Source organism: Melanerpes formicivorus, unplaced genomic scaffold, assembly GCF_026170545.1.
Source record: "Melanerpes formicivorus ecotype bairdi unplaced genomic scaffold, bMelFor1.0.p_v2 SCAF_34, whole genome shotgun sequence".
Taxonomy (NCBI): domain Eukaryota; kingdom Metazoa; phylum Chordata; class Aves; order Piciformes; family Picidae; genus Melanerpes; species Melanerpes formicivorus.
Genome location: NW_027142386.1, coordinates 2,206,335 through 2,340,764, shown reverse-complemented (window position 1 = coordinate 2,340,764; position 134,430 = coordinate 2,206,335). Strand labels below are relative to the sequence as shown.

Sequence of the window (134,430 nt, the reverse complement as noted above, 5' to 3'; positions counted from 1 at the left end):
GCTGTGGTGATGCCACCCTGGCCCCATGTGGCTTTGGGGCACAACCAGTGGCAAGAAGAGCCCAGGAAGAGTCAGTCATGAAGTTCAATAAGGCCAAGTGCAAGGTCCTGCAACCCTCAATATCAATCCAGTCTGGGGGATGATGAGATTGAGAGCAGCCCTGCAGAGAAGGACTTGGGGGTGCTGGGGTGGGGGAGAAGCTGGACAGGAGCCAGCAGTGGGCACTGGCAGCACAGAAGGCCAAGGGCAGCCTGGGCTGCATCCGAAGCAGTGTGGCTAGAGCTGGAGAGAGGGGATCCTGCCCCTCTGCTCTGCTCTGCTCTGCTCTGCTCTGCTCTGGGGAGACTTCACCTGCAGTGCTGTGTGCAGATCTGGGGACCACAACACAGGAAGGGCATTTTGCTGATGGAGAGGGTCCAGAGAAGACCACAAAGATGATCAGAGGGATGGAGAACCTCCCCTATGAGGACAGGCTGAGAGCTGGGACTGTTCAGCCTGAGAAGAGAAGGCTCCAGGGAGACCTCAGAGCTGCATTTCAATATCGGCAGGGGAGCTGCAGGCAGGCTGGGGAGGGACTGTTCAGAAGGGGCTGTGGGGATAGGCCAGGGGGCAATGGTTTGAAAGTGGAGCAGGGCAGAGTTAGGTTGGTGCAGAGTTAGATTCTGCACAGTGAGGCTGGGGAGACCCTGGAACAGGTTGCCCAGGGAGGTGGTTGAGGCTCCATCCCTGGAGACATTTGAGGTCAAACTTGCTGTGTCCCTGTGCAGCCTGCTCTAGCTGGAGCTGCCCCTTGCTGCCTGCAGGGGGGTGGCCAAGATGCCCTTTGAGGATCCCTTCCCACCCCATGCAATCTGTGATTCTGTGTTGGGAAACAGTGAACGGCACCAATCCTCTGCAGAGCCTCTGAGGGTTTGGTGGCCAAGTCCTCTGCAAATGTGGCCTGGGGTGAGGCTGGCAGGGAGCCTGCAGAATCCTGCAGCTCTGCACGAATGCAGAGAAGTGAAGTGGGTCTGCAAGTCCCCAAATTGCAGGAGCAGAGCAGAGGAAGGAGGGAGAGATAATGGAAGGGCTCCGCTTTCAGGAAGGCAACTTTAAATAATTAAGAGGAATAGTGAGGTGGAAATGAATGTGCAGAAGGTTTGGGGCTCACTGGAAGGAAGCAGAGATGAAAGGAGCAGGCTTGCTACAATATTCATAAAGCTCTGAAGGCAGTGGCACGAGTGCCTGGCACAGGGCTCCTGCAGGAGCTGATCTCCTCCAGAGACCCTGGCCCGCAGCTGGGGGGGCTGTGGGAGGACGTGGCCAGCCCCAGAGTTCTTGGCATGTTCCAAGGGCTCCAGGGAGGTGGGGGCTGGGCTCTTCTCTCTAGGATGAGGTGATAGAAATGGCCTGGAATTGTGCCAGGGGAGAGTTAGCAGATTAGGAACAGTTTCTGTGCTGCCAGAGTGGCACAGGCTGCCCAGAGAGGTGGTGGAGTTCCCCTCCCTGGAGGTGTTCCAGAACCTTGGGGCCATGGCACTTGGGGCCATGGCACTTGGGGCTATGGTTTGGGGGCCACGGTGGGGTTAGGTTGCTGGTTGGATTCGATGATCTTTGAGAGCTTTTCCAACCCAAACAGTTCTGTGATTTTTGTGGCTCATTGCTAACAGGGCCAGGTGCAGGAGGATGTCCCAGTGCAGCCCAGCACCAGGTGGTCAGAGGGCTCCTGCCCACCCCAGCCCCTTACCCTTAGCCAAGGGTTTCATTTAGGAATTTCCCTCTGCCAGGGACAAGTTGCTGGGGAAGTCAGTGAGGGAATGGGCCAGACCCTGAACATTTCTGGTGGACCAGCAGCTGGGACATGGGTGCTTTGGGCACTGGTACTGGGACAGGGTATTTGTGCTGGGGATGGTGTTGGCCATCAGTGTTTTGATGCTGGCTGTCAGCATTGGGTAGTGGTGCTGGTACTGAGGAGTGGTACTGGGAATGGTAGTGGGTATTGATCCTAAGTCTTGGTCCTGGACCTGGGGATGAGCATTTGGTGTTTGGCCAGTTACAGGTGGGGGGGTGGGGGAGGTGTGTGGGACTGGCTGCTGACAGTGCTGCTCACCCTTGGTTTGACAGCTCTGTGCACCCAACCTGCCACCCCCACCCCCCATGGCAGCACTGTATAGGGAGCACTGTCCCCCACACACCCCCAAATCCCAGGATCCTGCACAGGCAGAGGCAGTTCCTGGGCAGCTGGGGCTGCTTCCTGGAGCATTTTGAGCTTGTCCACCTTGGACTTTCCATCAGCATGTTAACAAGGACCAGGTGCATTTGCCACCTCTGCTGCATCCCTGATGTCCTGGTGTGAGCTGCTCAGCCCTTCCCAAGAGGAAGAGTTCCCATCCCTGCCCCAGTGTGACCACCCCCACCCCACTTCCTGGCATACCCAAGGAAAGAGTCTCTCCCATGGCTGAAAGAACTGGCCCCAACCTGAGCTTGCTGATGGGAATGCTCCCTAGCAGCAGGGGAGTGCTGCACAAACTCCAGTCCTCGGCCCAGGACTCTTGGAAGTGTCACCTAAGGAACCAGGAGCAATTCACCAGCAAACAGCAGCAATAAGGAGGGGGAACAATGCTGACCCTGCCCTGGGAACTAGGGCTAGAGGTGGAGATGCACCCTGGAGGGCATCAGGAAGCTCTAGGATGCCGCTGGGAGCCCAGCCCATTGTCACCACCCTGGCTGTGTGCAGTCTGGCTGTGGATTTTCTCTGCCTCTCACCAAGCTGAGAATTTTGCTGGCAGCAATGACAAAGCTCCCAGAATCTGCTGCTTTCCTTGCTCAGGAGCAGGAGCTGGAGCTTGTGCAAACCACAAAGCCCTGGTCCCTCTTATGTTTCTTCTTTCCATGTATTCCCTGTGCTTGGGGGCAGGGGGTTGGTTGGCACAGCATGAAGCAGAGCCATGAACATGCCCTCCCCTGGTTTTGGCTGCTGACTCCTTGGTGAGGCCAGGCTCTGGCTCCTGAGGGACTTCCATTCTAGCACTGACAGAGGATGCTGCAGTTGTCCTCTGCAGGTCATCTCCTCTGGCTTGTGGCTCCAGATCAGCTCCAATCACACTGCAGCCAGTCCTGATCCTGCACTGCACTCACACCTGGGAGTTGTTACAGACTCACAGAGGGCTTGTGTTGGAAGAGACCTGTGGAGCTCCTCCAGTCCAACCCTGCAGCCAGCAGGGACATCTGCAGCCAGAGCAGGGTGCTCAGAGCCCCAACCAACCTGACCTGCAATGGTGCCAGGGATGGGGCAGCTCCCAGCTCTCTGGGCAGCCTGGGACAGGCTCTCACCACCCTCAGTATAAAAATTTCTTCCCTCTATCTAATCTGCATCTCCTTCTTTTAGTTCCAAACCATCCCCCCTTGTCCTGTCCCAACAGGCCTTGAGAAAAAGTCCATCCCCAGCTTTCTGCTCAGCTCCTGTAAGCTCTGCAAGGCCACCAGAAGGTCTCCCTGCAGTCTTCTCCTCTCCAGGCTGCTCAAGCCCAACTCTCTCAGCCTGGCCTCCCAGCAGAGGGCCAGAAATAGCCTGAGAGTCCCTGGTAATTAAGCAAGGAATCTGTGTAAGTCTGTCTGTAAGGGATTCTTGTAGTGGAGAGGCTACATTTGCTCCTCAGCCCTGGGAGAGAGCCTGGTGCTGGGGGAGCAGCCTCACACTTCCAGTTCTGAAGGGTCTCCTACAGCAGGGCAGGGCAGAGGCTGAGTTCTGTGGTTTGGGGAGCTCCAGGGGCACAGTTGGACCCAAGTTGTGTAAGGAGGTAACAGAGCTTTTACCAAAGCACATTTTGGTCTTGGGTGGTAAAAGCCTTTCCTGCTGCTCTGGCCACAGCCCCAGCAAGTGCTTTGTGCTTGGAGAGGGACTGGGGCTGGGCACCGAGACCCTCTGCCCAGCCTGCTTGTGGTCTTTCTCACTGGGGGTGGGCAGAGCTGTGTCTCCAACACCCCCAGGGCAAGCAGGTCCTGGGCAATGTGATGATGATGCCACCATGCTCAGGGCCCTGCTGAAGAGAGGTTTTGTCAGACACTGTCTGCACCAGAGTGGGGCTGCCTGGGGGTCTCTGCAGCTAGGGGAGCCAAGGATGGGGCTGCAAAAGCTGCTTAAGGGATTTGGACTCTTAATCCCCATTAGAAATTAATGTCCAAATCCCTGGAGTGGTGGCAAATCCCACCCCAGAAGTTCATTTTTCCTTAAAGCAAAAAAGAAACACAAGCTGCAGAGCAAGGGGCTGGCAGCACAGGACTGGGACTGGCCAGGGTCACCCATAGCTCCAGGCCACCCACCATGGGCCACCCATGGATGCTATCTGGGGGCAACTGCCCTCATTTTTGGGCAGTCCTCCTTTATTTTTGGGCCACTCACTCCAAGAAGGACACTGAAGTGCTGAAGCATGTCCAAAGAGGGGCAATGAACCTGGCGAAGGCTCCAGAGCACAGGTCCTGTGAGCAGCAACTGGAGGAGCTGGAGTGGTTTAGCCTGGAGGCTGAGGGGAGACCTCCTGGCTCCCTACAACTCCCTGAAAGGAGGTTAGAGCCAGCTGGGGGTTGGTCTCTTCTCCCAAGGAACAAACAAGAGGACAAGAAGAAATAGCCTCAAGTTGTCCCAGAGGAGGTTTAGGTTGGACATTAGGAGAGGTTTCATCCCTGAAGGGGTTGTCAAGGCCTGGCCCAGGCTGCCCAGGTGGAGTCCCCATCCCTGGAGGGGTTTCTCAGCCATGGAGCTGCGGTGCTGAGGGCCGTGTTTCAGTGGTGCCTTGGCAGTGCTGGGGTAACAGTTGGGCTGGATGATCTTAGAGGTCTTCTCCAGCCCAAACAACTCTATGATTTACCCCTAGACTCTGGGATATTTCTTCACAAGCTGGCTGAGCATTTCAAAGCTTGAGGACACAGCCTGGGAGCCTGCTGTGGTGACCACCTCCATGACCCAGCTGTTAGTGAGTCCCCAGGATCATCCTCCCATACCTTGAGAAAATATTTTCCTCTTCAGCAGGGCAGCAGCTGGTGTGGAAAAGAGCCAGGCCCTGGGGAAGCCAGGCAGGTTGCTTGGCTTTGGAGGCAATTCCCACCTGACTCAGCTAAGGGCTGAGCTAATTTTACACACAGCTTCCCTTCACACCTCTAACTAGAGGCAGTCCCTGGGTGAGCAGTGCACATGGCAGCTAAATTGATTATTTGTTGAGAGAGTGAGAAGAGGCAGCACAGAAGCTGTTCTGGGTACCCAAGGCACTGGGAAAGAGCCACAGGAGAGCCCTGCAAAGTGTTTGCTCCATGCTAATGTGACCGAACACAGAGCCAGTGAAAAGGCCAAGGTGTGAATCAGCTTTAAAAACTCTCTGCCTGGCCTTCCCCTGGCAGTTCTGCCCCTTCACAGATGCAGCAGCAGGGTTTTGTCCACTTGCATGGCTGCAGCCACAAGAACAGAATGCAGGGGCACTGGGATCTGCAGCACTGGGCAAACCCTGGGCAGATGAGGATGGATTTGGGTTGTGCTTTGCCTTTCAATCCTCTCCCCTCCAAAGGGAACCCCTGACATGGGGCAGGGGGACTCAAGGTTAACACCTCCCTGATGCAGCTCCCAGGCTGGAGGTGTTGCAGAGTCCTTGCCTGGAGGAAGGTGCAGCTGCCTGGTCTTTGCATGGTGCAGGACTCTCCAGCACTTGGTTCATAACAGGGTCAGAAAGCTCAGAGCTTGGTCCCTTACCCTGCTGTGCTTCCTCCTCTCCCTTCCTGTGAGAAGGATTTCTGTGCAGTCCCAAGCTGCATCTTGGGCAGGGGGCAGCGGCTGCTGGCAGAGGGGAGGGTTTGTCACAGCCCCACGAGCTGGATGGCTATGGGATGTCCCGGCCTGTCACAGCAGGACCGGCCCCAGCATCAGTTCAGGACGGCTCCAGCGTCATCCCCAGGCAAGGATGGCTCCGGCAGCCCATCCCAGGGCTGCACCTCCTCCGGGGACTGGGCTCTTGGCCATCATTCCAGCCCTGTTCTGTGGCCGTGGGTCCTGCAGAGCCTTCCCAGCCTTGGCAGCTCTGGAATTTCGCTGCAATTCCTCACACATGTGGGACGGTAAGGAGCAGCAGGGCCGGGAGCACCGCGGGGAGCCGGCACTGCCAGCTCGAATGCAGTCTGAATTCAGCGCAGTTAAAGAGTTGAGGCAGGAGCAAAGAGGCAGACAGGCTCCCCGGAGCGGGTGAGGGAAGAGCTCAACCCGAGCTGACAGCTGCCCCTGGGACACACAGATCCCTGCCTGCTGAAGGGGTGCTCTGCTGGCAGCTGCACAGGACACAGACCCAGAGCATCACCGAGACCCCAGGGCAGCTGGCAGTGGGGAGGGGAAGGTCTCAGCTCAGTCCAGGACCTGGTGTATGCCCAAACCACTGAACTAGGAAGGTGTTTCTTCAGGACAGGTCTTTGGAAGGTGTCCCTTGGCTGCTGGGTGCTGTGTGGGTGCCCCACACCTCTGCTGCATCGTGTCTGGGGTGGGTGCCTGGGCTGAGCCCCAGATTTTACATGAGGTGTGGTGTGGATTTGCTGTGACAGGACAGCAGCTGGAGCTCAGGACCAGAGGAGCTTTCCAGGCTCAGACAACCTCCACAGAGGTTGACTTTCTGTGTGCCAGGCTCCCAGCATTCACCTTGACAGAGCCAGCTTGTGCCTGTTGGCACAGCTGCCTCCAAAGCTTAGGACAAGCCCTACAGGATTGTCCTCAGTTTGAGGAGAAGTCAGCATCTGCTTCAGGATCTGAAGTCAGGATCTGGGGCAGAGCTTTCTGGCTGGTATGGCAAAGGATGCTTGTGGCCACACGCTACCTGTGTGGGCTCCAAGCTCAGAGCCTGAATTATTCCTTCCTCTGCCTGTAAGTGGTGCTGCCAGGGGACAGGGCCATGAAATATGAATGTGAGACCTGCTTTGAGTGGGCAGAGCCTGCAGCAAGCGCCGGGCTGCACAGGCAGCAGCATGCAGGCAGCAGCACACAGCCCTGCACCTCCCAGCTGAGCTGAATAATTGATAGCTTCCATAGCACCAGCAGCGATCTGGGGCCTGAAATGCCCTGGGGGGCTGCCAGTGCTCCCCCCCAGCACACTGCCACCAGCACTGACAGGCACTGTCCCCACAGCCACCGGCACAGCTGCAGCTGGGGGAGCTGGGGCTGGATGGGTGACACTGGTTGGCAGGGGTTGGTGAGGGATTAGTGATGGGTTGGTGGATGGTGCTGGGTGGTGAGGGGTGGTGAGGGGTTAGTGATGGGTTGGTGGATGGTGAGGGGTGGTGATGGGTGGTGAGGGGTTAGTGATGGGTTGGTGGATGGTGAGGGGTGGTGAGGGGTTAGTGATGGGTTGCTGGATGTTGTTGGGTGGTGAAGGGTGGTGAGGGGTTAGTGATGGTTGGCAATGGCTAGTGACATGTTGGTGGCAATGAGTTAGTGTGAGGTTGGTGGTGGATGGTGATGGATGGTGATGATGGTGTGAGTGGTGATGGATGGTGATAGGTTGGTAGATAGGATGGCTATGGGTGGCAGCTAGTCATGGGGGCTGGTGTTGGGTGGTGATGGAAGCACAAAACTTTCCAGTTTTGGGACAGAGGGAGCAAGAAGAGAGGTGATGGCCTGCTGGATAAAAAGTCCTCTTCATGATTATCCCTCAGCTGGAACCTCAGTTTCTCCTTCACCAATGTCTTCAGTGAGGAAAATGACACAGAAGTGTTCATTCTGCATGAGCTGATGCTAAGTCCATGTCCAGGAGATGCCAGGTGCTGGGCCAAGGTTCAGAGGGTTGGGGATGTGCTTGTGCCCATGCAAGGGACAGCAGTAGTTGATGTCCCTGGAGGTCATCAGCCTGTATGAGGCACTTAGTGCCATGGCCTGGCTGATTAGCTAGGGTTAGGTGATCAGCTGGACTTGATGATCTTGAAGGTCTCTTCCAGCCTGGTTGATTCTGTGTGGTTCTGTGTGAAGTTAGGGCCAGATCAGTGACTCATGGTAACACAAGTGTGACAGCCTGTAGGCTCTGGATGGAGGACCTGGATGGAGAGGGGCTGCAAGGGACCCAGGAGAGGAGACACAGCTCCAAGGAGGTCACCCAACGTCAGGGCAGGGGCACAGGCAGGGTGCTGGCACACTGGCAACACCCCTGTTCCCATGCTGGGGCCCTGCAGCCCGGTTCAGCACCTTTGCCTTTGGCTCGGGAGGAGGCTGATACCATCACACTGTGTCACTGCCCTGGGCACATGTCCCCACACAGAGGCTCTAGGGCAGGGAGAGGGTCTCCAGTGGGTGCAGAGTGGCACTGGGGTCGGGCAAGGTGTCCCAGCTCCCGCCTGCCCCTGTCTGGCCTCAACTTCCCCCTCCCAACTTCTGCTCTATTTCCACGTGTTAAAAACTAACCCTTTGGGGCTGTTTGGTTTCTTCCCTTCCTAATTTAGCCCTTCCCAAGGCCCCGCGGGCAGATAAGGATGGGTTCGTTCCTTCCCCGTGTTTATGGCGCTGCTGGAACACGCTGCTCCCGCAAACGTGACATCAGGGGAGAACGAGGAGGGAGTTCAGCTCCCCCAGCGCAGCTCAACTCTCACCTCCATCTGCCCCCCGCCGCCACTCGCCGCCTCCCCGGCGCCCCAGCCCCTCTGCCGCCAGTCCTGCTCGGCTCTGCTGGCTCCGGCCGGGCGCTGGCCCCGGCTCGGCTCGGCTCGACGGTAGCGCCAGCCCTTCTTGGCTCGGCTCGGCTCGGCCCGGCTCTACTGGCCCCAGCTCTGCTGGCCCCAGCCCTGTTCGGCTCCGCTCGGCGCGGCTCTGCTCGGTTCAGCTGGTCCTAGAGCTGATGGGCTCGGCGGTGGCCTCGGCTGGGCTCGGCGGTGGCCCCGGCTGGGCTCGGCTGGCCCCGGCTCGGCTCTCCTGGCCCCTGCGTCGCCACTCGCAGGGCAGCTGTGGTGTCCTCAGCTCCTGCTCTGGCTTGTGCTGGTGCTTTGGCTCTTCCCACCAGCTGGGAGAGTCCCAGTGCCCAGTGCCCATGGCCCCCATGGCCTCACTTTGGGCTCAGAGCCGCCTTACAGAGTCAAAGAATGTTAGGGGCTGGAGGGGACCTCTGAGGATCATCCAGTCCAGCCCCCTGCCAGAGCAGGGGCACCAGGAGCAGGTCACACAGGAACACATCCAGACAGGCCTTGAAGGTCTCCAGAGATGGAGACTCCACACCAACATGGTCCTGGGGGTCAGTTAATACCCTCTGAGCGTGCCCCCCCCCAGCCATGCTCTTCAACGGGAGACAGAGACAGGGACAAGCAGAGTGGGCATACAGCTGGACAAGGACACAGAGACTGCACAAGACCCCTGCTGGGACCAGCATGAGGCTCCTGTCACACCACTGGGGATGGAGACTGCTTGGGATGCAGGTTCCTTTGCATAGTCACAGACTTGTTTGGGGTGGGAAAGCCTTGTGAGATCATGGAGCCCAACATCAACCCAACCCCACCATGGCCCCAAGTGCCATGGCCCCAGGGTTCTGCAACACCTCCAGGCATGGGGACTCCACCACCTCCCTGGGCAGCCTGTGCCAATCCCTGACCACTCTGGCAGCAAAGAATTGTTCCTCATCTCCAACCTAACCCTCCCCTGGCACAATTTCAGGCCATTTCCTCCCATCCTAGGGGCTGTGTCAGAAGTGGGAGAGCTCAGCCCTCTCTTGTTTATCTTGGTGGCTGGTCCCAGCCCCACCTTAAAGCAGAGCTGGGGACATGCTGGGGTTGTTCTGCCACCACTAGTGGCCTGGCTGCTGCTGGACATGGGCATGGGCAGTCTGTGACTGCTGGTGTTGCAACACAAGAGCAGGCTCCTAGCTGTGTTTGCTTGCCTGGGACAGTCTGTCACTGTCACCCAGGCCCATATTGCATCATACTGGTGGAGAGGTGCCCAGCCTTCATCCTCCCCCCTGGCCAGAGGCAGCCTTTGGCTTGGTGGAATTCAAGGGCAGGGGACAGGCAAGGAAGGGAAGAGGACAGCTGCAGGAGGGCTTAAGGAGCAGAAGTGAAGATGAAGAGTTCATTGCCTGCTGGATAGAAGCTGGGGGCTGAGAGCACCGTGGGGTGCTGGAGGAAGAGGCTCAAGGCTGGAGGCTGAAGGTGTGAGTGGCTGTTCATTAACATGGCCTGACTCACCCACACAGTGCTGCTGGCAGAGGGATGCTGGTCAGACCCCTCCTAACCACAAAATCCCGGAGGAAATGCCACTGGGGATGTCAGCATCTCCCAGCAGAGAGGAGTGGTGAGCCCCAGTCCCTCCCAGGCTGCCCCAGGATGCTGCCAGTGCCTCTTCTCCAGGGCTGGCAGAAAAAGGAATTCCAACATGCCCTTTGCAGGCCAGCCAGAGGTCTCCAGTGGGATGTGGTGGATGGGGACTGTTCTCTCCCTCCCACATCCCAGGTGTAGGGGCTGGGGTGTGAAGCTGGGGGGGCTGGTTTCCAGCACCTGGCACATGTTCTGCTGGCACTGCCAAGATTTGGCTAAAATGCCTGAGTCAGCTTTCCAAAGAGGTCTGAGGCCCACAGCATCTCTTGCTGTGCACCAGGGAGTCACAGGAGTGCTGCTGCCCTCCCTCAGCTACGGCAGTGATGCTGGCACAGCACCCACCCAGCCCTGCATGAGGCCATGGAAGGCTCTGTGTGCATGCTGCTGGGCAGTGCATGAAGTTAACTGGACCTTGTCCATCCACCACCAGCTGGGAGAGGTGGCTCTGTCCCCAGTGATGCTCTGGCTCCATGGGAAGGGACATCACCATCCCCTGAGGTCAGCCTGGAGGCTGGGGAACAAGCCAGGCTCTAGAGAGGACCTGGACCTTGGGAAGGGGTAGTGTGAGGACAGCAAAGGAAATCAGAGATAGGGGCAGGAAATAACAAATGTGAGTCAGCCAAGAAGTACCCAGGGCAAGGACAGCTTGGGAGAGCTAATCTGGAGGAGATAATGCTGCCAGGGATGGAGGAGCCTCTGGGATGAGCTCACGGAAAGAGAGAGTCAAGGCACAGGGCTCTCTGAAACCCCACTGACCAACATGGTCCTTTGCATCACCCCTGGGTGTTGGGGGGTAGTGTGGAGCTCTGCACCCAAACTTAGGGGCTCTGCACCCAGTCTTAGGGGCTCTGTACCCAAACTTAGGGGCTCTGCACCCAGTCTTGGGGGCTCTGCCCAGGCTGTAGGCTTTGGGGTGGGTTTCACAGCCTCCAAAGGCTTCCCTGAAATCCTGCCCTGGGTGTTTATCCCCTGGCAGCCAGGAGTAGCTGCGGTGCAGCCTGTCTGCTTTTAGTCTGGTGGAGATTAAGCTCTCCAGGGCCTAATGGCAATTCTTTTGGCAAGCATTCAGCAGCCCTTAATCCATCTTATCTCCACTCTGAAAGGATGGATTGGGCTCCTCTCCAAGCGCTCCATGGGGAGCAGAGGCGGCGGTGAGCGCCCCGGGCATGCCCTACATACGGAGCTGCTGCTTGGGGGGCTGGGGGAGAAGCAGCTCTGCACCACGGCCTGCAGCGCTTCCCTCTGCACTGCAGGACCCTCCCCCTGGACATCCAGATGTTGAGACCACCAGAAGTCTTGGCCTGAATAATGAAGGTCCCAACTTCCCTTAGGATTTGCATGGGGATGAGCCAGGGATGGGTTCTTGGCTCATGGGGTAGGGCTGGGGACGATGTGGCCTTGCTCATCCCCTTGCAAAGGCTGTGCTGCCTGCTCTGCCTGCCCTACTCTGCTGCCTGCCCTGCCCTGCCTGTCCTGCCTGCATTGCCTGTCCTGCCTACACTGCCTGCATTGCCTGTCCTGCCTGAACTGCTGCCTACCCTGTCCTGCCTGTCCTGCCTGCACTGCTTGCATTGCCTGTCCTGCCCGCATTGCCTGTCCTGCCTACACTGCCTGCATTGCCTGTCCTGCCTGAACTGCTGCCTACCCTGTCCTGCCTGTCCTGCCTGCACTGCTTGCATTGCCTGTCCTGCCTGCACTGCTTGCATTGCCTGTCCTGCCTGCACTGCCTGTCCTGCCTGCACTGCCTGCATTGCCTGTCCTGCCTGTCCTGCCTGCATTGCCTGTCCTGCCTGCACTGCCTGCATTGCCTGTCCTGCCTGCATTGCCTGTCCTGCCTGTCCTGCCTGCACTGCCTGTCCTGCCTGCACTGCCTGCATTGCCTGTCCTGCCTGCACTGCTTGCATTGCCTGTCCTGCCTGCATTGCCTGTCCTGCCTGCACTGCCTGCATTGCCTGTCCTGCCTGCATTGCCTGTCCTGCCTGTCCTGCCTGCATTGCCTGTCCTGCCTGTCCTGCCTGCATTGCCTGTCCTGCCTGCACTGCTTGCATTGCCTGTCCTGCCTGTCCTGCCTGCATTGCCTGTCCTGCCTGCATTGCCTGTCCTGCCTGTCCTGCCTGCATTGCCTGTCCTGCCTGCATTGCCTGTCCTGCCTGCACTGCTTGCATTGCCTGCACTGCCTGCATTGCCTGTCCTGCCTGAACTGCCTGCACTGCTTGCATTGCCTGTCCTGCCTGTCCTGCCTGCATTGCCTATCCTGCCTGTCCTGCCTGCATTGCCTGTCCTGCCTGAACTGCTGCCTACCCTGTCCTGCCTGTCCTGCCTGCACTGCCTGCATTGCCTGTCCTGCCTGAACTGCCTGCATTGCCTGTCCTGCCTGCACTGCTTGCATTGCCTGTCCTGCCTGCACTGCCTGCATTGCCTATCCTGCCTGTCCTGCCTGCACTGCCTGCCCTGCCTGTCCTGCCTGCACTGCCTGCATTGCCTGTCCTGCCTGAACTGCTGCCTACCCTGTCCTGCCTGTCCTGCCTGCACTGCTTGCATTGCCTGTCCTGCCTGCACTGCTTGCATTGCCTGTCCTGCCTGTCCTGCCTGCATTGCCTGTCCTGCCTGCATTGCCTGTCCTGCCTGTCCTGCCCACATTGCCTGTCCTGCCTGCACTGCCTGCCTTGCCTGCCCTGCCCTGCCTGCCTGGCACCCAGCAGTGTCCCTGCTCCCATGGTCCAATTGGGTCAGGACTCCTGAGTGATGCAGAGGACATCCCGGTCATGGGGGGTGGTCCCAGCTCACCGCTTGCTGCCTGGCTGTCAGGCACAGGGACTCTGAAGTTGCCTTTTGCAAACCTGTCCTGACATTGCTAATAATAATTGTGTTAATTAGGGAGCTCTGCCAGCCCTGCCTGATTTGTTTGGTCAGTTCTGGGGGGTGCTGTCAGGGTAATGCAAATGAGGGCTGGCATTCACCTCCCCAGCAGGCGTCTGGAGTGCTTGAGCTGTGTCTGAGGAGCTTGCTGCGCACCAGGGTGACCCACTCAGAGCTGGCACCCTGGGCAAGGGCACTGCTCAGCTCAGCCCCACCTAGACATTTGCCTGAGGACCCTTGGCTCAGACCCCACCAAGCAGGACGGCTGCTGGCATCTGTCTCCACCACAGGCACCCAGATGTTGCCTGCCCCCAGCCTGGCAGCTGTTGCTGGCATTGAGATGGCTGCCCATCCCCATGGCATCTTGCCTTCCCTAAGTCCCTTCCCTGTGACATCAGAGGACAGTGAAGCCATCTGTGGCCTTTGCAGAGTCTGCAGTTTCTCACTTTCCTGCATCAAACCCTGCTGGCAGTGAGGCCCTGGGGGCTCAATTTCTTTTCAGCCACGGTACCCTCAGGTAACAGATGGCCTGGAGGCTCACTGTCTTGCATGCCCACCCAGCGGGCAGCAAGGCATAGCACTGGGAGAGGATCTCTCTCAGGATGCCAGAGGTGAATGAATTGCCCTGAGATCCCAGGCAGGATGGTGGCAGAGCCCTTCTGGCATCATTGGTCCCATCCTGGGTGTGTAAATGCCTCTGTTGGGAGGTTTCCTTCCTTGCCACAGCACAGGCAGTGATGGTCTTGCTGTGGGGCTTCCTCCACCTGGCACCCATGGGTGCTGCCAAGGGGCACTGGGTTGCCCCCCTGGGGGAGGAGGTGAGGGGTGGGTGGTGCCACAGCTCAGAATTGCTGCCCACTGCTGTCCTGGCTCTGTTGTTTGCCCTGTGTTGAGCTGGGTCAGAAAGGCTGGGGAAGCTCTCTGGGTGCTGCCAGGGGGGCATCCTGGTGAGCAAACCCACCCCATGGCCCTGGTCCCCAGCCTGTCTCTGTGTTGTGTCACAGTGGCTCTGTGGGGATCTCAGGTGTCCCTCCTGGAACAGTGGCTCCTGGGGGGCTTTGCTGGGAGGCTGAATCATAGAATCACAGAGTGGTCTGGGTTAGAAGGCACCTCCAAAGCTCAGCCAGTCCAACCCCTCTGCAGTCAGCAGGGACATCCTCCACTAGGTCAGGTTGCCCAGAGCCCTGTCCAGCCTCACCTTGAGCATCTCCAGGGATGGGTCCTGGGCAACCTGTTCCAGTGTTTCACCACCCTCATGGTGCAGAACCTGTTCCTAACATCCCATCGAGATCTGCAGCTCTTTAATTTCAAACCCTTGCCCCTGGTGCTGTCCCTGCAGGCCTTTGCAAACAGTCCTGCAGCCCCCTTGCAGCCCTCTTCAGGTACTGGAAGGTTTCTCCAAGGTCTCCCTGGAGCCTTCTCTTCTCCAGGCTGAACACCTCCAGCTCCCTCAGCCTGTCCTCGTAGCAGAGCTGCTCCAACCCCCTGAGCATTTTGGTGTCCCTCCTCTGGACCCTCTCCATCAGGTCCATGTTATTCCTGTGTTGAAGGCTCCAGATCTGGATGCAGTGCTGCAGGTGAGGTTTCAGCAGAGCAGTGAAGTCCTGTTCCTCTCCTTGACACCCCAAAGCTCCTTTTATCCTCTGGAAGAAGAGAAGCAGCAACTGAAGAAGAATTAATCGGGAAGCAGACCCCCAAGCTGTCATTTTTCAGCTCAGGTGGTGCAGGGCCTGCCCATCTCTCTGCTCCAGCACTGTCCCTTGGCTCCAGGCCACCCTGGTGTCCCTTACTGGTGGCACAGCCCTGCACTGGCTCCAGCCCCTCTGGGGGTTGCATCAGCAGCTGAACTCTGGAGCACACTGTATGCTAAAATTGGTAGAAAGATCTGAGCCTGAGCCAAGCTTAATTTTTAATTGCTTCTAATTTCATTCCCTGGGCCGGGCTCGCCCTGGCGGGCAGCAAGGTCGCGCTGCAGGTGCGGGTCTGGGGACCCTCGGGCAGTGCTGCTGCCTGCCCAGCCCTGACCCCCTGGCCTCTGGCTGTGCCCTGCCTCCAGCAGCAGCTCTGCTGTGGCCCTGTGCCCCTCCTATGGCTGGGGGTACCTGCCTGCTGCCCAGGCCGGCTCTGGCTGCCCTGGCAGCCCTGTTTGTTCTCCTGTGGCAGAGGAGGTTGCAGCTTGCTGAGCCCCATGGGCAGGGGCCTGGCTCTTCAGCTTTTGCTTCTGTGCATTCAGAGAGGATCTGCTGCTAAATCCCAAGTAGCTTATGGCATTCCTGAGTCCATTCCTGCTGCTGCAGCCTCCCCTTTCCCATCCCACCCTGCAGCCTCTCTATTCCCATTTCATTCCATCCCATTGTGGCATTCCTGAGTCCATTCCTGCTGCTGCAGCCTCCCCTTTCCCACCCCACCCTGCAGCCTCCCTATTCCCATTTCATTCCATCCCACTTTTCAGCCTCCCCCATCCCCTCTTGTCTCATCATATCCCCTCCCTTCAGTCTCCCCCTTCCCATCCCACTCTGCAGCCCTCCCCACCCTATCTCTGCATCTTACTGCAGTATAATTCACCCCACCCCACCCCATCCCACCCCACCCCATCCCATCCCATCCCATCCCACCCCATCCCATCCCATCCCATCCCATCCCATCCCATCCCTGCAGCATGCCCTTTCACATCCATTCCCTTCCCTTCCCTGCAGCCTCCCTTCCCATTCCAGGGACAAGGCAACTGAACAGGAGCATTTCTGGCATTGCAGACACCCAGGGAGGCTGAGAGTCTCCACTTGCACTCCCTGGAAGCATCTCCCCTCCTGAATCTCCCTGAGCAGGGATTAGAAGGCTGCATTCCTGGGGTGGTTCATGGCTGTCAGTGGAGAGAGTGAAAATTGTCTGCTCCTGGCTCAGAGCCTCTGGAACCTTCCACAGAATCCCCAAACACGTTGTGCTTGTGCTGACAAAGCAAACAGCTCTTCAAATGACAAAGGTCAGGGCTTCTCTTTTTGACAGCTATTTTTGCACCATGTACTGAAGTCCAAGGCTAAAGGAATGCAGATCCCAGCACAACTCCAGCTCTTGCACCAGCTCAGGGTATTAGAAGGATTTGGGGGCAGAGGAAGAAACCATCCCAAGGCAGAAGATGGGAAGGCAGAGTCCCTCCCACCCTCTTTTCTCACTGATGTCCTCCCAAAATCATCCCAAGGAGCTCCAAGCAGGTGGCTGTCAACCTCGGCATGGTTGTGGGGACAAGCATGGCCCAGATCCCTGAAGGGTGGCACAGCTGGGATTCCCCAGGCCCTGAGGCCATGGTGATGGTCATCCCCATAAAGTGCCAGCACCTCCCAGCCCTGCAGGGCTGCCCCTGTGTCACCAGGGTCTGTGAACACTCAGCTGCTGCACCCAGATGGGGCTGGGCACCTCACAGAGGTGGAAGAGAGCACTGAGAGGGCTGAGCCTGGTGGCGGTGGTGCCACAGCTGCTGACACAAGCCCTGAACAGCCCCAACACGAGGGCAAAACCTCTCTCTTGGCACAACAGTGCTTGAAGAATCCTTGGGTGCCAGGAAGGCTTCTGGCCCTGTGCAAGGCTATGTTCTGATGACACTGAGCTTTCTGCAGAGTCCTGGGTGAGGCTGGGGCTGGAGTGTCCCCGGGAGCCACACAGCAGCAGGAGGAACCAGCCCTGAGGAGCTTCCTCTTGTTGGTGCAGAGAAAATCCTGCTGAGAGCAGAGCTTGTCAGCAATGTGTGCCAGGGAGGTTTGCCCTGCCCTGCCCTTCCGTGCCACCTGCCAGTCATTCCTGCAGGGTTAAATAGAGAGCCTCCCAAATGTGTCACCTGGAGGCCAGCTCCAGCTCTGTCCTTGCCCAGGGGTGTGGGTGCTGGGTAGGGATGGGACACTCCCATCACTTCCTCTGCACCCTGCTCTTGGCCTGCCCAAAGGGAGCTGTGTCCTGGCTGGGGGTGTCAGTGTGGCAGGTTTGACAATGGGCAGGCAGCAGAAGCAAGCTCCAAAGCCACCACTGGCTGCTGGCACTTCCCAGCACAAACCCCAGAGCTGGGCTGCAGTGCAGGAGCTCCATGGTCACTGCCAGCCACAGTGTTCATGGCATCCTCAGCCACTCAGTTTGATGAGAAATGTTCCATTCTGGATTCCTTTTGAAGCAGCTGGGAGGATTTTCTTGGCCCAGGCTCAGGATTTCCCTTTCCTCTGTGCTTTGCAACAGGGCAGCAATTTCCAGGCTCCCTTGGGTCACGCAGGTGGGTTCTTGGCACAGGGATATTTTTCACTCTAGACAGCTGATCAGCTCCATGTGGTTGGAGGATCTCCAGATGCCAAACCCAGGCAGTTCCAAGGGCACATAGTCAGTGCCAGGCAGGTGAGGTGGTCCAACTCGAGGATCTGGGCTCAAAGCTCGGATGCAGACTTGGACATACGTCAGCTTTGTTACCATCTGCTGAGCAAAGTCCTGTAAATAGGAACATCCACCCATGGCAGGCAGAGCCCCTTGCCAGCTGGTTCTAAGACAGGGAAACTAAGCAGAGGTTGCTCTGTCCCAGCCCTGCCCAAGCAGAACCTCCTCATGCCACTTCAGCATGGCCAGAGGTGATTCTGCCACTCTGCTCTGAGGAGACCTCACCTGCAGTGCTCTGTGCAGCTCTGGGGGCCACAACACAGGAAGGACATGGACCTGATGGCTCCAGAGGAGGTCACAAAGGTAATCAGAGGGATGGAGAACCTCACCTATGGGGACAGGCTGAGAGAGTTGGGGCTGTTCAGCCCGGGAAGAGAAGGCTCCAGGGAGACCTCAGAGCTGCATTTCAATATCTGCAGGGGAGCTGCAGGCAGGCTGGGGAGGGACTGCTCAGAAGGGGCTGTGGGGATAGGAGCAATGGTTTGAAAGTGGAGCAGGGCAGAGTTAGGTTGGACATCAGGAGGAAGCTCTGCACTGTGAGGGTGGGGAGACACTGGAACAGGTTGCCCAGGGAGGTGGTTGAGGCTCTGTCCCTGGAGACATTCAAGATCAGACTTGCTGTGGCCCTGTGCAGCCTGCTCCGGTTGGAGCTGTCCCTGCTGACTGCAGGGGGGTTGCACAAGACCTCTGAGGGTCCCTTCCAACCTGATGCATTCTGTGATTCTCTGTCCTTCTTTGGGCTCTGCAAAAGGACCTAAGGCAGAGCTGCCTGTGGGCTGCCCCAGGCATGGGAGCTGTGGGTGCTGGGTGGTGGTTTCTGAGTGCAGGATGCCCCGGGGGAGGTACCTGCAGGTGCTGTGTGCTGGGGACAGCTCTGCTTGGGAAGCAAACCCTGCAGCACCGCCAGGGCTGCTGTGTGCTGGGGACAGCTCAGATCCACCCCACAGGCAGCAGGATGCTCCTTGCACAGCAAGGAGTCTGAGAAGCAGCAGAGGCTACTGGCACAGCAGGGGAAAGCAGCAGGGCTGGAAATGGGGCCAGCTCCCACCTCCCACCCCCTGGTTCCCTGGGGATCCGGAGCCCTCTCCCAGTCCCTTGAGCTCCAAACCAGCACTGCCACTTCTCCAGAGAGGCAGCTGGCAAAGGGCTGCTGCAGCTTTTGATGCTTTGCAGCATTTTCATTCTGCTTCTTTTCAAGGTCTCACTGCAGCAAGCAGAAGGCTGTGGGGTTTTGAATCTCCCAGTGCCTCAGCATCCTGTGGGGTGGAAAAATCCAGAATCAGTGTAAGAATTCAGACAAATCCTGGCTAAAGGTTAAGATCTGTTTAGATATCCAGTTAGAAAATGTTTACAACAGCTTGGGGGTTGTCACTCCTTTTTGCCCCTCACAAAGCCTGTGCTGTCCCTTCCCCTCACCTGCTCAATGTGACCTGCAGTACATCACTTCCCAGCCACTTCCCAGCTGCATTCCAGGGACGGTGTTCCTGGGCATCCTGATTAGTAGCTGAGCTCAGTTTTGATGCAGGTGAGCTGAGGAATGTCCCCACTACCTTCCCTGCTCCCCTGAGGTGTAGCTGTGCCTCTCCCTGTGCTTTGGCCACAAGAGATGGATGAGGAGTCCAAGCAGCACACTGTGAGCTGAGCAGAAAGGCTCTGGGGAGAGGCTTGATCCTGAGCTGAAGTTTCCAGGCCTGTTCCCAACAGCCTGGGTGCTTTCTTCCTGCATTGGCTGGGTGAGGAGTGTCTGCCCTGGCACTCCCCTGTCTAAAGTCCTGCAGGGGTTAGAAGCCAGCATGTCCCTTCCCAGGTGACAAAAGCAGCCCTGGCTCCATGGGGATGCATGGACTGGAGGTGGCTGCTGCTGGCTGTGGGTGCAGCACAGACCAAAGTGGCAGCAGCATTATCCTGGCCCTGGAGCCAGCCCTGTGTTGCCAGCCTGGCTCCAAGCACCTCACAATGTCCCTTACTCTGGGAGTGCCCTGTATGTCCTGCCCCCATTCTGCCCAGCACCAGGGGACAACGGTACAGTGGGAAACAACCTGCTGACCAAAGCAGGAGAGGAAGGGAGTGCAAGGAAGAGCTCAGGAGGCCAAGCAGCACTCACCCAGAACTCACCTAGAAAGGTGTTGGACAGGAACTCAACTCCCCAAGGGCCAGGGCAGCCCCCCATCCTGCATGGCCACCCCATCCTGCATGGCCACTCCATCCTGCACGTCATGGGGTGGCTAAAACCCTTCCTGGGCAGAAGAAGTGATCCTGAGCTTTATCACATGGTACAAGGCAAAAAAGCCATTTGTGCTGCATCAGGAGATCCAGCCCATGAGGGGTTGTGGCTGCAGGATGGAGAGGTCATGGTCAGCAGCAGATGCTGACTGATAAGCGCTGAGTGGTGCCAGAAACGCCTCCATCCCCATGCCAGAGGAGGGGACGGGCAGCAGGGGTGATGACTGCAGATGTTCTGCTCACACTCACCTCAGAGACTCTCTGCTTCCAGCAGCTCTGAGCATCTCCTTCCAGAAAGTGGTGGAACTGCCACCCCTGTGCCCACCAAGGGCTCTTCCAAAGCCACTCTGTCACTAGCCAAAGGTTACTAATCGAAGGCTGTGGTCCACTAGCAGGTCTAGGGAGGTTCTCCTCTCCCTCTACTCTGCCCTGGGGAGGCCACCTCTGGAGCACTGGATCCAGTTCTGGACTCCCAAGTTCAAGAGAAAGAGTGAACTGCTGGAGGGCATCCAGTGGAGGCTACAAAGCTGCTGAGGGGCCTGGAGCATCTCTGTGAGGAAAGGCTGAGAGCCCTGGGGCTGTTGAGCCTGAAGAAGAGCAGCCCCAGAGGGGATCTGATCAATGCTTACAAATACCTTAAGGGTGGGGTCAAGAAGGGGCCAGGCTGGGCCAGGCTCTTCAGTGGTGCCCAATGATAGGACAAGGGGCACTGGACACAAACAGGAACCCAGGAGGTTCCATCTGAACAGGAGGCAATAATTCTTGGTGTGAGGGTGCTGGAGGCCTGGAGCAGGCTGCCCAGAGAGGTTGTGGAGTCTCCTTCGCTGGAGACTTTTGAGCCCCACCTGGATGTGTTCCTGTGTGACCTGCCCTGGGTGACCCTGCTCTGGCAGTGGGATTGGACTCAATGATCTCCATAGGTCCCTTCCAGCTCCTATCTTTCAGTGATGCTGTGGTTTTGTATGACAGGGAAAGTGGAGCCCAGCCCTGGTTTTGGTGGCCTGGCCCTTCCCTCGGTGTCTCTGGAGCAAACCCAGTGTGCCAAAGGCAGCCTCGATGCCATGGGGACCTGGAGCTCCCTTGTGCTGAGGAGCTGCAGGCTCAGCCCTGGTGAGCCCCCAGCACAAGGCTCACGTTGTTTGAATCGAGGGATGGCTGTAAAAATAAGGATCGGGTTTCCCAGCCCGCCAAGCCTCCCCCGTTAACCCCAGCCCGACGGCTTCCTGCCTTCTGGCATCTGTGACCTTTCGCACAGTAACCCCGGCCCTCCGCGGCGGCAGCAGCCATAAAGGACGCTGGAGCCTTGCATAACCCTCCTGCAGCCCTGCCAGTGAAACAAGGAGGCTGCCTGGGCCGGGCTCATGGACCTTTTATGTTGGCTTTTGAAGCGTGAAAATAGGCTTCCCTGATCCAGGAGGACAGCGCCTGGGATCCTCCTGGGGGTCAGAGGAACCCCAGGGTAGCTGTGACCCTCACCCCATCCCCCAGAGCACATAGGGGACATTGCAGCCCTGGTACCCTCATCTTCTCCCCTCTCTTCAGCTGGCAGTGGTTTACCCAGGGCTCCTCTGTGCCAGCAGGGAAAACCAGAGGAAAAGGAGTGGGAATGGAGCCTGGGTGACACGGCAGAGCTTCCAGTGCAGCTGGTCCTCACTGGGGCTGGATGGCTGCAACAGCTTCCCCATGTTTCTGACTCACTCTGCTTGCAAATTCATCTCTGCACCATGAGCAGGAACTTTTGCAAACTCACTGACAGGGATGATGCTGTGCCCCTGCCTGAGTGAGACGTGCTGCTGTGCTCAGCCAGGGGCTGCTAGGAAATCCCTTTAGATGTCTCCCGGACTCACTGAATCAGAGCTGTGGAAAACTCAGCCTCAGCGCTGCAGCGGTGACGACACCGCTCACATCTGCCCCACTCCCCTCTCCTGGAGCCTCCTTACGTTTGCCATTCCCAACAATAAAAGTACACTGGGAGCAGCCTTCCTGCAACCCACATCCCCAGACCCTGCTGGTGACGTGAGCCCAGGGCTCAGCAGCTGCAGGAATCCAGCCCGGTTCAGACTGCGGCTGAACTTTCGCACAGTGACCTGCAGGGTCAGCGTGCGAAGGAGCAGGGTGGAGAAAGGCAGAGAACAAAGACATCCAGCACAGCAGCCTGGCACAGATGGATGGGGATGGGGATGAAGGTGGGGATGGGGATGAAGGTGGAGGTGGGGATGGAGGTGGAGGTGGGGATGGGGATGGAGATGGGGATGGGGATGGAGGTGGGGATGGAGATGAAGGTGGGGATGGAGATGAAGGTGGGGATGGGGATGAAGGTGGGGATGGGGATGAAGGTGGGGATGGAGATGAGGATGGGGATAGAGATGGGGATGAAGGTGGAGATGGAGATGAAGGTGGGGATGGAGATGAGGATGGGGATAGAGATGGGGATGAAGGTGGACATGGGTATAAAGGTGGGGATGGGGATGGAGGTGGGGATGGGGATGAGGATGGGGATGGGGATGAGGATGGGGAGGGGATGAGGATGGGGATGAGGATGGGGATGGAGGTGGGGATGGAGGTGGAGGTGGAGATGTGGATGAAGGTGGGGATGAGGATAGGGATGGGGATGGAAGTGGGGATGGAGGTAGGGATAAAGGTAGGGATGAAGGTGGGGATGGGGATGGGGGTGGAGGTGGGGATGGGGATAAGGATGGGGATAGGGATGGAGGTGGGGATGAGGATTGAGGATAGGGATGGGGAGGGAGGTGGGAATAGGGATGGGGATGAGGATGAGGATGGGGATAGGGATGGGGATGGGGATGAGGATAGAGACGGGGATGATAAGTGGGATGGGGATGGCAATGAGAATGAGGATAGGGATAGGGATGAGGATAGAGGTGGGGATGAGGATGTGGATAGGCGTGAGGATGAGGATGGGGATAGAGGTGGGGATGAGGATGGAGAGAGGGATGGGGATGGAGGTGGGGATGTGCCACCAGGCATGTGGGAGCTCTTTGGAGGAGCTGCTTATAGTGTGTGCTGGGGATTCTGCCGTTCCCAGCCAGGTGGGTTGGGGGGGGTTGCATGGGGACGGGGCTGGCCATGGGAATGGGTTTGGTGACTGTGATAAGGATAGGGATGGGATGGGAGTGACCCCTGTTCCCACAGAGAGACCTCCACAGATAACTTCCCCTGGAGTCTGCTTTTCCCTCACCAGGGGATGACCCCAGCTTGGGGGACCCCAATGAAGCATTGCAGAGACCCAAGGGGAGCCCCGAGGGCCCCCATTCCCTGCTGCTCCCTGCACTGATCCAGAGGCCCAAAGGCCACAGGGTCTGCTAGGCTGAGGCAGGGCCTTTGTGGGAACCCTTCTAGGGGTGTATTCTGCTGTGCAGGGTTAAAGGCCTTTCATCCACCCAGGAGCAAACCTCAGCCCTTCCCCAGCCCCAAGACAAGCTGGGCAGCTGGCATCTCACGGGGATGTTGGCCACTGCCCTTGCCCATGCCGGGCAGAGCTGGGCTCCCTCCTGGCACAGAGAAGTGCCCTGAGAGAGCAACCCTTGCTGGCCAGGCTATTTTCAGCCCTATTTCAACTCAAGTGCCTCCAGCTCTCAGCGAGTGTGATCCCATTGACCTATGGTGTGGGGTAGCCCAGGGCCTCAGGGGACTTTTCATTTGTGTGTATTAAAAATTCATACTGGGGCAAACTGGAGATGTCCCAGTAGGAAAATACAGCCAGAGTGGAACTCATAAATCATGTGGCTTCTCAGCAGGCCTCAGCTGCTTGCATCACCTCTCTCCTGCCACAGCACAAACACTGCAGCTGCAGAAAATGACCAGTGGCTACATGTCTGCAACCCCAGTTCAGCGTTGGGTAAGCAGGGAGGGAGCTGCAGACAGGATTCACTCTGCCTGACATCGTTAAAGCAGAGCAGCCAGCAGCACATCAAACCCGACTTCCTTTTTGCCTCCCTGGCTGGGGGGGGGGGGGGATCAGAGCATCACAGTATAACTAAGGTTGGAAGAGACCTCGAGGATCACCGAGTCCAACCTATCAACACAGACCCCATGACTAGACCATGGCACCAAGTGCCACGTCCAATCTCCTCCTGAACGCCTCCAGGGACGGTGACTCCACCACCTCCCTGGGCAGCACATTCCAATGACGAACGACTCGCTCTGTGAAGAACTTTCTCCTCACCTCCAGTCCCGCGGTGCAGGGCTCTCGGGATGCTGGGGGCTCCCACTCGAGCTCTGCGGGCACGGCTCCTGCCAGCTCACTCTCCTGGGATGCCAAGAGGAAAGAATTCTGGGGGGTGACCCCACATGGGAAGATTTGGCAGAGTGGGGGCTGCCCCTCCAGCACTCAGGGCAGGGTGGGTACTCCCCTTGGAGGAGGCAGATGCACAACATCTGGCCCGACCTGGGGGTGCAGGGGACACAGGCCACCCAGGTGCACCCCATAGGGCCACGCAGGGCCCCTGGGCCCCCCAGTGCTCTGAACCTGTCAGCGACTGCTCCCCATCACCACCCCCTCAGCCTGTCCCCAGCTCCACTGCAGTAACCACAGCAGAGTCAGCACAGAGGGGCCCCAGACCGCAGAGGTTTGGAAAAAAGCAGTGACCACAACTCACATTTTCTGCTGTTTCTTTTTCCCCTCCAGTATTTCCTATCTGCTTGGGTTTTTTTTCCTTCTTCCTTTTTCCTCATTTGAAAAATTCCTTCTGGCCACAAGCTACAGGAGAAAGCCCCCACTGGGGGTGGCAAGAGGTGGGGGGTGGGGTGGGTGCTTTTCCAAATTTCCCAAATTCCTCCTTCCCAGCTCCTACCTCTGTGAGCCCTCCCTGTGCTGGGTCCTTGCCCTGAGGCCTCTAACTCCCCTGTCCTCCAACTGCAGCCTGGGAAATGCCTGGAAATGGCCCAGAATAAGAAAGTGGAGGGTGGAGATTCCTGCAGGTCTCCCAAACCCTGGTAACAGAAGCACCTACACCAGCGAGCTGCTGCACTCCTGGCAGGGGAAGTTGAGATCTGCAAAGGAAAAAGATGGGAAATCTGGAATGTTAGTTGCCTAATTGGGCACAGGGAAAATGATTTTGGCTGATGGAAGTGTGGGAGCACACGTCATGGCTCCAGCAGGGCTGAGTGCCACGGGAGAGGCTGGGCTGAAAATTTGCTCTGCACAGCCGCGGTGAAACGGAGCAGGGATCTGACGCAGGCTCTTGGCACAAAATCCTTGAGGAAGAGCTGTGTGGGGTGGGAGAGCTGGTCGACATGGCACTGCCCCCATGCCAGCACCCTGCCTGGAAGGGTAAAGGTTGCTGCCAGGCGTTTTCAGACAGCTGGGACTGGCGGGGGTGAGATGGAGGCAGAACTGCGGCTGGGAGAGGTCTGCAGCGCAGAGATGAGGCGTGATGGGAGCAGGGGTGGGAATGGGGACTGGTGCCATGGAGACTCACTGTCAGCCAGACACACGGGCAGGGCCCAGCCAGTGGTGGGAACTGGAAAGATGGGAATGGAGCTCCCTGCTTTGCAGAGGTGCTGGGGCAACAGAAGGATACCCCCGGCAGGGAGGGAGCAGAAGGCTCCATCTGCTCTTGTCTGAACAGCCTCACAAGTGCTGTGTGAATTCCTTCATGGGAGAAACACAGAGCTTGAGAATCCCTCCAAGCCAGTGGAGGGCAAGAGGGAAGAGCTGGCACCAGGAGGCCAGGACAATTGCAAATGAAATGAGGCACATTTTTCACAGGGGGGTCACTGAAACCTTAGAGGGGGGAGGAGTCCACCCCTGTCACTCTCGGAGCCTGGGAACCTTTAGAGGAGTGAATGTCCTGCTGACCCTGGGTGCAGAGGGGAGGTGACCCCAAGCATGCACCCTGCCAGGGCTGGCAGCACCCTGCAGGGCATCAGCCAGGAGCCCTGCATCTTCAGCATGCACCCATGGCAGGGCTGAGACACCCAGCAGAGCCCTGCACCCGCAGTGGGCACTCATTCCAGGGCCCCCAGCACCAATTAGGGAGTCTGGGAACCCTGCGCCTGTGGCACTCACCCACCCCAAGGCCAGCAGCTGCCAGTGGGGCATGGCCTGGGGACAGAGGCTCCACAGCAATGGGGAACCAAGTGGCTCCGGAGAGACGAGTGCAGGGTTAGAAGCAGGGCAGGCAGCAGGGGTGGATAGGGACAGAAAGGAATGGAGAGGGGGACAGGGGTGGGGATGGAGATGGGAATGAGAATGCAGACAAGGATGGGAGTGGAGATGGGAACAGGGATGAGGACAGGGATGGGAATGGGGACAGGGATAGAAGTAGAAATGAAGATGGAAATAGGGATAGGGATAGGGATAGGAATGGACATGGGGATGAGGATGAAGACAAGGAATGGACATGGGGATGAGGATGAAGACAACGACTGGGATGGGGATAGGAATGAGGATGAGAACTGGGGACAGGGATAGGAATGGAAATGGGCATGAGGATGGGATGGGGTGTGAGGACGGGCGCGGGCAGGTCTCAGCGGCGAGGGACCGAGGCTCGGGATCGGGGGGCGGGGGCTGGGGGGGATGCCGAGGCTCGGGGCCGGGGCTGCCGCGGGCGGCGCGTGCGGGGCGGCCCGTGCACCGGGCTGGCTGGGGAGGGTGAACAAAGCGGCGGGGCCGGGCGGGCGGGGAGGGGCCGGTCCCGGGGCCCTCCCCGCCGCGGTGCGGGGCGGCGATAAAAGCCGGGGCGAGGCAGCAGGGCGGGCACTGGTGGCGGCGAGGTCGGCGTGCAGCTCACCGGGGCAGCCATGCAGCTCACCGGGGCAGCGCTGCTGCTGTGCACCGCGGCGGCCGTGGCCGCGGCTCCGGGGCCCGCGGCGGGCCGGGCCGGCGCCGAGCGGCGAGCGATGGCAGGCAAGGAGCGGCGAGCGCAGTTCGCCTCCTGGGACGAGGTGAATGTGATCGCCCACGGGCTGCTGCAGCTCGGGCACGGCCTGAAGGAGCATGTGGACCGCACCAAGGGGCAGATGCGGGAGCTGGGCAGCCGCCTGAACGCACACAACAGCTCCATGGGGCGGCTGCTGCGGCAGGCGCGGGAGGCGCAGGAGAGGGGCGAGCGGCTGCGGGACAGCGTACGGGAGCTGGAGGGCCGTGGCCGGCAGCTCCTCAACCTCTCGGAGGCTCTGCGGCAGCGCCTGGAGGAGGTGGCGGCCGACAAAGCCGAGATCCAGGGCCGGCTGGAGCAGCTGGAGGGCCGCGTTCGGCAAGCGCTGCAGGCACGGCCGGGCGGCAACCAGAGCGCCAGGGACCTGGGAGCGCTGCAGGTGAGCATTGCCCGCGACCCCGGGGACCAGACCCGCCCGGGGGCACCGGGAGAAGCGGCCGCAAGGGAGCGAGGGAGACCTGACGCAGGGAGGCACCGGGCGTAGCCCCGAGGGAGCGGGGAGGATCCGACCCAGCCGGGCAGCGGGAGCGACCGGGGGAGCCACTGGAAGAGCCCTCAGGGGGAGGGGGCACCGGACCCGCCCGAGACACCTGGGATCGGCCTGGGGAGGGGTTCTTGCATGGCGGGGAGCAGCCGAGGCAGGGGACGGAGCCTGCCAGGAGCGGCTGGAAGGGGATTGCTGCAGGGAGCAGCCCTCCGGGACACAGCAGGGTCCGCTCGGAGCAGTGGGGGCTTTCGACCATCCTGGAAGCAGTGGATGGGGTTTGGTCCCAGGAGAGAGGGGGAGATGGACCCGGTGGTGCTGGGGACACTGGGACCGGCTGTGAAGAGCAGGGCTGCTGGGGCACCGACACCGCTGGCACAGCCAGGTCTGCCCAGAGCTGCAGGGCTTACCTGGCTCTTCCCCACCCAGTCCCTGATGGATGCACAGAACCTGCGGATTGAGGAGCTCTTGCAGAAGATCAAGCAGCAGCAGTACAAGCTGGACAAGCAGAATCTGCAGATCAAAAGCCTGCAGAGCAAGGTGAGCTCTCTTCCCTCTGAGTGGTGAGGGGACCACTGCTGCTCCTGTGTGCTGTGGGACGCTGGCACCACCGTGCTCTGGGGACAGCAGAACCAGAACTGGTTGTGCTGCTGCTATCTGGCTTTGGGAGCCCTACAAAAACTATGACCCTAGCTGTCAGTGCAAGGGTAGCAAGCTGCAAACAGTAGAAGGAATTGGTGTGTGGGAACAGACTGTGGGCTCATCCTTTGCAGAATAAACTCATTAGCCAGGGTGTGAAAACCCACAGCCACATTCTGCCTCCTATTCCTTGAGGTTTCTGGGCAAGTTCAGCCTCAGCTCTGGTCGAGGGGGAGCAGCTGGCAGCTTGGCCCTGAGTAACAGCATTGAAAATGAGCTGAGATAACTCTTCTGACTTGTGCTTTTGTTTTTTCCAGGTCAATCTACTAATCCCTTTACACCTGAAGGACAACAAAACACAGGCTCCCAAGTGGAAGGTAAACCTGAAGAGCCTGAGCCTCACCAACCAGAGCCAGAATGCCAGCGGGGAGCCCGTGCTGACGCAGAGTGAGTATCTGCCCATCCCACCCTGCTGCAGCAACCCCCGGCAGTTGCAACTGTTTAGAAACAAAAGGTTCAGTTGTCCTGAGTCAGGATGTGAGATTTGCTTGCAAACCCAGATCTTGGGAGATTGGCCAGGCAGAGGGGATCTGGAGCACAGGCAGATCCTAGCCTTTTGGATCAGCAGCAGGAATTTAAGGATTTAAGAGGAATTTTCCTGCTTGACATTAAGAATGTGGTGGGGAGTGGACAAACAGTGCTAGCAGGTATTTGTCAAAGAGGATTGGCAGGTGGGGGGCAGGGGGGTGAAATACAGACTGGAAAGGAGCATCTGTGCTTCTCAGACTTAACTCTTGTTCACCTGGTTTCGCTTTACCAGAGAGGGTTTGCTTCTCAGCATGTCTGCTGGTGCCAGGGGGAGAATTAGGAAGCCCTGGGAGGAGAGCTAGAGCCTTGTGGGTCCATCTCCCTTGGCTCCTGTTTAGGGCTCACATGGAAGACAAGTGCCTCAGCTCACACTGGGCGCAGCAGAAGGTGCTCAGCTGCAGTGGAGCACCAGGGACTTGCAGCCCTGGGAAGCATGCAGTGGAGCAGGCAGGTGGATGCTGCATCCTGAGCTCCTGGCTCTGCCTGGAGCATCCTCTCTGCTGGCAAGGGGCTGGAGCGGCTCCTGCCAAGTGAAAGGCAGCAGAGCGGAGTCCCCGGCTGTGCCGTGTCCTGCAGCCTCCCTTCCAGACAGGAACTGCTGCCCCCAAAGGGTTTTCTGGCCAGGAGCAGCTGCTCTCGTGTTGTCAGCTAAATCATGGTGCTGGCTCCATCTGTGCAGCTGTCTGGGGATGTCCAATGTGAGCCAAACAGAAACCAGGCAGGGTGAGGATGCATGGGGAAATCCTGCCTGGGAGATAACTGTGGGGAAGCACACAGTGAGCCTGGAGCTGTCACTGGTGTGCTTGCAAGCTGGGTGGGCAGAACAAAGAGCGGCAGAATCGATGCAGGCAAGCTGAGAAATGCACACAGGGCTCTGAACTCCTCCTGGTGCTCAGCTTGGCAGGGCTGGCCAGCATGCAGCAGGGCTATGTGAGGGTCTCCCATGGTCAGAGCAGCACTAGCAAGCCAGGTAACAGTCTCAAAGCATCTCTCTTCCCCATGTTTATTTTCCCCACTCTATGCCTTGCCCTCAGGAGCGTGCCAAGGAGTCATTTAGGATAGGAGTAATCTTTAAGTCACCTAACCCAACCAGTTCAACTGCCCTGCTCCTCTCTCGAGTTCTCCTGAAAGCAGGCTACAGGAAGATGGATTTGGGTCTCTTCTGCTTGCTGGTGGCAGATGCAGGCTGTGCTGCTGGGTGCAGCAACACTTATGAAGCATGCTGCTGAGGGCTTAGCACCCTCTGGTGCCACACTGTCCCCAGTGGGGAGACCCAGAGCATCCTCAGTACCCTGGGCAGCACGACTCCTACCCAGCCAAGCTGTGAGCTCCCCTTTGTCCTGCCTGATCCCTGATGTTGATATTGCTGACAGAAAACAAATTGGCTTCCCCTCATTACCAAGTTGAGTTTTCTGGCAGATCTCAAAGCCCTGCCTGGCAGCCCAGCCCTGTGCCCTCTGCCTGGGGAGCCTTGTGGCTGCCTCCAGAGCAGGCAGTGCTGAGCTGCCTTGTGCCAGCGGCTCCCAGCCATTGTCGAGCAGAGCCACGGCGCAGCAGGGCCCTGGGGAGCAGAGATGAACTGCACCAGCAGCTCTTTCAGAAAGACCCTTTTATTTGCATCCAGTGAACACAAGTTTTTTCAGGCCAGAGCTGGCATGGGGCCAAGCATGTGAAAGTTGAAGGCTTGAAGCAGCCTGGAGAGTGAGAGGTTTAATCGCTTGCAGAAAGAGGATCAGATCTTTAGGCAGAGCCTGTGCTTGCTGGCAGCCAGCCCAGTAGGGGAAAGGTAGAGCCCTGCTCACTGTCTGCCCGTGGTTCTGGGACTCCAAAATAGTTGGGTTGGGGTGGGTGAGGGGGGAGGTGATGCAAACAGCTCCAGGCATGCCCTGCCATCTGCAAGAAAGGTTGTTTATCCCAGGAGGTGATGTCCTGTCATGCCTGGAGATCCTGTTGGGTAAATCTGGGGCCGTGCCTGGGGCAGCTCCAGCCAGCCTTGTTGATTCTTCCCTCTTGTTTGGCTAAATAAAGGAGGAGGGAAAGAAAAACATCCAGAGCAGCCAGGAGGTCTTGTTCTGCTGGTGCCCTACAGATGTGCAATGTGAGCTGGAGCTAATGAGCCTGCTCCTCAAACAAAAAGATTGAGCTGAGGCTATTCAAGCAGCTGCATCTCATTCAGCTGCAGAAATGTCCCCACTGCACCGGGAAGGCAGAAGAGATCCAAGTGCAGTCAGTGGCCAGGGCCCAGATAATGAACAGCCAGGGATGGGGTTGACTTTGCACACTGGGGCCACTGAGCACCCACCCAGGGAACAATCCCAACAGCGCTGGGAGAGGAGGTGAGGAGCAGAGAGCAGCCTCCAGCCCCTCCCTGCTGCCACACTTGAGCTGAGGTGGCTGCAGCTGTCTGTGTGAAGGGGACAGGTTGTGGATTTTCCTTCTGAGCCTGATTTGGCTTCCCTGGCTGCATCCACCTAGGAGGTGGGGGTGTAAGGAATACCCTCAGCCTCCCTGCGCTGCAGCTGGCTTTCTCTGTGAAGCACTCTCCCTCCAGCCAGATGTGCAGAGCTTGGGGGATGTCTTGGGGCCACATGTTTGTCCTCTAGGCCTGGTGCTACCAGTCCTGTGACCCCACCAGTCCAGGGGTGTGATGGATGTCAATGTGCTGTGCTGGCTGCAGGGCTGTCTGGTGGGAGAGGGACTGCCTATGCCAAGGAGGGGGAAGTTCAGTGGGAGTTCAGCTGCTGGCAGGTGTCACATTGCTGTCCCCAGGTCCCCTCCACGCTGACCCTGCCTCCTGTTGTAGCTCTCTGCCACAGTGCAGCACTGGGACTCCCCAGGCGCCCAGCGAGGATGGGGGCAGGGGTGATGCCCTGTGGGGTCTGCTCTTGCCCTCAGCAGCTCACAGGATCCATTTTCCCTCCCTTCTGCCCCACGTGAGGCTCTGTGGCCATGGGGATAGGTCTTCTCCCCACTGCCACCCAGTGCCAGCCCTGGCCCTGGGGCTAGCACCTGGCACAGCCCAGACTTGGCGTTGAGTTTCTGCACCGTCTGCGGTGGGGTCACGCTGGCAGCAGCTGTGAGCCACCAAGCCCCAGCCCAGCCCCGTGCAGGGAGAACAGACCCCCCTTTGTCTGGGGGTGAGGGGGGCACCTGTCCTGGCTGACAAAGAGCCCCTTGATGGCAGGGACAGCCTGGGGCTGCAGCCTCCCCAGCACATCCTCCTGTGGCCTTTTGACTGGGGTTTTGTAACAGGTCCCCCCGAGCGCCGCGGGCGGAGGCTGCGAGTGGACTTTTGTCGGCGCTGTTGAAACGGTGCCTTGCTGGCAGCTCCGGGCAAAGTCCCACGGGGAGGAAGGAGAGGTGGGAGCCCAGCTGGTGAGGGGATGGAGGGAACAAGCTGAGGGGTGGCCTTGCCCCCAGCAGGCCACTTGTGCAGTGAGTTGGGGCACTCTGCCTCCCTGCCCTGCTTGGTGTGTCTTGGGCAAAACCAGTGACCCCAGCCTGGCCCTGTGCCTGCTGGTGGCAGGTTGCCCAGCAGGACATCTGTCTGGGGCCACCACGGTCACTGGGAGCAAGAGGTCAGGTGCTGGATGCTCAAGGGCCTTCCTGATGTCAGGACCTGGGGGGTTGTTTTGCTTCTGAGGCCCTTTGAGGCAGCTTCAGCCTCGGGGTAGGATGGGGGTGCTCGGCCCTGGCATTACCCCACCCCAGCTGCAGTCACACAAGGAGCTGGGAAGCTCCTCAGGGCCTTTCCTCAACAGGGAGCCTCACTCTCCAGCCTAGGTCACCCCAGGCTGGCCCAATGCCTGGCTTCTGCCTTGGCTGGAAGCCCAAGGAGCTGTTTGGATAAATGGAAAGATGCAGGGTCACAGCATTTGGAGATGCTGAGGTCAGAGGCTCTCATCCCCAGCACGTGTCCGGAGCCCCAGGCACCGCTGTGCACAGCTGGCTGGGCTGCTGGCCAGGGCTGCAAGTGCTGAGCCCGTGGTAGGAGCAACCTGCTGAGGGACTCAGGGCTATGTCCTCAATCAGTTTCCTTCCCCCACAGAGCTCCCAGAGGACTGCCACCAGCTCTTCCTGACGGGGCAGCAGAGCAGTGGTGTTTTCCAGGTGCAGCCTGCAGGATCTCAGCCCTTCAAAGTCTACTGTGACATGACTGCAGGTAAAAGAGTGGGGATGTCCCACAGCCCTTTGCCTGGTGGTGCAGTAAACAGTGCCCCTGAATGACAGCTTTTCCTGCCCACAGAGGGGGGCTGGACAGTGATCCAGAGGCGCACAGATGGCTCTGTGGACTTCGACCAGCTGTGGGATGCCTACAAGAATGGCTTTGGAGACCTTCAGGGTAGGTGCATTACAAAGGCTATCTTGTTAACTTGCTGGCCCCTGGGCATCTCTGTGTGCCTCAGCACAGTGTTGGGCTGAGGAAGGGGAAGGAGGGGGTTCTTGGTCCTCTTGACTTGCCCTGCAGGTGCCAGACAGCGGCTCAAATGCTCAGTGTCCTTTTTGTCCGCGGAGCCTGCCCATGTCTGCTTGGCACAGTGCCTTGGCTGCAGGGATCCAAACTCAATGTCTCTTGTCTCAGGTGACTTCTGGCTGGGCCTGGAGAAGATGCATAACCTGGTCCAAGAGGGGAGATACAATCTCCTGATTGAGCTGGAAGACTGGGAGGGAAATTCCCAGGTGGTTCAGTTTGTCTTCAGCCTTGGTGGTGAGAGCACAGCCTACACACTCAACCTGCTGGGACCTCTGTCTGGAGAGCTGGAAAACTCCATTGGGGACTTCAGGCAGCTGCCCTTCTCCACTCGGGATCGTGACCATGACCTCAAAGCTGACACAAACTGTGCCAAGCACCTCTCAGGTCAGTGTGAGCTCCTCCTTCCCAGCTGTGGGCACTCAGCCCTCTGTCTGGTGGTGGCTGTCAGTGGGGCAGTGGCTTTGTGGGACTTTGAAGTTAAGCCTGGCTTAGAATCACAGAATGGTCTAGGTTGGAAAAGACTTCTAAGATCAAGTCCAGCCCTTACCCCAGCACTGCCAGGGCACCACTAAACCATGGCCCTCCGCACCACATCTCCATGGCTTTGAACTTCCCCCCACCCCTGGGATGGGGACTCCACCACTGCCCTGGACAGCCTGGGCCAGAACTTGACAACCCATTTGGGGAAGAAATTGTCCATCAGCTTCAAGCTCAACCTCCCCTGGGGCAGCTAGAGGCTGTTTTCTCTCATCTGATAGCTTGCTTCTTGATGGAAAGGACCAACTCCCACCTGGCTGCAACCTCCTTTTGGGGAGAAGAGCAAGGAGGTTTGCCCTGAGCCTTCTTTACTCTGGGCTTAATGCCCCAGATCCCTCAGCTGCTCATCTCCAGACCCTTCCCCAGCTTTGCTGCCCTTCCCTGGACCTGCTCCAGCCTCTCAATGTCCTTCTTGGATTGGAGTGAGGAGCCCAAAACTGAACCCAGAATTCAAGGTGTGACTTTACCAGTGCTGAGTCCAGGGGCACAGTCCTTGCCCTGGCCTTGCTGGCCACACTTTCTGATCCAAGCCAGGATGCTGTTGGCTTTCTTGGCCACCTGGGCACATCCAGGTTCAGCCAGCCAACTGTTGACTGGAAGTTAGGGACTTGTCCCCTGCTGCCCAGGAAAAGCTGCATCCTGGGGGGGGGGGGGGGGCAGTGCAGGGAACTGGGAGGGAAGCTGAAGCCATGAGGGGTTCATGATTCAGGTCTTGGCCCAAGCACAGAATGATAGAATAGTTTGGGTTGGAAGGGACCAACCCCCTGCCATGGGCAGGGACACCTCCCACCAGCCCAGGTTGCTCAAGGCCTCATCCAGCCTGACCTTGAACACCTCCAGGGAGGGGACATCCACAGGTTTCCCAGCACGTGGGGCTTGAGTGTGTGTGAGGTGCTCTGGTAACATCCTGAAGCCCTGGAAAAGTAGGGCTCTGCCTTGAGCCTGGGCTTGCTTCCTGTCTGGAAGTGCTGTGGGTTAACCCTGCCTCTCTTGCCTGGGTAGGTGGCTGGTGGTTCAGCACCTGTGGCCATGCCAACCTCAACGGGAAGTACTTCCGCTCCATCCCCCGGCAGCGGCACGAGCGCAAGCAGGGCATCTTCTGGAAGACATGGAAGGGCAGGTACTACCCTCTCAAGTCCACCACCATGAAAATCCAACCTGCAGTACTGGAAGCAGAGCCCTAAAGCTGCCACCTGAGACTTGACTTTCTCTGTGGAGCACAGACCTGAGCTCCATCACCTGGTGTTTACAAAGAAACAAACCCACCCTCCTCGGGCAGCCCCCCGAGGAGCTCCTCTTGGCTAGCAGCCCTTTGGTGGCACAACAGCTCCATGCTGTAAGTCAAACACATCCATTTGCCTGAAACCCCTGGATGGAAGCTCCCAGTCCAGAAGAGGAGCCACCAGCATGAAGATTCACCTCCAGAGCATGCACAAGGGTCTCCCACCCTGTCATGTGCTGCTGTAGCAAGCTCAAGTTGTTTGGTGCTTTCTGTCCTGTCTGAACACTTCTGTGCTAGTTTTGATGAGCTGAAGCTGGGGGAAGGGGGGGAGCACATTGAAGTATTTTGGTACTCTGGACCCAAGTGTTGGGTACAGAGCCTTGCTGTGTCCTGTCTTTCACTGTTCCCAAATGGTGTCCTGTGTACCTCCTGTGAAAGTCCCCAGAGCCTCCTTCCCTTGCTGATGCCACAGTCTAGTGAGCCTCAGGCAGCTTTATTTGTGCAGCCTCTGCTCTGGTGACTTCCTTCAGCTCACTGAGGCTGTGGGCTTTGTGAGAAAGCTGAAGAACACTGTGGAGAAAGGGACTTCAGGCTCACTTGGCTTCCTTGGCCCCCATTACTTTGGAGTTCTCTTTTTCTGGCTGTGCTAGAATTTGTGCTAGAATTTGCTGGGAGCTGGGGAAACAGCTTCCACCTCCAGGAGACAATGGGTGGGATCCTGCAGCTGGTTGCATGAGGGCCAGATCCTGGAAGGTTGGGTCTGAAGCTCTGGAGCCTCCCAGTGCTGCTGGGGGTGGTTAGGAGCAGTAGCACAGTGCAGGTACAGAGCAGTGACTGTCCCTGGGCAGGACCAGCCCTGCTGTCAGCTGTAAATCCTCCTGAAGCCTCCAGAGCTGCCTTCTCCCAACAGACTGCTGCTGCTTTGCAGAGTGAGTGGCACCACCCCACCTGCACATCCCAGAACTGGCTCTGAAGGGCCAGGGGACAACACAGGGCTCTGTGCAAGAGCTGCAGGTTACCCTGTGAGATGCCCTCGGGGTGGGTGTCTGGGGAGAGAGGTGGGCAAAATGGGCCCCCAAAACCTCTCCCAGGCCAAGCTGCAGGCTTGGGGCTTCCTGAGCATCCCCCTGGAAGTCGTTGGCTGCTGTGCTCTAGCTCCTGGCTGCAAAGCCCTGTACAGAGTCCTGTGGACGATGTTGGACCTTGTGGATGGGTTTCATTTGTTCCTGTATTTAAATGCAGTGTTCCTAAGGATGTGGTGTAATTTATGAGCCCTGCTGCTGGGAAGCAGCAGCTGTAGTTTCTGTATTTTAAACGTTTGGGTGTTTGTTTTTTTTTTACTCAAATACCTTTTTTTCTGAAGATGTCTTTTAATAAAAACAAGCCTGTACCTCTCCTGTCTGGATCATTGCCCCGGGGGGGTTGACCAGAAGATGATGGGGAAGAGGTGTGTGAGGACTCTGGAGTCAGAAGCTTCATTTGGTGAGAGACTGACCTGAGCTCTCTGCTTCCTTCTGCTCTTAGCTGTAGCCTTGCAGAGCTCTGAGCTAAATCCATAGCCCTCACCGGCTGCTTTCAGTCAGTCTCTTTGAAGTTTATGGCCTTCTAAATGTCTTTTTCTTCTGGAAATCAGGCCCTGGGGCAGTAGGTTTCCAAGTGCTGGTAAATTGGTGTTTCTGATTCCCTTTGCCCCAGGGAGATGTTCCTTGTAGCTGGCTGGTGAAACCCTCTGCCAGCTCCTTGAACAAGAGCCAAGGCTGAGGTCTGAATTATCTGGGGTGGCTTCAAGTCAGAGCTGAGCAGGACATGCCCCAAGGTGTAGTAGCCTTTTGCCTGCTTGTGCCCTACCTGCACAGTCATCTCCCAAAGCATTTATTGTAGCTTTGAGGGTGTGGCTATGTATGAAGGAATGAAATGAGCTGGGGATGGAACATCACACTAGAACAGGCTGCCTGGGGAAGTGGAGTCACCATCCCTGGAGGTGTTTAAAAGATGGTGGGTGAGGTGCTGGGGGTCGTGGTCTGACAGCTGTGTGCAGGGAGATGCTGGGTTATGATTGGACTTGATCTTAAGGACTTCTCTAACCATGATTTGAAGATGATGGGAGAGAGCTCCAGCTGTGCTCATGATGCCAGACATGTGGCCTGATGCTGCAGAGGGAGAAGACAGCAGCTGGTCAAAGAAGGGGGACAAAAATTGCTGGTTGCAGAAAGAGGAGCCAAGAGCTTGCTTTGACTCCCTGGTGTACCTGAACACGGCCCCAGCTCCTGTGTCTGTCCTCATTCCCTGGGGAAAATCCTGGGGTTAACGATAGCCCCAAGCACGATTGCACAAACAGCTCCATTAGCCCCTGCTGGGGGCTGCCTGCTCCCTCCTGCACTCACAAATACATTTTTAATGGTCTAGTTGCTTAATTCAGAGCTGGTTTAGTCCCTGGGTGCAGCAGCAGACCCTGGTGTGCCCTGCTTCGGTCTGGATGCTGAAGTGACTACAAGTTGGGGTTTATGCATCAGGTGATAGGCTCAAAGGATCACAAAATCTTAGAATGGAAGGGACCTTCATAAATCATCCAGTCCAAGCCCCTGCCAGAGCAGGGTCACCCAGGGCAGCTCACACAGGAACACATCCAGGTGGGGCTTAAATGTCTCCAGAGAAGGAGACTCCATGACCAATCTGGGCAGCCTGCTCCAGGGCTCCAGCACCCTCACACTAAAGAAGTTTCTCCTCATGCTGAGGTGGAACCTCCTGGCTTCCAGTTTGTGTCCTTTTCCCCTTGCCCTGTCCCAGGACACTACTGCAAAGAGCCTGGCCCAGCCTGGCCCCTTCTTGACACCCACCCTGCAGATATTTAGAGATATTGATCAGATCCATCTCAGCCTTCTCTTCTCCAGACTAACCAGCCCCAGGCCTTTCAGCCTTTCATCAGCAGATTCCAGTCCCTTCAGCATCCTTGTAGCCTCTGTTGAACACCCTCCAGCAGATCCCTGTCCATCTTAGACTGGGGAGCCCAGAACTGGGCACAATATGGACACAATTGAGATGTGGTCTCACCAGGATAGAGTAGAGAGGGAGGAGAATCTCCCTAGACCTGCTGGCCACACTTCTGAATGCAGCCCAGCAGCAGACAGCAGCTGGTGGAGGAGCTCTGCTGTGTCTGTGGTGCAGGAGCTCTGCTGTGTCTGTGGTGGAGGGGCCATGCTGTGTAGTTGTTGCTAGGGGTTTTTGGCAGACCTGAGATTTGCTCCCCAGGGGTGTATTTGATCACCAGGAGGTGCTCAGAGGACACCACCCAGGGGAAGACTAAATGCCCCAAATTCTGCCTAACCCAGGAACTGCAGCTGCTGCTTTCTTCCGTGTCTCTGTCTTGCCCTGTGCAGGTCTCCACATCCCATGGGTGGCAGCGCTGCCCCACGACCCTAGCCCATCTGTTTGTGGCATGCTGACACCCTTCCAAGGTCCCTCTGCAGAAGCAGCCGGTCCTGAGTCTTTGTTTCAACCTGAAATCCCCCAGGAATGCCGCAGCTCCTTCGCTCTGAGCAGGTCCCATCCGCAGCCCGGTGCAGGACGTGGCAGCTCCCTCCAGCGCCTGCCGGACACGCAGCACCGTGCGCGGCCACCGCACCATCACCCCGCGGGCACCAAGTGCTCCCTAAAGCAGGCTGTGCCGGGCCGTGCCAGCCTGTGCCCCCACAGCAGCTCCTGACCTGGTGGTCACCCAGGGCTCCAGGTCCTCCCAGCAAAGCAGGAGCTGCAGGTTTGCAGGCTCGGAGGAGCTGTGATGAAGGTGGTGCTGGAGTCGGAGCTCGGCACACCGAGTGGCTAAAGGCTGCCGGGGGTGCGCATGGTGGGACAGGGGCGTTTGTGACCAGAGCAGCTGCAGGACGGCCTGGGGCTGTGGGGCAGGGGAGTGACATAGGGTGGGAGCATGGCTCAGTGTGGAATTCGGATTCAGCAGTAGATGCAGGTCGAGCTGCAGCTGCTTTGGAGCTGTGCTTTCACAGAGCACCGCTGGATTAAGATGTTGCACATCAGCTCTCGACGTCCTGCCCCAGATGAGTTTGTGGCCCCACAAGGTGAGGAGAGCCTCAGCCTGCTGCGCAGAGGCCCCTCCCAGCCCATTCTGCATCTGAACTGCAGAAACAAGCTCCGGGAGATCCGGCTGTGAGGGCTCCAGCCCTGCTTTGCGGAGCAGTGGAATCCAAAGTGCTCTGTGCAGAGTCTGGCAGAGAGAAGCTGGTTCTGCACACAGAGCTGCAGCAGCTTGGGGACACAGGATGAGCCCCCGGCACCAGTGCCACCAAGATACTGGAGGGGGGAAGCCAGAGGTACTGCTCCGAGGCCCCCATCGCCTGCAGGGCACAGCGGTAGAACAAAGGCAGCAAACTGGCAAACCCTGCTTGAATCGCAATCCTGGTGCACAGCCAAGACAGGAGATTAAAACGAAAAGGTCTCCACCCAGTGACGCTCCCCAGACACCCCCAGCCAGCCACCTCTCACCCCTCCCATCTCTGCAGGAGCTCAGCAGCACAAACCATGATTCCCAAGGACGTGCCTGAGAGAGCTCCGGATGCATTTGCACGCTTACCAGGGACCCCTCCCAAGCAGATTACTCTGGGGCGGCTCTCTCCAGGGTGCTCACAGGCACACAAAGAGGGTGGGAAGGGGAACTCCTGGCTCAAGCATCCTTGGCAGGCAACTACACCCCGGGGGCACTGCAGGGGCTGAGGCAGCCAGCACCGGAGGCAGCATCTCAGGTGACCATTTGAGCAAGCTTTTATCATGTAAAAGAAGCAGCAGCTGGCACAGGCCTGGCTGCTTTCAAGGGCCTGTGCCCCAGCGTAGTTTAAGACAACATTTGGGACTTGTGGGACCCAAATGCTGCTGCCTGAGGCTTGATGACCTGCAAGTACTTGATGACCTGAGATATTCAGCGTGAGGCTTGACAGGGCAACCTGATCTAGGGGAGGAGGTCCCTGCTGACTGCAGAGGGGGCTGGACTGGATGACCTTTGGAGGACCCTTCCAACACAACCCATTCTGTGATTCTATGTCTCTATGAACTGGTTCAAGGACACACATGGGATTTCCAGAAGGAGTCTGCAAACTCATTGCCCCCTCTGTAACTACTGACGTGGCTGCTTTTGGTGACACATGTGACATCAATTCTCAGATGCAAAAGATACCACAACCCTGGGGGACTCCTAAAGGTGAAGAATGGGGACTCTGGACTCATGGTTCACCCCCACTTCACCCTGGGGCAGCATCCCTTTTCTAACACCAGGTCATCAACTAGGGGAAGGCAGGGGCAGCCCCAAGGTTCAAGCCACCATCTGCCCCTGCCTCAACCCTACTGAGCATCTCCTAAGGCCAGCAAGAGTAAGTCCAAAGCCATCTTCTTCCTCCCTACTGTCTCAGCCTTGCTCCAGTGTGATGCTGCAGACCTACTAATCTTTTAGTCAGCTAAAGATTCCTTCAGGGAAAGTAGGGCAGCAGCAGCTGAGCTGTGATGAGCACAGCCCAGGAAGGCAGGGATCTGTTTGAGGAGCAGGGAAAGCTCCCTGGCACATCACAGGCAGTGAGACGAGGGAGCCATCAGCCACCCTGGCAGGGGCTGTGGCAACAACACAGCAAAGGTGTTCAACCAGTGGCTGCAAGGCTGCCATACACACTCTGACTGCTGGCATGGAGGTCCCCAAAGCAGCAGGGACACCCCTGTGTCCTCAAAGCAGAGGGGACACCTCTGAACACAAAAGCAGCAGAGATACCTCTGTGCCCCAAAACAGTGGGGACCTGGTCCCCAAAGCAGTGGGGACACCCCTGTGCCCCAAAGCAGTGTGGACAGACCTGTGCCCCAAAGCAGTGGGGATACCTCTGGGCCCCAAAGCAGTGGGGACAGCCCTTGGCTCCAGCGCAGTGGGAACACCTCAGGGCCCCAAAACGATGAGAATACAGCTGGGCCCCAAAGCAGCAGGGCTGTGCTCGCTGGACGTGCTGCAGCTCTGCCGCTGGGAAGGCGAGAGGCGTCCTGCTCGGGGCCAAGGCAGCCGCTGCGCTCCTCGTGTGCAGAGTGGCCCTGTGCTGTCTCACGGACTCGGTCAGGAAATCGCCTCAGGCCGTGCTAGGACATGAGAAAAGGGAAACGTTTTCCTAGACCAAATCGTGTCACCGCGCGGGCCCGTTTTTGCCAGAGCACCTTTTTCAGCTGGTGCTCAGCACAGGGAGACCCTGCGGATCAGAATCTGACCCAGCCCGCAGCGAGGCGGGGTGCGGGGTGCGGGGCGCTGACTCGCGGCCGAGCACGGCCTGGGGAGAGTTTGGGGTGGGCTGAGGGTGGTTTTAGGGACACCATCCCCAGTATGTCTCCACCCCATGGTCCTGGCGCTGCGCTGACATCGGGCCGGACCCTGCCACAGGCTCCAGCTCCGACCCCACCCCGTCCCTCGCGTCCCGCCCCGGCCCCGACCCCGCCCATCCCCAAACCCCACCCCTCCGTCCCCGCCCCGTCTCGCGGGGTCCCTGCTCAGGCGCTCAAGCACCGCCCCTTTCCAGCTGCCCTTCTTCGATTGGGCAGAGTCGCCCGCCAGTCAGAGGCGCGCCCGTCGTCCATTGGGTGTTGCTGACGGGTCTGGCGCGCCGCCCGCCTCCTGCGGGCTCCGGCGGCCGCTGATAGGCGTCGGCGGGACCGCCCCCCCCTCCGGCTGGGCCGCGGTCGGTGCCTGGCAGCCAGAGGGTCGGCGCCGCCATCGCCATGGGCACCCGCGACGACGAGTACGATTATCTCTTCAAAGGTACCGCCGCCGGCTGCTCCGCTGCGCGCCGTGTCGCGCCGGCCGTGCTCCTCGGCGGGTCCGCGGTGGCGCTGGGCCCGGCCAGGCCGCGCTGCCCCGAGTCCAGCGCGGCCGCCGAGGCCTTTGTGCGTGGGGCGGCCCTGCGGGCAGCGCCTGCCGCCCCCGGCCGCGATAGGGCCCGGCCGGGCCTGGCGCTGGGGTCGCTGCCGTGCTGCGGCGGGGGAGAGCGGGGGAGTCTCGCCGGCTTTCCCCGCCCCGCCGCGGCGGGGGCTGCGCGCTGGCGGCCGGGCGGGGGTGAGCCCTGAGGGTGGATCCCCGGCGGGGCCGGGGTGAGGGAGAGGTGCGGGGCTTGCACCGGGGGCTGGACGGGAGGTGGGCTTCTATCTGGGGCTGTGCCCGGCGACGGTGCCGGTGGTGTGGGAGGGCCGGCGCCGAGCCGGAGCTGGGGAAACTTGGGCTTCACCGGGGAGCTTCGCAGGCGGCGAGCGGAGCGCTGGGCGCTGACGCCTGGCATTACCTTTGTGTTTCTGTCTCCAGATTTATGACGTTTTGGGTTGTACGAGGGAAGGGGTGACTGCTGGGTGGGCTCGGTGCTGCTCCTCCTGTGTTGGGATTTGTTGCTGTTGATGCGTGAAGGCTGCTGGAGGTCGGTGTCCAGCCTGTGCCAAGATGCCTGGGCAGGCTTTCTCCCCACAGCATCCCACAGTCTGCTTTTGAGGCCTAAGAGATAGTGCAGATGGGTGTAAAGCATTCGCCTTTCTGATTCCCAACCTGTTTTATGCTCGGTCTCCTGCAGTAGCATGCCCGAAACCCTTAGACTCAGCCAAAGGGTTCACCCCTTAGAAAAGGTGAAGTTAAGGTTCCCCTCTGTGGGTGCTCAGAAGGCCCTGGAGGGGTGTGGGTGCCTGCTTGCTGCCATGGAAACACCCCAGGAGTTTGATGTTGGGGTGTGCTGTATGTTCCTGAGCCCCTGCAAGGGCAGCAGTGGTCCACATGTGCTTGTTGAAGAGGTCTCTGCTGACAACCCTTTATGGCTGTGTGTGCCTGCTTGGTGTATTTGTTTTAGTCAAGACAGTGGTGGGGAAAAGCCCTTTATGTCTTCTCTGCCTATAAAGCAGAAGCCTAAGCCTCCACAAATGTGCTGAACTGTCTGGGTCTAAACTAGTTTCCTTCTGAAGTCATTCTGCTGTCTATTTCCCAAGTGATTTAATAGCCAGGAACTTGAAAGCCTAAAAATCGTGTTTCCTTTTTTCCCCTTCTGTGCATAGTCAGGCAGGCACAACTGCATTCATCTTCAGGAGTCCTCAGAGCACTTTGAAAGGTGTTGTTAGTTGTCTCTGGAGTGAAGCTTTAAGCACAGCTCTCTGGTCAGGAGCTGTGCTGTTCTGTAGGTGCTGCAGAGGAGCTTAGCAGACTTGGTAGCACTTAATGAAACATGGGGGAGAGAGTTGTCCCTTTCTGGGTGGCCTTTGGGGAGGGGCAGTTGTGTGGATGTTTTATTACTTTAAAATTCAACACCAAAAGAATCCCCTCCACCACCCTTCCCTATCTCTCATCTTTTCCTTCCTTCCCTCCAGGCTTTTTTTGGGACAAGAAATTAATTAGTGAAGGTAAATGGGATTAAGTGGGATGAGGTCTCCCCTGTAGGACCAACTCTTTCCTTTCCTTTCTGCCTTCTTCAGTTAAACCCCAAAGAGAATCGGGATAGTGTGCTTGGGGGAAGTGATGTCCAGAGGTTTGATTGTCTTCTGATTTAGCCCTTTTTAGGCTTTGGAGCTTTCCCCTGTCAGGGACATGCAGTGGTTGGAGGCAGAGCTAATGGTGGAGGAGGGCTGCAGTGTGGGTAAGAGAATTGGTAGCAAGGTCAAGGTTTAACCACTTCCCTGACCACCTCTTTTCAAAGGAAATACGGTTGGCCTCTAGTTTTAGCTTTTAAAGTCGTGCTTGCTGAAGAGATTTGCCTGCTTGCATTGCAGCACTGCTGGGGATGGCTCCAGTGAGAGGTGGTGTTGCTTGCAGGTCACCATCATTACTTTTTTTGTATAGTGGAAGGTCTGGAACTGCTTGTACAGGAACTCCTCTCCTTTAGTCTGGGCTCCATTAATCAGCTTCAGGACGGGTTTCAAAGGCAAAGAGTCCCCGTTTAGCATTTGTCTCTTTCATGTGAGTTTCTGCCTGTCGTTGGGGTTGAGAGTGAACGGCCGGGAAGTTTGTAGCAGCAGCTCCTGCGTGCAGCTGGGTCCTGTTCTTGGGCTCTCCCCCCTCGGTGTTCCCATCAGCTTGTGCTTCAGGCCTGGCCGTTTGAATGAGGCTGCAGGAGGGCCGAGCAATATTATCAGGTCTAGCACACGGCAGGCAAAGATTAATTTAAGGTTTGGTGGCACTCTTGGAGTGTGAGTGTGGTCCTAGTCAAAGCTGCTCTGCTGGGCTTGTGCCTCTTGATCGCCGATTTCCCTTCCTCTGTGTGCGTGCCCAGGGTCAGAGCTGCTTCTTTTATTGATCACAACAGAATGCTGTTTGTTAGCACAACGCCTGAGCCAGCCTTTGGGGAACAAGCTGAATGCTGTGTGCAGAGCTGTGCAGAACAACACAAGGCTGTGAGGACCTTGTGGATGTGCTTCAGTGATGTCACCAAGTGAAGCCAGCGGTTCCGGGCTCTGGGCCCAGCTCCTTTTGTAGCTGGGAAGATTAAAAGGCAGGAACTTAGACTCAGAGAACTGTCAGGGTTGGAAGGAACCTCAAGGATCAGCCAGTTCCAACCCCCTGCCATGGGCAGGGACACCTCACACCAGAGCAGGTTGCTCACAGCCACATCCAGCCTGGCCTTCAAACCCTCCAGGCATGAGGCTTCCACCACCTCCCTGGGCAGCCTGTGCCAGGCTCTCACCACCCTCCTGGTGAAGAACTTCTTCCTGACATCCAATCTGAATCTACCCATTGCCAGTTTTGCTCCATTCCCCCCCCAGTCCTATCACTCCCTGCCCCCTTAAAAAGTCCCTCCCCAGCTTTCTTGTAGGCCCCTTCAGGTACTGGAAGGCCACAATAAGGTCTTGTCAGGAGGAGTTTGGAATGGGTTGGACCTGGAGCTGGATTTGTGAGCTTTTAGTAGCTGTTAAACCATTGGAAGCCTTGCACCTGTGAAAATGGGACCTGCACTTTCCCTCTCAGAAAGCTTAGCCTTTTGTTAGTGTTTGTCTTAAAAATCACATTTGGGGCTGGGCAGATGTCTGCTGGCTCACCAAAAGGAAGGAAAAAACACCCATTTGAGGGGGGTGGGGGGGGGGGAAGAGAGTTTTCTTTTACCTTTGTGGGAATTCAGGCTGCTCTGATTAGAGCTTAAGCCTAACAAAGGCTGTGCTTACTAAACCCGAGTGCATGGCAGATTAGTCAGCAATATCTGGCACCCTTATGTGTTTAATATTCATAATGAACTCTGCTAGAGGGAAACTTCATCTTCTTGATTGTTCTAAAGAATATATCCTTCTTTCCAGATTATTAAGCTTGTCTCTGTGAAATTCTGCCAGGGACTGGAGCTTTTTTTTCCCCCCTGTCTCACTGGAGAGGGACTGGAGCTTTTTTTCCACCTGCATGGCTCTGGATTTCTGCCTTTTGCTTGCTTTGTACCACTGACCCCAAGGTGGGAAGCAGGTGCCCAGGTGGTAGGATTGGGCTCTGCCCAGGCTGTAGGCTTGTGCTGGGATTCAGGGTGCTGATGGTGTCTGAGGGCTGGAGCAGCTCACCTGTGGGGACCGGCTGGGAGAGTTGGGGCTGTTCAGCCTAGAGAACATAAGGCTCCAGTGAGTCCTCAGAGCAGCCTTCCAGGAGCTGAAGGGCTCCAGGAGAGCTGAGGAGGGACTTTTGACAAGAGCTGGGAGTGCCAGGACGAGGGACAATGGCTTTGAGCTGGGAGAGGGGAGAGTGAGAGTGGAGATGAGGAAGAATTTCTTGACAGTGAGGATGGGGAGAGACTGGAACAGGTTTCCCAGGGAGGCTGTGGATGCCCCCTCCCTGGAGGTGTTCCAGGCCAGGCTGGATGAGGCCTTGAGCAAGCTGTGCTGGTGGGAGGTGTCCCTGCCCATGGCAGGGGCTTGGAGCTGGATGAGCTTTGAGGTCCCTTCCAGCCCAACCTAGGATTCCCTGATTTTGCTGCTGACAGATGAGTCCCAAGGAGAGCAGTAATCCACAGCCTGGTGGGGGAGAGGGAGTCAGGGAAGACCAAAGGGTGCCACATTAACACCCTGAATTGTGGGGTGGTTCAAGTGTGGCTTGCCTGTGTCCTTCCAGCCATCTGGTGATGCTTGGTGCTGGTTGCTGGTTGAGGTCACTGCCTAGTTAAACCCAGTGGCCCTAAAGGCTCTTCAGGGAGTGACTTTGATTCTGCTGAGATGTGTTCAGGGAGCATTCAGGCTCTGAGATGTGCTTTGGAACTTTATTTCCTGCTCCATGAAGGCTTCTGCAGGTGGAGAGCTGTTGCTGGCTGGTGGCTTGTCCCCAGACTTGGGATGTTTTCCGAGATGGAACCACTTAGTCCAGAGTCTTCAAGGTATCTTCTTGCTCAGTTCCCATAGAAAATACAAGTCTGTGGTTCCTGTTGGCATGGAGACTTCCAGTTTTTGCATCTTTCTCCTGTGCTCCTTTAATGGGGAAGATGGAATATGAAGAAGGAGCCCTTGTGTAAAGCAGAGGACATCATTCACTGATCTGGCTCTCTTCCTTTGTTACTTCTGCATCCTCTAAGTTCTCAGAAATGCTCCTGCCACCTCTGCTAGAAGGTGGAGCAGCCTGCTAAAGGGGAGCCAGGTTGCAGCAGGGGTAAGAAACCAGCTAAAGCCTCCCTGAATTCTCTTCCAGTGGCCTGAGAGCCTTTTGCATGGGTTGTGCACAGAGCTGCCAGCTCCCGAGTGCCAGAGGAGAGGAGGTGGCTGGAACCTGGAGAGATGGCTGTGCCCTCTCCAGCTGCAGATTCTTGGGAAGCTACCTCCTTCCAGACACATTGGGCAGCTTCAGGGTTTTCCCAAGCTGGTCTGGTTTGTGTGGAGGATGTTTTGACCTATTCTTGGCTATGGTCAGGGCTTTGCTGTGGGGCACAGGGGGGCTCGAGGCCAGCAGAGCACTGGGCAACCTTCAGCTTGTTCCTGGAACACCTAGTGGAATTAGTGCTGAAAACCTGTTTGCCTGGCAAAGAGAGCTACGAGTGCTACAGCTGGAACTTGCAATCACAGAATCATTAGGATTGGAAGGGACCTTAAGGATCATCTAGTTCCACCCCCCCTGCCATAGGCAGGGACCCCTCACACTAGATCAGGTTGCTCAGAGCCACATCCATCCTGGCCTTCAAAACCTCCAGGGCTGAGGCTTCCACCACCTCCCTGGGCAACCTGTGCCAGGCTCTCACCACCCTCCTGGGGAAGAATTTCTTCCAATCTGAATCTACCCATTTCTATTTTTTTCCATTCCCCTCAGTCCTGTCACTCCCTGACACCCTCAAAAGTCCCTCCCAAGCTTTCTTCAGATCCTGGAAGGCCACAAGAAGGTCTCCTTGGAGCCTTCTCCTCTCCATACTGCACAGCCCCAACTGTCTGTCCTCACAGCAGAGCAGCTCCAGCCCTCTGCTCATCCTCGTGGCCTTTCTCTGGACACCTTCCAGCACCTCCAGATTCTTCCTGGAACAGAGGCTCCAGAACTGGACCCAGCTGTGGTCTCAGCAGAGTGGAGCAGAGGGGGAGAATCCCCTCCCTGGCCCTGCTGGCTCTGCTTCTCTTGCTGCAGCCCAGGATGTGATTTGCTTTCTGGGCTGCAGGTGCTCACTGCTGGCCCATGTTGAGCTTCTCATCCACCAGCAGGCCAAATCTTTTTCGCCTCTCTGTTCTCGTCCCTCCCACGTGGCCGGGCCAGGGCTGTTTGGCAGCGCAGGCAGAGGCTGCGAGGAGCTGATTGAAGCTGTCCCGGGTGGGGAGATGTGGCTCGGTGCCACCATCCGCTGGCTGCCCCTTGCTGCCGCTGTTGTCTCGGGGCTGTTCAGCTGTGCTAGCACAATTGTCTATCTGTCCGTGCTGTCAGCAGGCTGAGGTGCTGGGCAGCCTTCAGCCATCTCCCCGTGCAGCCCGGGGGCTGAGGAGCAGAGGCTACAGCCCCAGTTTGGGGCCGGGAGGTGAGGGAGCAGTGGCCGGGGCAGAACAAAGCTGAGATAACACCGAGGGCCGGCCCTTGGCTCTGGGGGGAGGATGGTGAGCTCCTCCCGGCAGCGTGAGGAGTGCAGACATCGGGAATGCCTTCTGCCCACGGCTGCTGGTGTGCAGGAAAAACAGCAGGGCTGAACCGAACCGGGGAATAGGCGCAAGGCTGAGGAAGCCTCGGCGAGGCTGCCGCCGCCTCCAGCCGCGATGCTGTTAGCGACAATGCCGGAGCCCTGCAGGGCGCAGTGTGTGCGGAGAGCAGCGCAGCGCCTCGGTTCCTTCAGTCCTGCTTCTCGTTCGTTACGGCTTACCCCGGTCAGCTCTACCAGGATTTAAGGAAGGATGCTGGCTGCACAGTGAGGGTCCAGCACAGAGCCATTGGGAGAGGCTGATGAGAAGATCTGCTGGAGAGCTGCTCCAGCAGGGCTGATGTGCAGAGGTGTGCCTGGGAGCAGCTGAGAGCTTCGGCCCCAAGGCAGGGGAAACTCCTCCAGGATGCTGCTTCCAGCAGAGCTGAGGCTGTGTGCCGCCCAACCCTCTGCACTGACGTTCTGCTGTTAGCATGGCAACACCTCCTGTGCAGGCAGAGATTTTTCAGCTCATCTGTTACTTGTACAATCTACTCAGAACTCCTCTGGTTGGCTGAAGTTCTGCCTTGCTTTCTGCCTTTGTGCTATCAGATGTCTCCTACATGCCTTTGTTGTTTTTTTTGTGGGGGGTGAACATATTTATAAGTTAAATTGTGGGAACAAACCATCCTGTCTGACCCCAGCAGGAGCTGCCAACAATTCTTTACTTGCTGGTTTGCTTGTTTTGAAGCAGCACAGCACAGGTTTGTGTTGCACACAGGCTTTTGGCAGCAGGCAGGGAGCCTGTGTCTCTTAAAATCAGAGTTGCAGCTTTGCTCTGTAGAAGGTCAGGATCTCAGGTAGTGATAGGACTAGGGGGAATGGAATGAAGCTGGAGGTGAGGAGGAAGTTCTTCCCCATGAGAGTGGTGAAACCCTGGAATGTGTTGTCCAGGGAGGTGGTTGAGGCCCCATCCCTGGGGGTGTTTAAGCCCAGGCTGGATGAGGCTCTGTCCAGCCTGATCTAGTGTGGGGTGTCCCTGCCCATGGCAGGGGGGTTGGAACTAGATGATCCTTGTGGTCCCTTCCAACCCTGAATGAAACTATGAAACTATAAGGTCAGGTGAGCAAGGGACATCTACTAACCTCTAGTTCCTGCTGGTGGTTGGAGCCTCCAAGGCCACCTTTAGTTGCTGCAGCAGTTCCCCACTGCCACTTCTGATGAACTGAGCAGCTGGCAGCACCAAGGAGGCTTGGGGCTGTTTTGGGGCTGAAGAAGCAAGCTGTGAGTAGTGAACTCAGAGGTGCTGTCAGTGTGACCTCCTGTGTTTGTCTGGCTGTGCAGCTCCTGGGTCCTGCCTGCAGGGCAGCCCTGCTGCCTGCTGGAGGTGCTGGTGTGGAGAGCTGATTGTTGCCATCGCCTCTTCTTCTCTTTCAGTGGTGTTGATTGGAGACTCTGGAGTTGGGAAGAGTAATCTCCTGTCACGTTTCACACGCAATGAGTTCAACCTGGAGAGCAAGAGCACCATTGGGGTGGAGTTTGCCACCAGGAGCATCCAGGTGGATGGGAAGACGATAAAGGCCCAGATCTGGGACACTGCAGGCCAGGAGCGGTACAGAGCCATCACCTCCGCGTGAGTACCGGGCCCCTGCTCGCAGCTCACAGCGGGGCCAGGGCAAGCTGTGGCTGGAGGAGGAGTGGAGCACCCCTGGGGCATGTGTGTGGTGGTTGAAATTTCCCCCCCCTAAACATTAACTTTGCCAGACCCAGCTCAGTTGGAAGCAAAGGAAAGCTGTGTTTACAGGCAAAGCTACGATCTACAACGGAGTGCAATGAATATCCAGGATGTACAATGGTTACAGGGACTCACAGTTAGCAAACAGCACAAGAGCCCCCCTGGACAGAGACCAGGAGAAGGTTCATAGTATTAGTCAGGGTTGGAAGGGACCACAAGGATCATCCAGTTCCAACCCCCCTGCCATGGGCAGGGACACCCCACACTAGATCAGCCTGGCCAGAGCCTCATCCAGCATGGGCTTAAACACCTCCAGGGCTGGGGCCTCAACCACCTCCCTGGACAATCCATTCCAGGGCTTCACCACTCTCATGGGGAAGAACTTCCTCCTCACCTCCAGCCTGAATCTCCCTGCCTCCAGTTTCATTCCATTCCCCCTAGTCCTACCAGTATCTGAGATCCTGAGCAGTCCCTCCCCAGCCTTTCTGTAGGCCCCCTTCAGATACTGGAAGGCCACAATTAGGTCACTTTGGTTACCAGCTTCTCCTTCCCTGCCCACCCAGCCCCACCTGGCCAAAGAAAGGAGAGAGAGAGAGAGAGCAGAGAAAGTTGTTGTTAGACTTAACCAACACAATGCAGAAGCAAGTTAGGATCTCTCCAGAGTGAAGGAGTGAGAAGAGATGAGAAGGAATTGTTTTGGTACAAGAAGTCTTATGGTAGATCTCTCTCCAGTGAAATTGTTCAGCATGACCTTTGTTTTCCTTGTCATACCCAGTGTTGATTTATTTACATTTTACTGCTCTTCTGCTCAGGATCTGTGAACAAATTTTAAAGGCATGGCCTAAAACTACCACACACCTGGCAAAACCATTGTGGCAAGCTTCAGTGTAGATCCAAATCTGTAGATACTGAAGACTTCTGTATTCCTTGATTCACACAGCATCACAGTGCGTGAGAGGGTGGAAGGGACCTCCAGAGATCATGGAGTCCAGCTCCCCTGCCAAAGCAGGATCAGATCATGAAAGTAATTTTGAGATGTTGATGATACTGATACAGAAGAAAAACCTTAATGGCTTAAATCAAAAGCATGGAAAATGCTGTTTGAGGTTTGTGATTCAGGGGTTCTGCCTGCCCTTGATATGCTCTCTGCATCACCTGGGATGAGCATCACTTCTGGTGGAGGCTGGGTGCTGTCTGGCATCAAGCTCTGCTCTGGATGTGGTAGCTTAGCTCAGTGTCAGTGGCTGCAAGTCCTCATTGTCCCCTCAGTCTTGAAAGGCAGGGGTTTTTAGGACAGCCCCCAGCCACAAACTCCCTTGAGATTTCAGTGACTTTGAGTTAGTCACAGCCCCAAGAATTAGGTCCAGGAGCACGTGCTGAACAACCTGTGAGTAGGAGAGACAACTGTGACAGTGCTGACTCTGCAGCACCAGGCACATTCCTGCTCAGAACAGAGGTGCTGAGAAGCTCTCCTGTAGGGCACCTTGTGAATCCAGATGCCTCTGGGAGTGTCTGTTCCTGTGCAGGTAGTAGGCAGAAGTATCTTTTGGAGGGGATAAAAGAAAGCTGTTGGCAGGGTTAGGGCATCTCCTGACCAGGAGTTTGCAGTGCTCTGGTGTTACAGAGGGGTCTCAGTTTGTCAGGGCTCAGGCTTGTTTGAGTCCTGCACAGACTGAGCCATCTGTGTTGGGCTCAAGGGGAATGGTTTTGGTTGAGGTGAATTCAAGTGAAGCAGGGTGGGAGGAGAAAGGAGGTGGTGGAAGGTGGGAGTAGAAGAAAAGAGCACAGAGCCCAGAGGGAATAATCTGCAGGGGAGGAATGCAAAGCCCAAGTGCTGCAGGTGATGTCAGTGGTGATTTCAAACTGCATCTTTCCCACAAGTGCTAGCCTGCTTTCCTTGGAGTTTTGGTGACCCTTGGGTTTTGCAGCACTGGAGCAGCTGTAGCAGAAAACCTACTGGCTGAGTCTGTTCCACCAGCAGAGCTGGCTGGTGAGAACCAGGCCCCTCTGCACCCTGTGACCCTGCCTCTCCTCTCTGTGCTGGCACAGGCTCTTGCCTGGCACATGGCTGAGCTTGCTGAGCCAGCAGAGCACCAAGCAGCAGTCAGGACTGAAGGGGTTATGCTGATCTGGTACCCTGGATCAATTCAGCAAGGTGTCAGTTGAGCAGGGGAGAAATGGCAGGGATGGTGTGGAGGGGATGTGGATGTTACAGAACTCCTGCCTGAGATTGGCTTCTGCTTCCACCTGGACATAAGAAAAGACTTTCACTGTGAGGGGGACAAAAACACTGGAATGGGCTGCACAGAGAGGTGGTGGAGTCTCCTCTGGACACTCAAACCCCATCTGGATGTGTTCCTGTGTGACCTGTCCTGGGTGAGCCTGCTTTGGCAGGGGGCTGGACTGGATGATCTCCAGAGGTCCCTTCCAACCCCAACCATTCTGTGGTTCTAATGACATCAGCACAGCTTTTCCCAAAGCAAGAGGATGTTTTAACTTGGTAGCAGTAAGCAGTGTAGAGGTGCCAGGTGTGCTGAGGTAGCTTGGGCAGAGATGGTCCAGTGCAGAGCCACAGAGCTGCTGCAGGCAGTGGAACATCTCCTATAGGGCCAGGCTGAGGGAGCTGGGGCTTGGAGCATGGAGCAGAGGAGCCTGAGGGCTGCCCTCATTGCTGGTGATAAAGATGTGCAGGGCTGGAGCCAGGCTCTGCTCAGGGATGGCCAAGGACAGCACAAGGGGCAGTGGGGGCAAGCTGGAGCAGAGGAGCTGCCAGGGGAACAGAAGGGAAAACTTTGTCACTGTGAGGGTAACAGAGCCTGGAGCAGGCTGCACAGAGAGGTTGAATCTCCTGCTCTGGAGGCTTTCCAACCCCACCTGGCTGTGTTCCTGTGTGAGCTGCCCTGGGTGACCCTGCTGTGGCAGGGGGTGGGACTGGAGGGCCCCTGGAGGTCCCTTCCAAGCCCACCCCTGCTGTGTGGTGTTTCAGGTACTACCGCGGTGCTGTGGGGGCTCTTCTGGTCTATGACATCGCCAAGCACCTCACCTATGAGAACGTGGAGCGCTGGCTGAAGGAGCTGAGGGACCACGCCGACAACAACATCGTGATCATGCTGGTGGGCAACAAGAGCGACCTGCGGCACCTGCGCGCCGTGCCCACCGACGAGGCCCGCGCCTTCGCAGGTGGGTGGGCAGCAGGGGCATGGCCTGGGCCCTTGCAGGTGGGTGGGCAGCAGGGGCATGGCCTGGGCCCTTGCAGGTGGGTGGGCAGCAGGGGCATGGCCTGGGCCTTTGCAGGTGGGTGGGCAGCAGGGTGGGCAGCAGGGGCCGGCCTGGGCCTTTGCAGGTGGGTGGGCAGCAGGGGCCAGCCTGGGCCTTTGCAGGTGGGTGGGCAGCAGGGGCCAGCCTGGGCCTTTGCAGGTGGGTGGGCAGCAGGGGCCAGCCTGGGCCTTTGCAGGTGGGTGGGCAGCAGGGGCATGGCCTGGGCCTTTGCAGGTGGGTGGGCAGCAGGGGTCTGGCCTGGGCCTTTGCAGGTGGGTGGGCAGCAGGGGCCTGGCCTGGGCCTTTGCAGGTGGGTGGGCAGCAGGGTGGGCAGCAGGGGCCAGCCTGGGCCTTTGCAGGTGGGTGGGCAGCACTTCCTGGGTGCTGCTCCCTGAGCTTGCTGCTGCTAGTGGCAGCTGCAGCCACACTGCTGGTCTCTGGCCCAGAGCTTTCACCTCAGTTCTGGGTTTGACTCTAAACAAGGCATTTCAGAGTTTATCATGTTTTGAATGCAGTTGTGGGGGTGGGGCTGGCTCGGGGGTGGGACTGGCTCTGGTGGGTTTGTTGGGTTGGGTGTTTATGGTCCTCGTAGTAGGAGATGTTTTTGAAGCAGTGTCCTTGAGCTGCCTGATAGCTAAGATGAAACACTTCCTCTAGCAAGGCTAGAAGCAGAAAGCAGCATGCAGAGGAGAAAATGTCACAACATAAATGATCCCAGCACAAAATGTCCTTCCTGCCTGCCTTCCTTCCTAGCCTGGTCCCACTGAGTGCACATCAGTGTGGGCAGCTGCAGATGAGCAGTGACCCTTCCTTAGCTGGTGCAGCTTCTCCTGCACTTCCTCCTGTCACAGAACCACAGAATCTTCTTCTTGGTTGGAAAAGACCTCAGAGATCATGGAGTCCATGATTGGTGGCTGACCTACCACCACCATGGTCAGCAATTATGTCCCCAAGTGCCATGCTTATGCCATCTGGTTTCATTTAAATGCAGTGATCATCAGGCTTGGAGGTTGTCAGTGGCTGGGAGCTGCCAAGTGGCTTCTGTTAGCTGCTGCCACTTTATCAATTCTGTCCTGTGCCTTGCAAAGTGCTGCTTAGATCCTCCTTTGCCTTATAGGCCCTAGGGACCTGCAGCTTGCTTCTGTGTGGCTGTCAAGCTTGGAGCTGGAATTTAAATGTGCAGACTTGAAAGTCTTCCTAGGGCTTGCTTGAACTTCTTCCTTGGCTCTGCTCTGCTGAGATCACACCTCCAACACTGCTTTCAGTCCTGGTGTCCCCAGAAGGACACAGAGCTGCTGGAGTCCAGAGGAGGCCACAAAGATGCTCCAAAGGCTGGAGCAGCTCTGCTGTGAGGACAGGCTGAGGGAGCTGGGGGTGTTCAGCCTGGAGAAGAGAAGTCTTTGCCTTCCCTGTGGATGCCTCCTGCCTGGGGGTGTTCAAGGCCAGGCTGGATGAGGCCTTGAGCAGCTGAGTCTAGTTGAGAGGTGTCCCTGCCCATGGTGGGGAGGTTGGAGCAGATGATCTCTGAGGTCCCTTCCACCCTGAGCCATTCTAGGACTCCATAGTTCTATAATTCTGGAATTTGCCAGTAAGCAAATACCCTGTGGTCAGTAAAACCTCTTTGAGTTGCCAGCTGAATGAGAAGTGACATCTGGAACAGAGAAGTGAAGCCCTGAAGCAGGCTGCCCAGGGAGTGGTTGGAGTCTCCTTCCCTGGAGACATTCAAAACCCACCTGGATGCATTCCTGTGTGACCTCCTCTAGCAGGGGAGTTGGACTCCTGTCTTTTGAGGCCTCTTCCAACCTCTACCATCCTGTGATTCTGTGAAGAGAAGCACTGGAAGGCAGCTGGTGCCCTGGACACTGGCACTTGACTCAGCACCTTTTTGCCCCTGCCTGGCTCCTGGGGCTGTTCTAAGCAGTGGTGGTTCAGGTGCTGCTGTTTCATCTCTGTGACTGAGACCTGCCTGTTCCTGGGCAGGTAGCACAGTGTCCTTCTGGATCACAGGATGTCAGAGGTTGGAAGGGACCCAAAGAGAGAGTCCACCCCCCCTGCCAGAGCAGGGCCATACAACCTAGCTCAGGTCACAGAGGAACACATCCAGACAGGCCTTGAAAGTCTCCAGAGAAGGAGACTCCAGAACCTCCCTGGGGAGCCTGTTCCAGTGCTCTGTGACCCTCACAGTAAAGTAGTTCAGTATCACAGTATCACCAAGGTTGGAAGAGACCTCAAAGATCATCCAGTCCAACCTGGCACCACAGACCTCATGACTAAACCATGGCACCAAGTGCCACATCCAATCCCCTCTTGAACACCTCCAGGGATGGGGACTCCACCACCTCCCTGGGCAGCACATTCCAATGGCTAACAACTCTCTCTGGGAAGAACTTCCTCCTCACCTCGAGCCTAAACTTCCCCTGGCACAGCTTGAGACTGTGTCCTCTTGTTCTGGTGTTGGGTACCTGGGAGAAGAGACCAACCCCCTCCTGGCTACAACCTCCCTTCAGGGAGTTGTAGAGAGCAAGAAGGTCTCCCCTGAGCCTCCTCTTCTCCAGGCTAAGCAACCCCAGCTCCCTCAGCCTCTCCTCACAGGGCTGTGCTCCAGACCCCTCCCAGCCTTGTTGCCCTTCTCTGGACACCTTCAAGTCTCTCAATGTCCTTCTTGAACTGAGGGGCCCAGAACTGGCCACAGGGCTCATGGTGTGGCCTAACCAATGCAGAGTCCAGGGGCACAATGACTTCCCTGCTCCTGATGGCCCCACTAAATAAAGGTGTAAAGAAAGTCAGTGTGAAATAAAGTGTGGTGGAAGGTTTTAAGGGACTCCTTTGTTCTCTGTTGCAGAAAAAAATAACTTATCTTTTATTGAAACTTCTGCTCTGGATTCCACAAACGTAGAAGAAGCCTTCAAGAACATCCTTACAGGTATGGCTTGGGCTGAGCTCAGAGGACCCCTGGGGTGGTGGAGCTTCTTCATGGGCATGTTTTGCAGTTCCCTGCAGTGTTTTGGGAATGAATGTTGGGAATATGTATTATTAACATGGGGTAGTTTGCAAGCCTTCTCATCCTGCCTGTGTGTCCTGCCTCCTACCCCACACCTCCCTTCCCATCCAACAACCTGGAGGTTTCCAGTCTCTGGTACTCCACAAATTCAAGCTGCTGCAGTAGCCCTGCTGTAAAGGCACTGCTGGTTCTGAGCCTGCACAAAATCCAGGCAGTGAAGTGCTGGGAAGTGAAATGTCCCAGTGTGTCCTCCTGCAGCAAAGCAGACTGGTGCATGAGTGCTGTCCAGCCTGCTGAGCTCCTCTTCTTCAGCTGATGGCAAGGGCTGGAGGTGGCTGGGCACCAGCAGCACAGCTGTGTGCTGGCTGCCTCCTGGGAATGTCCCTGAAGAGTTCTAGGACTTGTCCAAGAACTCAGTAGTGGACTCAGGTCAAAGTGAGGCCAGGGCTTCTGACTTCTGCTGCCCAAGAGCATTCCTCAGCACACAGACCTGCTGGAGATGTGGCTGCTGAGAGCAGTGTCCAGCTGCAGCTTCAGGCCTGCTGTGTGGCTCATGCAGCAGGTCCACTGCTTGCAGTCTCAGAGGTATTCCAGCCAGTAGGACTCTACTACTTGGTTTTTCACCTCTTCCAGACTAGGGCTTAGAATTCCCATCCCTTAAGATGGAGCTGTTGCTTGCCTGTAATTTCCTGCCCCTGGATTGTGGAGCTCCCTACTGCCCATGAGGCCTGGGGCTCACCACTAAAGCTTTGTTACTGCAGGTGCCCCAGCAGCTTCTCCCTGCACTGAGCCATGGCCAAAGCACTTCTGTTGGTAGCTCACAGGGATTTCCAGCTGGTGGTGTGCAGATCTGAACTGAGTGCTCACTGGGCTCTCTGGGAGAGTGCACAGCATCATAGGATGTTAGGGGTTGGAAGGGACCATCTTTGTGGAGTAGAGGAGCCTGAGGGCTGCCCTCATTGCTGGTGATAAAGATGTGCAGGGCTGCCCTGGCAGGGGTTGGACTGGATGATCTCTGAAGGTCCCTTCCAACTCCTAAGGTTCTGTGATTCTGTTTTAGTGCTCTGAGGTAGTGCAGCAGTTGCCATCCACCCTGTCCTCCCTTGCAGTGTTGTCCTGAGACTGACCCTGGGTGGAGAAGATGGCTCTAGGGATAAGTCCTACACTCTCTGCTGTAACAGATTAAGATTCTCAGGGAGGCAGAGCTTGAGCTGAGGTCAGGCCTGAGCAAACTGAACTCCAAGCATTGCCTTAGCAGCATCCTGGGCTCCCCAGGGTGTTGAGATAGAGCAGGGATGTGGCTTGTAAGACTTGAGTAGTCCTGAAAAGGCTGGTCCTGAAGTGATTACCTGGGGGCCAGTCCTCCTCCTGAGGGAGAAGAAACCTGGGCAAATGTGCTGTGTAAAGCAGGGAGTCTGGGGACTTGGTGGAGGGAAGAGATTAGGAGCAGCAGGGCAGGAGCTTGCTTAGTGGTCACCAGTTTGAGGGATCCCTAAAGACCCCAAACTCCCCAAAAATACCAAATCAAAAATGAAACTCAGCCCTCAGATGGTGCCCCCAAGAAAAAAAGGGCTTGGCAGGGCCTAGGAGCAGCTAACTGCTGAAATACTCTACTGAGCAGGGCAGAAAGGGGCAGGGCCACTCTGTGTAGCTCTCCTCATCCCTTTCAGCACAGAGCTGGAGGTAGCCAATGGCAACCAGGCCAGCCTGGGGCTGAAGGTTTCCATTTTACACAGTGGAAATCTGTGCAGCCCAAACAAACAGAACCCAGATACCCCCCAAAATTTCCCTCCCTCCCCAGCTTTTAATCCTTGCTGTAGGCTTTGGTAGTGTTTGGAAGGCTGTGGCTGTAGGAATGTGACCATAATATTTACCACAGACTTCCAGGGAGGTGCTTCCCCTTTTCCTGTCTCACAATGGAGGGAAGTTGGTTTTTATAGTCAGTCAAATAAGTGATTTCCAAACCTTTCAGCTTCAGTTCTTTCTCTGCAGCTGCAGTGGGTTGTCCCTGAAAGCTTTTGAACCTGGCAGCCTCTCGTCAGTGGTTGTGGCTGTGTGGATCTCTGTGCTTTCAGGCTGAAATTAATTGGTGTCAGATAAATTAAATCTCTGCAGAAAAGCCTTTTTTTGATCAATATGGAGCTCTCTGGAGTCATGTGGCTTTCACTGCCATTTGTTGTAAAGAGGAGCAGGCTGAGGGAGCTGAGGTTGTTCAGCATGGAGAAGAGGGCTCCAGAGAGAACTTAGGAGCTGCCTTCCTGAAGGGGCTACAAGAAGGCTGCAGAGGGACTGTTCCCAAAGGCCTGCAGGGACAGCACCAGAGGCAATGGCTTCAAACTAGAGCAGAGCAGATTGAGATTGGATGTGAGGAACAAGTTCTGCAGCAGGAGGCTGCTGGAACACTGCAACAGGTTGCCCAGGGAGGTGGTTGAGGCTCCATCCCTAGAGATATTCAAGGTGAGGCTGGACAGGGCTCTTGGGCAACCTGATCTGGTGGAGGATGTCCCTGCTGGCTATGAGGGGGTTGGACTGGCTGAGCTTTGGAGGTCCCTTCCAACCCAAACCTGTTTATGACAGGATAGAATAGAATAGACCAGACCAGGTTGGAAGAGACCTTCAAGATCATTGTGTCCAACCTATCATCCAACACCACCCAACCAACTAAACCATGCAGCCAAGCACCCTACCAAGTCTCCTCCTGAACACCTCCAGTGATGGTGACTCCACCACCTCCCTGGGCAGCCCATTCCAATGGGCAATCTCTCTCTCTCTGTGTAAAACTTCCTCCTGACCTCCAGCCTAAACCTCCCCTGGCTCAGCCTAAGACTGTGTCCTCTTGTTCTGGTACTGGCTGCCTGGGAGAAGAGACCAACCTCTGCCTGTCTACAACCCCCCTTCAGGTAGTTGTAGACAGCAATAAGGTCACCCCTGAGTCTCCTCTTCTCCAGGCTAAGCAACCCCAGCTCCCTCAGCCTCTCCTCACAGGGCTATGCTCCAAGCCCCTCACCAACTTCGTTGCCCTTCTCTGGACTCGTTCCAGCAGCTCAACCTCCTTCCTAAACTGAGGAGCCCAGAACTGGACACAGGACTCAAGGTGTGGCCTAACCAGTGCAGTGTACAGGGGCAGAATGACCTCCCTGCTCCTGCTGGCCACACTGTTCCTGATACAGGCCAGGATGCCATTGGCCCTTTTGGCTGCCTGGGCACACTGCAGGCTCATGTTCATCCTACCATCAACCATCACCCCCAGGTCCCTCTCTGCCTGGCTGCTCTCAGCCACTCTGACCCCAGCCTGCATCACTGCCTGGGGTTGTTGTGGCCAGCCTGATCTAGTGTGGGGTGTCCCTGCCCATGGCAGGGGGGTTGGAACTAGATGATCCTTGTGGTCCCTTCCAACCCTGAATGATTCTATGATACTATGATGTGCCTCTCGGCAGTAAGTAGCTGGAGGCCTCCTCCGGCCTGGACCGTTCCGAGTTACCTGCCACAGCTGGCCAGGCTTGGACTCCCCTCTCACAGCCCTCTTCTGATGCTCGGGTTGAAGCCTCCCCTCTGCTGGCTTGCTCGGTGTGCCGCTGGGGGCAGCGTCCCTGAGCAGCGCCCTCTCCCCGCAGAGATCTACCGCATCGTCTCGCAGAAGCAGATCGCCGACCGCTCGGCGCACGACGAGTCCCCGGGCAACAACGTGGTGGACATCAGCGTGCCCCCGACCACCGACGGACAGAAATCCAACAAACTGCAGTGCTGTCAGAACCTGTGACCTCCCCTGGATGGCTCCTGTGCCCTTCACCTCGTCTGTGCTTCATTTAGAAACTTGTGTGCACTTCTTATCTCCTGTGATTCAGTGACTCCCTCCCTCCCTTCCCCCCCTTCCCCTCCATTCTCATCTTAGAGCTTTAACTGTAGGGCTAACATCCATCCCCCTGCCTCTGAAACCCCTTTCCACGTGGTGACTTCTGGGCTTGAAAGTGTAGGCACTGATCTGCTAGACCTTGGGTTGTGGTGGAACATCTGCTGCTGGATATTATCCCATGGAAGGCTCTCCTCAGATGGTTTTGCTCGGTGGGCTTTGCCCTCTTGAGTTGTTTGGTGGGGGGGTTAGTTGTTGGGGTTTCTCTTGGGGCTTATTTGGTGGTGGTTGGTTTTTTTTCCCTTGGGGGTTGGGTTTGGTTGAGGTTTATTTTCCCTTGGGGGGTTGGATTGGTTGAGGTTGTTTTTCCCCTTGGGGGTTGGTTTGGTTGAGGTTTTTCCCTTGGGGGTTGGATTGGTTGAGGCTTTTTTCCCTTGGGGTTGGATTGGTTGAGGCTTTTTTCCCTTGGGGTTGGGTTTTGGTGGAGTTTTTTTCCCTTGGGGTTGGGTTTTGGTTGAGGTTTTTTTCCCTTGGGGTTGGGTTTTGGTTGAGGTTTTTTTCCCTTGGGGTTGGGTTTTGGTTGAGGTTTTTTTCCCTTGGGGTTGGGTTTTGGTTGAGGTTTTTTTCCCTTGGGGTTGGGTTTTGGTTGAGGTTTTTTTCCCTTGGGGTTGGGTTTTGGTGGAGTTTTTTTCCCTTGGGGTTGGGTTTTGGTTGAGGTTTTTTTCCCTTGGAGGTTGGCTTGGTCTTGGTTTCTTTTTCCCTTGGGGGGGTGGCTTGGTCTTGGTTTCTTTTTCCCTTGGGGGTTGGCTTCATGTTGTTTCTGTTGGGGTTTATCTTGTTGATTTTTTTTGTTGCTGCTGTTTTGTGGATTATTTTGGAGAGAAACCATGGGGACTTGACTAACAGTTGAAGAAATAAACTACATTTTAGGTGACAAGGGTTTGGTTTTCACCTCCCCTAGTCAGGTGTGATGATGATGATGATGAAGGGTTTTTTTTTTATGGGCTTGTGTTTCTGTAACCAGGGGGGAGAAATTAAAAGGCAACAGCCATGCTACCCAAATGCTCTGCTCTCTGTCCTGATGAAGTCTCCCAGGGAGGGTTTTAGTGGCTGCACACACATGAGAAGGCTGTTTGACAATAACCTGCCCTGCTCTCCCCTCACCCCTCATGCAGTTAGGCTGCCTCTGTACTTGATAGTTTCCTGCTCGGGAACTCTCTTTTCTCTCCCCTCTTGTTTTGATTTGGGAACAATGGAAGTGTGTCTGCATTGCTTTCTCTGCCTGTGCTGCTCCTGCAGGCTTTGTGGAGCAGCTCAGTATTTATTCATGGCTTCTGTTAATCAGTCAGAACATTCTTGTACAGGAAGTGCCCAGCAGGCACACTGATTTCAGAGCCCTTTTGCAACCTGGAGGTGTTTCGTAGGGTGGCTCAGTGTCTGAAGCAGGATCTTCTCTGGTTCCAGGGGTGGGTTGGTTGGTTGGTTTGGGGTTGGTTTTTATTTTGCATGCTGCTTTTGTTTGTTTGTTTGGGTTTTTTTTCCCCCCCTCTAGATCTCTTTCCCTCTGTTTTGAGTGAGTGGAGCAATATTTCCCTGTCATGTACATATACCTGCACTCGTAAGGGGTTTGGTTGTTGTAGAGAAACACTTTATACATTTTGTAAGACTCCTGCAGAACCATCACCCCCTGAACTCCCCCCTCCATGCCCTCCCACTTGTTGACCTTGTGCAGAATATCCTCTTCACCTCTACTAAAATACTTAATATTAAGGTTTCACATAACTGCTAACCTCTTGTTTGCCTCTTCCTCTGTTTTACTGAATTGCAGACTGTAATTCTCCAATGATTGTACTTCACCTGATGTACCAGAGCTGGCAGCAGCAGGGCTAACTGCTCTACTCTAAATCCTTTGTTTTGCTGAAGGGGAAGAATTGTTGCCACAGCTCCTTCAGGCAGGCTTCTGCTAGCTTGGGGAGGTCTCCTCTGATGGCTGCTCCTCATGCACTGGCTCTGACACTGGCATCCCCTCTGCTGAATGTTGTGGGTGAAGCTGTCTAAAGGAGGAGTTGGGAGACCATCAGCTGCTCTCTGAAGGCCAGGAAAGCAATTTGCAGTGAATTTTTGCTCTGTATTCTGAGCCTGTACCTCACTTGATGAATCCTACCTGCATAGTAGTGAGTTGATTCTTCTTTTTCTGATACAAAGCAAATATGAAGCTGTGAGTTGTGCTGGAAGGGGGATTCTGACATTCCAGTCTCAACTGTTCTGTCTGGTTATGTAATAAAATTAAGGGCAGTTAACTCTGATGGCTTTTCTTTCATGAGGTTTCCAAACCAATGCCTTGAATTTTGTCCTGTGTACAGCCAGAGGAGGGCTGTTGGTGGCAGAGGGTGCACGTGGTGCCTGGCACTTCCACTTTCACCTTTGCTAGAGGACTCATTCAAGGTGAAGGGAGCCTGCTTGCAGAACAACCCCATGGGTGTCAGCTCCTCTTTAGGCATCACAGTGCTCTGTCCTAAGGGTGTCCCAGGTCAAGAAGCACTTTCAGCACTTGGTATTTACTTCAGTTCCATCCTGTGGAGAGGAGGTGCAGACAGCAGGGACTGGAGAGGTCTCCTTTGTGGTGGTCCCAGACTGGAAGGTGATGTGCAGTCAGTATCTAGAAGGCTGGCAGAGGAGCACACAGAGAATGGAATTCTGAGGTACTGAAAGTCCTTTGTTCACACATGGACACATGGAGCTGGCTCCTTAAGTTCTGAACTAAACTAAAGGAGTTGAAGAGTGTGAGGAAGAGTCACCCTGTTAAGATTCCTGAGTTCAGGGCTAGGAAAATTTACTCAAACTCCTGCTCTTAACATGCAGTTTGTAGACTCAGTCTGGCCTGGTTTAAGAAGCTGAGCAGCAGTGTAGTCACTTCCCTACCTCTTGAAAGCTATTTTCTTTAGTCTTTAACTTTGTGGAAGGCTCTGAACATGGCCTGAGTCCCAACAAAAGGTTCATGTCTGGGGCTTAAGTGCTGTTAAAAATGATGCAGGTATTAAAGAGACCTTGTAGATCACTGGGCCTTGAGCAAAGTCCCCTCAGAGCAGGTGGATCTTAGGCCCAGGCTGTTCTTGACAGGGCCTGGATTGTTTTTGAGACTCATTGTGTGATGTGGAAGGGTCTTTTGCTGCAGGGCTGTGGGAAGCAGGGGTGTGCAGGCACAGCTGCTGTGAGCACTGTAAACCAAGCAGGACTCTTACCTGCTGTGATCAGCCAGATGTTAAACAAGGTCTGGACCCTTCTCCAGTTGCTGTGCTGCTCTCCAGGCAGGTGGAGGCATAGCCCTTCTGTGGCTTTGAGAGCTCTTGCTAGGCTGAGGACAGGTCCACTAGTGCCAACAGGGGGAGGGCAGTTGGAACCACCTGATGAAAGCATACAGGAGACAATACTTTTGGTCTTGAGTACCCTCATGTCCTGCTGCCAGCATTGTGTGCTCCTCAAACTACAGCTGCAGCCCAACTCTCTGCTGCTGGTGGCTGCTGAGGGGAAGTCTTGGAGGAGGCCTGAGGAAGCCTGAACTGTCTGAGAGCTGTGACATTCAAAGCAACTCTCCAACAGGCCAGACTCTGACCCCTGCTTTCCTGCTGTGGAAATGGCAGTTCAATGTAACTTCTCCTGCACTGCTTCATGCTGCAGCTTTGCTGGCCCTGTGGCTCTCAGGAATATAGAAAAGATTTCAGCTCTCTTCCATCTGCTGTAAGAGGTCTGAGGGCAGAATTTGGCTTATGTGAAACTCCTGATGGCAGGAAAGCTGCCTGTGCAAGAAGGAAGATGGTGCTGTGCTTGCTTTCCTTAGCTGCTCAAAGTGACTTTCATTTAACTCTTGAACAAGAACACTAAGAAGCCCTGGGTGCTCCCTGCCCACTGGAACAGTATCAGCCTTGGCTGAAGGCTCCTGCTGCTGCTCCTGAGTCTTCCATGGCAGAATTAGGCAGGAGTCTTCTCTGCCAGCTACCCTGTTTGCTATGGAGAGAGTAAGGGCCAAAATTCACACACAGAAGGGATTTGGTGCTGAGCACACAAGCAAGGGATTGCTAAAACAAATCCCCTGGGCAGGTGGCCTCAGTCTGACTTCTTCCCAGTGAGTCAGTGACAGAGTTGGTGACCCTGGGGTCTCCACTGAGGGTTTTTTTCTGTAGCCTGCACAGGACAAGGAAATTTGGTTCATAGGGAAGCTTTAAAACTCTAACCTTGTATAAATGTACAAATCCAGTCACAGGTGGCTGCTCACAGCTGTTACAGAGCTTTGTTTGCGTGCTGCAGGGACCATTGTGATCTGGCAGCAGAAAAAGGCACTTGGGAGCCTTTCCTCCCCCTGGGGCTGCTGCTCAGCACTGGTAGCAGGTTAGAAGCAGGTGGTCTGCTGCAGGGATCCCCCTTTGGGTGCTGTTCTGTTAGATCATTTGTAATGACCCCACAGGTTGTGGAAAGGCTGGAAACAGGATCTCCTTGTGTGAACAGGATAAAGCACTCAGCTGGACATGCCAGGAGGGTCAGGACTGGTCTGTGCCTTTTGTTTGAGTAGGTTACTTCCCAAAAGATGTCAAGAATGTATAGCAGGAGTTTTGCTGCCCAGGGCTCCCATTCTGGCATGCTGCACTGCTCCAGGAGCATTTCTTGTGGCCTCTTACCTGTGCTTGGTGACCCAAGCATGAAGGAAGAGCTTGCTCAGAGGTTCTGAAGACCCTGGTGAAGTGACTCAGTCACTCAGTGAGGCCTTTTCTCCTTCATTAAAAAAACCAAATCAGTGAAAACAGTATTAAAGGTAGGGGCCTGAAGTTCAACAGGAAACCAGGCCAGTAGAGGTCACAGGCAGGGAGTCAGGGCTGGGGTTGTACTTGCAGCCCCTTCGTAGATAAAGCAGGCTGGTGATGAGCAGAATGTTTCCATGCAGTGAGTATGTCCAGGGCTGCACTGTGTCAGTAGGAGCAGCAACTCCCATTGGAACTGGTCAGATAAGGCAGGGCACTGCTGCCTGTCGGGCTGCGGGGGCTATAAATAGCACTGGGCCTTTATGCAACCCAGGGAGAGGTTCCTTCCATTGCCATTTATTCCTGGTTCCTGTGTTAAGTGCAATTCACTCTGTAAATACCCCCGGCCCCTGGGGTTCGTGCATGGTTATGATGTAATGTGGATATAAAGATTGCCAAATCACCCTGTGTCTGTACGCTTCTGTTCCGAGCACGGCTGCGAGGCTGTGCCCCTGCGGGAAGCAGCAGCCAGCGCCAGGCGGTCACTGCCCTTGCTGTCCTCTGCCCCCGGGAGCAGGCGGCACGGTGGGCTCTGCCCATTGCCTCGGGGCGCTGCCTTGGTGCCCTTCTTCACACCCAGCCTGGCAGCGAGAGCGGTCACTGCCCGTCCTGGTCGCTACTCCCGGGGCCAGCGGAGGGGAGCAGGGCTCGGTGGTCCTCCGAGGGTTCCGCTGTAGGGGCTCCGTTCTCTGCTGCTGCACAAACAACTGTCCGGGTGCGGCGGCCGCGCGGGGCCGAGCCCCGAGGCGAAGGGCTGCGGCCGAGCTGGTCCCTCCCCGGGACGTCCTCCCCGGGACGTCCCCCCCGGCCGGGGCAGCGCCGCCGCTCCGCGCTCGCCCCGCGGGCTCCCGGGGTTCGGGCGGGGCCGGGGGCCGCAGCCGCGCGCTGCCGGGGAGACCCTGCGGCGGCGGCGCGAGAGGCGGGGCGCGCGTGCCCTCGGCCGGGGGCGGGGCGAAGGCCGCCTTGCCGGGCCGCTATTGGCCAGCGCCAGTTGCCAGTGTGGTCGCGTTGCGACGCCGGCCGGGCCCCGCGGCGCCCATTGGCTGCAGCGGCTCCGGAGCTGGCGCAGGGATTGGCGTGCGGCGCCGGGGCCGCCGAGGGGGCGGGCGGCCGCGGGTGGGCGGTGCCCGGCGGCCGCAGGAGCCGGCGATGGGGCGGCGCGGGCCGCACTGAGGGGCTGTGGGCGCCGGGACCGCAGGTACCGGGAGGGGCGGGGCGGCACCTGCGGGGCGCTGAGGGCAGCGCCCGGCGCAGCTCAGCGCTCTGCTCACGGCCGTGGCCCGCGGCCTGCCGGACGGGGCCGGGTCGAGCCGCACTCAGGTGTGGGGCTATGGCGGCGGTATCGGTGTCCAGGGCGAGCCGAGCTGGCTGGGCCGCGGTGTGGCTGCACTGGGATTGGGGATCCGAGGGCTCCTGACAGCCCTCCCGGTCTGGCAGCCCCGATTTACTGGGTGGTCCCCGCCGCGGGGATGTCCTCGGCGTCCCGGTGTCTGCCAACGTCCGGCCGCCCGTGCTCGGGGGTCGGAGCCGTGCCCGGAGCCGCGCCGCAGGGTCCCGGGGGGGACGGCTGCCCTGGCCGCGCTCTCCGAAGCCTCCTTCCCGGCAGCAGCGCGGCCTCTCCCGGCTGACACCGGCTCCTTCTGCCGCTCTTGCCGGCCCCGGGCGGCCCTGCGAGCCAGCAGCGCCCGGTGTGCCGGGCTGTGCCATCCAACACTCGCCTGCAGAGCGGCGTCCCGAGCAGCGAGGCCGGCAGCCGGCCGTGCGGTGTCTCCGCCGCTGCTGACGGCAGAGCTGCGGCTCCTGCCCGCGGCCCAGCGCCGGTACCGGGCTGGCGGGGCCGCGTAGGAACCGAACCTGGCCGAGGGGGGCTGAGGCGCAGCAGCTTTTGTGTCTCTCCGCCAGGCTTGGCTTTCACGCTTGTAAGCAGCTACTCGGAGAATGTCCTTCGCCAGTGGGGCTCCTGCCTGTTTGTTTCTCGTTCGGAGCGCTCGGAGGCGTCGCTTTGACCTCCCGGGCACGGAGGGAGTGCTCTGCCTTGCTCCTTACAGAGGTTCCCCAAGAGAATGAGCTGAGTGTCCCGGCGGCGCTGAGCAGCTCACACAGTTGTGTGCTGGGCACCAGCTGCCTGCCCCTGTGCCATAAGCTTAGGATTTGTGAGTGGCTTTTCCTGAACCGGGACCTACCATTCTCTCTGTCTCTCCTGAAGCAGTTTTCTGGGGACAGTGTGGCTGCTGGAGGCAGGCCAGAGGGGCTCCTTCGGGGGCTCGGTGGGAGGGACAAGCCAGGGGCTCTGCAGGGAGATGGTTGTGCCATGGAGGTGTTCTTCTCATGGCCTCAGCCAGTGCTCAGGTGAGCTTGTTCTTTATCTGGTGGGGTTGGCAAGATGAAAAACCTAAAAGCTGTGCCATGGCCACTGAGACCTCTCACTGCTGCTCCCCCCAGGGAAGGTCCTCACCTAAGCGTGGGTGAGGTCCGTGCTGTGCGCCGGTGCTGTGCCACTGGAGCTCAGGCTGGGCTGTGCCCTCAGAGGGAGCTGTGCAGAGCTCAGCTGTGACAAGCAGAGGAGTGAGGTCTCTCATAGCTGCCTGGAAATGCCAGACTCAGACCTGGCAGTAGGGATGTGCTTCTAATCCCACCCTCTGCCTCTGTCTTGCTTGTACTCACAGGACTCCTTGTACCCCACTCTCAACCTTCTGTCTTACCAGCCCTCACTTTGCTTGGGACTCTCATTCCCTTGCTCCACTCCCCTTCCAGTGAGCCCAGCTCTGTGTCTTTCCCTTCTGATGGTTTCTAGCACTTTCCCAACCTTTGTTCAGGTTCTGGTCAGAATGCCTGCAGTCCTGCTGCAGCAGGTCAGCTCCCATGGCTACGAGCAGTCCCCTTTAGCCACCCAGCATGGGGGGACTTCCAGCCCTGCTGGGCTGCCAAGCTTGCACATGCACAGAGTAATCCTTTGGACAGCTGGGGGTTAGCCTTGGCTCTCCAAGGCCCAAGTGCCTGAAGGCTTTTTTGCATCTCCAAAGGATTAGGGAGACAGCTGCAGGGGGAGTGTTTGGGGGGGCTAGAGTAGCTCTGGTTTTCCAGGTGCACTGGGAACTGCCATGGTGTCACCCCTTGGAAACAGAGGCTTGAAGGGAGAGGAGCTGGCTCTGGAAAATCCCTTTGTCATGCAGTGTAAGGGTGGATTGAATAACTCCAGCTGAGGACACCAGGGCTAGCTACCCTCGAGCATGGCTTGAGGAGTGTTCCAGGCAGCCTCCAGCAGCAAGGAAGTCTGAACTCTGCCAGGAGCAGGTGGCACAGGAAGCAGCCAAGTGTGAGCTTCAGCAGTGTGCCCTGGGCACTGCATGGCAGCTCTCAGCCCTGGGCTGGCTGTGCACCCCTGGCAGGCTGTAGGTGGAGAGAGGAACAAAGCAGTGGAATGGAGGATGTGGTGCATCTCTTGGTGCAGCTCTGCCCATTTCTTTTTGCTGTGGAACTGCACTGAGGCTGCAGTGAGGTCACTGGGTGCTGCATGCCAAGGAGACCATGCAGATGAGCAGTGCTACAAATGCACTAATTGCAAACAGCTTCCAACAGACTTCTTGCTGGTGGGAGAGAGGCTTCCTCCTCCCAGGTTATTGGTACTGGCCTGGATCAAGCAAGTGCAGGGCAGGATGTTTCCCTGGGGGAAGTTAGTGTAGATTCCTTGAAACAGCATGACCAAGATCAACCCAAAATGCATCCAGCTAGGGCTGGATGTGGCTCTGAGACTCTGGCAGTCATAGAAGCATAGAATTGTCAGGGTTGGAAGGGACCTCAAGGCTCAGCCAGCTCCAACCCCCTGCCATGGGCAGGGACACCTCACACTACAGCAGGTTGCTCACAGCCACATCCAGCCTGGCTGCAAACACCTCCAGGGCTGAGGCTTCCACCACCTCCCTGGGCAGCCTGTGCCAGGCTCTCACCAACCCCTGGGGAAGAACTTCTTCCTCACATCCAAACTGGATCTCCCCACTTCTAGTTTTGTTCCATCCCCCCCCCAGTCCTATCCCTCCCTGACACCCTAAAAACTCCCTCCCCAGCTTTCTTGTAGCCCCCTTCAGATACTGGAAGGCCACAATTAGGTCTCCTTGGAGCCTTCTCCTCTCCAGCCTGCACAACCCCAACTCTCTCAGGCTGTCCTCACAGCAGAGCAGCTCCAGCCCTCTGCTCATCCTCATGGCCCTTCTCTGGACACCTTCCAGCACCTTTCCTGTCACAGTGGTTCCAGAGCTGGACCTGCAGGACTGCTGCACATCCTCTGGCTGTGAGCTCGCAGTAGCTCTGCATGCAGACACCAGGCCCAGTGTGCACTGAGGAGCTTTCTTTCACTACTGTTGAATGTATCCTGGCTTTTGACACTAAAAAACACAGAACCTTTTTTTTTTCCCCCTTTTGGATGATGAGGAGGTGGAACCAGGCATCTTGAACTGTAAACTGCAGGAGGAGTTTATTTTTCCTCCACTTGGTGTTGACTCAGCTTGGGATATTTGGAGATTCCAGAGTTTCTGTTTTCTAAATTGGCTTCCCCCCCCTCCCCAGATTAAAGTTCCTAAGTGATGTGGCTCTTCTGCTCCTAGTCTTTGTTACTCTGCTTAACCTCTCTATGCTTTTAGCTCACAGCCTTCCCATAAAAGCAGTGATCTTCAGTTACCTGCATCTGGTGCCTCAGAGACACAAGGAACCACTTCCAAGTCAGTGAGAAGCAGGTGCAGGGTCTCTGTGCTGTGAAAAGCAAGGCACAGGAAGGAGAAAGCTGTGGGTCCATTCCATGTGCAGCAGTGAGCACAGCACCCAGGCAGTGGGAAGGGTGGGCAGGTAGTGTCCTAGAATCATAGCAACAGAGAACTCTTTGGGTTGGAAAAGCCCTCTGAGATCACCCAGTCCAAGCAGGAACCCAACCCCACCGTGTCCCCATGTGCCATGGCCACAGGGTTCTGGAACAGCTCCAGGCATGGGGACTCCACCACCTCCCTGGGCAGCCTGTGCCAAGCCCTGACCACTCTGGCAGCAAAGAAATTTTTCCTCACCTCCAACCATGAAGTTCATGTGAAAAAGTTTCCTCTGGTGCTACCCCAGTAGAGCTCAAGAAGGGTAGATTTAGGCTGGAGATCAGGGAGAAAGTTTTGCCAGTGAGGGTGGGGAGAGCCTGGCACAGGTTGCCCAGGGAAGCTGTGGCTGCCTCCTGCCTGGAGGTGTTGAAGGCCAGGCTGGATGAGGCCTTGAGCAGCCTGTGCTGGTAGGAGGTGTCCCTGCCCGTGGCAGGGGGTTGGAACTAGAGGAGCTTGAAGGTCCCTTCCAACCCAACCCATTCTGTGACTATAAATCAGCCTGTGCTGAGGTGCAGGCCATGCAGTCAGTGTCACACAGGTGTGCCCCAGGTTCTCCAGCTCTCCAAGCCTGCTCTCCCTCCCAAGCCAGCTCTGGTTGCAGCGATGCCATGCCGGTGTCCTCCTCCTGCTGTGTTTGCTGTGTTCAGGCCAGCTTGGCTCCAGCTCTTTGGTGCCACAGCTGCAGCTCTGCTGGCAGGGGTGGCCACCTGCTTGCTGGGCCTTTGGGATGGCCTTCAGCTGTGTCTCCTGCTCTGGGGAAGTGGGGAAATCAGTACCAGGCTTCTTTGGGATTTGACCTCCCATGCTAGTGGTGGAACAGGTCTCTATAGTTGTGAGAGCTCTGAGCACTGATGGTGAAGTGCTGACTGGGAAACTCCTGAAGGCATGGACTAGGAGGAGGCTCAGGGGAGACCTCATTGCTCTCTACAACTCCCTGAAGGGAGGTTGTAGCCAGGAGGGGGTTGGTCTCTTCTCCCAGGCAATCAGCACCAGAACAAGAGGACACAGTCTCAAGCTACAGCAGGGGAAATTTAGGCTGGAGATGAGGAGAAAGTTCTTCCCAGAGAGAGTTGTTGGCCATTGGAATGTGCTGCCCAGGGAGGTGGTGGAGTCCCCATCCCTGGAGGTGTTCAAGAGGGGATTGGATGTGGCACTTGGTGCCATGGTTTAGTCATGAGGTCTGTGGTGCCAGGTTGGACTTGATGATCTTTGAGGTCTCTTCCAACCTTGGGGATACTGTGATACTGTGATAGAGTCCTGGGGCAGGGACTGAACCCTTTGTACCCTCCAGTGAGGTGCCCAGCTGCTGACCTGCAGCTTTTGCAGCCTGCCAGCTACACAAAGGCATTTGGTGCCCCAGAGCTCTCCAGGAGGAGCAGTGTTGTGGTTTGCAGTTGCTTTGTCCTCCTTTTCAATCAAAACAGTTTTCATCCAGGTTTTGTGTAGCAATTGTGACTTAACTTCTCAGTTCCTGCTGTAAGCCAAGCTGATGATGTGTGGTTAACCTCAAGGGCAGGCATCCTGGAGCTGCTCCTGCAACTTTAATCAGTTGTCCTGAAGCCAGTGATAGACTGAAGGAAACCTTCTGCTGCTGCTGCTCCCACAAAGAGGGAGCAGGGGGTATGGGGCAGTGCTGGCTTGGCAAATCCTGGGGCAGACAAATCCAAGCCAGGTTCTAAAGCAGCTCTCTGCAAGCAGGCAGCACAGCAAGCCCTGGCAGGCTTGACTTTAGCACCTCTTTGTTTGGAACTCTAAGAGCTTGAGTCCTGCTTCAGATGAAAGCTCTTTGGGTTTGGATTTGAGAGTGGTGGGGTGGAAAATGTAAACTACAGTTCTGGACTGCTTTCAACTTTTCTTCCCTCCCAGTTTTTCTTGCACTTCCCTGTAGACAAAGCAGTTGGGTTCCCACCAGGAGGAGAAATGCAGCCTAGGCAAAACTCTGCAAACTGAACTGGGAGAGAGGTGTGGGGGGGAACTGGGATTCTGCAGCTCTCAGCTGTGAAGTTTCACTTCAGGACTAAAGGAGTTTGTGGTGGTAAGGAGTGGGCAGAAGGGAGATGCTGCAGACATCAGCTAGGATCAGCTAATCCTCCTCTTTGGCCCTGGAAAAAGAGGATGCTCCCAGCTGGTGCCTGCCTGGGAGCTCTTCAGATGCAGATGGGTGGTGAGGCTGAAGGCCTTGGTGATGCCTTTGCTGGAAAGCTCTTTGAAAGCTGAGTGTGCTGAAGGGGTTTGTGCTGTGAAATAATTAGATTGAAACACATTGATGGGGAAGTTCAATTCCAGAGCAGGGATCTGCCCAGAGCTCAGCCTGCTTTCCAGCAGGGGTTGGTGCTGGTGGGCGAGAGGCTCCAGCCTCAGTCTGTCTCTGAGCAGAGCCTGACTGTTTGTGGCATGGTGTAAATGGGGCTGTAGAAACCAGGGAGGAGACCACTGAGGGGGAATGCAACTTCTTCCTGGCATGGCATTCCAGATCCTGGAACACTGTTTCATATCCCCCCTGCGAGGTCTGGCGCCCTGTGGGTGCTCCTGTGCTGGCCTGGTGCAGCCACACTAAAGCTGCTCTTTTCTGATGTGCTACCCAGGCTGGAAAATCCATTTGGTCCTAGGAAAATCCACTTATTCTGAAGGAAAATCCATTTGTCCTGAACACCCTGACACTGCCTGGCCAGTGCCTGCACAGGCATGGGCAGCCCTGGGGCTTGGGCGCTGTGGGCGCTGCGGTCTGTGAATCATAGAGTCATGGAATGGTCAGGGCTGGAAGGGACCTCAAGGAGCAGCCAGTTCCAAGCCCCCTGCCATGGGCAGGGACACCTCACACCACAGCAGGTTGCTCACAGCCACCTCCAGCCTGGCTGCAAACACCTCCAGGCAGGAGGCTTCCACCACCTCCCTGGGCAGCCTGTGCCAGGCTCTCACCACCCTCCTGGGGAACAACTTCTTCCTCACATCCAATCTGAATCTTCCCACTTCTAGTTTTGCTCCATCCCCCCCAGTCCTATCCCTCCCTGACACCCTCAAAAGTCTCTCCCCAGCTTTCTTGTAGACCCCTTTCAGACACTGGAAGGCTACAATTAGGTCTCCTCAGAGCCTTCTCCTCTCCAAACTGAAGAACCCCAACTCCCTCAGTCTGTCCTCAGAGCAGAGCAGCTCCAGCCCTCTGCTCATCCTTGTGGCCCTTCTCTGGACACCTTCCAACACCTCCAGACCCTTCCTTCAGAGGCTCCAGAACTGGACACAGCTCCAGGTGAGGTCTCACCAGAGTGCAGTAGAGGGGGAGAATCACCTCCCTTGACCTGCTGGCTATGCTTCCCTTGATGTAGCCCTCTGGGCTGCAAGTGCTCACTGCTGGCTCCTGTTGAGCTTCTCACCCACCAGCACCCCCAAGGCTTTTTCTTCAGGGCTGCTCTCAAGCCAGTCCCTGTCCAGCCTATGGCAGTGCTTGGGATTGCCCTGACCCAGTAGCAGGACCTTGCACTTGCTCTTGTTGAAGCTCATGAGGTTGCCATGGTTCCACCTCTCCAGCCTGTCAAGGTCCCTCTGGGTGGATCTCTTCCCTCCAGCTGTCTGCAGCACCACACAGCTTGGTGTCATCAGCAAACCTGCACTCAATGCCACTGTCCAGGTCACCAACAACGATGTTAAACAAGACTGGACCCAGTACTGATAGCCCTGAGGGACTCCACTTGTCCCTGGCCTCCACTTGGACGTGCCCCCATTGACAGCCAGCCTTTGGGTGTGCCCCTCAAGCCAGTTCTGTGAAGGGGAGCTCTGGGAAGCAGCAGGGCTGGGGAGCAGAAGTGTTCCTGTGCCCTTCCTGTGGTTGTTTGGCAGAGGACAGGGGTGCAAAGAGAAGCAAGAGGCCATGGGGGTACTGACTGACAGCAGCTGAACATGAGCCAGCAGTGTGCCCAGGGGGCCAAGAAGGCCAATGGCATCCTGGCCTGCAGCAGGAACAGTGTGGCCAGCAGGAGCAGGGAGGTCATTGTGCCCCTGTACACTGCACTGGTTAGGCCACACCTTGAGCCCTGTGTCCAGTTCTGAGCTCCTCAGTTTAAGAAGGACATTGAGACACTTGAAGGTGTCCAGAGAAGGGCAACAAGGCTGGGGAGAGGTCTGGAGCACAGCCCTGTGAGGAGAGGCTGAGGGAGCTGGGGTTGCTTAGCCTGGAGAAGAGGAGGTTCAGGGGAGACCTTCTTGCTCTCTCCAACTCCCTGAAGGGAGGTTGTAGCCAGCTGGGGGTTTGTCTCTTCTCCCAGGCAACCAGCACCAGAACAAGAGGACACAGTCTCAAGCTGTGCCAGGGGAAGTTTAGGCTTGAGGTGAGGAGAAAATTCTTCCCAGAGAGAGTTGTTGGTCACTGGAATGTGCTGCCCAGGGAGGTGGTGGAGTGGAGTCCCCATCCCTGGAGGTGTTCAAGAGGGGATTGGATGTGGCACTTGGTGCCATGGTTTAGTTGTCAGGAGGTCTGTGGTGCCAGGTTGGACTGGATGATCTCTGAGGTCACTTCCAACCTTATTGGTTCTATGATTCTGTGTGGCTCTGGTGCCATCAGTAGGCAGCTCTGCCAGGTAGGAGCAGGGCTGGGATGTGCTGGATCCCTGCTCATGGGGGACAGTTCTGCAAACAAAGCTTCCTGAGCTGCTCTGCCAGGTAGGAGCAGGGCTGGGATGTGCTGGATCCCTGCTGATGGGACACAGTTCTGCAAACAAAGCTTCCTGAGCTGCTCTGCCAGGTAGGAGCAGGGCTGGGATGTGCTGGTTCCCTGCTGATGGGACACAGTTCTGCAAACAAAGCTTCCTGAGCTGCTCTGCCAGGTAGGAGCAGGGCTGGGATGTGCTGGATCCCTGCTGATGGGACACAGTTCTGCAAACAAAGCTTCCTGAGCTGCTCTGCCAGGTAGGAGCAGTGCTGGGATGTGCTGGATCCCTGCTCATGGGGGACAGTTCTGCAAACAAAGCTTCCTGAGCAGCTCTGCCAGGTAGGAGCAGGGCTGGGATGTGCTGGTTCCCTGCTGATGGGACACAGTTCTGCAAACAAAGCTTCCTGAGCAGAACTGCTTGGTTTCACTCTGCTTAATGATTTCACTCACACTTCCAGGTCTCTCTTTCCCTGCAGAAAGAGATGCTGCAAGGCAGGGGGAGGTGGGTGTGGGGTCTGTGCAGGGAGTTGTGCTGCTGTTCACCTCTGAACACGATGCCTGGAATCCTTGGAGCAGCAGCAGGTGTTCCTCACAGCCCAGCTGCTTCTCAGTTGTCTCCTCCTGAAAGTTGTTGTTGAAATGGCTGAGTGGCTGAGTCTGGCTTGCAAAGAATTTTCTCCTAGTGTTGCAATTCGTTTTTCCAGATGTTGGTAATCAAAGCTGAGTAAAGTCTCCTTTCATAGGGTCCTGTGGCAGATAATAAGTCTCAGAAGAGCTGAGAGAACTTGGGTCATTGTAGAACTGCAGCTGTAAGGCTCAGCCTGGTCCCTCCCAAGGACAGCAAGGGGAAAAAAAATCATCCCTCAGGCTTCTCATTTGGATCCTGAGCTTCTCCTCAGCATTGCAAACTCCAGCCTCTGGCTCCTTTTGGAATGCTGAGTAACAAATTGGCATAGCTCAGGCAACCCTCTCCTGAAACAGAGGGTGAATGGAAAGCAAGGGGGGAACAATATGACAGGGACCCCAAACTCTGGGGTGACTGAGGCCCTGCTGTGCCCTGGCTCTGCTCTCTTCACACAAGACTCATCCCAGTGTTTCTCATCTCCCAGCTGCTTTCTCATGAAGAGAAACTTCTTTGGTGTGAGGGTGCTGGAGGCCTGGAGCAGGCTGCCCAGAGATGCTGTGGAGTCTCTTTCTCTGCAGACCTTCAGGATGTGTTCCTGTGTGACCTGCCCTGGGTAATCCTGCTCTGGCAGGGGGCTGGACTCTATCTGCAGAGGTCCCATCCAAGCCCTAACATTCTGTGGTTTTGTTGCCTTGCTTGAAATGTAGGGTTAGCTCCTGCTGGGAGCCCACCAAGGACCACAGGGGATGTGTGCCTGGGTTTCATCTCTGTCAGTGCTGCAGGAGAAGCTGATGAAGTGCAGCTGCTGCAGAGGCTGAGAGATCTGGGGAGGAGAGATGTGCATGGCTGCAGGCTTGGGGAAACAAGAGCATGCATGTCCTGAAGGCTCATGGCAGTGGGGAGTACAAGTCAGGTCCTGGCTATGTGTCTGGGGGGAAAAAAATGACTGAATCCCATCCTGTGGAATTCTCTTCATCTGTGTCTGGGCAGCAAACTCATTTGCCATCAAACCATGATCTAGAGAAGACTTCAGAGAGCTCCTAGAATATGCCTAAAGTGTGGCTTGGTGTGGAGAAGTTTTGATCTTTTGTCCTCAGCCAGAGCCTGGTAGCTGTTGTGTCACCATTTCACTGCTGCCAAGTTGTGCTCTTGGAGTAGCTGAGAGGCAGCTGAGTGAGGTCTGGCAGTGGTAGATAATGGACAGATAGGGCAGGAACAGGAGGCTGAAAATGCTGCTTCCTGGAAGTGCTGAGCTCCTGCTGGGTGTTGCATGGTTAGGCCCTGAGCACCTTAGGAACATTGGGGGTGCAGGGATCTCAGCCTGCATCCTGGGCTGGTAAAGGTGGAGCAGGAGGTTTCTGGTGGGAAGCTTTATGACAAGGTCCACAAGGCCCCAGGATGCTGTGCCTTTGTTTGTATTTGTTCTGTTTGGAGCCTGGGGTCAGGTCTGTCCCTTGGCTGTGGGTCACAGCATTGCTCCGTGGCGCTGGCTGAAGAGCCAAGCCCATGCTGATGGTTTTGCAGCTCCTCCTTCAGCTGTGAGGCAGGAAACTGAGGAGCTGCTGGGGAGTGAAAGGCTTCCCTCTGTGGTGTGGGGAGAGCTCCTCTCCACAGCTCCCTGAAAGGGGGCTGCAGTCAGGTGGGGGCCAGAGCTGGTCTCTCCCTAGTGACAAGTGATAGGGTGAGAGGAAATGGCCTCAAGTTGCAGTAGAGGAGGGTTAGGTTGGACCTCAGGAGAAACTTCTTCACTGACAGGTTCTCAAAGCCTGGCACAAGCTGCCCAGGGAGGTGGCTGAATCCCTATCCCTGAAGGTGTTGGAAGGCCTCAGATGTGGTGCTGAGGGCCATGGTTTAGCCTCAGCCTTGGTAGATACAGAAAGGTTGGACTGGATGAGCTGGAAGGTCACATAGTCACAGAATCCATCTGGTTGGAAGGGACCTCCAAGCTCATCCAGGCCAGCTGCTCTCTTCCAGCTGAATGCATTCTGTGACCTTTAAAGCATCCAGCCCAGCCCTCAACCCAGCACTGCAGGGGCAGCACCAAACCATGTCCCCAAGCACCAGGGCCACACAGTGCTTGAACGCCCCCAGGGATGGTGACTCCAGCACTGCCCTGGGCAGCCTGATCCAATGTCTGAGAGCCCTTCCAGGGCAGAAATCTTTCCTGAGATCCAGCCTGAGCCTCCCCTGGTGCAGCTTGGAACCATCTCCTCTGCTCCTGATTCTATCATCTACCCAATTTGAAATGCTTCAAAAGCTGTTGTGTGGCCTCAGCCCTTACGTTGGAGTGTGAGGCTGTGTGTCACAGGCTCCCTGGATGGAGCTCCTTGCACCCTGACCTGCAGGACTCTTGCATTCAGATGGCTTCTGAGCATGGGACTCTCCAGATTTCTTCCCAAGTCCTGACTGATGAGTGAGGCCTGACAGCAGAGTTCCTCTCTCTGTGCCTCAGGACACGTCTGGTGAGGCTGTAGAGCTCTCTTCAGCTGGTGGACCAAGGGCTGGAAAGTCTTCTCCTGGGCTGTGCAGCTTCTAGAGTGCTAGGCAGCAGGCCTGCAGGGAAGCTGCCACCCTCAGCAGGGTTTGTGTTTAAACAAACAAAACTGAAAACCAAAGCTTGCAGCCTCTGGGACCAGTTCTTGGGGCTCTTGTTTTGTTTGCTTTCAATTAACCTCTTCTGTAACCTTCTAACCCTGCAAGGGAGCAGCTGAGGCCACTCCTCCCATGCACAGCTGTGGTGGCAGCAGTGGCTGGGGGGTGGCAGCACCGTGGCTGTGAGGGGCTGGAGGCCACAGCTTGCTCTCTGTGACTTGGCTGTGACAGGCTGCAGAGGTGGGACCAAGCCAACCCCCTGGAGTTCAACATGGCCAAGGACAAGGTTCCTGCAGCTGGGTCAGGGCAATCCCAAGCACAAATCCAGGCTGGGTGATTGAGAACAGCCTTGAGGAGAAGGCCTTGGGGGTCCTGGTGGGTGAGGTGCTTGACATGAGCTGGCAATGTGTGCTGGCAGCCCAAACAGCCACCCATGTCCTGGGCTGCACCCACAGCAGTGTGGGCAGCAGGTCAGGGGAGGGGATCCTGCCCCTCTGCCCTGCCCTCACCCACAGCACTGCATCCAGTTCTGGGGCCCCCAGCACAAGAAGGACCTGGAGCTGCTGGAGAGGAGCCAGAGAAGGCCACAAAGATGATCAGAGGGATGGAGAACCTCTGCTATAGGGGCAGGCTGGGAGAGTTGGGGCTCTTCAGCCTGGAGAAGGCTCCAGGGAGACCTCAGAGCAACCTTCCAGTAGCTGAAGTGGGCTACAGAAGAGCTGGGGGGGCTGTTCAGAAGGGCCTGTGGTGATAGGTCGAGGGGCAGGCAATGGTTTGCAACGAGAGCAGGGCAGACTCAGACTGGAGAGTAGGAAGAAGTTCTCTGCTGTGAGGGTGATGAGACACTGGAACAGGTTGCCTGGGGAGGTTGTGGATTCTGAATCCCTGGAAGTGTTTAATACCAGGCTGGATGAGACTTTGAGCAGCTTAGGCTAGTGGGAGGTCCCTGCTCATGGCAGGGGGTTGGAACTGGATGATCTTGAAGGTCCCTTCCAACCCAACCCATTCTGTGGTTCCACGTACAGGAGGGGATTCCCTGCCAGCTGCCCAGAGCAGGGGCTGCAGGCTGTGCTGCTCAGGCACTGCAGATGCCTGTAGCAGGCAGAGCTGGGTGCAGAGGGACATGTTGCAGGCCTGGGATTGGATTGGAGCCATGGCAAGATGAGCAGACAGCGTGTGTGGGAGCAGGTGCTTAGATGTGGTGAAGGAAGCAATTCTTTGTGCCTGTCTCCCTCAGGAGGTTTGTGTTCAGGATGATCTGAGGGCCCTGTGATTTGGGAAGTGCAGCTTTTGTGGTGAGAGGGAAAGCACTGGTGTTTGGGAATGCCCTTCAGCACCTGGCAGCCTCCTGTTGGTGTTTGCAGGCTGATGTGGCTGCAGTGCTGAGGTGCTGCATCCCCAGGGCAGCTGCAGTGGGTTTGTTCCTGGGGGTTAGAGCAGCAGGCAGAGCCTCAGGGATCTGCACACAGGGGGTGGGGTCCAGACAGCACTGCAGACAAAAGGTGCAGCCCCTGCGTGGGCCTGGGTGAGGTCTGTGCCTGCACAACTTGGTTATCTCCTGGCAGCATCCCAGTGAGGTGCCAGGCCTTGGTTAGGGCAATCAGGGAGTTGGCACAGGGAGAGGAACAGCCTGGGTGGCTGGCAGCCTTGCCAGGGGGTGGTTTGTTTTGCTTGGTGGAGATGTTCCAAGGAAGCTAATTTGTACAGAAGCTGCTGCATGTGAGCTGCACCAGGGAAGGTAGAGCTGGTTCTAGTTCCAGTTTGCTCAGGATCCTATCACAGCCTCAGAACTGCTCCAGAGCCTGCACTGGTTGAGGTTCTCATGGTGCAGGCAGGCCAGGAGCAGCCTGGAGGAGCTGTGACCTTCACCCATTGCCCTGCACTGTCAGCACTCAGCCTCAGTCTTGCCTGATGCCTTTCTCATCCTGACTGGGGCTTTGATCAAGGTGTTCACCTGGCCTGCTGTGGGTCCCTGGCTGCACAAATAGCTGACCTGGCCACAGCACCTCAGCCTGCAGCACACAGCTGGGGACCCTGTAGCTCTTTTGTCTTCTGCTTGTTCCTGCTGGGCACAGCTTCTGCTCCAGGAGCAGAGATCCAGCCTGGGCTCTGCGGTCCTGAGCAGCTGGGTTACTTGAGGGAGGTTTGAACCCCCTGTGGCCCTCTGGGTGATCCAAACTGGATCCCAAATCTCGTTGCAATGCCTGAGGACAGACCTTTTCTGGTGTGTTTTGCATGACCTGTGTAGCACCAGCACCCAGGGCTCTGCCTGGGAGCAGTGAAGAGGCAGCAGCTGCTCTGCAAGGAAGCAGCTCCTCTGCCTGCACGTGTTTGGGGTTGGGAGCCCCAGTGCAGAACTTGCTCCTCTGAGCCAACTTTCCACAAACAGGGTTTGTTTTCCTTCAGTTTGAGCAATCTCTCCAAACTCAGTCCTTTGTATCCTGGGCCTGCTCAGAAGCTGAGGATACAAAATGTTGCTGGGAAAAGCCTTCTGCTTGATTTGCTTATGTCTGGCTGTGGCAGCAGTGGGGACATGGCTAATAAACCCGAATGGCTCAGAGACTCTTTGGGGTTTTTTTTCAGCTGAGAACAAGAAATGTATCCCCAAGGACTGGGCTCTGAAATCACAGCTGCCCAGAAACCCCCCAGTGTGTGGTTCAAGCCAGCTGCTTGGGTCTTGATTTCCCCTCCAAGTTTTGGGTGTTTCTGCTGTAACAATGGGTTTGGGTTCGTTGAGCTGTTGACAGTTGTGGGAGAAGGCTGCATGCTGATGAGCTGAGCCTTTGGGGAGCCAGGGAAGGGCCTGGCTTGGCTGTACACCGTGGTGTGTGTTCAGCTGGGTATGAAATTGGAACTGGAGTGCACTGCAGATGTTATCTTTGGATTTCAGCTACTTCCTCACTGGCTGCATCCATGAAAGTCTTGCTGCTTTTCCTTTGTGTTTGCTGAATGGCAGCAGCTTTAGGCTGCACCATGAGATGGACCTTGACAAGGTCTGGAGGAGGGCCACAAAAATGATCAAGGGGTTGGAGCAGCTCTGCTATGAGGACAGGCTGAGGGAGCTGGGGGTGTTCAGCCTGGGGAAGGGAAGGCTCCAGGAAGACCTTAGAGCAGCCTGCCAGGTCCTGAAGGGGTTACAAGGCGGCTGCAGAGGGACTGTTTGCAAAGGCCTGCAGGGACAGCACCAGGGGCAATGGCTTCAAACTAGAGCAGAGCAGATTGAGATTGGATGTGAGGAACAAGTTCTGCACCAGGAGGCTGCTGGAACACTGCAACAGGTTACCCAGGGAGGTGGTTGAGGCCCCATCCCTGGAGATGCTCAAGGTGAGGCTGGACAGGACTCTGGGCAAGCTGATCTGGTGGAGGATGTCCCTGCTAAGTGCAGAGGGGTTGGACTGGCTGAGCTTTGGAGGTCCCTTTCCACCCAAACTGTTTTATGACTCTAAATACCTCTCAGCAGCAAGCTGCTGGCAGGGAGGCCACTGCCACCCAGCCCAGGGCACGCTGCTGCCTGTGTCTGCCAGCTGTGGAGCACAAAGAGTCTCAGCAGAAAGGCTCCCAGGACACAGGCAGGGAGGGCAGTTTTCTTCCAGTGCACCAAACAGACCTTTTTCCTCTGGACTTCAAAATAAACAATGTGTTGGCTGAACAAATGGCCCTGACCTTTTTATTAAAAGCATGGCTCTCCATCCTGGCCTCTCCGAGAGGCTTTGAAAACTGCAAGCCCTCCTGAACTTGCAGAGCAGCTGGCTTGAGTCATTCCAATCACATTTATCATCTTACTTTTTGCTCCTCCAAGCTGGAGGGCTCTCAGCCTTTGCTTCTTTTGAAAGGAGAGCAACAAGAAAAGTGACTCCAAGCCTGTGTGCTCCTTGCAGAGGGACAGGGAAGGGCTGGGCCAAGGTGGTGCTGGGGCTGCTAAATTCCTTTTGAAGTTGATGGTTTGTTTTGATGGGGACTGACCTGCCCACAAGCTCAAACCTACTCTCCAGGGAGACCTCAGAGCAGCCTTCCAGAACCTGAAGGGACTCCAGGAGAGCTGGGAATGGACAATGGCTTTGAGCTGGGAGAGGGGACATTGAGACTGGAGATGAGGAAGAAATTCTTGACAGTGAGAGTGGGGAGACCCTGGAATAGGCTTGTGGATGCCTCCTGCCTGGAGGTGTTCAAGGCCAGGCTGGATGAGGCCTTGAGCAGCCTGGGCTGGTGGGAGGTGTCCCTGCCCATGGCAGGGGGTTGGAACTGGATGATCTCTGAGGTCCCAACCCGTTCCAGGACTCAATGACTTGATGATCCTCTTGTCTGGATGCACAGCAAGGACTGAAAGATCACAGAACCACAGAACAGTTGGAAGGGACCTCTGAAGATCATCAAGTCCAACCCCCAAGTGACCAAGAGAGTGACCAAGAGCAGCTTTGGTAAAGAGATTGGGAACTCTTCTACTGGGAATGACAAACTGTTCTGAAATGGGAGGGGATGGGCCCAGAGCTGCTGTCTGGGGGCAGCGGTGAAGGCTGTGTCCCTCTTGAGCGCTTTCACCGCGCCGGGAGCCGCCCTGATGGACCAAGCCCTCGGGTTGTGTAAGGATTGCTTCATGTCCAAGCCCTGAAGAGCACTTCTGCTCAGCCAGCTCGCTGCTTGCAGCCTTCAGGAGCCTGCTCTCCTCCTGGTGCTTTGTTTTCTCCCTCTGTCGGCCGGCCCAGGCCGCAGCCAGGCTCCAGCCCTTCTCTTGGTTGGCTGTTTTCGTTTGGCTTAGGCTTAGCTGAACCTGGGGAAGCTGCAGTTCCATGGGAATGTTTGCCTCTGCTTGTGCACAGGGAGCTCAAAATAAGAAAAGCATTTCCTTGGATGAGATGGAGGGGGGGGTGGGGGTGGTTTGCCTGCTCCTACAACTCCAGGAGATGGGGGCTGAAGGTTCCCCCTGCCGTGTCCTCTGCATTTAACCAACATTTCTTATCACACTTCTTCTTTGGGAAGTTTTGGGCAATTTTGGCTTGCTTTCTTCATGGGCTTGTTGGTTTGTTTTGGTTGGTGTGGTGTTGTTGTTGTTGTTGGTGGTGGTTTTTATTCCCCAGACCGTTTTTCATTGCTTTCATTTGAGCTTCTGGGATGGGTTTGTTTCTCTCTTTGAAATGCAGCCACCAGGATGAGACCCCAGAGCAGCTCTGCTCCCCCGCCCCCAGTGCTGCTGCTCAGGGATTTCTCTGCCTGCCTTACATAAGGCAGCCCTGTTTACAGGCACAGGGATTTTGGTCTTCAGCAGCAGGACGATGCTGTTGGCTGGTGTTCAGCTGGTGACTAATTGTAACCCCAGCTCTTTATTTCTGCACAGCTGTCTCTTAGGGACCAGGCTAAAGGAGCTTGGAGAAAATGGGGGGGGGGGGGGGGGGGGAAGGGGGGCTGTGTGTGTGTTTCTGAATCTGCAAAGCAAGCCTTTGGGATGGAGAAAACCCCTGCCAGGGAAGGGAAGAGCTGCTGCCTTCCCTCAAAGGCAGAGAGAGCTCTCCTGTCTGCACCAGGCTCTTCTGGGCCACCTCCTGCTGGGCTTTTCCTCTGCATCTTCTCTCTACTTCTTGCATTGATTGCTGGTTCCTGGTGTTCCCTTTGCTGGGTGAGTTGCAGAGGTGCTGGGAGGTGCTTCTACTGCTGGTTGGTACAAAACTCAGCACTGCTCTGAAGTGTTGGAAGGGAAAGCAGCAGAACTGGGCTGCTGCCCTTTCCATGCAGCCCCAGGAGGCTTTGCAAGGCTTCTGGGTGGTTGATGCCAACACCTCCACGGTTGGGATGATCCAGGTGGGATGTGCAAGGGAAATGTGTGCCTCCCTGTACAGAAATAACAGAATGGGAACTGAAAGAAGGGGCAGGAGGGAGCATTTGGGGGTCGATGGACAGGCTGTAGGGGGCTCAGCACCAGGTCACAGCTGGGGGAAGAGCCTCCCTGGACTGGTTGGAGACCTGTGTTCAGGTGGAACCTTGCAGCTTTACAGAGGTTTGAACTTGAGTTTTGAGGGTGGCTCTGGCCAGTGTGGGGCCTGTGGGGCTGCTGATTGTCTTCCCCAGCTCTGCCTTGGCCTGGTTGGTTTGAGAGGCTCTAACAGCTTCAAGGATGGGTCCCAGGAATTAGAATCATAGAATTGTTAGGATTGGAAGGGACCTCAAGGATCTTCTAGTGTCAACCCCCCTGCCATGGGCAGGGACACCTCACACCACAGCAGGTTGCTCACAGCCACCTCCAGCCTGGCTGCAAACACCTCCAGGGCTGAGGCTTCCACCACCTCCCTGGGCAGCCTGTGCCAGGCTCTCACCACCCTCCTGGGCAACAACTTCTTCCTCACATCCAATCTCAATCTCCCCACTTCCAGTTCTGCTCCATCCCCCCCAGTCCTATCACTCCCTGACACCCTCAGAAGTCCCTCCCCAGCTTTCTTGTAGACCCCTGCAGATCCTGGAAGGCCACAATTAGGTCTCCTTGGAGCCTTCTCTTCTCCAGCCTGCACAACCCCAACTCCCTCAGTCTGTCCTCACAGCAGAGCAGCTCCAGCCCTCTGCTCATCCTCGGGGCCCTTCTCTGGACACCTTCCAGCACCTCCAGACCCTTCCTGGCACAGAGGCTCCGGAGCTGGGCAGGGTGCTCCAGGTGGGGTCTGAGCAGAGGGGGAGCATCACCTCCCTTTCTCCCTGGGAAAGGCAAATTTGCAATTCTGACGCTAAATTATGTAAGTAGGACGCTCGGAGCCTTAGTTTCATGGTGAGGCAGCCTCACAAAGCCTGTTAAAGGGGGCAAAGGACTGGCAAAACTTGTGGCTGCTGGGGTGCTGCCGGGGCGGGGGGTGGCAGGCGGGGCGGGGGGGGTCGGGTCCCATACCCGGCTCGGGCAGCTCGGGGTCCTGGAGTGACTCTCACCACGGTGCCCTTCCCGCAGGTCTCCGTGGCAGCGGTGGCGGTCCCCGGGCGGAGGAGGGAGCCGGAGCTGCCATGACGACCGGCGACTGCTGCCACCTGCCCGGCTCGCTGTGCGACTGCCCCGGCGGCGCCGCGCTGGCCAAGGCGGTGGAGGAGGCGGAGCGGGGCCGGCCGCACTACGTCACGCAGGTCAGCAGCAAGGACGGGCGGCTGCTCTCCACCGTCATCAAGGCGCTGGGAGCGCAGAGGTGAGGCTGCCCTGCCCCGGGCGCTGCGCTGCCCTGCCCCGGGCGCTGCCCTGCCCCGCCCCGGGCACTGCCCTGCCCGCCGCTGCCCCTTCCCGCCCGCCCTTCCCCTGCTGCTTTGCTCTGGGGCCAGGGGTAGAGAAGACGGCAAAAGTGTGTGGTGGAGGAGGTCAGTAGGGAGCTGCTTGTTGAGGGTGAGAGCTCCTAGCCAGGAGGTCCCAGCCCTGCTCCAGGCTGATCCCCAGCAGTGTGGGCAGCAGGGGCAGGGAGGGGATTCTGCCCCTCTGCTGTGCTCTGCTCAGACCCCCCCTGCAGTGCTGGGGCAGCTCTGGAGGCCTCAGCACAGACAGGGACCTGGTGGAGCAGGGCCAGAGGAGGCCACAGCAATGCTGGCAGGGCTGGAAGCCCTCTGCTGGGAGGCCAGGCTGAGAGAGTTGGCCTTGTTCAGCCTGCAGAGGAGAAGGCTCCAGGGAGACCTTCTGGTGGCCTTGCAGTGCTTGAAGGGCTGAGCAGAAAGCTGGGGACAGAGTTTGGAGCAGGGTCTGTTGGGACAGGACAAGGGGGGATGTTTTGGAACTAGAAGAGATTGAGAGTGGAGAGAAGGGAGAAATGTTTGACCCTGGGGTGGTGAGAGCCTGTCCCAGGCTGCCCAGGGAGGTTGGAGCTGCCTCATGCTTGGCACCACTGCAGTTCAGGTTGTGTGGGGCTGAGCAGCCTGCTCTAGTTGGGGATGTCCCTGCTGGCTGCAAGGGGATTGGACTAGATGAGCTGAAAAGGTCCCTTCCCAGCCAAACCATCCTTTGATTCTCTGGCCTCTGCTCTCTCTCTGGGAGCTCACTTCAGCCACATGCTGGTAGGTTGAGTCTCCTGTGTCCATCAAAGCCCTCCAGGCCTGCAGCTACTCCAGCAGGAGACATCACAGGTGGCCTCCACCAAGTCCTAGCTGAGCAGCAGTGAGGGTAGGACACCATGCCAGCAAGGGCAGTGCTGCTGTGTTCAGTTTTGGGTGCTTCACTCCCAGAAGGACATTTAGAGGCTGGATCAGGTCCAGAGAGGGGCAACAAAGTCTGGAGAGCAGGGCTGGGGAGGAGCAGCTGAGGAACCTGGGGGTGTTCAGCCTGGAGAAGAGGAGGCTGAGGGAGACCTCATTGCTCTCTACAGCTCCCTGGCATGGCACTTGGGGCCATGGTTTGGTGGCCATGGTGGGGTTGGGTTGGTGTTGGACTGGATGGTCTTGGAGGGCTTTTCCAAGCCAAACAACTCTGTGATTCTGTGCTCATGGAGATGCTGAAGGGCTGCAAATGGAGCACAGCTCCTCCTTCGAGGTGCTTGTGGAATGAAGGTGTGGTGTGGATTTGCTGCCCCAAGGAGAGGAGGGTGTTGGTTTGGCAGGAGCTGGCAGTGCCCAGCTGTGGCTGGAGAGGATGTCTGGCATCTTCACTCGCTCAGGCCCTTCCTGAGGGGACTTTTTCTTGTGTGGTTTGAGCTTCTAGAGCAAAGGGCATTTGGCAGCCTTGTTCAGCCCAGCCCCTGGGACTGCTCAGGGTTTGTGCTCAGATCCTGGCTCACAGCTGCTGTGTTTTCAGTGAATTGGGCCAAACATTGATGAGTGTCAGAGCAGGGACTGCAGGTGTGGGGGAGGGAAGCAGGAGAGCTGGATGAGAACCCAGGCAGACAGCACTGCTGCAGCTGGCAAACATGGAGCAGGTGAAGAGAGGTGTGAGGGAGCTGAGCCTGATCTCTGCCAGCAGCGAGGCTGGCTGGGAACTGCAGCTCCTTAAACTTGTGGAGGTGTGAAAACTGGGTGGGATACTGCCTGGGATTACAGGTTAGGGAAAAACACAACAGGATTCCACAGGTGTGACCTGGGCTGTGCTCAGGAGAGTGTGGCCAGCAGGTCAAGGCAGCCTCTCCTCCCCCTCTACCCTGCCCTGGTGAGACCACATCTGGAGTCCAGGTCTGGACTTCTCAGTTCAAGAGGGACAGGGAGATACTGGAGAGTGTCCAGTGGAGGCTGTTGGGATGCTGAAGGGACCAAAACATCTGTGTGATGGGGACAGGCTGAGCCCTGGTGCTGGTCTGTCTGGAGAAGAGAAGGTTGGGCTGCGGCGGCGGTGAGCACAGCCGTGCGCTCGGAGCGGCGACGGCGGTCCCCGGCGGTCTCCATGGATATATGGACAACAAATCATCCATGGTGGACAACAACTTCTCCATGGGGTAGCCATGTGCCCTTGTGGCCAAGGAGGCCAGTGGGCTCCTGGAGTGCATTCAGAAGAGTGTGGCCAGCAGGGCTGGGGAGGTTCTCCTCCCCCTCTACTCTGCCCTGGTGAGACCACACCTGGAGTATTGTGTCCAGTTCTGGGCTCCCCAGTTCAAGAGGGACAGGGATCTGCTGGAGAGAGCCCAGTGGAGGCTAGCAGGATGCTGAAGGGCCTGGAACATCTGTGTGATGGGGAAAGGCTGAGAGCCCTGGGGCTGGTCAGTCTGGAGAGGAGAAGGCTGAGAGGAGATCTGATCAATGTCTATCAATATCTGCAGGGTGGGGGGGCAGGAAGGGGCCAGGCTGGGCCAGGCTCTTTCCAGTGGTGCCCTGTGACAGGACAAGGGGCAGTGAGCACAAACTGGAACCCAGGAGGCTCCACCTCAGCATGAGGAAAAACCTCTTTGGTGTGAGGCTGGCAGAGCCCTGGAGCAGGCTGCCCAGAGAGGTTGTGGAGTCTCCTTCTGTGGAGGCTTTCCAGACCCACCTGGCTGTGTTCCTGTGTGAGCTGCCCTGGGTGACCCTGCTCTGGCAGGGTGCTGGACTGGATGATCTCTGGAGGTCCCTTTCCACCCCACCCCTCTGTGTCTTCATGAGACTCCAGTTCCTTCTGTTTGATGCCACCAGCACCCAGCAGCAGTGTCACTCTCTGGGAGGTTGCAGTGGTGACACAGTCATAGGATCACAGAGCTGAGGACCATGTCCTCAAGTGCCATGGCCACAAACCAGCCAGGTGTCTCCAGGCTGCTAGGAAGCTGTGTCTGAGGCTGTGTGGGTGGGAGCCTGGCAGCCCCCTCCCCCTCTGCACAGGAAGCAAGGAAAATGGAGCCTGATAAGAAGGAGGCTTTTTCTTGCAGTGTCAGCACATTTTTTCCTCCTGGACTGTTTGTTGGTGGCCAAGGTTATGTGAATGCTCTGGAAATATGAAACTTCTCAGGCAGGAAGAGAAGGGATGAGAGCTTACAGATGCTTGCCTTGGGAAATCACAGATGGATGGGAGCAGGGGAGGCTTTTCTGGTCAGGCCCTGGCACTGTGGCTGCAGTTTTGTTGCTGCCATGCAGCGCTGAGCTTGAGGCAGTGAAGGGTGCAGGGGCACCAAAGAATTCTGAGTAGAAGGCAGTTCTGGAGGACATCTGCTCCAGCCTCCCTTTCAGAGCAAGTATGACTTCCAAGATGGATCAGACTGCTCAGAGCCTTGTCCAAAGTAGTTTTCAGTATCTCTGAGGATGGAGCTTCCCCCACCTCTCCGCATTCCTGTTGCAGGGATTGTCCCATCATAGAATCAGAATGTTAGAGGTTGGAGGGGACCTCTGGAGATCATCCAGTCCAACCCCCTGCCAGAGCAGGGTCACCCAGGGCAGGGCACACAGGAACACATCCAGATGGGTCAGAAAAGTCTCCAGGGAAGGAGATTCCACACCCTCTCTGGGCAGCCTGCTCTAGGTCTCCAGCAGCCTCACACCAAAGAAGAGGGAAGAGACCTTAGAGAGCATCTAATCCAACCTCACAGCCCTGGGCAGGGACACTTCCCACCAGCCCAGGTTGCTCAAGGCCTCATCCAGAGAGGAGGCATCCACAGCCTCTCTGGACAATCCATCCCAGAGTGTTGCCACCCTTGTAGTAAAGAATGTCCTCCCAAGATCCAATCTAAACCTATTCTCCTTCAATTGAAATCCAAGGCAAAGGGAATGCTGAGGGAAGCAAGGAAGAGCAGAACAGTCACTGCAGAGGTCCCTGGGGTGCCTGCAGCCTGAAGCAATGGTCTCTGTGTGGTGGGGTGCTGAGGGAGGTCTTGCACTGTAGTGGGCAGAAGGTTTGTGTGCTGAGAACTTTGTCTGGATGAGTGCTTGGCACCTCCCTCCCTTCCTGGAGGTATTCAGGGCCAGGCTGGATGAGGCCTGGAGCAACCTGGGCTGGTGGGAGGTGTCCCTGCCCATGGCAGGGTGTTGGAGCTGGATGAGCTTTGAGGTCCCTTCCAGGCCAACCCATTCCATGAATCTGTTGTGTGTTGTGTCCTCAGCTGAGCTGCAGGGACAGCCTGGCTGTGTCTGGGTGGTGCTGTGCCTTGCACTGCGGAGTGCAGGCTGCAGAGCAGAGGTGGGGTGAGAGCAGGTGGCCACAGGGTAGTGCAGCTCTGGGTGCAAGCCCCTTGAGTGTCTCCAGGCAGTGTGGATCATCTTGGCCTTGCTTTGGCCTTCTGGGTTTGCATCAGCACTTTGGGGCTGGTGCCAGCCTCTGCCTGCTGTGAGTGGAGCTGGAGCCTGTGGGACTCACTGGCTGAGGTCCCTTCTGTGGCCAGCTGAGCTGGCCAGGCTGATGTGCCAGCTTCTCTTGGGTGCTGTGGTACTTGTCAACTTCCCTCCCAGGTTGTATTGAACTCAGCTGTCCTGGACACCTCCCTGCTGCCCTGGGACTGGTTCCTTGCTCTGCTCTGGAGAGCTGCAGGGCTCCTGCCAGGCTCTGCTATGTGCTGCCTGCTCCTGGGGCACCCTGCTGGGGCCTGGAGGGGACAGAGGCTGATGTTGGTGTGGCCAAGGGGCTGTGCCTGCTCTGACAGTGACTTCCTTCTGTTTGTCTGCCCCCAGTGATGGTCCCATCTGTCGAATCTGCCACGAAGGTGGAAGTGGGGAGGGGCTGCTCTCCCCCTGCGACTGCACAGGAACCTTGGGCACCGTGCACAAGAGCTGCCTGGAGAAATGGTTATCCTCCTCCAACACAAGTTACTGTGAGCTCTGCCACACAGAGTTTGTTGTAGAGAGAAGACCAAGGCCTTTGACAGAGGTACCTCTTTCTTCCTGCCTTGCTTTCATTTCCTTGCCATTTGAGAGCCGGTGCCTGATGTGCTCTGCTGTCCTCCTGGCTCTGCTCCTCCTCACAGTACCTCCAGCACTCACAAGCAGCATTTGGCCAGAGGGCTCAAGCCTCTATCAGACCAAGGGATGGAGCTGCAAAAATGCAGGAGCAGTGTTTGGGACAGCTCACAGAGTCACAGAATGCTGCAGGTTGGAAGGGTGTCTTGGCCATTTCCCCTCCAACTAGAGCAGGTTGCCCAGGGGCAAGGCTGACCTTGAATGTCTCCAGGGATGAGACCTTAGCCCCCTCCCTGGGCAACCTGTTCAGTGTCTCCCCTCCCTCACTGTGCAGAGCTTCTCCTGATGTGCAGCCTAACTCTGCCCTTCTCCAGTTTCAAACCACTGCCCCTCAGCCTATCCCCAGCCTGCCTGTAGGTCCCCTGCAGATACTGAAATGCAGCTCTAAGGCCTCCCTAGAGCCTTGTCTTCCCAGGCTGAACAGCCCCACCTCTCCCAGTCTGTCCCCATAGCAGAGGTTCTTCAGCCCTCTGATCATCTTTGTGGCCTCCTCTGGGCCCCAAGTGAAAGGAGAAAGCAGGACATGGCCCAGCCAAGCCCTTCTGCTCCTCTTTGCATTGACCATAGTGGGACCAGGTCCCTGCTGGGTTCATCAGACTCCCAGTGCTGGGAGGTCCAGTCCAGGCTCTGGCTGGTTTGCAAAGTTTTTTCATCACAAGGCTCTCAGTGCTGCTCAGTGTCCCTCAGTGCCCCTCAGTGCTGCTCAGTGCTGCTCAGTGCCCCTCAGTCTTGGCACTTTTCTCCCACCTGAAATGGCTTTGACCCAAACCTCAGGTGGTTGTTTCAGAGGCTGGAGCCCACTGCTGTAACACATCTGGGAGGTGTCTCTTGGCTTTGGATCACACTGCAGGCCTGCCCAGGGCCAGGGAGCTTGCTGGGGCTTGTGCTGGCCAGGTGTGGAGTGCAGGTCTCAGATGTTTTAGCTTGAGGCAGTGAGGTGTTGATGGCCAGCAGCAAACATCTGGAAGTGTGCTTAGCCCTGGCTCCCAGAGGCTGTAGCAGCTCATAACAAGGACAGGCCTGGAAAACTGCACTCTGGGCTAAAAGCTCCTAAGGCAGAGTGCACTGGGGGGGACTTCTCCTCTGACACTGACTCCTGGGGCTCCAGCAGGCAGGAGGAGCTTGCTGGGACAGTGTGGCATGGAAGTCCTCTGGGCCCTCCTGTCTGTGCTCCAGGGTGGGTGTGAGCAGCCTGGTACAATCAAACTGCAGTTCCTGCTGACATCTGTGGAGAGCTCCCCCAGAGCTGGAGCCTGTAAGGGTGTGGGGCCCAGCCAGCAGCCTGGGAGCGTTGGGAGGTGATGGTGAGCCTCACAGGCAAGGGAAGCACCAGGGTGCTGTCAGAGAAGAAAGGACCCCTCAGGCCATTACTGATGGCTGCCAAGGCTCTGGAAGGAGGATTGTTGCTTGCTTCTGGTGCTTAGGAGCTGTGTGAGCACAGCAAGGGCTGAGGTCTGCCAGGGGCACAGCTGGGTAAGTGCCCTGCTGCAGGGGGCTGGAGCTGAGGGCCTGCTGCAGGGGGCTGGAGCTGAGGGCCTGCTGCAGGGGGCTGGAGCTGATGACCTGCTGCAGGGGGCTGGAGCTGAGGGCCTGCTGCAGGGGGCTCAGGCTGAGGGCCTGCTGCAGGGGGCTGGAGCTGAGGGCCTGCTGCAGGGGGCTGGAGCTGAGGGCCTGCTGCAGGGGGCTGGAGCTGAGGACCTGCTGCAGGGGGCTGGAGCTGATGACCTGCTGCAGGGGGCTGGAGCTGAGGGCCTGCTGCAGGGGGCTGGAGCTGAGGGCCTGCTGCAGGGGGCTTGGGCTGAGGACCTGCTGCAGGGGGCTGGAGCTGAGGGCCTGCTGCAGGGGGCTGGAGCTGATGACCTGCTGCAGGGGGCTGGAGCTGAGGGCCTGCTGCAGGGGGCTCAGGCTGAGGGCCTGCTGCAGGGGGCTGGAGCTGAGGGCCTGCTGCAGGGGGCTGGAGCTGAGGGCCTGCTGCAGGGGGCTCAGGCTGAGGGCCTGCTGCAGGGGGCTGGAGCTGAGGGCCTGCTGCAGGGGGCTGGAGCTGAGGGCCTGCTGCAGGGGGCTGGAGCTGAGGGCCTGCTGCAGGGGGCTCAGGCTGAGGGCCTGCTGCAGGGGGCTCAGGCTGAGGGCCTGCTGCAGGGGGCTGGAGCTGAGGGCCTGCTGCAGGGGGCTGGAGCTGAGGGCCTGCTGCAGGGGGCTGGAGCTGAGGGCCTGCTGCAGGGGGCTGGAGCTGATGACCTGCTGCAGGGGGCTGGAGCTGAGGGCCTGCTGCAGGGGGCTGGAGCCGAGGGCCTGCTGCAGGGGGCTGGAGCTGAGGGCCTGCTGCAGGGGGCTGGAGCTGAGGGCCTGCTGCAGGGGGCTGGAGCCGAGGGCCTGCTGCAGGGGGCTGGAGCCGAGGGCCTGCTGCAGGGGGCTGGAGCTGAGGGCCTGCTGCAGGGGGCTGGAGCCGAGGGCCTGCTGCAGGGGGCTGGAGCTGATGACCTGCTGCAGGGGGCTGGAGCCGAGGGCCTGCTGCAGGGGGCTGGAGCCGAGGGCCTGCTGCAGGGGGCTGGAGCTGAGGGCCTGCTGCAGGGGGCTGGAGCTGAGGGCCTGCTGCAGGGGGCTGGAGCTGAGGGCCTGCTGCAGGGGGCTCAGGCTGAGGGCCTGCTGCAGGGGGCTCAGGCTGAGGGCCTGCACTCTGTGCCTGCACCTTGCTCATGGAGGGCTCTGGCCAGAGTGCAGTGGTTCACCTGGCTGGAAAGCTCACCTGGCTTTGGTGTGCTGCTTCCACCCCACTGTGAAACACTCTGATCCCTGCTTGGAATGTGGGGGAAACATCCTGGAATGTCCTCATTTTCCCTGGGAGCTGTTGCAAACCCTCTGAGCCTCTGCAGCACCACAGTCTGTGCCTGTCAGCAGCTGTGGCCATGACTCTGCTTCCCCTCCTGGGTCCCTTTGGGACCAGCTGACAGAACTTGGCCATGTTCAGAAGTGCCCTTAGTGCAGAGCCCTTCTGAGAGGGCTGGTGGTGCTTTGCCAGCTCCCTGGCACTGCCCATCAATGCCCTGTGTCTGACTCTGGTGCAATCCCAGCCCCACAGCAGGCTGGGCTGCAGCTCCTCAGCAGATGCTTTAGGGAAGTGTCATCCCCAGGCTGCTCAGCAGCTTCTGAGAGGAGCCAGGGAGAGAGGCTGCTGAGTCACTGGAAATGACACAGTTCCCTCAGTGCTTATCTGAAAGCTTCTCTGCTCCTTTGGGGTGGGGAGGGTGGTGAAGCTTTCAGGGGGTGATGCCTGGCCAGGAGTGGAGCTGCTCAGTGGCTCAGGTTCAGATCTGGTCAGGTCACACTGGGAAGTCAAACCAGAAAGTGGTGAGCAGAGGAGGATGGATGGGATGGGGTCTGGGCAGGATGCAGGAGCATGCTTCAGGGCAGCAGAGAATCCTTTGGGCTGGAAAAGCCCTTTCAGATCATCCAGCCCAACCATTCTCTAACTGCCAAGGCTGGGGCTGAACCATGGCCCTCAGCACCTTTGCAGCTTTGAAACACCTCCAGGGATGGGGATTCAGCCACCTCCCTGGAGACTCTTCTACTCCTTGAGAGCCCTTGCAATGAAGAAGTTTCTTCTAATGTTCAACCTAAGCCTTCCCTGAGGAACCTGAGGCCATTTTGTCTTCCCCCCATCACTGTTCCTAGGGAGCAGAGCCCAGCCCCCACCTCACTGCAGCCTCCTCTCAGGGAGCTGTAGAGAGCAGTGAGGTCTCCCTCAGCCTCCTATCGTCCACACTAACCACCCCCAGCTCCCCCAGCTGCTCCTCCCCAGCCCTCTTCTCCAGACCCTTCCCCAGCTGGGAGAGGAGAGACTGAGAGTGGAGATGAAGAAGAAATTCTTGGCAGTGAGGGTGGGGAGAGCCTGGCACAGGCTGCCCAGGGAGGCTGTGACTGTCCCCTGCCTGGAGGTGTTGAAGGCCAGGCTGGATGAGGCCTTGAGCAGCCTGGGCTGGGGGGAGGTGTCCCTGCCCATGGCAGGGGCTTGGAGCTGGATGAGCTTGAAGGTCCCTTCCAACCCAACCCCTTCTGTGACTGCATGAACTTGATGAGGTTTGTGGAGCATTGATGTGCAGTGGGGAAGGGAGGATGAGGAGGGAGCACTTTGCTGTGCAGCAGTTACCTGCTCTGCTCACAGAGGTGTTTCTGGATCTTGGCTTCCTGAGCTTTGGGTATTCCACCAGAAAACTTCCCTCCTCACCTTGCTAAAGGGAGCAGGGCCATCCTCTGGGGCTGCCCATGGAGCCTGCAGGGAGGCTTTGGTGGGTCCCCAGAGAAGGAAGGTGGTGGTTTGTCTGCTGAAGCTGCATTGCTTTGATTCAGCAGGGCAGGGGCAGAGCTGCTTGTGCTGCTGGGAGCCAAGGCCTTGTTTCCCTTGTGGTTTATGTAGCCAGGTGCCAGATTGGTAAGGGGGAAGGCCAGAGGTGCCTGAGGAGCTGCCAGGGAGCTGTTTGGTGGACAGTAAGGACAGGAGATGTTTGTTAGCAGCTGGCTCTGCACAGCCAAATCCTGCTGGTGGTGCTGTGGCTGTGGAGCACATGGGGACCAGGGGCTGGCAGCTCACAGCCATGCACAGGGGACAAAGGAAGGTGAGCTGCAGGTGTCAGTGAAAGCCTCCTCTGGACTGCAAGGTGCTGAGCACTGCTGCCAGCATCCCCCAACAGCCTATTGCCCTTGCTCCCAAGTGGTAGAAGACAGCCCAGCTGCAGGGGGGTGGAGCAGCAGCTGCTGGGGTGGCCTCTCTGGGTGCTCTGTTATGCTCTGAGCTCACCCCCTGGCTTCCAGAGGAGCTGCTGATGTCCTGCTGCTTTGCTCTGCATGGCCTCCTCCTGCCTTCTGTCCTCTGGGGCTCACCCTGGTTCCATGGCCCTTCAGCTCAGCTGCTCAGCATCCCACAGCCCTGCTGTGGGTCCAAGGAATGAGCTTCCTTCCACAGCCCTGCTCATCCTCAGGGGAGGAGCACCTGGAACAGAAGTGTGGCTGTACCTGGAAGCTCTTTTGACAAGCCTGCTTCCCCTGCATGAGGCAGTTCCAAGGCCCAGCTTGCCAGGGTGCTGGGCCAGCTCATTTAAACTATTCTTACCCTGAAAGCTTGGGCTGGATGGTCCTTGAGGTGCCTTCCAACCTGGGATCCTGTGAGCCTGTGAACCTTCTTGCTGCACAAGCAGAGAGGGTGCCTCCAGCAGGGTGTTCTGGCAGCCAGCTCACAGCCAAAGCTCTCTGCACTCTCCCCTTTCCCTGTGGCCTCACACATGGCTGCAGCATGCAGGCAGCTGGGTTTGGCCTTGGCCTTGGCCTGGAGGCAGCCCTGGCTGTGCTCTGTTGCTTCCCCATGTCTGCTTGGCACCTTTGCCTTGCTCCACCTGCCTGAGCAGGCCCGGGGTTGTTGGCAGGGTTTGTTTCCAGCCCCTGTGTGCTGAGGTGCTGCTGTGGCAGAGCCCTGGGGGTGCTCCATTGTGCTCCCTTTTCACTCTCAGTGCACTCTGGCAAAGCAACTCCACTGCTCCAAGAGGAAATCCCTCTGCTTCCTGCCTTTACGTGCTTGGCTCCCATCCTGGGGAGGAGGAAGGAGTTTCAGAGGTCACAAGGATTATAAATAGCCCCAGATGCAGCCCAGCACCTATCTGCCTCCAGTCCCAGGGGTTCTTACTGTACAAGGGTCAAAAGTGACCCAAGCTGTCCCCTCCCAGGGGTCGTGCTGCTCTGCTGGGGTGGTTCAGCAGCCAGCCCAGCCCTCTGCTGGCTGGGGGAGGGGACAGCCAGGCAGGGCTGGGGGGTTCCAGCCATGGGCTGCCCTGTGCTGGCTGCAGGAGCAGCTTTGCTGTGTCCATGCCTTGCTGTCCACCCTCAGCTTCCTCCCAGGGTTGCTCAGGACCATGTGTGGTCCTTATCTTCCCCACACAGCTCCTCACCTCTGATCTCCTCTGCAGGGCCACATGAGGGGTGACTTGCAGGTCTGCCACCTTCTCCCAGCTCCTCCTGTCCAGAGCACAGCTGTGGCTGCTCTGAAAGTCTCTGCTGGCTGGCTGGCTACTGACTTGTGCTCAAGGTGGATTCAGAAATGCTTCTAACTTGTCCTCTGCTGCAGGAGCAGATCTGTCTGCAGATCTGTCCCCAGATCTGCCTGCCCTCTAGCCTCATTCCTTCTTGCCCTTTGGGTCTCCCAGGTGCCTCAGGTCACACCTCTAAAATCCCCTCCTTGTGTGCTCCCAGCTGAAGGTCCTGCCTAGGGTCTTGTCTGTGGCTGCAGCATCCCCTCCTCTGTCCTGGCCAGCTCAGTGTCCCATCCCAGGTGCCTGCAGAGCATCCTGCCCCATCCCAGGTGCCTGCAGAGCATCCTGCCCCATCCCAGGTGTCTGCAGAGCATCCTGCCCCATCCCAGGTGCCTGCAGAGCATCCTGCCCCATCCCAGGTGCCTGCAGAGCATCCTGCCCCATCCCAGGTGCCTGCAGAGCATCCTGCCCCATCCCAGGTGCCTGCAGAGCATCCTGCCCCATCCCAGGTGTCTGCAGAGCATCCTGCCCCATCCCAGGTGCCTGCAGAGCATCCTGCCCCATCCCAGGTGCCTGCAGAGCATCCTGCCCCATCCCAGGTGCCTGCAGAGCATCCTGCTGCCGTGGCTCTGACCACCTCTGCCACGCTGCTGGCCCTTACCTACATTTCACAGACTGGTTTGGGTTGGGAGGCAGAGACTCTGCTGAGACTCTTTGTGCCCCACAGCTGGCAGGCACAGGCAGCAGTGTACCCTGGGCTGGGTGGCAGTGGCCTCCCTGCCAGCAGCTTGCTGCTGAGAGCTAGTTAGCATCATAAAACGGTTGGGGTTGAAAGGGACCTCCAGAGCTCAGCCAGTCCAACCCCCTGCACTCAGCAGGGACATCCTCCACTAGATCAGGTTGCACAGAGCCCTGTCCAGCCTCACCTTGAGCATCTCCAGGGATGGAGCCTCAACCGCCTCCCTGGGCAGCCTGTTGCAGTGTTCCAGCAGCCTCCTGGTGCAGAACTTGTTCCTCACATCCAATCTCAACCTGCTCTGCTCTAGTCTGAAGCCATTGCCCCTGGTGCTGTCCCTGCAGGCCTTTGGGAATAGTCTCTCTCCATCCTTCATGTAGGCCCCCTTCAGGTACAGGAGGCCTGCTCTAAGGTCATTGCCACCTCCTCTTCCCTTGCCCAGATTTACCAGTTCCCATTCCAACAGAAGCTGTCACCTCTCCTCACCCTGCCCTCAGCCCTCTGCCCTCTGCCCTGTCTCTCTGCACACCTCTCTCACAGTTAGTTCTGCAGCACTCTGTCTGGGCCAGCCCTTCCTGCTTGTCCTCCTGGCCAGCCATGCCCTCAGCTTACCTGGGCTCTGTTTTGACTGGTGTGGCCTCATTCCTTTCTTGCATACCTGCCCCCACCCCTCCTGCCCTGCTCTTTGCACTGTGTCTGAAGGAGCTTTCTGGGCACAGCTCTGATGGTTCTCTTTTCATGCTGCCTGTTCACAAGTGAGCAGCCTGCTCCCAGGCTGGCTGTGGGGACACCTGGGGACACCCTGCCCTGTGGGGATATGGAGACAGGCTGAGAGAGTTGGGGTTGTTCAGGCTGGAGAAGAGAAGGCTCTAAGGAGACCTAATTGTGGCCTTCCAGGATCTGCAGGGGGCTACAAGAAAGCTGGGGAGGGACTTTTGAGGGTGTCAGGGAGGGATAGGACTGGGGGGGATGGAGCAAAACTAGAAGTGGGGAGATTCAGATTGGATGTTAGGAAGAAGTTGTTCCCCAGGAGGGTGGTGAGAGCCTGGCACAGGCTGCCCAGGGAGGTGGTGGAAGCCTCAGCCCTGGAGGTGTTTGCAGCCAGGCTGGATGTGGCTGTGAGCAACCTGCTGTGGTGTGAGGTGTCCCTGCCCATGGCAGGGGGGTTGGAACTGGCTGAGCCTTGAGGTCCCTTCCAACCCTGCCAGCTCTGTGATCCTCTGTGCCCTGCCCTGGCTGTGCCTTTTTTTACCACATTCTCCAATTTTATGTTATTTTGATTAAAAAATTGAATACTCCTACCCAAGAGCAGGATCCTTGTGCAGGGCAGAAGGAAGGAGCCAGCAGCCCAGCCTGCAGATGAGCTGGGCATGAGTAGGAGCCACAGCTGCCTGCTTGTCTAAAAAAGGAAAGGGAAGGCTGAAAATAGCAGAATCCCAGGAAAAGTGGAACAGTTGCTGCTGTCCAAGCCAAGCATCTGAAATGAACCCAGGCTGGAACCAAGCTGGGGCTGCTACAAGTGGTGAATGGTTTGAGACTGGCTGTGGAAGGCCAGCTGCTGCAGGCCTGGGAGCTGCAGGAGGGAAGGGCCTGCAGAGCCTCCTGCTGAGCCACAGCAAGGTGCAGAGCCTGCAGCTGCTGCATCTCCTACTGCCCTGGGAGCAGCAAGGCAAAGCTGGAGATGGGAACACACCAGGATGGGCTCTGTGCTGGTCCTGGCAGCTCTCTCCTGCCTGCAGTGTGGTGCCAGCAGATGCCACCAGCAGTGGGCAAAGGTCTCTGAGGTTTGGCAGTCGTAGGGGGGGGGCAGTTTTCAGCAGCTGTGTCTGTGTGGCTCATCCCTTCAGGGCCCCACTGGGGCTGTGGAGCAGGCAGTGGGGAGCTGAGCTCAGTGCCCCTCCTTACATCACACTCTGACACTTTCTCCTGGGGCATGGCAGAGGCTTCCCCTGGAGGAAGCAGCAGCTTATGGGCACAGGGTATTGTGCCAGGGAAAGGAGCTTGCACTGCCTTGCCCTGCTGGGGCCAGCCCAAGGCTGTGCCCCCTTGGCCTGCTTTGCTGGGCTCAGCTCTCTGCTGCTTCCTCACTTGATGCTTTTGCTTTTCTTTGGGTTTTTTTCCCCCTCCAGCCCTGGTTCCTCAGCTGCTGGAGGGCTGTGCCCACCTCAGTGACACCCTGGGGGTGTGGCTGTTTGTGTCCCCCTGGTGTCCCCAAGCTGGCTGCCGGTGCAGCTTGCTGAGGCCCTGGGGCCAGTGCCAGACCCCTGGGGCACTCCTTGTGCAGAGCTGGCTGCAGTCTCCCAGGTGGGCCTGGGTGCTCAGGGTGGTGTAAAGCAGGAGTCAGACTCCAGAATGCATTTGGCACAGCTGGCCTCAGGCTTGGCCTGGCCACAGACCCCCAGTGCCCCTCCCCCAGCTGCAGAGTCCTGGCTGTGCTTCTGCTGAAGCCCTGCCCAGTGCCTGCCAGGCCTTTACTAAGCCAGGCTTGACTGAACTGAGCTCATCCTGCTTGCTGCCTGCTCTCACTGCTCCAGCCAGCAGCCCAGGCAGCTCCTGCGGTTCCTGCACACATCTTCAGTTGTGCCTGATAGAGTCAGAGTCACAGAGTGGGCTGGAAGGGACCTTAAAGCTCATCCAGTTTCAAGCCCCTGCCATGGGCAGGAACACCTCCCACCAGCACAGGTTGCTCAAGGCCTCATCCAGCCTGGCCTTGAACACCTCCAGGGAGGGGACAGCCACAGCCTCCCTGGGCAGCCTGTGCCAGGCTCTCCCCACCCTCACTCTCCAGAATTTCTTCCTCATCTCCACTCTCAATCTCCCCTCTCCCAGCTCAAAGCCGTTGTCCCTTGTCCTGGCACCCCCAGCCCCTGTCAAAAGTCCCTCCCCAGCTTTCTCCAGGCCTCTCTCCCCTGCCCACACTGGTTACAGGCACGCTGGGCACTGCCTGGCTCTGCTTGCTGGGAAGGGTTTTGTCAGCTGAATGCCTGCTGCAGGGCATCTGTGAGTGCTTCCCAGCACAGCAGCCACACTGTATGTCCCCTGTGCCCAGTGTGCCCTGCATTTCCTGGGTGCCCCAGGTGCCCTGGGTGCCTAGTGAGCCCCCCTGTCCTGGGTGTCTTTTGTGCCCTGGGTGCCCCATGTGCCTTGTGTGCATTGTGTGCCCTGTGTGCCCCCCATGCCCTGTGTGCATTGTGTGCCCTGTGTGCCCCCCATGCCCTGTGTACCTCATGTGCCTTGTGTGCATTGTGTGCCCTGTGTGCCCCACCAGCCCTGTGTGCCCCATGTGCCTTGTCTGCATTGCGTGCCCTGTGTGCCCCACCAGCCCTGTGTGCCCTGTGTGCCCCCCATGCCCTGTGTGCCCCATGTGCCTTGTGTGCATTGTGTGCCCTGTGTGCCCCCCATGCCCTGTGTGCATTGTGTGCCCTGTGTGCCCCCCATGCCCTGTGTACCTCATGTGCCTTGTGTGCATTGCGTGCCCTGTGTGCCCCCCATGCCCTGTGTGCCCCATGTGCCTTGTCTGCATTGCGTGCCCTGTGTGCCCCCCATGCCCTGTGTGCCCCATGTGCCTTGTCTGCATTGCGTGCCCTGTGTGCCCCCCATGCCCTGTGTGCCCCCCATGCCCTGTGTGCCCCCCATGCCCTGTGTGCCCCCATGCCCTGTGTGCCCCCCATGCCCTGTGTGCCCCCATGCCCTGTGTGCCCCCATGCCCTGTGTGCCCGTGGTGAGCGCGGTCTCTGTGCCTTGCCCCGCAGTGGCTGAAGGACCCTGGGCCGCGCAGCGAGAAGCGGACGCTGTTCTGCGACATGGTTTGCTTCCTCTTCATCACTCCCCTGGCCGCCATCTCGGGCTGGCTGTGCCTGCGGGGGGCGCAGGACCACCTGCAGTTCAACAGCCGGCTGGAGGCCATCGGCCTCATCGCCCTCACCATTGCACTCTTCACCATCTACGTCCTCTGGACGCTGGTAAGTGCCAGGCTGCGCCGGCGCCCCCCGCCCGGGCAGAGGGGAGCATGGTGCCCCCCTCCTGCCTGCCCCCGGGAGCAAACCTGGGGCTCCTTTGGGAGCAAACCTGGGGCTCCTTGGGGAGCAAACCTGGGGCTCCTTTGGGAGGAAACCTGGGGCTCCTTGGGGAGCAAACCTTGGGCTCCTTCCCTTCACATCCATTTAATTATCTTCAAGTGGAGCTGCTGAGGATGAGCAGCCACTGCCTGAGCAGCTGCCTGCCAGGCTGAGCTGGGAGCCCTGCTCCCTGGGCTGACATCTGCTGGGGCACCAGTGTGGCTGAGCCTGGGTGGGGAGGCCCGACCCAGTTGTGCTGCCTGTTCCTGTTTGAGATGGAGCACAAACCTGGGTGGTTTAGGAGGAAATCTGGAAACTATTTGGCCCCTGAGCAATCTGCCATCATCTGCTGCCCTGCTTTGTGCTGCCCAGCACAGGTCCCTGCCCACGGGAGGGGCGTGGTGGCTGCTGGGGGCTCTGTGGCCTACAACTGAATCATCTCCTCCCAGTGGCAGGAAGGTGGCAGTGGCACAGGGGAGTGCAAAGAGCACTGGCTCTGGGGCTTCTCCCTCTCCTTGGGGTTTTGGACTTGAGCCCTTAGCAGGTGAGCAGCCTGCCCGGCTGGGACTGGTGGCTGGTGGGAAGCAGCACCTGGCACTGTCTGGGTGCTGCACTGATCCATGCTGGGAAGGAGCTTCCTGCAGGTGCCTCACTTGGTGTCTTTTTGGACATGCTGCACCAGGCAGCCAGGAGCTTGCAGCCTGGGGCAAGTCCAGAGAGCAGGAAAGCAAAGGTGGCTGAGGTGTGTAACACAACTGTGAGTGGTCCCAGCTGAGAGCCCTGGGGAGCAGTGGGGCTGGGGAGCAGCTCCCTGCCCTGCCACTCCCAGAGCCCTGAGGGCTCCCCAGCCCTGCTCACTGTGGAGGCTCTCAGGCCAGGGCCTTCCCTCTGCTTCCCTTCTTTCCTGTTGTGTTGCCAGGAGGATTTCTGGGCTGGGATCTCCATTTGGTCTCTGCTGTTCAGTGCCCTGGGTGTGCTGGATCCTTTCCCAGCTGCCTGCTGGAGGGAAGGGGTGCAGGGACTGGAGGGAAGGGGTGCAGGGGCTGGAGGGAAAGAGTGCAGGGGCTGGAGGGAAGGGGTGCAGGGGCTGGAGGGAAAGAGTGCAGGGGCTGGAGGGAAGGGGTGCAGGGGCTGGAGGGAAAGAGTGCAGGGGCTGGAGGGAAGGGGTGCAGGGGCTGGAGGGAAAGAGTGCAGGGGCTGGAGGGAAGGGGTGCAGGGGCTGGAGGGAAAGAGTGCAGGGGCTGGAGGGAAGGGGTGCAGGGGCTGGAGGGAAAGAGTGCAGGGGCTGGAGGGAAGGGGTGCAGGGGCTGGAGGGAAAGAGTGCAGGGGCTGGAGGGAAAGAGTGCAGGGGCTGGAGGGAAGGAGTGCAGGGGCTGGAGGGAAGGAGTGCAGGGGCTGGAGGGAAGGGGTGCAGGGGCTGGAGGGAAGGGGTGCAGGGGCTGGAGGGAAGGGGTGCAGGGGCTGGAGGGAAAGAGTGCAGGGGCTGGAGGGAAAGAGTGCAGGGGCTGGAGGGAAGGAGTGCAGGGGCTGGAGGGAAGGGGTGCAGGGGCTGGAGGGAAGGGGTGCAGGGGCTGGAGGGAAGGAGTGCAGGGGCTGGAGGGAAGGAGTGCAGGGGCTGGAGGGAAGGGGTGCAGGGGCTGGAGGGAAGGAGTGCAGGGGCTGGAGGGAAGGGGTGCAGGGGCTGGAGGAGGCATAGTGGGAGCCCAAAACGTTGTGTGGGCAGTAGAAGTGCCACAGCCCATTCCCTGCCACGCTCTGATCCCAGAGATCAGCTGTCCCTGGAGTTAGGGCATTCCAGACTCGGGTGCCACAGCCTTTGCTCTGGGGGTGCCTGCAGTGGAAGCCTCTGATTGATGCCACAGCCCACACATGCCCAGGGAGCTGGGGAGGAAATTCTGCATCAGTTCATTTGTGTGGAAAGCCCCAAGATAAAATTGGAAACCTTGAGGAAGTGCTTCTGTCCTCCCTGTCCCAGGACTGCTCCAGAGGAGCTGGAAATCTGCAGGAAATGAGAAAATGTTGGGGTTTTTGTTGTGAAATACCAAGTCCTGGCTAAAATGGGCTCCAGTTCTGCTGTGCTCATGTTCCCTGAGCAGAGGAGGACATGAAGTGAGGGCCCTGGGCTCACATTTACTGTCCTCAGCTGCAATCCTCCTTGCCTGCTGCCAGCAGGGCTGGTGGGTGGCTGGGTGGTGGTGGCTGCAATCGGGGTGAGGATTGCAAGAGAGGGCTGTGGCCAAGCTTGCAGCTCCTTCCTGTGGAGCAGCTTTCCTGGAAGTCTGCACCATCAGCTCCCCGATCACAGGCTGCCTCTGAAGGCTGCAAGATGCCTCTGCTGCTGCTTCATCAGCAGACAGCTTTATTCCCACAGCTGTCCCTCAGCAACAGGAAGAGGGGAGGGAATTACCTCAAAGCCATGGCAGGGCTCCATTTCTCACAGCAGAGACCCATTCAGAGCAGGGATGCTGGTGTTGCCCTCTCAGATGCCCTTCCTGGGGCTCCTGGCTTGCCAGCTAAACGTTTCCTGTGCTTGGTGAGAGGCTGAGAGCACTCAGAATTGCGTTGCCTTACTCACAATTTCTAGGAAAATAAATAGGAGGGGAAGTATCTGCAGCTTCTCTTCCTCCCTCAGACATCCTGGAGGAGTTGAATTTCAGAGCTACAGAACCAGCAGGAGGAGAGAAGGTCTCTGGTGGTGTTGATGTGAGAAGGTCTCTGGTGGTGTTGATGTGAGAAGGTCTCTGGTGGTGTTGATGCTCAGGACGGGGCACAGCAAGGAGCCAGCTGGCTGGGGAAGTCCGGCTCGGAGCGCCCCCTCCAGGGCTGCTCTGGAACTGCAGCGGCCAGCTCCTGCCTCTGGGCCCGGCTGCCTCAGGTCCCCTTCAGCCTTTGCATCCTCTCCTCTCTGCCTTCCATCCTCTCCCAGGACCCAGCGCTGTCAGGAGAAATGAGCCCAACCGCTGTCCTGTTGTTGCAGGCACAGGAGAGGAGGCTTTTGCAGCGGGCAGAGGATTGTCCACCACAGACCAGGGGCTGTGAGGTGGCAGGAGGCTGGCCCAGCCGAGAAAGCCTCATTGTGCCCGGGCAAGGTGCTCACTTCAGCCCAGCTGTGGTGCCTGGCTAGGGCAAAGGGGATCACGTTGTGGTTCCTCCCAGCCTGGGACCCAAACCCAGCTGAGCAGACTCTGTCCTGGTGCCAGAGGGCCCCTTTGCCAGGCCTGCTCAGCCTGCTCTCTGCCTTGGCACGTGGAGGGTGCCAGGAGGGTGCTGCTGGAGCGGGACTCTGCCAAGAGCACGCAGAAGGGGCAGCTGCACCTCACGACCCTCTGTGGGCTGCAGTAGGGGGGGAGGCAGCTTGGTAACCTCCCTGCCGCCTCGCCCCCTGCCAGGTGTCGTTCCGCTACCACTGCCAGCTGTACTCCGAGTGGCGCAGGACCAACCAGAAGGTGCGGCTGATGCTCCCGGCCTCGCGGAGCCCCCACCCCGTGCCCCACTCCCTCCTCTCTGCCAAGCTCATGAAGAAGGCTGCAGATGAGACCAGCGTCTGAGCCCTCCCGCGGGCACCGCACCCCAGGGGCACCGCACCCCCAGGGGCACCGCACCCCCAGGGGCACCGCACCCCCAGGGGCATCACACCCCGCGGGCACCGCACCCCAGGGGCACCGCACCCCAGGGGCACCGCACCCCGCGGGCACCGCACCCCAGGGGCACCGCACCCCAGGGGCACCGCACCCCCGTGGGCATCGCACCCCGCGGCATCGCACCCCGCGGGCACCGCACCCCGCGGCTGCCAGGCCCAGGGCAGCCCCTGGCCCCGGGCACAGCCCCGAGGGTCGAGTGCCCCCCACGCAGGCAGGGAAGGCGGCAGCCGTGGGGGCGCAGGGGAGCAGCCATCCCACCCGAGGGGACTTTGTGCTCAGCGCCTCCGTTGTGCGGTGGCTAACGGTGCCCAAGCTGTGCCACGTGGAGCGGCTGGCAGCGGGGGCCTGTCTGCAGGGACGCTCTGCTGTGCCCGGGCAGCGCAGGTGGGAGGGGCTGCAGCTCCATCTCTCTGTCTCCAGACAAGATTGCTCTTTGATGGCCATGCAGGTTGTGTCCCAGCCCCCAGCATTGATGTTCTAAGCTTCAGTCTAGGAGCTGGCAGCCTGATCTCATTCCGAGGTTACCTCTATGCCTTTTCTCCAAGCAAGCAGACAGAGAACACTTCCCATCCACCCAGCTCCAGAGCCTCCTTCTCCTTTGCACTACGTTGGTTCTGGTAATCCTGCAGCAGCCTTTCCCTTCCCAGTGTTTCTGTCCTTCCTAGAGCCTTCTGTGGTTTTAATCATTGCTCCAGTCCCAGAAGGAGTCCAATGACATCACCCCCAGGGCAGACATTTTGGATTTGCATACTCTAATTCTGAGGGTTTCAGAGGTGGCACCATGAGAACATGTCCTCCTGTGCAGACCTGAGCTCACTAAAGCCTTTCCTTGCAGGTCCTGGCTCATCCCCAGGATCTGCATGCTCTCAACTCTTGCTGTGTCTGGCAAAGGTTGATGGAGGCCCTGGGGGTGAGCAGCGATGGCTCCTGCTGGCTGAAGCTACCTTTGCCTTCTGCTTTGGCAGGATGCAGAAGGGAGTTTTGCTGAGCCCAAAAGCTTGGAGTCTCTGCTTGCTGCTGTCCTTTTCAGCTCCTTGAGGCTGGCCCTCTCCTAGCGATGGTCACACCACACCTTGGGGACAGGCCCTGCTGTCCTGGCTGTCCCCCACATGCTTGATTTGCACATTCCTGGGCAGCAGCTTGAGGAGCTGCTGTGGTTTGTTTTGGCCCTGAAGCTCTGCCTGCCTGCCTGGTGTCCTCCAGGGAAACACCCCAGGGCTGCTGGTTCCCAGAGAGCAGGCTCTGGGTCCCTTCTGCGGGGCCAGCATTGTCCTTCCTCCTCCTCCCTTCACTCATCTGCATTCCCAGCACCTCCAGCTAAGAGCCCCTCTGTCCTGCAGTGCCAGTCTGCAATGTCCATGCTTGGTGCTCTGCTTCCCTGAGCCCTGTGAGTGGAGCAGGCCCTAAGGACACCAGGACTGGCACTGCCCTGGTCCTCCCTCCTGCCATGGTGAGGGTGGGGAGCAGAGAGGAGGCAGGCTGCAAAGTGCCCATGGCTTTGCAGGGGGGGTGGCAGTCACACCATGCCCCTCTGCTCTGCTGAGCCCAGGGGGATCAGTCCAACCCCTGCTGGAGCAAGACCTCAACAGCTTCCCTTCTAAGCACCATGTGCCCTTCCCTCTGCTTTCCAGCTGCAGAGCAGGATGCTGTCCTCTCCCTGGCCCTAGGCTGCGAGTTGCTAATGGCAGGAGCAGCAAGGGCCAGGGCCCTGTCTCTCCCAGCAGGATTGCTCCAGCCCTGGGGTCTGTCTGTGCTCTTCTCCTCCATCTCCTGCCCAGGGCTCTCAGTGACAGCCCAACACACTTTGCAGCAGCCTCCCTGTGCCCAGCTGTGGGCTGGCCCAAGCTGGTCTCTGTTCTGAGCATGAAGGTCTCCTCTGATCCTGGGCTGTGTGTCCTCCGCTGCAGCCAGGCTGTGCATCTCTGCTGCCCTCCCTGCCAGCCTCCCTGCCTGCCCCTTCCCTTCTGCCATGTATCTATCCATGGGCACCTTCCCTTTTCCCTGTTGTGCAGGGATGACTGCCCTGTGTTCCTGGAGGCCTCTTTAGCCCAGCTCTGGTTCTGCTCCCTGCACAGCAGGAGTGTCCTGCTTCCAGGCAGCTTGTGCAGGGGAGCTGCTCCATCCACATGCCCCTTCCCATGGCAGCGAGGGCTGCACCACTGCTCTGTGCCTTGTCCTGGGTCCCCTCCCCAGCAAACCCCCTGTCACCAGGACATTCCCAGTGAAGAAAAAGGAGGTGGGTGGTGGTTTAACCTTCCCAGCCCTGACTGCCTCCCAGGAGCTTGGTCTTGCAGCAGGTCTGGTGGTGGTGGCAGGTGGTGAGGGCTGTGCACTCCCACACCACACCTCCCTCGCCAGGGCTCCCTGGGGCCGGTCAGGAAGCTCACTTCTAGTCCAGACATGAAACTGTGAGAAGTCCCTGGCTGGGAGCAGCTGGGGCCTGGCCCTGTGCTTCACTCTCAGCTTCGTTGTCTCTGTCATAGTTGCCAACCATTGGAGCTGTCCATGTGTCCCTGCAGAGCCCAACAGCGACTCCTTGCGCCTTCTGCTGCTGCCCAGAGGAGGAGTCCAGCTGGTGGATGTGGGAGCTCCGTGTCTCTGACCCTCCCCCCTCCAGTGTCCTGGGGAAACTGTGCAATTCTGTAAATAAAAGTGAGACAAACTCTGGGCTGCTGTCTCCTTACTGGAGGGGAGGAAGCAGCAAGAGTCCCCTGCTGCCTTCCCAGCATACTGTGGGCAGTTCTCCAGACCTCCCAGCAGAGCTGGCGGAAGGTCTCTGAGCCCAACCCGGACAACACCCAGGGCTGTTTGTGGGCAAGGTCCTCTTGTCTGTGCACAGAAACCTCCCTGGTGTGAACCAAGCAAGGAGATGATGTTCAGGCCAAGGGGGGGGGGGGGGGCATTTGGCCTCCCCAGAGGGTGGATGTGGGGCTGCATGGAGCAATCCCACGCTCCCTGTGGTGCAGCCCCCAGAGGTTCCCGGTGCTGTCTGCTGGTGCTGCCCCAGACTCTCTCCTTTGCTTCAGCGTGGTGGGAGGTGCTGGACCTGTCTGCTCTCATCCAAGCCCCAGCAAGGCCTTGGGTGCTGTGTCTGAGGCTGCAGCACATGAGAGCTGCTGGTGACTGGGGCTGGAGAAGCCTCTCCATGCTCCTGGGGCACAGTGCAGCTGGCTCCTAGAGCCACCTGGGGCCAGCACCACAGCAGGGTGGTGTGGGGCAGGACTTCTGCCCAGGGCTGGATCTGGCATCTCAGAGCAGAGGTGCAAACACACTTTGGTTGCCTTTCCATGGGGTGTAAGGACCCCCAGGAGGAACCCCCAGCACCTCCTGCATCCCAGCCCAGCCTTCAGCTTCTGGATGTGGGCTGGACATTGGACCTGTGGTGAGAGCCTGGTCAGGCTGTGCCACTTCTGAAGTGAGGGTTGGAAAGCAAAACATCCCAGGTGGGTGGGGTTGGAAGGGACCCCTGGAGCTCATCTAATCATAGAATGAGAGAATCATTGAATTGTTTGGGTTGGAAAAGCCCTCCCAAGGTCATCCAGTCCAACACCAACCCAACCCCTCCATGGGCACCAAACCATGGCCACAGGTGCCATGGCCACAGGGTTCTGGAACAGCTCCAGGCATGGGGACTCCATCACCTCCCTGGGCAGCCTGTGCCAAGCCCTGACCACTCTGGCAGCAAAGGAATTTTCCTCCTTTCCAACCTAACCCTCCCCTGGCACAATCTCAGGCCATTTCTATCACCTGAGACTAGGGAGCAGAGCCCAACCCCCACCACACTGCAGCCTCCTCTCAGCTGTAGAGAGCAATGAAGTCTCCCCTCAGCCTCCTCTTCTCCAGGCTGAACACCCCCAGGTCCCTCAGCTGCTCCTCCCCAGCCCTCCAGCCCTCTCCCGCTCCCCAGCTTTGGTGCCAGTCTCTGGACCTGCTCCACCCCTCGGTATCCTGGCAGCGATGGTACAAAACCGAGCCCACCCCAGCGGCCGATCGCTGCGCTGCTCCTCCCCGTTGCTGCTGCAGGCCGGGCGCTGGCGGCAGCCTGCTGGCCGCGGTGCTCGGTGGGGCAGTGTCAAAAAGCTGTTTCCGCCCGGGATCGAACCGGGGACCTTTCGCGTGTGAGGCGAACGTGATAACCGCTACACTACGGAAACCTCTGTGGTAGAGGTGCCCCCGGCAGCCTCCAAAGGGCTCAAAGGCCAGGGGGCGCTGGAGGCTCCACACCAGGAGACTCCACAACCGCTCTGAGCAGCCTGCCCCGGACCCCCAGCACCCTCACACCAAACAACTTTCTCCTCCTGCTCAGGTGGAACCTCCTGGGTGCCAGTTTGTGTCCATTGCCCCTTGGCCCAGCCCTGAGCACCACTGAGCAGAGTCTGGCCCCAGCCTCTTGCTCCCCACAGCTCCTTTAGATCTTGCTGAGCATTGCTCAGATCCCCTCTGGGGCTGCTCTTCTCCAGGCTCTCACCCCAGGACTCTCAGCCTTTGCTGCTCACAGAGATACTCCAGACCCCTCAGCATCTTTGTAGCTTCCTCTGGACCCTGTCTCTCTTCAACTGGAGAGCCCAGCACTGGACTGGGCATGGCCTCACCAGAGCAGAGGAAGCTGCACATTACAAGTGCCAAGGAAGACAGCATAAACTCAGTGTCTGGATATGTTTCCAAGGCCCTGGGCAAGGCCTTAATCTTGGCCAAGACCCATGGCTCCTGCTGAAGCTGCAAGTCAAGAGGCCTCTGGGCTCGTTCATGCCAATAACTCTGAAAAGAGAAGGCTCTGTGCTCCTGGGGACACAGCTCAGCATGGCCCTTTGGAACCAAACAGCTGCAACACAGCAACCTGTCCAGGACCAGCAGAGGAAAAAGCAGCAGTCAGAAAGACAAAGAGAAAGAAAAAGAGAAAGAGAAAGAAAAAGAGAAAGAGAAAGAAAAAGAGAAAGGAAAAGAGGAAAAGGAAAAGGAAAATGAAAAGGAAAAGGAAAAGGAAAAGGAGAAGGAAAAGGAAAAGGAAAATGAAAAGGAAAAGGAAAAGGAAAAGGAGAAGGAAAAGGAAAAGGAAAAGGGGAAGAGGAAAAGGAAAAGGAGAAGAGGAAAAGGGGAAGAGGAAAAGGGGAAGAGGAAAAGGAAAAGAGGAAAAGGAAAAGGAAAAGGAAAAGGAAAAGGAAAAGGAAAAGGAAAAGGAAAAGGAAAAGGAAAAGGAAAAGGAAAAGGAAAAGGAAAAGGAAAAGGAAAAGGAAAAGGAAAAGAAGGAAATTACTGAGGTGGGCAAGGAGAGTTCTCTTCTCCATGCCAAGGACCTTCCACAGAGGTCTGTTGTCACTCTGGGGGAGGGCTGAGGGTCACTGCTGCAGTCCCTCTGCTGTGCCACAGCTCCCCAGGGCTTTTCTGGGCTGTCTGAAGGCTCCCAGGCTGTGGTTTGGTCAAGGGGCAGGGCTGGGACAGACACAGAGGCTCTCAAAGTCCTCTCCCTTCCCAAAGGGAAAAGGAAGGGAAGAAGGGAGGGAGACTGTTGGGCTGGGAGAGAAAATTCAACAGCTTTAATGGAAACAATAACAACAAAATAAACACAAACCAGACTGGACCCAGCCCCTGGTGCCAGAGACCTCTCCAGCACCACTGCTGCTGGGGGCAGGCACTGGGCAAGCAGCAGCAGGTGGGAGCCAGAGCCAGGAGCTGCGTTCTGGAGCTGGATTCAGCAGCACAGGGGTCAGGATGGAAGGCAGAAGGGACAGAGTCCTCCTGGGACACTGGTCCCTGAAAAAGAGGCTGGACTTGGTGATCCCTCAGCTCTCTCCTAAAGATGCCCTCCATGGGCTGCAATCCCTTGGTGGGCAGTTGAGGGTCAGCTGTCCTGGCCACAGTTGCCACCTCTGCCTTCCTGCCCCCCAAGGTGGGGCACAAGCTGTGGCAGTGCCCTTGGTCTGCTCAGAAGCAAGTCTAAGCCCAACCCTTGGCAGGGACTCTGCCCATCAGGGTTCTCAGTGCCAGGAGCTGCCCCTGGCTGTGCAAGCCTGCCCTGAGCTGCAGAAAGTGCCTCGGTGAGCAGGGACTGAGCTGGGCAGGGACAGCGCTGAGCTGTGCCCTCTAGGACATGGGTGGCACATGGAGCAAGTTTGTGCTGCTTTCCCTCTTACCTCACACTGCCTCTGTGGGGCTGCTCTGCCAGCAGCTGGAGCTCATCCTGCTTGGACCATCCTTGGATGGTCTCCAGGAGTGCTTTCCTGGCTGGCTGGCCCCACAAATGTGCAGAGCCCAGTGGGATGTCCCCTGTGCCCACACAGTGCCAGGGAGAGTGGGAAGCCCACCCCTGGTGCCAGGGCAGGGCCTCTGTGCCTGACCCAGGGCTGCAACTCTTTCCAGCCACTGTAGCACACCAGGGAGACCAATCCCTGTGCCCTGCTGCCAACACAAAGTGACAACTGAGAGGTCCAACCAGCAGTGTGGCTGGAGAAGAAGACACCTGGTGGGACCCAGGCAGTTCCTCTTCACAGGAAGAGGAGTGGCAGGAGAGGACAAAGCAGGCTCCCTAGGAGTGGGGACTGCTGCCTGCCCTTTGAATGTCATTTCCCAGCTCTCTGGAGCTGCTCTGCAGCTGGGAGTTGAACTCTGAGCAGCAGCTGAGCACTCTGGGTTGGTCTCATTTGGAGCAAAGGAGGCTGAGTGCCCTCATCGCTCTCTGCAGCTTCCTGGGGCTGTGGAGAGGGAGGTGCTGAGCTCTTCCCCCTGGGATCCAGGGACAGAGCCCCTGGGAATGGTTCAAAGCTGAGCCAGGAGAGGCCCAGACACAACATGAGGAGGAATTCCTTTCCCAAGAGGGTGGTCAGACCCTGGGACAGGCTTGCTCAAGAGGTGGTCCATGCCCCAAGCCTGGCAGGGCTGAAGAGGCATTTGGACTATGCCCTTAATAACAGCCTGAGCCTGGTCAGCCCTGGACTGGTCACACAGTTGGACTAGGGCATGGCTGCAGGCCCTTTCCTCCTGGACTGCTCCAGTCTGCTCTGAGGAGAAGGAGACTGATGGGGGAGACCAGAGAACAGATCTGTGGCAATTGCCTCTCCTCTGGACTTCAGACACCCCTGCCTTGTCCTGTGGTGCCCTGCCCAGAGATGTGCTCAGTGCACGTCAGTGAGCAGTGGGCAGCAGGCCAAGAGAGGCTGTGGATGCCAGGGGCAGATAAGGGCTATCAGGGGCTCCAGCACCCACTGCTCTCAGGGGGCTTTATTTTCACCACTGAGCTCAGCTGCAAAGAGCCATGGACACCACTGCAGCACTCCTGGGGAGCCATGGCCTTGTGCAGGGCAGGTCTGCAGTGCCCCGGCTCTCAATGCCACCTCTCTGCCACCTGGCACCAAGCTCCTCCACACACTGAGCCTCAGTGCTGTCTGCAGTCCCAGCTGCAGGGCAGGGGGCAGGGAGGAGGCTCTTTGGTGGTCTCCATCTCCCACTTGGTGGCCAGAAGAACCACGTGGAAGAAGCTGGCAGGATGCAAGACACTCCCAGTGCCCAGCAGCAAGACCCCAGCTGCTGATGCTCAGCTTTGCAGCGTCCCCCAGCAGCACCCTGGCTCCCTGGAGATCAGGGACACAGCCTGAGCCAGGAGTCCATCCCCACCCAGAGCCACGGGCGGAGGGCAGCCCCGGGACCGGAGGCCAGGCAGAAAGCAAAGAGCTGGGCTCGGTTCTCAGCATCAGCAAAGGCCACCTGCCCCGTGGTGAAGTCCAGGCAGACCTGGATGGCCCTGGGGCTGCGGGCAAGGCTCAGGGGGGTCCAGTCAGGGTCGGTGAAAGCAAGGTACTGCCCAAACCACTGCCCCACGGCCCAGATGCCCTCCTGGGGGGCAAACCTGAGGATCCCTTTCCTCCTGACGGAGTCCTGGGCCACTCCCACAGCCCACCAGTCGCCGGCCTCGGCCACCTCCACCTGCCAGCAGTGTGTGCCGGTGCTGAAGGCAGGGCAGCCCAGCACGCAGGGCTCTGTGTCGAAGCGCTGCGGGCAGTCGGGCAGCAGGCTCCAGCTGGCACCGCGCCCCACGGCCCTGCCGGCCTCTGCCAGCACCAGCAGGGGGTTGGCAGTGTCCGGGTCCAGGATCACATCAGCTGGGGACAGAGGAGGAGAAGCTGCTCAGGACAGGTGGCCCCAGGGTACATCAGGGCTCCATCCACCCCAGCAAGGGAAGGAACACAGCAATTTCCTCTCTCCTGCCCGGGGCTTCCCAACGTGGGGTGGAAAATCCTCTCGTGCTGGACTGCCCCAGCCTTGGCTGCTGCCCTGCCCCTGCCCCTGCCCCTGCCCCGCCCCTGATCCTGATCTTGCTCCTGCTCCTGCCCCTGCCCCTGATCCTAATCCTGATCCTGCCCCTGCCCCTGCCCCTGCCCCTGCCTCTGCCCCTGATCCTAATCCTGATCCTGCCTCTGCCCCTGCCCCTGATCCTAATCCTGATCCTGACCCTGACCCTGACCCTGCCCCTGCTCCTGCCCCTGCTCCTGCTCCTGCCCCTGCCCCTGCCCCTGCCCCTGATCCTGCTCCTGATCCTGCCCCTGATCCTAATCCTGATCCTGCCTCTGCCCCTGCTCCTGCCCCTGCCCCTGCCCCTGCTCCTGCTCCTGATCCTGATCCTGCTCCTGCCCCTGATCCTGTTCCTGCCCCTGCCCCTGCCCCTGCTCCTGCTCCTGCCCCTGATCCTCATCCTGCCCCTGCTCCTGCTCCTGCCCCAGGAACTTCCAGGTGGTTGCTGGCCAAGGAGCTCTCAGTTTCCTGGAGGAGGATGGCCCTGGGTGGATGAATGCACCTCTGCTGTGCAGCCACAGGAACTGAGTCTGGCTGTTTCTAGTGCTGCAAGAGCACAGCAGGACCCAGAGCAGGCTGGGGTAGGCATCACCCCAGCACCAGCAACCTGTGGCCCCAAACTCCTGTGGGCACATGGAGGGAGCCCAGGTGGCAGCTCAGGTGCCTGGTGGTGGCTCTACAGACAAGCACCAGGGGTTCAGCTGAGGGGCTGCAGCCCTGGGACAAGCCCAGGCTGGGCCAAGCCCAGGACAAGCCCCAGGTGCTTTGATCCTTCCATAGCAGGAGCAAGATGCATTTTTCTCATCAGCAGGGAGCAATTCCCCCTCCTCCTCCCTTCTGAGAACTCACCTCTTCCACCCATCTGCTCCACCTCACTGCCCAGCATCTCAGGCTCTTCTCTCTCCATCCTGGATACCAGCAGGGCTGCAGAAAATCAGCAGGGGGGGAGAGGACTTCCTGCTGAAAGTGGAAACTGCAAGGCTTGGAGGCTGCCTAAAGCTGCTGAAGCAGCAGGAAGAGCCACAGCAGTTGGGTGGTTTCCAGGCAGCCAGCACTCACCTGCAGGCTGACTCCAGGACAGGAGGGTTTGGATGTGTCTGGAGGTCTTCCCCTGACCTCCTCATCAGCTCCTGGCTGCGCTGGACCTGCACAGCACTTCCAGCTTGTCCAAGGAAGCAGATCAACGTCCAGAGGGGCAGGATGGCCTGGAGAGCACAGCAGAGAGCCTGGAGCCTGCACCTCTCTGCTGGGGACCACCCCACAGCAGCTTCCACCTCACCTCCTCTTGGCCACCACCTCACAGGCCCTGAGGCTGCTGCCAGGGGTGGTGTGACCTCAGCTAACACGAACTCAGAGCCCCTGTCCTGTCTGCACCCCGGGATCTGCCCCCTCCAGCCAGCTGCAGGGGGTGATAAGTGCTGCTGCACTGCTGGGAGCAGCTCTATCTGCCTGCAACACCTCCAGCCTGCTGGGATGTCACTTGGGGACACCAATCACACCCCAGGGGCTGTGCTCTGGGTGTCCAGGCTGGGGACCATGCTGAGGTCTGGCTGCCCACAGGTGCTGCTGGCCCAGAGCTGTCCTTTTGCCAGTGGGTTTCAGGGTGGAGGTGTCTGCAGGTTTGTGTTGCCTTGGTTGCTCAGCTCAGATCCTGGGCTTTGCATCCTTGCTCTGCTCACCAGGCAGCTTTGCAGGTGCCCAGGGGGCATGGCCTCATGCCCACTCACAGGCAGCTTGGGAGGTGGCACCCACTCTGCTCTGTCACTTCACTCTGAAAGCCACCAGTCAGGCACAAAGTGGGGCAGAGTGAGGCCCTGCTGCCAGAGAGCTCTGCTGCCCATGCTGGGACAGGGCTCAGGGAGGCAGCACTGGGGGCAGGCTGCCTGGGCAGGGACTCTTCACCCAGGGGCTGCTGCTGCTGGGTGGCACTGGCATGGTACAGGAGGGGGGTGCCGCTGGCACCTCCTGTGCAGGTGGGCAGGAAGCTGCTGCTAGTGAGGAGCTGAATGGTGCCAGACACACCCTGACGTGGCTGGTGACAGCACCTGCCCTGGGCAAGGGGCAGCACCCACCCCAGGACCCAGGCTGGGGCAACAACCTCACAGGAGATCAAACCCTGGGGTGTGGGAAGAGGTCTGGAGCAGAGGAGGAAGCTGCTGGGCTGCACAAAAGGGCAAACCTGGGACAGAGATGGAAGGGTGCAGGGCAGAAGGATGGCTGATGTAAGCCTCCTCTCCCTCTTGGCTCCACCTGAGGGAAGCAGGCTCAGCACACAGACACTGCCTGCTCCCTTGCTCTCCCCACATGGATGTCAGGACCTCAGGATCTCTCCTGGCCTCCTCCTCACTGCTCATAATCAGCCATGGGAAGTAGGACTGCAGATGACTCCTGCCCTGTGCACACCCTTCCTCTGCTACAGGAGGCTTCTTCCCCTTCAGAGCTGGGCACAGTGGACTGCTTGGGTCTTTGGCTCCTTCTCTTTCCTGGAGTGAAGCCCATGGGGTGAAGCAGCTTTTGAGGGCCCAGGGTGTCCTACTGCAGTCATCTGCCTGGGGAAAAGAGAGAGAGGCAGAAGCAGTTGTAAAGGGTTGAGACTGTGGGGCTGTGGCAGCAGGGAGCAACTGGTGGTGTCCTGGGGGATGCTGTAGGACCAGGGTGAGGATAAAAATAGTGCTGTGGAGGAGGTGAAAGCACAGGCAGGCTTCAGCCCTGGGATCCAAACAGGAGGTTGGGCGTTACATTTGCTCTCTGCCTTCCTATCCCCTGGTTCCTGCTGGCAATTGCTGATGCGGAGTCAAGAAGCAGCCCCTCAGGCTCTGCCTCCAGCCCTCTACAAGCTGAGCTGAGATGTCCCAGCAGGGAGTGGGCAGAGGGTGAGAGAGGCTGGGGGAGGACACAGGAAGGAGGCTGCTTCAGTGGACCAGAGGGATGAGTGTCCCACTCCAGAGGGATGAGTGTCCCACACTAGAGGGATGAGTGTCCCACTCCAGAGGGATGAGTGTCCCACTCCAGAGGGATGGATGTTCCACTCCAGAGGGATGAGTGTCCCACACCAGAGGGATGAGTGTCCCACTCCAGAGGGATGTGTCCCCCACTCCAGAGGACCATGGAGCACCCTGCTCAGCAATGAGCCTGGCAGAAGAGAGGTTTCCCAAGGTCCCATTGCTTGAGCACTGCCTGGGCACCAATCTGCTGGGCAGGGTGGTGAGGGAGAGCTTTTGTGTCACTTTCTGTGCTCAGCTCTTTAACCTCTTTGTCTCGACCCCCTGGGGCTTCTTCCTCGCCTTCACTTTCCCAGCTGTCTTCTCCATCCTGCCGCAGAGGCAGTAGGGAGCAGCTGGTGGGTGCTCAGTTGCTGGCTGGAGCTGACTCTCCAGAGCCCACAGCATGGAAGAGCAGCAGCAGCAAACCTCTGCAGCAGCTCCTCTTGCAGCTTTTTGTACCCCTCCAGCCCTGAGGCCCAGGATGCTCTGTAGTGACCCAGGGAAGTGGAGACAGCTTGGCTGTGGGGAGGGCCAGCAGGAGGAACTGCAAAACCGAGCTCCTTCCTCTGCCTCTAATCTCCTCTCCTGCTCTGTGCTGTGGCTTCTGCCTCAGACGTTGGATCTGCCTCTCAGCTCTCCAGAAAAGTCCTCCCAAGTCCCAAGGAGAGGATCCCTTCCCTGCATCACAGGCAACGAGGTGAGGTGTGTGCAGAAGCTGGTTCTCACTGCTGGGGCAGCTGGGCTGTGGTCTGCAGGCTGTGGTGCCTCAAGGATGGAAGCTCAGAGCAGGCTGAGAAAGAGCTGCCTGGAAGCAGAGGAGAGGGCAGACATTTCCCAGGGATTTCCCAGGAACCCTTTGCCCAGGAGGGATAAAGGTGAAACCTGGGGGTTAGGAGGGATGCTCCTGGGAGCAGCCTTCCCTCCTTCACTGCACAAGAAGCTATGGAGCTGGGCTCTGGTTGAGACTTCTCCCAGGAGATGCTGTTGTGGCAGCACAGTTACAGCCAGGGCTGGAGGGCTGAAGGACAGGAGATGGTTTGGGCTGTTCAGGAAGCCACAGCTCCCTTCCCACAGCTGTGGGTGCTGATAGAGGGGCAGGGGAGCTCCACCACCACCACTGCCCCCAGAGCAGCCCAGTCCTTGGGCAGGAGGGAGGCAAAGCAGCAGAGAGAGAAGGTTGGAGCATTCCCAGGTGAGTCTGAGTGGGAGCTTGGGGGAGCCACAGCTGTGCATGGGAAGCTTTCACGGCTCATGGCTTACAGTTCAAGGCTCATGGCTCATGCTCCTGCCTCCTGAAGCCACAGCTGGCAGAGGGCTCAGCTGGCTGTGGGGAAGAGCATCTTGCTGTAGAGCCATAGAATGGATTGGGTTGGAAGGGACCTTCAAAGCTGGGCTGGCTGTGGGCATGGAGAGATGTGGAGATGGCAGTGATGCCACCCTGGTGCAGGAGGCACCGAGATGAGGACCTGCACGAATCAGCTTCTCTCTGCCATGGAGGGGGAGGAGGTGAGCAAAAGGCTAGAGGCAGTGTGTCCTTGCTGAGCCCCCAGGGGTGATATGACACCCAAGGGTGGGTGCTAGCTGAAGGTGTGGGATTCATCTCTCCCTCCCAGGAGAGGCTCAGAGGGCTCCCAGGGGGTCTGGCAGGAGACAGCAGCTCTGGTGCCTGCACAGGAGGAAAGGTGACCTGCAGCTGTGCACCTGCCTGTGCCCAAGCCTCTCGGCTCTCCCCTCAGGCCATGTGGGTCCCTGCCCTGCTCCTGCTCCTCCTCCCAGCCCTGCTGCCCCCAGCCAGCACCGCAGACCCGGACCAGCCCTGCCCTTCAGAGATAAACAAGGTGAAGGACTTGCTGGAGGTGAACTGCACAGAGCAGGGTCTCAGCAAGGTGCCCTCAGGCCTGCCCAAGGAGACTGGCATCCTGCTGCTCAGCACCAACCGCTTCACCTCCCTCTCCCTCTCCGACTTGGTGCCCCTGGCCCAGCTGCGGGACCTGGACCTGTCCTACAACGAGCTGGTGGCTGTGCACACAGGGCCCCGGCTGCAGGCCCTGCAGGAGCTGATTCTGTCCCACAACGAGCTGCAGGAGCTGCCCACCCTGCAGGGCCTGCCCTCGCTCACCCACCTGGCCCTGGCCCACAACCGCCTGGCAGCGCTGGCGCCGGGGGCGTTCCGTGCCGTGTCGCGGCTGCAGGACCTGGACCTGCGAGGGAACCAGCTGAGGACGCTGCCCCCCAGCGCCTTCGAAGGGCTGGGGGCACTCAAGGACCTGGACCTGTCGGACAACCTGCTGGAGGAGCTGCCGCCCGAGCTGCTGCAGGAGCTGCGGTCGCTGGTGACGCTGTGGCTGTCGGGGAACCGCCTGCGGCGCCTGCCCGACGGCTTCTTCCCCGAGGGGCACATCTTCATGTACGTCTTCCTCACCGAGAACCCCTGGCACTGCGACTGCGACCTGCGCTACCTGCGCCTCTGGATCCGCCACAACGAGGACAGCGTCTACCAGCCCGAGAGGGGCCTGGAGAAGACCAAGGTGGAGGTGGCCCCCGAGAAGGTTCTGTGCCACAGCCCCGCCGAGCACCGGCACAAACCTATCATCCACTTCCGACCCGACTGCGGCGCCGAGGGGGATGCGGATGAGGAGGAAGAGGAAGACTATGATGATGGGGAAGAGCCGGTGAAGAAAGCTGCGGCGGCCACCTCGCCCCCCTCTCAGCCCAGCCCCCAGGAGAGCACTGCTGTGACCCCACCTCTCCTCCCGGCCACCACCCCTCCCGTCAGCACCCCTCCGAGCTCCAGCCTTGCCCCAAGCACGTTGTTGGCAATGCTGACAAGCACCAGAGCCCCCAGCCCCACCACTCCTGTGCCCACCACCCCCACCCCCAGCACTGCTGCCATTCCCAGCACTGCTCCCACCAGCACTCCACACAGACTCACCACCACCATCCCCACCACCCTCACCTCCACCACCCTCACCTCCACCACCCCACTAACAACCACCATGAGCACCACACCTCCCAGTACCAGCAGCTGTCCCCACACCACCCTTGCCACCAGCACCAGCACCACCTTCACCACTCCCACGGTGTCCACTGGCACTTTTGTCACCACCCCTATGGCAGAGCCTTCCACGGCCATGCCAGAGACCTCTTCCACTGTCAGAGCTCCACCTCCTCCTCTGACATCCACCATACCACTGCTCTCCAGCACCCTGCTTCCCACTCACACCCCCCCAGCACCTCTGGGCACCACACACTTCACCCACCCTGCCCCTTCCCCTGCCCCTGCCCCTGTCCCCCTCTGCCCCTGCTCCACCCAGGGACCAGCTGTGCTCTTGATGCGCTCCCAGGCAGGAGCAGGGGGTCAGCAGTGGGGGCAGTGGGTGCTGAGGCACTGCTGCCTGTTGCACTGGGGGCTCTACCTGGCTGCCTTGGTCCTGCTTGTCCTGACCATGCTGGCCCTAGCAGGCTGCCTGGCGTGGCTGTGTGTGGTGGGACGGAGCTCCTGGCACAAGTCCCGGCAGACCCAAGAGGTTCACTATCCACTGCTGAACTGGAGGGAGTCAGCAGGAAGCCCTGAGGTGCATCTCAGCAGCTCTGAGAGCCACATCCAGCACCACACCTTCTGTACCATCAAGGAGGTAGAGCTGTGCCCCGAGGTCACTTACTGCACCATCAAAGACCTGGGCTTCCAGCGCCCTCCTCCTGCACCTTCCTCCTTCCGCACCACAAAGGAGCTCTGGGTCCACCACGGTCCTCCAGAGGCTTCATTCAAATCCTTCTCCAAGAAGCTGATGGTGACAAACCTCAGCTCCCTGAGGACCCCTTCTGCTTACAGCCTGGACAGGGGGGTCAAGGCCAAGGGTGCTGTCAGAGTGAAATACTCTGGCAACACCTTGTGAGGTGAGGGAGAGCCAGGGTGAAAGCTGCTTGCCCAGGGAGGAGCCACCCAGCTCCTACCTCCAGCATCCAGCCCTCACTCCCACTGAGCTTCCTACAGCTGCAGTAATCACCTGGGGACTTGGCAGGGACAGAAGATGTCCAAGGCTGGGCAGCCATAGCTTGGAGCTGCCTCTGGCTGGTGTCAGGGTGAGTGTGGAGAATCCAAGCAAGCTCTGTGCTCCCTGCCCCAGCTGCTTCTGGCCAGGTGATGCCCAGGAGGCTGAGTGATGCTCCTGGCCCAAGCCAGCTTGATAAGCACAGAATAAATGTTCTCTTTGCCTGAACTTCAGAGGGGTGCTGGCTTCCTTTCCCTGGACCTCCCATGGTCCTGGCAGGGTACAGTGGTGGACAAAATTGTCTTTGGCACTTGGAAAAGTGAAGGCAGAAAGGAAAATTCCCAACTTGGGGCTTTTGCCCTAGATGTGTGACCCTTCCCTGTGGGAAAAGCATCCCACTGCAGGTCCCACTGCAGGTCCCACTGCAGGAGACTAGCTGCCAAAGCCCCTGCATGAGCCATGATGGCATGGCTGGAAATGGAGCAGGAAGCTTCAGAGGGCAATGGAGGGGACAGGTAAGGGATCACACAAGGACAAAGTGTCCAGGGGGTGGCCAAACTTGGTGACCACCTGTGCAGAACTCACCCAGACATCTGGGGAGGTGTGAGAAGGAGGCAGAGGTTATCCTTGGCAGGGGTCAGATGTGAGGCCCCAGCACTGGTGCACAACTGCAGCGAGGAGACCACAAGCGTCACTTGGAGCCTCCAACACTGTCCCAGTTGTGACTGGTCCAAATGTGCAGGCTGTGGGACAGCAGACCCTCTGCCAGAGGAGCTGCTTGGTCCACAGAAGGGTTCATGTGCCTGAGGTTGGCCAGCTGGCCTGAGCATCCTTCTGGGTAGGAGGCCTCTCAGTTCAAGAAGGACATTGAGACACTTGAACATGTCCAGAGAAGGGCAACAAGGCTGGGGAGGGGTCTGGAGCACAGCCCTGTGAGGAGAGGCTGAGGGAGCTGGGGTTGCTCAGCCTGGAGAAGAGGAGGCTCAGGGGAGACCTTCTTGCTCTCTCCAACTACCTGAAGAGAGGTTGTAGCCAGGTGGGGGTTGGTCTCTTCTCCCAGGCACCCAGCACCAGAACAAGAGGACACAGTCTCAAGCTGTGCCAGGGGAAGTTTAGGCTCAAGGTGAGGAGAAAGTTCTTCACTGAGAGAGTTGTCAGCCATTGGGATGTGCTGCCCAGGGAGGTGGTGGAGTCCCTGTGCCTGGAGGTGTTCAAGAGGGGATTGGATGTGGCACTTGGTGCCATGGTCTAGTCATGGGGTCTGTGGTGCCAGGTTGGACTTGGTGATTTTTGAGGTCTCTTCCAGCCTTGGTCATTCTGTGATTCTTCAGTTTCCCCACTCAGAGGTGGCAGGGGATGGAGCCCCATGAGGCACAAGGGACATTGGTGTGGCAGGGGATGGAGCCCCATGAGGCACAAGGGACATTGGTGTGGCAGGAGCCATGGGAGCTCCTGAGCATGGTCAGGCAGGAATTAGGGAATTGCCCCTCCAAAGACATCAGGATCAGCAGCCTCACTGAAATCCATCTGCACCAATGCAGGCAGCAGGGGCAGCAGCCAGGAGGAGCTGGAAGCCATCACGCAGCAGGGAAAATAGATGTGGTTGCCATGGTGGAAGTGGTGAGAGGACTCAGCTGGAGTGCAGCCATGCATGGCTCTGGACCCTGCAGAAGGGATAGGCCAGGAAGGAGGTGGTGGAGCAGCCCTGGTAGGGCAGGGGTTGTGCCCCTGTGCTGGGCACTGGTCAGTTCTGCCAGAGTCCTGGGCTCAGTTTTGTGCCCTCACTCCAAGAAGGACACTGAGAGGCTGGAGCAGGTTCAGAGAAGGACAACAAAGCTGGGGAAGGGTCTGGAGAAGAGGGCTGGGGAGGAGCAGCTGAGGGAGCTGGGGGTGGTTTAGTTTGGAGGAGGCTGAGGAGAGACCTCAGACCAGCTCCCTGGAAAGAGGCTGGAAGTATAGGCTCAGCCTCCTCCACCAAGAAACTCTCTCCCCATGGCCAAGAAACTGAGCCCCAGTGCCCCCCACCCTCCTCCTGGTCCCCCACCAGCACCCTCCCAGGACACTCAGGCTGTTGGTCTTCAGCTCTCCTCCTGCTCCTTTCAAGTTGCTCCTGGCTGAGGCCTGGGTCCCCCCCAGCAGAAACAACAAGAGCCAGGGGGGCAGATCAGGAGCCACTTTTATTCACCCCAAGTGTGTGAGGAAACTGGGGGATCCTCAGCTCCCACTGAAGGGCCCAGGGCAGGAGAATGAGAGCTCCTGGAGGCCCAGGGTCGCAGTGTGGAGAATCTTTGTGTCCCAGGGGGTGGCCACAGCCTAGGGCACGCATCCTGCTGGAAACCCCCGGAGGAGCCTGCTCTGGGGCAGGGGTCTGGGGGTGGCTTTGCTCCATAGAGGTGCCAAAGGCTGCTGCTGGGGATCACAGCCCAGGGTGCAGAGCTTGAAACCTCCCTAAATATTATTTGGAATTCCCTGTGACCTGGAGGGGTCCTCAGGCCAGCTGGGGCCACGCAGGGCGGAGGGCACGGTGAGGACACAGGCTTGGAGGTCAGCGTAGGCGTGGGGCAAGGTGCCCCTAGCGACCCAGCGCCGGCTGCCCGGCTGGTAGGCGTGGATCAGGTGGGTGTTCTGGTAGGTCTCATGGCTGTACCCCCCCAGCACCACCAGCTCCCCCCCCACCACAGCTGCGCCCCCAACCACATGGGCACGGGGCAGGGGGCTGAGGAGGACCCAGACGTTCAGCTTAGGGCTGTAGACCTCAAAAGCCAGCTGGTCCCTGTAGCCAGTCAGCCCGGCCCGCTGGCAGAGCCCCCCAGCCACATAGAGCTGCCCCCCTGCCTCCTCCATGACGTGCCCAGCTCGGGGCCCATTCATGGGGGCCAGGAGCGTGGCAGGAGCCCCTGGGGTGTAGCGCAGCAAGAGCGCCTGGCACTGGCACGCCTCGTCAAACCCCCCCGACACGTAGAGGGCACCGTCCAGGGCACAGGCTGCGTGCCCACACAGAGCCATCGGCAGGGGCTGGCACCTCCTGGGCAAGGAGAGAGGGAAGGTGTGAAGGGCAGGGCAAGCAGGGCACGGTGAGCTTCCCCAGGGAGCTATGGCTCCACTGACTGCAGGTGATGCCAGCCAGCATCTAAGGAGCCCCTGTGGGCAGCATCAGCTGCCACCTAATGGATGCCCAAGGGGTATCACTGCTCAGCACTCTGCAGGCCCCAGAAGATCTCTTTGGTCAACCTGCAGTAGACTTCCACAACGGACAATGGTGGCCAGCACCCAACAGAGCACCCACTGAAGGTGGCTGGAAGGTGTTCAGATGTCTCACTGGCAGACCCTCAGGGAATAGTATTGGCCAAAATCTCATTCCCCACCCAGCAAACAGCACAGGCCAGCACCAGGGACCCGGGTGCTCAGCACCCAGCAGACCTCTCCCAAAGGCTGCTGCAGGTCCACTCCCTATGGGAGGCTCAGCGACCCAAAGGCTGCTCAATGGATACTGCTGGCCAATGGAAGGGGCTCCTAGGGCAGAGCAGGGCAGGTGTCTGTGTGCAGTGCTCTCACCTCCAGGTGTCATTGGCCAGGTCATAGCACTCCACAGTGTCTGTGCAGTCCTGCTCCCCAGAGCTGCCCCCCAGGGCGTAGATGAACTCCCCCAGCGCCGCGGCGGCGAAGTAGCTGCGCCCGCAGCTCATGCTGGCCAGGCGCTCCCAGGCGTCCTCCATGGGCTGGTACCTGGGGCAGGGGGCACAGGACAAGAGACCACCTGTCACCCCCAGCACCCTGAGGTGACCTGGGCACCACCAAGGGCAACAGCTCACCCTCTGCAACTGGCCAGCCCCATCTTGCCTCCGGGCCATGTGGTGCCCTTAGATGGGAACATCCCCTCCTGTGGGCAATACCAAACCCTGGAGCACCTCCAGGCAGGAGCCCCCTGGGGTACCCCCAAAAGCCTGGAACACCCCAGAGTGAGAGGGCACCTCGCAGCCTTGCACTCAACCGACCCCAGCGTGCCCAGCTGCAGTGCCTGGATCCATGGGCAGCTGCAGCTCCAGCAACATCTCCTCTGGTCCCACAAGATGCTGGTGCCAGCTGGCACCCCCAGGTCCCTGCAGCTCTCACCTGTAGACGCTGGCCAGCGTGTCATGAACCCCATAGTAATGCTTCCCACCCAGGATGTAGAGGGTGTTGCCCACCACAGCCACAGCGTGCCGGAAGCGTGGCCCATCAGGGAAGCGTCCCAGTGCCCTCCACTCCACCTTCTTCACCAGCCCTACGGCACTCAGGTAGCAGTGGGCAAACCAGAGGTGCCTGCTGGGCTTCCTGGCAGCCAGGTTGGAGGTCACCTTTTCCCCACCACAGACCACCAGCACCTCTTGCAGGCAGCGCACCCGGCAGGGCAGCTGGGCCGTGGGGGCGAAACCCGCCACCAAGAGGTCGCGGATGACCTTGGGGTCAGCCACCCCCGCGGTCACCGCCTTGACCTTCTTCAGCTCGCAGGTGGACATGAGGGCGAAGCGGACGGACGACAGCACCTCCTTGGCCAGCTCCTCTCGGCCGTCGCCGTTGGCCAGCAGCCAGCGGGAGGCTGCTTCCAGAGCCTCCAGTTCGTGCAGCACGTTGAGGCTGTCGGAGCGGAGCAGGCGGATGAGGAGGTGTGCAGGGAGGTCCAGGAAGGCAGGCGTGGCCACCACGCTGGGAAAGGTGGCCAGGATGTAGTCCTCTGCTACGTGGCCCACCTGGGCCAGCTCGTAGGTGGTGGCAAAGGACAGCACGTCCGGCACGGTTTCTGGGGTCAGGCCGTGGGTGAAAACATCCAGGCAGAGGGTGAGGAGCCCCCAGGCCTGGTAGCGCAGGGAGGTCTCAGCTGCCTCCAGCACCGTGGGCCACGGCCCTGCCACAGCTCCTGTGTAGGCGAAGGAGAGGAGGAGGTGCAGCTCTGCTGGGGACAGCCCCGTGGCCAGCGGGGCTGCGGGGTCGTGGGTGGCTTCCCGCATGGGGCAAGTGAAGAGGGCTCGGAAGAAGTCACAGGAGCAGCTCAAGGCCAGGCGCTGAACTGGGGGGAAGGAGGAAGAACAGTGGGGGGTAGAGGGGAACCCCCTGCACTGAGTGGGGAACTCTCTGCCCTTTGGGAACTCGGGGTGTCCTGGTCCCCCACCAAGCCCCCAGCTCTCCTGAGGGGACCAGCCCTGCGGCCCCCTCTAGCTCCTCTCCCACCCCTGGGGGCTGAGGCTCCAGCAAGCCCTGAGCCCCTCCCGGGGCGCCCTTGCCGCTGGCTCACCTGGGATGACCTCGTCTCCTGCCTGCAGCTGGAGGTCGCAGCCCAGGCCGCTGCCGTGCAGCTGCTTCATGGCTCTCAGCGTTTCCCACTGCGCCTCCAGGGGCTCGGGACCCCCCTCCTGGCTGTCGCTCTCCAGCCGCAGGGCACAGGCGGCCCCCAGCCGGGGTGCCCCCAGGGCCCGGGCAGCCTCCTGCACCTCCCGCTGCCGGCCGCGGGGCACCGCTCCCCCATAGGCGAAGGCGAGCAGAGCCCTCCAGCCCCACAGCGAAACCCCGGCGGGCAGCGGGACGCGGGCCGGGGGCCCCTGGCGCAGCTCCCCGCTCCTGCCCTCCAGCAAGCGCAGGAAGAAGGAGCTGATGGAGGCCAGCACCACGGCGTGGGCCGCGTCAGCCTCCGGCCCCACGGCCACGTCCACCAGCTGCCCCGCGGCGCGGAGCTGCTCGGCCGCGGCCAGGAAGTGTCCAGCGTGGGCTCTGTCCTGCAGGCTCCAGTGCGCCGAGGCTGGCCCCTCTGTAACCCACATCCTGCCTGCGGGCACATGGGGGGCGGCTCAGGAGCTGTCCTCATCGCCAGGGCCGCCGGGGCTGGCACTGCCCTACAGTGGATCCATCGCCAGAGCCTTCACCCCGCAGCTGAGGTCCCCAGAGCTCTGCTGCTGCCCCAGAACTGCATCTGATGCCCCCCACCAAAGCCACAGCCCCACAGGCAGTGCCGGCAGCCTGCGGTGTTGCCCCACGGCTGAGGATGCTGCCCCTCTCTGCCTCACGGCTGAGCCCTCCACATGAAGCTGCTGCCCCACAGCCCCACACTGCTGCCCTACAGTCCCAATGCTGCCCCACACTGCTGCCCCACAGCCCCACACTGCTGCCCTACAGTCCCAATGCTGCCCCACAGCTCACACTGCTGCCCCACAGCACAAATGCTGCCCCACAGCCCCACACTGCTGCCCTACAGTCCCAATGCTGCCCCACAGCTCACACTGCTGCCCCACAGCCCCACACTGCTGCCCCACAGCGCAAATGCTGCCCCACAGCCCCACACTGCTGCCCTACAGTCCCAATGCTGCCCCACAGCCCCACACTGCTGCCCCACAGCACAAATGCTGCCCCACAGCCCCACACTGCTGCCCTACAGTCCCAATGCTGCCCCACAGTTCACACTGCTGCCCCACAGCCCAAATGCTGCCCCACAGCCCACAGCCAAGCCTCCATCCCGCGCAGAAAGCCCTTCCGCAGCCACCTGCGCTGAGCGGCGCCGGCCCCGCAGCCCTTCCGCGGCCGTGCCCTGCGCGGTGCCGCCGCGCGTCCTCTGCCCCCTTACCGCCCTCCGCCGCTCCGGGAGGCTGCTGTGACCCCCCCCGGAATGTGTCCCGGTAATTATAGCCCAGACCGCACACGTGGCCACGGCCCAGGGCTGCGAGAGGCCCAGGCGGAGGGAGGTCCGCGGCCCCGGCATCCCGCGACGGGCGGTGGGGACACCGGGGGACACCGGGGGATACCAGAGGACACCAGGGGACACCGGAGTTCCCTGAGGATGGGTAGTGCGAAGCTGCCCAGAGACTCTTCCTCTCTCAGCTACAGGCAGAGCTGTCAGCCAGGGGCTTTCCTGAGCAGGTTCTCTTTTCGGGGGCTCTGCCCCATCAGACCTTCCCCTTAGCCTTGTGCACCTCCAGAGCCCAGGGTGAAGCAACATCCCCCTGAAGTCCACGGGTGGGAGAGAAACACTCCCCAGGCTTCCCCACCCACACGAGGTGACACCTCCACCCCCCTCCCCATGGTGCCCCTAAAGTGGAGCCCAGCCACACTGAAGATCTGGGGGTTCCCCAGCCCCCTTGTCAGGGAGCACATGGGGACACCAGCCCCTTTGCCCAGCCCCAGGATCACCCTGTGCCCCCTCAGAACCTTCCTCCCACCCACAGGGCACTTGCCAGGGACCTGCCCAGCCTGCCCTGGCTGTGACCATGTGTTCTTGTGTCACTCTGTCCCCTTTCTGCTGCCCTTGGGCCCCCAATTTCCATGTCTCAGGTGTTTACTGAAGAAGGCTCTGAGGGCTTCCAAGCACCTTGGTGTGGGCAATCTGTCCCTCCTTCCCCCACCCCAACCTCCTCATCCTTGACAGGAGCCAAGTGCCTCTTCAGAAGCTTTGCCTCCAAACCCCTGATGATGGTCTTGGAGTGGTGCAACACAAAGCCCTGCAGAACCCACTTAAACCACCAACCCAGCTCCTAACAGACCAGACTGCAAGCAGCAGCTGTACCCCTCAGGCATGACAGAGGCATGGAGACAACATGACTGATGCCCAGAAACCACAGAATCATGGAATGGTTTGAGTGGGAAGGGACCTCTCAGGCTCATCCAGCCCCCTGCAGCCAGCAGGGACATCTGCACCCAGAGCAAGTTGCTCAGAACCTCAACCAACCTGACCTGCAATGGTGCCAGGCATGGGGCAGCTCCAACCTCTCTGGGCAGCCTGGGACAGGCTCTCCCCACCCCAAGGTCAAACATTTCTCCCTTCTCTCCACCCTCAAGCTCCCTCTTGCAGTTCCAAACCATCCCCCCTTGTCCTGTCCCAACAGGCCCCGCTCCAAAGTCTGTCCCCAGCTTTCTGCTCAGCCCTTGAAGCACTGCAAGGCCACCAGAAGGTCTCCCTGGAGCCTTCTCCTCTCCAGGCTGCCCAAGCCCAACTCTCTCAGCCTGGCCTCCCAGCAGAGGGCTTCCAGCCCTGCCAGCACTGCTGTGGCCTCCTCTGGCCCTGCTCCACCAGGTCCCTGTCTGTGCTGTGGACTCCAGGGGTGCCCCAGCACTGCAGGGAGGCTCTGAGCAGAGCACAGCAGAGGGGCAGAATCCCCTCCCTGCCCCTGCTGCCCACACTGCTGGGGATCAGCCCAGGACAGGGCTGGGGCTGGGCTGGCAGAGTTTGGTGCTGGCTCAGCTCCAGCTTTGCACCTCCAGCACCCCCAAGTTGTTCTCCCCAAGGCTGCTCTCCAGCCCTTCACTTCCAGCCTGGATTGGTAGCACGGACTGCCCTGAACCAGGTGCAGGACCTTGCACTGGGCCGTGCTGATCTCGTGAGGTTCATCCTTGCCACTTCTGCAGCTTGTCCAGAGCCTCCTGGATGGATCCCACCCCTCAGGTTCCTCAACCACACCACTCAGCTTGGAGTCATCTGCAGCCTTTCAGCCCACCACTGATGGAGCCATTGAACAGCACTGGTCCCAGTGAGGACCCCCAAGGGACACCACTTGATCTCCATCTGGACACGGAGCAGAAATCCCAGCAGGAGCAGCAGGTGAAGCTTCCTCTCCCAACAGCTGCAGCAGTTTCACATCTCAGCCCCACACCAGATTGAAAACATCTTTATTGCACAGCAGCAGCCAGGGGCAGCTGGCAGGGGGCAGCTGGCAGGGGGCAGCTAGAGCTTGGGGGGTCCTGCAATCCTCCAGCCCTCCTGCTTGCCGATCTTCATCAGCGCGGCCAGGACGCCCAGCCCCACGCAGGCCGTGGTGCCTGTCATGTAACTGTGAGCTGCAGAGACACAAGGAGCCACAACAGACCTTCAGGGCATGAGCACCAAGGGGCACAAGCTCCTCACAACCTCCTGGCCAGCAGAGCTGCTGTCTGCCACGACAACCAGAAGGGTTCCCTTTAAGGTTCACCACCCAACCCTGCACCCAGCCCTGCCAGGGCACCACCACCCCCAGCACCACAGCTCAATGGCTTTAAATCCCTCCAGGGATGCAGACTCCAGAGCTGCCCTGAGCAGCCTGGGCCAGGCCATGACAACCCTTTTAGGGAAGAAATCGTTCCTAATGTCCAACCTAAACCTCCCCTGGGGCAACTTAAGGCTGTTTCCTCTTGCCCTGTCCATGTCCCCTTCTCTCCTTCAGTTTGCAACCTGAAATATCAGCTCCTGCAACCCAGCACATCTCACAGGGGCAATCTGACCCTGCTCATTTCAGTGTCAGCAGCCACTGCTTCCAGCTCCCATCAGCACAAAGATAAATTTGGTTTCACCCCAACTCCAACTGCAGTCAGGCCTCACATCTCTGCCTGAGTCTGAAAGGCTCCCTGGAGCCTTCTCTATTCCAGGCTGAACAGCCCCAACTCTCCCAGCCTGTCCCCATAGCAAAGCTGCTCCAGCCTCTGACCATCTTCATGGCCTCCTCTGGCCCCTCTCCATCAGCTCCAGGTCATTCCTGTGCTGGAGATCCCACAGCTGGACACAGCCCTGCAGGTGAGGTCTCCCCAGAGCAGAGGGGCAGGATCCCCTCTCTCCAGCTCTGGCAATGGGCACTGGCAGCCCAGAAGGCCAAGGAGCTTGGGCTGCCCTTGGCCTCCTGTGCTGCCAGTGCCCATTGCTGGCTCCTGTCCAGCTTCTCCCCCCCCAGCACCCTCAAGGCCTTCTCTGCAGGGCTGCTCTCAATCTCATCACCCCCAGCCTGGACTGATATTGAGGGTTGGCCTGACCCAGGTGCAGGACCTTGCACTTGGCCTTACTGAACCTCATCAGGTTCTCCTCAGCCACTTCTGCAGCCTGTCCAGGTGCCTCTGGGTGGTTCCCATCCCTCAGTCCTGCCACCCACAGCACTCAGCTTGGTGCCACCTGCAGACTTGCTGAGGGTGCCTCAGCCTCTGTCTGTAGCACTGCTGGAGACACTGAGCAGCTCTGGTGCCACTGCAGACCCTTGAGGGACACCACTGTCACCTGCTTCCACCTGGACATTGAGCTGTTGAGCTTTGGATGCCATCATCCAACCAATTCCTCCCCCACTGGACAGCCCCTCTCATCAAAGCCACACCTCTGCAGCTGAGGGAGGAGGATGCTGTGGGGACTGTGTCAGAGGCTTTGCAGAAGCCCAGGCAGGTGACCTCTGTTGGTCTTCCCTTGGCCACCACCATGGTGCTTCCACTGCAGAGAGCCACCAGGTTGGTGAGATCTGCACAAACCCTGCAGGAGCTGCCCCAGGAGCAGGACATAGCTTGTGCCTTGAGTGCAGGGGAAGTGCCAGGGCAGGTGCCAGGTGCTGTGGGAAATGAACCCCAGGAGCTGCCCACGCAGCCTGATGCCACTCACAGTGTCCATCCCCTGCCACCTCCAGGTCTCCAGAAAACCTGGATGCCATCTCCCAGACCCTGCCACCTCCAGCACTGGCAGCTGTCACTCAGCTGGCAGCTCTGGGCCAGCTCTGCCTTCACTCTGGTGCCAGCCTGCTGTGCACTCTGGCACCCTTCAGCAGCCTTTGCTTCAGGTGCTGTACAGTGCAGCATCAATGGAACTGGCACAGCACAAACTCTGAGGTCTGCCATCCCCATGACTGCCTCAGGGGAAGGGTCCCCAGCCCAGAGTGGGCTTCCCTCAGGCAGTGCCCATGTTTACCTCGTGCCCCCAGCACGACTCCTGTGGCACAGCCACCGATGAAGTAGTTCAAAGGGTCGTCTGGCTGCTCCCGGATCTGGGCACTCAGGCAGGTGGTGGCACCAAAGACAGCTCCCAGGGTGGCTGGAGACAAGAGGCACAGAACAAAACAGACCCCTCAGGGAGCTGGGCATGACACACAAAGCACATCTTCATAAATCACAGAATGGTCTGGGCTGGAAGGGACCTCCAAAGCTCAGCCAGTCCAACCCCCTGCACTCAGCAGGGACATCCCCAGCTAGATCAGGCTGCCCAGAGCCCTGTCCAGCCTCACCTGGAATACCTCCAGGGATGGAGCCTCAACCACCTCCCTGGGCAACCTGTTGCAGTGTTCCAGCAGCCTCCTGGTGCAGAACTTGTTCCTCACATCCAACCTCAATCTGCTCTGCTTTAGTTTGAAGCCATTGCCCCTGGTGCTGTCCCTGCAGGCCTTTGCAAATCGTCCCTCTGCAGCCTGTTGTAGCCCCTTCAGGTACTGGAAGGTCTCTATTAGGTCTCCCTGGAGCCCTCTCTTCTCCAGGCTGAACACCCCCAGCTCCCTCAGCTGTCCTTGTAGCAGAGCTGCTCCATCCCCCTGATCATTTTTGTGGCCTCCTCTGGACCCTCTCCATCAGGTCCAGGTCCTTCCTGTGTTGAGGGCTCCAGAGCTGGATGCAGTACTTCAGGTCTGGAGACACACAGTGCTGGTTCCTCTGGCAGAAGGGAGGACAATGAAGGAAGATCTACTTCCAATCACCCAGGGCATCCCATCCCAGCCACTGTGGTGAGACAGAATTACCCAAGTCCCTTCCAGTTCCTCCTGGTCCCTACAGAGGCCCAGCTGTGCAGCCACCTCTGCAGGTCCTGTGCAGGAACCCTGCCAGCACATGAGGCAGGAATGGCCAAAGACAACCCCCCCACAGCCAGCTTGGGTTTCAGAATGAGTCACAGAATGCCAGACTGGGGGACCCCAAACATCACCTGGTCCAAGCAGCTCAGAGCCCTTCCAGATGAGGCAACAGGGAAGCCCAGCAGCCTCATGGTGCAGAGCTTGCTCCTCACCATCCATCATCCAATCTGCTCTGCTCTCATTTCAAACCACTGCCTCTCCTCCTGTCACTAGAGACCTTTGCAAACAATCTCCAACTCCACCCAGGACAAAAAATTTTCCATCTCTGTGGCAAACCAGCAAAGCATCAGCTCACATTACAGACCTCTGCAGCTTTCCACAAACCAACCAACCAACCAACCCCCCAAACTATGCAGTGATGCTGCCCTTAAACTCATCCAAAAAGAAACAGAGCCCCCAGGCCAAGGACTGCAAGGGGCCTCCAAGAAAGCCAGGAAGGGGCTGGGAGTGACATGACAAGGGGCAATGGCTTTGAGCTGGAAGAGGGCAGGTTGAGGCAGTGAGGCTGGGGAGAGCCTGGCACAGATTGCCCAGGGAGGCTGTGGCTGTCCCCTCCCTGGAGCTGTTCAAGGCCAGGCTGGATGAGGCCTTGAGCAGCCTGGGCTGGGGGGAGGTGTCCCTGCCCACGGCAGGGGTTGGAGCTGGATGAGCCTTCAGCCACTCTACGGGCAGGGAGCAGCAGCTGTAAGGCTTCTGCAGCTCTCTCAAGTCATTGCAGCACTCTGGCTCTATGGCTGCCGTTCTTCAGCCGCCTTCGAGGGAAGGAGAAGGCCGAGCCCCACCGGCACCGCGCCCCAAGCCAAGCTGGGGGCTGCCGGAGCACAGGCAGCGGCCGCCGCAGGGCCCCGCCGGGCCGGGCCTTACCCATGGTGATGCTGTCGGACGCCGCCATCTGCAAGGCGGCCAGCGCCGAGTTGGGCTGCTGCAGGATGATCCTGTAGGCCGAACCAACCAAGCCTGCAACACAGCACAGCACCGCGACGGTCAGCGCCGCGCCGTGCCGGACAGCACCGCGCCGGGCAGCACCGCGCCGTCCCGGGCAGCACAGCGCCGGGCAGCACCGTGCCGGTAGCACAGTACCGGGCAGCACCGCGCCGGTAGCACAGCACCGGACAGCACCGCGCCGGTAGCACAGCACCGGACAGCACCGTGCCGGTAGCACCGCGCCGGACAGCACCGCGCCGTCCCGGGCAGCACCGCGCCGGGCAGCGCCGTGCCGGGCAGCGCCGCGCCGGGCAGCACCGCGCCGGGCAGCGCCGCGCCGGGCAGCGCCGTGCCGGGCAGCGCCGCGCCGGGCAGCGCCGCGCCGGGCAGCACCGCGCCGGGCAGCACAGCACCGGGCAGCACCGTGCCGGTAGCACAGCACCGGGCAGCACCGCGCCGGGCACCGGGCAGCACCGCGCCGGACAGCATCGCGCCGTCCCGGGCAGCACCGTGCCAGTTAGCACCGCGCCGTCCCGGGCAGCACCGTGCCAGTTAGCACCGTGCCGGGCAGCACCGCGCCGGACAGCATCGCGCCGGGCACCGGACAGCATCGCGCCGGGCCGCGCGGTCCCACCGCTCGGCCCCAGGGCTCCGGCTCCCAAAGCCCGGGCCGGGCCCCGGAGCCGCCCTCCCGCCCCACCCCGGGCGCAGCCCTCACCGACGGCGGCTCCGACGCGGGTGGTCAGCCAGGTGCGGCTGGGGCACTGCTCGCCCTCGGGCCCGTCCCAGTAGCCAGCCATGGCCGCCAAGGGCACGGCCGCGCCCCGCCCGCTCTCGCGAGAGCACGGCACCGGCCCCGCCCCCGCCGCAGGGCAGCACCGCCCCCGGGGCCGGCGCAGAGCACGGAGTGGAGAACCCCGGGAAGGGGAAGGGACCTCTGGAGAGCGTCCGGTCCCACCCCCTGCCTGGGCAGCATCACCCCGGGCGGACTGCCGCGGAGCACGCCCAGGAGGGGTAGGAAAGTCTCCAGAGCTCACCTTAGGGCCTGGCACACAGCTGCAGTGGTTTGCTCTTCAGAAGCCTGTGTCAGACCCTGCCCGAGCAATCAGAGAGCTGTTAAGGGAGGTGTAAGTTCTCTTACCATGAACAGGCAAGCTCCAGAGCCAGACCAACCCGGGCAGGTGACCAGACTTAAAACACCCACCCTGACTCCAGATGCTTTATGAGCAGCTGCAGGCTGTGGCTGCAGCCAGTCAGCAAACATAGGGGCTGGGCTCCCTTGGGTGGTGGATGGCACCCACAAGCTGCAGCTGACTTCAGTTCCCTTCTACCCCTAACACTCTGTTTTGCCAATGAGGACACCAAGTGACACTCAAAGCCTTTCCCCATCCTCCCCTCTTTTGTGCAGGTCTCAGTCACAGACCTCCCACCTGCATCTGAGCTCATGCTGAAGCCTCCAGCAGGGGAATTTCCTCTGGTACAAAATGCACCACAGTTGGTGAGCGACTGCCCAGGGGACAATGAAGCTTCTCCTGTCTGTAGCCAGCACAGACTGGGCACAGGCTGCTCACAGAACTGCTAGCAGCAGCAGTGTCCTCCAGGCAGGTGCCTCCTGGTCTCTTGGGCAGGAGGAGGACATCATATACAAGGTGATTCTCCTCTGCTCCACTCTGGTGAGACCCCACCTGGAGCAGTGTGTCCAGTTCTGGAGCCCCTACTACAGGAAGGTGCTGGAAGGTGTCCAGAGAAGGGCCACAAGGATGGGCAGAGGGCTGGAGCTGCTCTGCTATGAGGACAGACTGAGAGAGTTGGGGTTGTTGAGGCTGGAGAAGGCTCTGAGGAGACCTAATTGTGGCCTTCCAGGATCTGAAGGGGGCTACAAGAAAGCTGGGGAGGGACTTTTTAAGGGGTCAGGGAGTGATAGGACTAGAAGTGGGGAGATTCAGATTGGATGTTAGGAAGAAGTTCTTCCCCAGGAGGGTGGTGAGAGACTGGCACAGGTTGCCCAGGGAGGTGGTGGAAGCCTCAGCCCTGGAGGTTTTTAGGCCAGGCTGGATGTGGCTCTGAGCAACCTGGGCTGGTGTGAGGCGTCCCTGCCCATGGCAGGGGGTTGGACCTGGCTGAGCCTTGAGGTCCTTTCCAGCCCTGATAATTCTATGAACCTCTCTGCTTGGCTCTTCCCGGGAAGCTGAAGGTAAGGTACCAGAGCTCCATGGGGAATGGCTCACTCAGAGCACAGCCCACACCTGCCCTTAGCAAAGGCACTCACTGCCCACCCCCAGCAAAGGTGGCAAACAGCTTTTGAGTCTTCTTAAGCCCTTGCCAGGAGCTACTGGAAGAGGAGCTCTGAATATTGTCTTTAAATTAGACTTTTCTTTACAGACCTGAGCTTTGAGCAGTTCCTCACAGGATAGCTGAGCAGCTATACCTGAGGCAGGTTTAGGCTCTCTGCTGCTCAGTGCTAACCTTCCCAGAGTGAAGGAAAAAAAAATCCCCCTGGGAAATGAAATATTTTATAACCTTGAACTTTATCTGCTCCCCCAGGACAGACTGAGAGCTCAGCTTAAGCAGTGCACAGCAAGAAGAAAGAACAAGGGCAGAAGAGCACACAGTGAAAAACCAGTTTAATGAAGTCTTGCATGACAAATGATGGCAATTCTCAGCACTGCAATTCCTAAACCTAGGAATTCTGGGGGAATGTGGCCAAGTTCCAGACCTGCAGTATGTTTCCAGCAAGGCCAGAAGCCATTTCCTACACTCCCTGGAAAACAAGAGGCCAAACTGCAGAGCAGCACAGGGCACGGGCAGTCAGCAATGGAAATGATCAACACCTCGGGGCCCAGGACAGAGGGGAGGCTTGGGACAAAGGTGGAGGTTTTAACTCCTGCCAGGTGTCTCCAGAGTTTGGACATCTGCCCAGCCTGCTGGCAGTGGA

General features: G+C 58.4%; 7 protein-coding genes and 1 non-coding gene across 13 annotated transcripts; 4 read left to right on the top strand and 4 right to left on the bottom strand.

Annotated features, from left to right (window-relative positions):
* The first annotated feature begins 26,516 nt into the window (after window positions 1–26,516).
* Window positions 26,517–36,015, top strand: ANGPTL4 (angiopoietin like 4). Its single transcript, XM_068156394.1, has 7 exons — window positions 26,517–27,060; window positions 27,595–27,705; window positions 28,122–28,251; window positions 32,441–32,554; window positions 32,639–32,734; window positions 32,975–33,250; window positions 34,406–36,015. Exons 1-7 carry the CDS (start codon window positions 26,545–26,547, stop codon window positions 34,585–34,587), a joined length of 1,425 nt encoding a protein of 474 aa, XP_068012495.1. The 5' UTR covers window positions 26,517–26,544; the 3' UTR covers window positions 34,588–36,015.
* A 5,288-nt stretch (window positions 36,016–41,303) lies between these two features.
* Window positions 41,304–61,804, top strand: RAB11B (RAB11B, member RAS oncogene family). 2 transcript variants are annotated; one of them, XR_010989546.1, is made up of 6 exons: window positions 41,304–41,412; window positions 49,094–49,289; window positions 52,378–52,571; window positions 55,492–55,572; window positions 59,265–59,825; window positions 59,894–61,804. XR_010989546.1 is itself a non-coding variant. In XM_068156393.1 (5 exons), exons 1-5 carry the CDS (start codon window positions 41,373–41,375, stop codon window positions 59,408–59,410), a joined length of 657 nt encoding a protein of 218 aa, XP_068012494.1. In that variant the 5' UTR covers window positions 41,304–41,372; the 3' UTR covers window positions 59,411–61,804. The 2 variants fall into 2 exon arrangements, 1 of the variants encoding a protein (XP_068012494.1); XM_068156393.1 differs by having other exon boundaries at window positions 59,265–61,804.
* A 3,607-nt stretch (window positions 61,805–65,411) lies between these two features.
* Window positions 65,412–106,399, top strand: MARCHF2 (membrane associated ring-CH-type finger 2). The gene is made up of 5 exons (XM_068156392.1): window positions 65,412–65,491; window positions 83,928–84,156; window positions 89,000–89,195; window positions 99,790–99,999; window positions 103,485–106,399. Exons 2-5 carry the CDS (start codon window positions 83,981–83,983, stop codon window positions 103,641–103,643), a joined length of 741 nt encoding a protein of 246 aa, XP_068012493.1. The 5' UTR covers window positions 65,412–65,491; window positions 83,928–83,980; the 3' UTR covers window positions 103,644–106,399.
* Window positions 106,400–107,817: 1,418 nt separating this feature from the next.
* On the bottom strand, window positions 107,818–107,890 carry TRNAV-CAC (transfer RNA valine (anticodon CAC)). Its single transcript has one exon. It is a non-coding gene; the product is annotated as a tRNA-Val (tRNA).
* A 1,314-nt stretch (window positions 107,891–109,204) lies between these two features.
* Window positions 109,205–113,410, bottom strand: LOC137450150 (butyrophilin subfamily 2 member A2-like). Of its 3 annotated transcripts, none has more exons than XM_068156388.1 (3): window positions 113,079–113,410; window positions 112,869–112,992; window positions 109,205–111,829 (listed from the first exon to the last, which is right to left on the bottom strand). In XM_068156388.1, the coding sequence occupies exons 2-3, from the start codon at window positions 112,924–112,926 to the stop codon at window positions 111,309–111,311; spliced, it is 579 nt and encodes a 192-aa protein (XP_068012489.1). In that variant the 5' UTR covers window positions 112,927–112,992; window positions 113,079–113,410; the 3' UTR covers window positions 109,205–111,308. The 3 variants fall into 3 exon arrangements, with proteins under 3 accessions (XP_068012489.1, XP_068012491.1, XP_068012492.1); XM_068156390.1 differs by having other exon boundaries at window positions 112,869–112,976; XM_068156391.1 differs by having other exon boundaries at window positions 112,869–112,943.
* A 2,220-nt stretch (window positions 113,411–115,630) lies between these two features.
* On the top strand, window positions 115,631–119,231 carry LOC137450149 (platelet glycoprotein Ib alpha chain-like). 2 transcript variants are annotated; one of them, XM_068156387.1, is made up of 2 exons: window positions 115,631–115,700; window positions 116,740–119,231. In XM_068156387.1, the coding sequence occupies exon 2, from the start codon at window positions 116,743–116,745 to the stop codon at window positions 118,897–118,899; it is 2,157 nt and encodes a 718-aa protein (XP_068012488.1). In that variant the 5' UTR covers window positions 115,631–115,700; window positions 116,740–116,742; the 3' UTR covers window positions 118,900–119,231. The 2 variants fall into 2 exon arrangements, with proteins under 2 accessions (XP_068012488.1, XP_068012487.1); XM_068156386.1 differs by lacking the exon at window positions 115,631–115,700 and adding an exon at window positions 116,144–116,195.
* Window positions 119,232–121,159: 1,928 nt separating this feature from the next.
* Window positions 121,160–125,733, bottom strand: KLHL33 (kelch like family member 33). Of its 2 annotated transcripts, none has more exons than XM_068156385.1 (5): window positions 125,507–125,733; window positions 124,268–124,795; window positions 123,109–124,042; window positions 122,551–122,721; window positions 121,160–122,020 (listed from the first exon to the last, which is right to left on the bottom strand). In XM_068156385.1, exons 2-5 carry the CDS (start codon window positions 124,788–124,790, stop codon window positions 121,444–121,446), a joined length of 2,205 nt encoding a protein of 734 aa, XP_068012486.1. In that variant the 5' UTR covers window positions 124,791–124,795; window positions 125,507–125,733; the 3' UTR covers window positions 121,160–121,443. The 2 variants fall into 2 exon arrangements, with proteins under 2 accessions (XP_068012486.1, XP_068012485.1); XM_068156384.1 differs by having other exon boundaries at window positions 125,588–125,600.
* Window positions 125,734–127,606: 1,873 nt separating this feature from the next.
* NDUFA11 (NADH:ubiquinone oxidoreductase subunit A11) lies at window positions 127,607–132,324 on the bottom strand. Its single transcript, XM_068156383.1, has 4 exons — window positions 132,214–132,324; window positions 131,436–131,528; window positions 129,644–129,766; window positions 127,607–127,791 (listed from the first exon to the last, which is right to left on the bottom strand). The coding sequence occupies exons 1-4, from the start codon at window positions 132,293–132,295 to the stop codon at window positions 127,679–127,681; spliced, it is 411 nt and encodes a 136-aa protein (XP_068012484.1). The 5' UTR covers window positions 132,296–132,324; the 3' UTR covers window positions 127,607–127,678.
* Window positions 132,325–134,430: the final 2,106 nt, after the last annotated feature.

Coding starts and splice junctions, on each gene's coding strand:
- ANGPTL4 (XM_068156394.1), top strand. CDS start 26,545: ATGCAGCTCACCGGGGCAGCGCTGCTGCTGTGCACCGCGGCGGCCGTG. Junction 28,252..32,440: donor GGAGCCCGTGCTGACGCAGA/GTGAGTATCTGC, acceptor CTTCCCCCACAG/AGCTCCCAGAGGACTGCCAC. Junction 33,251..34,405: donor CTGTGCCAAGCACCTCTCAG/GTCAGTGTGAGC, acceptor TTGCCTGGGTAG/GTGGCTGGTGGTTCAGCACC.
- RAB11B (XM_068156393.1), top strand. CDS start 41,373: ATGGGCACCCGCGACGACGAGTACGATTATCTCTTCAAAG. Junction 41,413..49,093: donor GTACGATTATCTCTTCAAAG/GTACCGCCGCCG, acceptor CTTCTCTTTCAG/TGGTGTTGATTGGAGACTCT. Junction 55,573..59,264: donor CTTCAAGAACATCCTTACAG/GTATGGCTTGGG, acceptor CTCTCCCCGCAG/AGATCTACCGCATCGTCTCG.
- MARCHF2 (XM_068156392.1), top strand. CDS start 83,981: ATGACGACCGGCGACTGCTGCCACCTGCCCGGCTCGCTGTGCGACTGC. Junction 84,157..88,999: donor AAGGCGCTGGGAGCGCAGAG/GTGAGGCTGCCC, acceptor GTCTGCCCCCAG/TGATGGTCCCATCTGTCGAA. Junction 89,196..99,789: donor GACCAAGGCCTTTGACAGAG/GTACCTCTTTCT, acceptor CTTGCCCCGCAG/TGGCTGAAGGACCCTGGGCC.
- LOC137450150 (XM_068156388.1), bottom strand. CDS start 112,926: ATGGAGAGAGAAGAGCCTGAGATGCTGGGCAGTGAGGTGGAGCAGATG. Junction 111,830..112,868: donor GGAGCAGATGGGTGGAAGAG/GTGAGTTCTCAG, acceptor CTCTGTCCCCAG/CTGATGTGATCCTGGACCCG.
- LOC137450149 (XM_068156387.1), top strand. CDS start 116,743: ATGTGGGTCCCTGCCCTGCTCCTGCTCCTCCTCCCAGCCCTGCTGCCC.
- KLHL33 (XM_068156385.1), bottom strand. CDS start 124,790: ATGTGGGTTACAGAGGGGCCAGCCTCGGCGCACTGGAGCCTGCAGGAC. Junction 122,722..123,108: donor ACGCTGGCCAGCGTCTACAG/GTGAGAGCTGCA, acceptor CCCCTGCCCCAG/GTACCAGCCCATGGAGGACG. Junction 122,021..122,550: donor CTGGCCAATGACACCTGGAG/GTGAGAGCACTG, acceptor CTCCTTGCCCAG/GAGGTGCCAGCCCCTGCCGA.
- NDUFA11 (XM_068156383.1), bottom strand. CDS start 132,295: ATGGCTGGCTACTGGGACGGGCCCGAGGGCGAGCAGTGCCCCAGCCGC. Junction 131,529..132,213: donor CCGCGTCGGAGCCGCCGTCG/GTGAGGGCTGCG, acceptor GCTGTGTTGCAG/GCTTGGTTGGTTCGGCCTAC. Junction 127,792..129,643: donor AGTCGTGCTGGGGGCACGAG/GTAAACATGGGC, acceptor GTGTCTCTGCAG/CTCACAGTTACATGACAGGC.